This window comes from Pezoporus wallicus, unplaced genomic scaffold (assembly GCF_028554395.1).
Source record: "Pezoporus wallicus isolate ANWC-B61680 ecotype Strahan unplaced genomic scaffold, APGP_CSIRO_Pwel_v1 contig_7293, whole genome shotgun sequence".
NCBI classification, from domain to species: domain Eukaryota; kingdom Metazoa; phylum Chordata; class Aves; order Psittaciformes; family Psittacidae; genus Pezoporus; species Pezoporus wallicus.
Genome location: NW_026637242.1, coordinates 649,036 through 793,214, shown reverse-complemented (window position 1 = coordinate 793,214; position 144,179 = coordinate 649,036). Strand labels below are relative to the sequence as shown.

At 38.7% G+C, this 144,179-nt stretch overlaps 2 protein-coding genes and 1 long non-coding RNA gene across 9 annotated transcripts; 2 read left to right on the top strand and 1 right to left on the bottom strand.

The window, feature by feature from the left end:
• Positions 1-7,399: 7,399 nt before the first annotated feature.
• On the top strand, positions 7,400-50,825 carry SLC27A6 (solute carrier family 27 member 6). Of its 4 annotated transcripts, none has more exons than XM_057404376.1 (10): positions 7,400-8,145; positions 17,107-17,313; positions 19,266-19,424; positions 20,468-20,592; positions 34,953-35,144; positions 41,879-41,969; positions 43,780-43,978; positions 44,610-44,707; positions 47,968-48,098; positions 49,764-50,825. In XM_057404376.1, the coding sequence occupies exons 1-10, from the start codon at positions 7,632-7,634 to the stop codon at positions 49,938-49,940; spliced, it is 1,893 nt and encodes a 630-aa protein (XP_057260359.1). In that variant the 5' UTR covers positions 7,400-7,631; the 3' UTR covers positions 49,941-50,825. The 4 variants fall into 4 exon arrangements, with proteins under 4 accessions (XP_057260359.1, XP_057260358.1, XP_057260360.1 ...); XM_057404375.1 differs by having other exon boundaries at positions 34,950-35,144; positions 49,764-50,824; XM_057404377.1 differs by lacking the exon at positions 19,266-19,424 and having other exon boundaries at positions 34,950-35,144.
• Positions 43,373-62,510, bottom strand: LOC130596597 (uncharacterized). 2 transcript variants are annotated; one of them, XR_008971567.1, is made up of 3 exons: positions 62,415-62,510; positions 52,863-52,939; positions 43,373-43,836 (listed from the first exon to the last, which is right to left on the bottom strand). It is a non-coding gene; the product is annotated as an uncharacterized LOC130596597 (long non-coding RNA). The 2 variants fall into 2 exon arrangements; XR_008971568.1 differs by lacking the exon at positions 43,373-43,836 and adding an exon at positions 48,126-48,242.
• A 6,936-nt stretch (positions 62,511-69,446) lies between these two features.
• Positions 69,447-138,237, top strand: ISOC1 (isochorismatase domain containing 1). 3 transcript variants are annotated; one of them, XM_057404380.1, is made up of 5 exons: positions 69,447-69,834; positions 78,764-78,883; positions 79,056-79,259; positions 79,625-79,741; positions 83,896-84,211. In XM_057404380.1, the coding sequence occupies exons 1-5, from the start codon at positions 69,532-69,534 to the stop codon at positions 84,070-84,072; spliced, it is 921 nt and encodes a 306-aa protein (XP_057260363.1). In that variant the 5' UTR covers positions 69,447-69,531; the 3' UTR covers positions 84,073-84,211. The 3 variants fall into 3 exon arrangements, with proteins under 3 accessions (XP_057260363.1, XP_057260365.1, XP_057260364.1); XM_057404382.1 differs by lacking the exon at positions 83,896-84,211 and adding an exon at positions 138,157-138,237 and having other exon boundaries at positions 69,448-69,834; XM_057404381.1 differs by lacking the exon at positions 83,896-84,211 and adding an exon at positions 84,288-85,740 and having other exon boundaries at positions 69,450-69,834.
• Positions 138,238-144,179: the final 5,942 nt, after the last annotated feature.

The following is a 144,179-nucleotide window of genomic DNA, read 5'->3' as shown; positions in this document are numbered from 1 at the left end:
CTTTATTTCCATAAAACAGAAAAGTAGGATGTGAGGAGAAAGCTAAGAAAATGAGCAAAAAGTTTTGCTACTGAATTTAAATCAGTATTTTAGCAGAGCCCAATTATACCAGATGACAAAGTATTTCTCAAAATGGTGTTCCATATAGAAGACAGGCTTTTCTAAAACATAGGGAAAGATTCTGAAATGGGAGTATAAGTAAAGGGAAGAACTGCTAGCAAGAAGAGGCTGCAGTTGACAAACTGTTATATCAACCAACACTGATAATAATATCTTCAGAGTCATCAGGTAAAATTTCTAATGTAATCAAAGTACAAAGTAAGGAAAGCACAAGTAAGGGACAGATGTTCTCTGGCATACTGTTTCCTTAACGGAAACATGAAAGCTCAGAAAACAGAGGCACGTTCAAAACTATCTTAGGCATGCCTGAAGGCACAGAAGAAAAACAACACTGTTCTAATCCTTTGAAGGATGATTCCAGCCGCCCTTTCACCTAGAAATTCAACAGGATAATAAAAAGACTAAACACTTCCAACTGGTACCTATTCAAAACACACTGATTAGAAAGACTTTTAAAAAATTATTTTAAAATTAACTTTCACCCTGCTAGCACATACCCAAAGAGACTTGAAATGCTAGGCGTCTAGCTCAGAGATGATATCTTCAAACCAGTTTGTTCTGTTTACTCATTGTTGCAGTTTTGCTAGAGGTATCCACATTGTTCTGGCACAGGCCAGCATGGCAGAAAACTTCCCTGGTGATCATTGGAAGACTTTCTCCTATACTTCTATGTTACAGTATTCCAAGCCAAGATAAGATTACATAGAAGTAATTTTTATTATTTGACATGTCTTAAAAAAATTAATGGGGACATTATGGTCTGCATTAGTAGTGTAGAACAACAATTATAAGAATAACAAAAAAATCATGACATGCACTGCTCGTATGTTTAGTTACTTTCAAATCACCCATAACTTAAGTCCAGTCAAACTGCGGTCATTAGAATACCTATTTAAAGGATGTGAAAATGATGGCACTTCGTACTAAGAAGTCCACTTTTTTTTCCATTCAGTTTTCTGAAAAGTGTGTTTTCTCCATGCTTTGAAGACTTTCTTGCACTGCACCAGAATATCCTTTCTACAAGATTTACATTCAGATTCAAATCTTCATCTGACTCTTATTTAAGATGGGTTTTTGACCTTTCTCTCCAAATGATTAGCTACCCTCAAGAGTCAAATAAGTGTCCCTTTGAATAGTCAGAGCCATCCATTTCCTGTATTCGATTAGCAAGGCAGGAGTTGTGAAAGGAGCAAAATCAAGAACATGGGTTTGAATCTACCAGAGTAAAAATGTGAAATTAATTAGCCAGGTTCGGGTAATATGTATATACATGCATACAGCTCTACAGTGTGTTATCTGGATATTAAAAGGCATAATGTCTCAAAATGATAACATCAAAATTACATGTTTTTTACACTACAGAAGAATTTGATCCATCTGTGTATACTTTCTTGCTACATTGAGGGGTTACAGGGAAATATTTTAGTATTAGCTAATCATGCTTTCCAATAAGATTTTTTTTCTTCCACCTGAGTTCCATCAGAAGAAAATTAAACTTCTTTATATTTCATTATTGGGTCACTCCATACTCTGAGGCATCAAAATGTTTTCTGTTGAAGGGAAATTGAGCAGAATAATTACAGTATACTAAATAATTTACGGCTCAGTGATTTGTCTGTGGTATGAGGTTATGAGTTCTATGTAATGTAAGGGGTAAAATAGATTCCAGCTCATGACATCTAACAGGAAGCTGATTAACGGTTATATTTCTTTCTATACTTTTGAGGTTTTACTTCCTTAAAATAAATGTCACTACATTTAAATATAGGAGTTTTTAGAGGGTTTTTTAGAGTTAATATTTGGAATGGCCTTAATTAAGTTTCCTTCACAGAATGAATTTACCACTTGCAAGTGTGTCCTATGTTAATAATTTTAATCTCATAATAAAAGACATTTTTCCCAGGCAACTATTGCTTCATTCAATGCACATGGTAGCTCATGTTTACTTAAAAGTTGAGTAGTTTGTGTTACACTCATTGACCCATGCATGCAGAAAATTTTATCTTTGCTGCTGATATTAATTAGTTAACATGAAATAAAATTATTAATTTATCTGTGAGCCTTTCAAATCCTGTGCTATTTACTTTTAAAAATATTAGTAAATATGCATACGTCTCCACTGGATAAAAACCTGACACTGTAGAGAGCAAAAATTCTGGTGGTGAATTTTGCTCTCCTAACATCAGAGGCTAGACTAGCTACCTAAGCTGAGGTATACAAGTGCCAGTTGGGATGCATGAGACTGGTTTAGCACCTTCTGTTTAGCCCCTAAAGGTCAAACATATTTTGCCAAGGAATCTAGAATAGCACTAGATCCCTAATCATGGGCAACTGAGTCACGACCAGTGCAGAGGCAACGCTTGCATATAAGCCACATCCTTTCACTGCTGATACAGTTGAAACCTTGTCAGGATAATCAAGCAACCAATTCAACTCATCCCACATTAGACATCAGACTAATTTGGTCAGACAAGTGATTCTAAATTACCCTAGTCATACTCAATCTCCTTTTGTGCAAGCTCCCATTATAACCAACTCTTGTGTTGGCCCATCTACCTCACAGATACCTGTGTGCTGAATTTGACTCAGAAAAATTAATCAAATGTGTCTAATAAGTTTTAAGGGTTCAATTTTTCAGCATCCCACTTAGCATAGCATATAAAGCATGGCTCCCCATGACTTAATCTATAGTTGTTTGATTAATAACCAAATCAAGAGTCTAAGAGGGTCTTAAAGTCTAAGGTTAGGCATACAGCTTGGCTAAATCACCCAATTTGGGGAAAGCATAAGTAATTAATCTAGCATCATGCAGGAATTGTGGCACAGGCAGTGATCAAATCCAACCCCAGTATTGCTTCACCTGAATGCTGTGACTCTTTCATTGTCTAATGAAATTTCCTCCCTCAGCTTACCTATTATTATATAAATTAGAAAATTACTGAAAAACAACTTATGGAACTATAGAAATTTCCTTCCTCCCTAGGGGAGGATGACAAGATGCAAATAAATCTTAACCTTACAAAGAAACTTAGATAATGACTTCAGAGGATTGATGTAATTTCTGTGCACAGTTGAGAGAAAGAGGGACAATTCAGAGATCACAAACCCACAATATTTCTTTGAAACTAAGTATTTCAGTGTATCGGAATTATTACATTAGGCTCTTGCTCGTCATTTCTGTTCTTTGGGATTAGCAGCACTGGTAACATCTAAACCATAAAATTCTTCCTTCACTGGTCTCATGACTAATGTCTTTGATGTGCCAGTCATTAGACACCTTAGTAAATGCAATCTCCTACTCACTTGCCTGTCTGACTTTCAACTCACAGCACAGTACATTTAAAATACATCTCTCTCATTCACAGGTTATTCTGTATTTATCTTCCTTTTGTTCTCTGTCAATTACTTACCACCAGCAGCTTTTCTTTCACTCTCATCAGTATACACAGAGCTTCACATAGATCTGACTCTTCGAGTACTTTTATTCTCATTTCTTGCCACATCTGCGCTACATGGCAGAACGCTTCCCCTTCAGCTTTCTTTCTCCCTTCTTCAAATTAATCATTGCAAACCAGAGTATCTTTAAACCCCCCCCCCATCTTCTTCTTTCAAATCAACATGTAAGGATAGCTCACAGTCTTTCCCTTTATTCATTATGCACATTTACATAGCAGTTAACAATGCTAAACTCTAGTCAAACAAGTAATGGATGGTTCGTTTTTTATGTTACTTCAAGGACAAGTTACAGTAGCATTTAATTTACTTATTATTTATTAAAAAACAACCAAATGACCAAACAAAACAAACAAAAACCATCAAAATAAACAAACAAAAAAAACAACACCAACAACAAAAAAAGAAAAGCAGACCACAAAACACTGGCCCAAACATTCGCCTAAGGAAAGCCAGATAAAATTCTAACTCCTCACAAAACATGTTTCTGGAAGAACTGATGCTCAGCAGTTGCAAAACTGCAAAACTAAATAATTCTGTTCTCTGTAAATGTACATCTGTATAGGATACAACATATATAGATACCTCCACTACACCTTACAAGTACAACACATAATAGATACCTCCACTACACCTTACAAGTAAGCAACACTACTGCATCAATAAAAAACTATCAGCCCACTGCCACTATTGCTTTTAAAGAGTCATGAAATCTATTTGTAATCTAGTTTTACACTATTTAGTTTGCTTGAATTTGTTTCCAGTATATGTCCAGGCAGCATTCATATAACAACGCTGTGTCTGTATATTCTTAATCTAATCAGGCCTCAGTCTTAGTGGTAAACCAGAAAATAACACTAGTACTAGAGACAGCTGAGAACAGAATTCGGCACTGCAAGTATTTGTTCTCTATTCCCTTGAGGCAAAGCCAAATGTGTTAGTCTAGATTTAAAACCTTATGCTAAAAGTTAGTCAAAACAACAGAGTTTTGAGCTAAAATGGACTGTTCTGCAGTTGGAGCTGACAAAGACCACTCACGATTTAACACAGTTTGACTATGCAACTACCTAAAGAAAAGATGGCCCAGTAGTAAGGAGCATTCTTAGATTTGAAAAGCACTTTAAGAAGCTGTTGCCTGCCACTTCTTAACATGTTTGTTGCTGCCTCAGCCCACCTTTCTCCCTGACCCTCTCATTCAATTCTCAGTGCTTAACGGGACCACAGGAAAGGCAGTTCTTATGATTTCCAGGATTTTAAGGAGCTAGGAAGTTTTTTTCAAATGACATAAAGTAATGAGCATGAAGCTGAGCTTTGGCTTGAGTCAAATGGCCAGAATTAAAATTCCATTATTTCTTGTGTCCCTCACTTTCCAGGCAGAAAAAAAAAACAGAATAAACTTAACTTTTCCTGTTAAGATTACTGGGGAATTGGTAAAAAATGTACCTCAAAAGCTCCTTTCTCTCAGCAATAAAGTACCATTTCTCCAACTGCATGACATGAAATGTATGCCAAAATGCCTGCGAAATCAATGATCTGTTGTTTCAGTTCTGCAGTAACTTTTTCACACATCAAGCAAGGCAGTGTGCACTTTGATTTAGAGTTATTTACAAGTTGAGTTTGTAGAGCAGAAATCTGTATCACATTTACTACGGAGGAGAAAGTCTTCTTGTAATAACACAATAATTTGAGGAATCTATTTGGAGCATTTGAATTAAATCACTTGAGTTCTTTATTAGTTCCATGTTTTTTTATCACCTATTGGGTAACAAGAGAGCACTGATATGTGTGATATTCTAGAACATTGTTGTTATCCTCCACAGGTGAGAGGGCAGGTTTGTCCCTTTATGAGTCATTTGTGCTGTGGTTTAATCAGAGTGTGGGCCTCCTGGGCTTGCCAGAAACAATATATTTGTTATTCTGATTGCCTGGAAACTGTTCTTCATTATCTGTACAGATCATTCTTTCAGCTCTTTTGCAGCTGTTGCTTCCTCACCCATGAACATTTTCACTGACACTTCAATGACACCAATTTTCTTGCTTCTGTGATAAAGCTCTAAAAGACACTAAGGAGATCCTTAGACATAAAGACTTGGGCAGAAGTAGGGAAGAAGCTAGTGACTGAGTACCACACAGCCACTAACTTGTTCACACACTGACTCCACCCCACCAGAGTGGGATGGGGAGAATCAGGAACAAAAAGTTAAACCCATGGGATGAGGTAAGAACAATTTAATAAGGTACAGTATCATACTACTAAAAATGAAAATGGAAATAACAAAGAGATATATATTAAAAAAAAAAAAAAAAACAAAAACTCAACCACACAAAACCCCCAACCAAACAACAGTGATGCACAATACAATTGCTCATCACCCACTGACCCAGCACTTTGCCTTGTTGAACCTCATCCCACGGGCCACAGCCCAGTAATTCAGCCTGTGCAGATCTCTCTGCAGAGCCTTCCTACCTTCCAGCAGATCAACCTAATGTCATCCACAAATTTACCATACTTGATCCCTTCATCCAGATCATCAGTGAAGATAATAAACAACACTGGCCCTAACACTGAGCCTTGAGGGTCACCACTAGTGACCAGTGGCCACCTGGATGTGATACCATTTACCACCATTCTTTGGGCTTTGCCATCCAGTTTCCAACCCAGAAAAAAATACATCTGTCCAAGCCATGAGAAGACAGTTTCTCCAGCAATATAGTAAAGGAGGATTCTAGAAAGAACCTAGTGATGAGTTGTTGTTACTATTCAGGCTTTACTACTCTGTTCAGGGATTCTACTAATACTTGTGCTAGTCAACTTCAAAAAAAGGTTAGCATATCCCTTCAAATATGGGATTCCCTCCAAGCTGTTCATAAAGTTCAATGAGAGTCTGTAAGAAGTACCCTCTGGTATATAAATTTCTGTTTTGTCCAGAGATGACATCCCTCACTGAGTCCAAAGTGCACAAGTAACAGAGCAAGCTGGCTTGGTGTCTAAAGAAGACCACCAAGACCAAACTGTCAGCTTTCAGATCTCACAATTAAGACATGCCACGGTCTACATAACTCCAGACTCAGGGGAACTAAAACAGGTAAATTCTATGTTATGCACTGAGCCACGGGAGTATTTTGCAAATCAGCAGGTCACCAAGAGCAGTGGGTGCCAAGTCACCAGCATGTTCAAGTGCTTGGGGTACAGATCTCTGAAATATCGGGATCAGCACCGTGCCCAAGTGTGACCGCTTCGAGGCATACCTCCCTTAGGACAAAGGCGACATTTGTATGGTGTGCTAACCCTCAGCCTTGGCCCAGCCCCGTTTCCAGGGGGACAGAGCAGCTCCTTTGCTAGACCCGCGGTAGTTGCAGTGCTGGTCTCCTCAGTCTAAAGCTAATCCGGGGGCCCAGGTGGGGTGTGAGCACAGGCAGCGGGCTACCTGGGCCGCTATGGTGACAGCGCCTGGGCGCCGAGCCTCAGGGACCAGCGGTGGTAACTTGACTTCTCGGGGCTGAACCGCTGCAAGCAATGAGGGATCAGTCCGGTGGGGGGGGGGGGGGGGGGGGGGGCACTTGCCCTCCCGGGGATGGGGTCCATCGCTCTGCCGCCGCCTTACCGAGCCTTCCTGGCTCCCGGCGGTGGAGTGAGGTGAGGGAGCACACCCCGCCTCACACAACCGGCTCAGGGAGCAGTCCCCGCCACCACGCCAGCAGCAGCCCAATGGAACCCGTGCGGCGGAAGCCTCGCCTCGCCTCGCCTCACTGTTCCACCCACCCTCGCCTCTCCCGCTGGGGCCTGTCGCCTGCACGTGCCCGGCCCACCGCAGCAGGCGTGGGCTGAGCCGGGCGGGCGGGTCCGGGCGGCGGGGCTGTAGCTGAGACTCCCCAGCTGCCCTACAGCTGCTTCACCAGGAGCTGCTGCTGGCTTCCGCTGGCGGTAGCGCACCGCCCTACAGGAGGAGAGGGCAGGAGAAGCGCCAGCCCTTGTCGGCTTTCTCCGCAGACTTGGCACTGTGCCTGCCCGCTCCCCGCGTCCCGGCTCGTGTGCGAAGCTGCCTGGCTGTAGGGAAATGAGTGGCTGGGACGACCTTTATCCTCTCCTAGTGCTGCCCTCCTGGGTACCGGGCGCTGCCGCCGGAATTGTCTCCATGTACCTCATGCAGAGGGTCATCTTCCCCTACTTCTGGGCAGACCTGAGGTACCTGCTGAAAGTACTGATGTATGGGCTGAGAGTGGAGATGTACCGGCTGCAAGGGAGGATTTTCACCATCCTGGACAAGTTTGTGAAGCTGGCTGAGAAGCAGCCCCACAAGCCGTTTCTCATCTATGAAGGGAAGGTGCACACCTACCGGGATGTAGACAGGAGAAGTAATAGGGTAGCGCAGGTCTTCCTACACCATGGGGCTCTGAAGAAGGGCGACACAGTGGCCTTGCTGATGGGCAACGAGCCAGACTTCATCCATGTGTGGTTTGGACTGGCCAAGCTGGGCTGCGTGGTGGCTTTTCTCAACTTCAATGTCCGATCCAGATCTCTTCTGCACTGTGTCAGTAGCTGCGAGCCCAAGATACTGGTTGTGGGAGCAGGTACAGTATATGCTTGATTTGTGCATCCAGAGTTTAATGCCACATATCCCCTGAGACTGTCTCTCCAGCTTCTTTATTGAAAATCTGCTTTTAAGATTTTCACAGAATGAAAGAAACCTAGGGCTAGAAGGAGCTTCAAGAGGTGATAAATTGTAAGCCTGTAAGGCAGAATCAAATACTTTGGGGATATCGGTTTAACATTTACTTCAAAATGATTGTTGCAAGAAAGTTTGCAACAGCTCAGTACAGCCTGTTCCAAGCAGTTAATTGCTTCAGTAGTTCCCTCATGTACCTCAGAAAAGATTTAAATGGTCTGTTAATTTCCCATTCCTTTTTAAAACATCGGTTTTAATCTTACTTAAGCCATAAGTTTTGTTCTCCTGTACTACCTCCCCTCCTTTCTAGTGATCAAAACCACTCTGCAAAATCGAATATCTAAGCTTAGAATGTACAATCTCTGCTGCACAACTGTTCACAGTCTTCTAGGGACTAAAATTGAGGATTTTTTTTTTACAGGTGTAGCACATAGGGAATTGATTTATAGTAACCAACTTACTCTTGGTGTTGGATTGTAGAAGAAATTGAATAGGAAATAACAGTGTTACGTAAGTTTCCAAAGAGTACTACATTTTTACTGAGTTCTTCAGAAGAATTTAAAATCTTATGTAGGCATACTGTGCATTTTCTGTGCAAAGTAGGCTTCAATTGTGTATAAATTGAATGTATAAACTGAAGGCAGATCCAAAATCTAAACTTGCCTTAGTATTTATGCTGAAGTGCAAGTGAACCTGAAATGCTAAAAGATCACAGAGAACTTTGACATTTAGTTTGAGGACAGTATTTCAGGATATTAAATGGTAATGTTGTTTTATCTCTCTAAAATTATTATTTATAGTCTAACCTGCCTTACTCCATTTCACGAGTTCTTGCTTTTTTCCTATTACACAGGATGTAGGATTTTGCATCCATGACACCTAAATAGCGGAATTTACTCCCATTTATTCTCTGCTGCTAAAAAATTGAGCTTTCAAAAACATACTTCAGATATTTCGCCTTGCATGTTTCGTAATTATAAATTTTGCCATTCTGATTCTATATGGTATGCTGTTTTAAGAATGGTAATTAAACCAAGAGAATGAAACAAAAGCCAACTTAAATATAATCCCAAAACACATGTCAACAGTGCTTCTGAACTGACTAATTTGCTTTCTTACTCAATAAAAAACACCCTAATTTAACACAGTGTCATGAATATGTGCTTTTGCATGTATAGATTGAAGAATGGAATTCAGAATTCAGTGAATTCTTGTCTGTGGGAGAACTTTGGATCAAAACTTTTATCTAAGAGTATCTTTATTGAAATGAGAGGTTAACTAATGAATGAAAAAGCCATTAGTGAAGCGGAAATGGGATCTGTTTCTCCAGTCCTCACTGTTACCAGCAGCTAACAGTAAGAGTGACTGTGTTAACTAACTTTATGAGTCTGCTTCTGCTCATGAAAGAATAGCTATGTGCAGACAGGTAATACCAAAGGTATATCAATAAATTAGCCTCTGAGCTGGACTTTTGTATGTTGGTCTTACTAAGTTATTCATGTGTTTCAGTCTCTGCATTACATCTGTCAGTCCCTTGAACCTGCAGGGCTCTGCACTACTCTTTTTTTTGGGACTTACAGGCTCTTTTTTATCTCTGTCTGTGAAACAAGGTGAAGTTCTTCTATGTCCTTGGTTACTGGCCATGTCTTATGGAAAAGAAAACTCTCTTAAGGACTCCAGGTTTTGCAGCTGAAGGTTCATATACCATTTGGTGACTGTGAGGACTAACTCATACCACTCTTGAAACCAAAACATATTATGCATAATTATTGTACATGGCAATTTCTCCTTTATGTTTGTAAAAATTGCAGGACACTGTTTAACACTGAGGTTATACAGTTGGATAATTCTCAGAGGTCTGTAAACAGCTTTTCATCATGTGTTAGTGTGTGTTTCAAGGAATTATCCTTACCAGTAAGAATGACTTGAACTTTGCTGTTTTGCTTTTGTGGCACAGTTTTCCACAGGATTGTGCATAACTTGAACATAGTAGATTTTTTTTGCAAAATATTTACACTAAAAACAATCAACCTGTGGTCCATTATCTATCATTGTCATAGTCAGGCATCATGTTTGGCAACTAAGATTGTTTTTTTAATCAGAGATTAGTATGTAATGGCATTATTTCTGGATAGTGGAAATTCTAGTTTAAAAAATACGTATAATTTTTACTGTCCACAAACAAACATGTGCTTGACTTTGCAATTCCATTTCTTTAACAGTTACAAAACAATCTTTTCAGTATTTTGGATGACCTTTGAACTTGTTCATATACTGCAGCACAGCAGAAATCATCCACTTAACATTTTGCCCATCGACTGTGCTCAGCAAGACCAAATTTGAAATTCTTGTCTGTAATGGCACATTAAATCAGGAACCTGTATTCAAATCCACTTAATATTAAGGTTTGTTTTGTTTCAAAGGGAACCTTGCACCTTCTGCTGATATCAGATCAGCAGAATATTTGTTCCCACAGATGATTGTTTATTATTAATCTTTCCTGCTCAGAACAGTGGTGCAGCCTTTCTCTGCGAGAGATGATTGCATCTTGGTACATGGCATTTTTCCAAATGCTTTTGTTTTTTACAAATGTGATACCTCTATCCAAATGGGCTCAGTACTGTTTGTGGCTGCATTTTCTTCCACGCCTTGTTCAGTGTTTCATGCTGCCTCTTGCAAGATGACTTTAATTTGTGGAATTTGTACTTTCTAATTCTCTTTTGTGCCTGCATATTTTTCAGAGGTTGTGGTTTGGTAACCTGGTCCAATTAGTATCATCTTGTCTTTCCTTCAGCACTTGCAGTCAGACTTCTTACAATTTCCTGATATCTTGATTGCTTCTTCTAACTTTAGAGGAGTCTTCCAATAGTAATTTAGTTTTGGGGGTTTGGTTTTGACTTACATATTCTACAAACTTTCTTCAACTGAATGTTTTATTTTTAAGTCAAAAATATGCTATAAAACCATTAAAATTTCTCCTTGTTTCTTATGTGAAATGTCTGTCACTAAAAGGCTGAATTTTTTCTATGATCACAGCAAAATAATTTAGTAATCTAGTAACTGCAGGTTGTAAGGCAGATACAGATTCGCTCATTTACAGATATTCAGAGTTTGTGTTCCTGTCCAGTATTTCCACTAGCCTTTGTGCCAGAGGGAGCTTTTGCTTTATCTACTTTCATTTGCCTGCTATGTTCCCAGAGCAGTTACCTCTTGCTTTAATTTAATACTTCTATTCCCAGAAATACTGTCTACCACCACTCCCATTCTGGGGAATGTTGAAAAAGATTCAAAAATTGGAGTTTAAAACTGCATTTTAATAAAACAACCATTAACCAACATGTAAGTAAAGTAGGAACTTGGAGAAAAAAAGCAGCTGTATGCCCATCTATCAGGACCACACAGCAATCTGACCTTTTAAAAGGTATTGGTCCTTAGCTACATATGTTATGAGATTATGCCACCTTTACTTGTTAAAAAAATGCTGGTTAAACAGCGGAATAAGATACTGCTTAAAATAAAGGCACCTTTTAAGGCAATGTGTCCTTTCTAGAAAATATTTATATTCATTGGAGTCTTGCTTGAACAAGGGATTACATTTTGTTTTTTGGACAGTAGCTGTGTAACAGCAATACTACTAAACAACACTTAAAATTCAGTGACCCACCGGAAGGTACAAATGGAATTTGCCAGTGCATTTATAGTGTTGCTACTTGGTAGAGTTCAGGTTTTAGTAGGACACCTCTGATTGTCATCATGACTTTTGATGTGAGGATTTAACTGTGAAATGACTATTATTTAACTGCATGGGATTGATTTACTGAAGTCTTGATAGCAAAGGCTATTCAGGAAGTGTACATGCTGCATGGACATGTGTGGGCAGCCTGCTCTATGTGGGCCAGCTTGAGCAGAGATGTTGGACCAGGATGACCTCCAGAGGTGCCTTCCAAACACAGCTGTTCTGTTATTCTGAAATCCTGTACAGAACTGCATCTGCCATTCCTGGGCAGGATTCTTTACTCTTGATGCACCAGCAGTGCTTTCTGCTACTTCTGAGTGCATTCTGAATTTCTTTCCATCTAAGCGCAGAATCAGGGTCTGTAACTGTCAGGAGTAAAGTTCAGACAGAAGATAACCTGTGTCCTGGAGAGAGTGAACAGTCCTTTTTGGTATGTGTGAATTAAGGTCACATGGTACTATATACAAATAGCAGTATTATCTCTTATGTCTTAGTAACTGAGAGAGAAAAATAATGAATTTTACCAAAACTATCTTTTGTTAACTGTTTGGAATAAAAAGCTATTTAGACTGAAACATTTAGGACAAAGAAACCATAGAAAACCTACAGAAGACGCTCTTACTTGCCGTCAGTCACCATGTCTTTTAGATCACTTGCTTTTACTGTCTCTGTCTGAGGTGGCCTTTAAATGGAAAACAGCGCTAACCGTGATTCCCAGGCTGGTTTCTGTTTTACTACCTTTACTGCCTTCAGTGACATTTCAAAATACAAACACTGATCCTGGGCCAAACCAGACCTTTAATTTCTGTTATTATTACTTAGTGAAAATAAGTGCTCTGTGTAAGGAGTCACTTGGGGCATCAAATACAAATAACAATTATTTTCTGAGGCTGATGTAGGGAAGAGTTTGGACTTGCCATGGCTTACTGAGCATATCACCCAGGGTACACATCAAAGCTATGTAAAAAAAAAAATCATATCATACAGTTTCCTTCCAAGTAACTTTCTGTTCAGTACAAGTTGATCTCATAATCTGATGTATTCCTTTCATCAGTGTAGGATTGTGTCCTTGCCAACAGGCTGCATTGTTTCTTTGCTGAAAAATAACATAAAAACCCTTTTGTGCAACTTGAAGCCTAGGACAGGAATTAAAGTGAAAACATATTTTCCTTGCTTTCTGAAAAGATGTGAGTTACATATCCATGTAACCAGTTTAATGGAAGTTACACAAACTTTTTGTTGAACAACGAATTCTTTAAAAGCAACAGTGATAAAAAGGCAAGAAAAAAAAAAAGCGGAGGAACATATTTATCTTGACGAATGGCAGGGATTTTTTTGTTTGTTTGTTTTTCCCAGTAGAAAGTAAATAGCAAATGGTGAATATTCATATACAAACCATCTATGAATGCACGCAGATACACACAGAACTACTAACTGCATTGCCAAACTTTAGATAAGCAGTCATTTCTTCCAAAACAAATAAAGGCCTGAATATACTTTCGGACTGTAAAAAGTAAACAAGCACTTTAGAGAAACCATAAGATTAAATAATTGCTTTCCTGTATGGTAAAGTACACGTACCAGGTACCTCTAGACATAATCAAACTTTAGCTCCTCCAAAAGGGCTGTTCTTTCCTGACACATGAGCAAGATAATACATAAAGACTAATAAGCCCTATACAACATCTGGCACAGAGGTTCTTTATGGGGGGACAAAACATTAGTTGGTTAATAATAGAATTATTCACTGGAAATATGTTAGTACAACTGAAAGTTACCTTTAAAGACCCCATGCTCCTTCCAGAAGTAATTTTCAGCTTCTGGCACTTTAAATACAGCTGTTTTAAATTACCTTTTCTTATTCAGAAAATCACTTCTTGTTTCTGCTATTCTCTGCTATCTAACTAGAAATTTCTTTCAAGATAGCATATAATTACAAGCTGTTTACGTATTGTTCCAAGTACTAGATTCCTGAGCACAGAAGAAAAACTCTTTTAGAATTAATTCATAGTTCAATTGTAGTCGAAAAATCAAGCAAGCCTCTGTGCAGCATCAAAAAAAAAGATTTTATGAGTGAATACTTACAGAAACAATAAACAACATGTTTGTTTTATTTGAAGCTAACTCTTAATTATTTAGAGTAAATATGTTTCATTCTACTAAAAGGGAGCTATGCCCTCCTGTCATTCTTGAATCTTAAATTATTTTGTCTATAGAGTTGAAATCAGTGATTACTATCTTTCTTCCTTTGAAGGAAGGAAATAAAAGGGGTGGGGGGAGAAAAAGTCTGTTCTTTTTGGCAGTTTTGCACTTCGTGTTACTCAAATACGCAAAGAACTTGGTGCACATGTCATCTAGAACTTCTGAATGCCTGTTAGGATTTAAGAATATTTGTGAGTTTCTTCAGGTCATGCAGTCCTAAAAAAAATGTCATCTGTATACATGTTAAGAATTGGTAAGTAATTGTTGTGGTTTAAACCCAGCCAGACAGCTCGTTCACTCACTTCCCCCCCTTCTTGACCTCCCCCTACTCCCGGAGGGACAGAGAGGAGAACTGAAAAGAATGCAACTCCCATGGGCTGAGATAAGAACTGTTTAGTAACTAAGGTAACAAATCACTACTGCTACCACCAATAATAATAATGATAAAAGAAATAACAAGGGAAGAGAATACAACACCTCACCACCAGCTGACCAATAACTCACCCCCCCCAGCCTGACCAAGCACCGACCGATACCTCCTCCAACCCTGCAGTCCTAGCCCTTCTGGCTAACTCTCAGTTACATCCTGGGCATGACGTGCTGTGGTATGGAATACCTCTTTGGTCAGTTTGGGTCAGGTGTCCTGTCTCTGCTTCCTCCTGGCTTTCCCTCCTCCCTGGCAGAGCATGAGGCTCACAAAGTCGTTGGCCAAACCAAAACATCATTTTTATCAGCTTTGTTCCCAGGCCAAAAGTCAAAACACAGCACTGCACCAGCTACTAAGAAGGAGAAAAATGACTGCTACTGCTGAACCCAGGACAGTAATACAGTTTCATTGCTTTCAAAAACGTAAAAAGCAAAACAATTTAGGGAAATGCAAGAAGGAGTGAATTTATCTATGTAAAACAAGGAAATGCTGCAACAATCACAGCTACAGCCACTTCTAACGTGTGTTTCTTTTGCTAGGTTCTCAGACTGAGTTTCACCTACAAAAATTATCATTTGTATATTTAGGAGATATATGTCTATACATGTGGGTAACAGGAAGACAAAAATGAAGAAGAAAGAAATAAGTATATAGTTATTCTGTCACATTTGATTGATTAACAGCTGGTTTTCACTAGAAACAATACTGTTGTATTTTCATATTCATTACTTAAAAATTACACCCTAGTTTCATAATATGACAGCAAAACAGAATTATTATGACAATGAACCTTGACTCTCAGTGCTTCAGGTTTCCTGCAGTTAACACTATTGTCCTTAACATTATTTTATGTTCACATTTTTCTATTCTATTGCTATATTTAATGGAAGGAGTTGATAATCCAGTGATTTAAACGGAAGGATATCTGTCTTTTAGCTTTTCATAATTATTTGGGTGATTCCTTCCTGAAATCACTCTGCAGTACAAGGAAGTTAGAACGCAAAAATTTTAATGTCATACTTCATCAGATCTATTTGCTAAGCATCCATAAAATATATAGGACTTGTACTCTGTAGGGTTTAGGTTTGTAAGACGTATGTTTATTTGGCAGCAGTAGGCTGATCTCTGTTATAGTAATAGAGATTAGTATGTCATTCATTAAAATACATAAAGCAGTCTGTCATTAGGAAAGTAGTTTTCTGAAAGATGAAATATCTTCAGGTATTTTAATGTGAAATTTATGCAAGAGGTTTCTGCTGGTGGTATCCATATTTGCACTTGATGAGGATTTGAAGTACTGGCTCTGGCAACGCCTCATTATAAGGTTCTGTGTGAGTCATGTCAACTTGGTTTATTCTTCTCTAAAACCTGAGATAGTAACATAAATTTATACCCTCAGGGGTATTTGTAACATTAATTACATAGGCTGAGATCTAGCAAAGCACTTAAGTGTAAATGATTCTTTAAGTATATGGGTAGTTCTATTGAAAGCAGTATTCCTGTTCTTGATACTGTTCCTGGATTAGTACTTCATTGCCAATGAAATGTTCTGAGAAAGTGATAGCTTGTAAAAATGCTTAGAAACATAAACATAAATACCAAATGTATTAGTTAAGGATTGGCCTCTATTTATATTTTTCCTTTTTGTTTAATCTGGGGCTCTGTCATAGTTTTCTTCCTGATAAGCCACCAACATAGACTTTAGTTATGCTGCTGTTTTTATTTTATAAAAGTGAGTTTGTATTTATTTTCCAGTAAAACCGAATAGAAAAATGTCTTTTAGTGAAGGAACGGCTTTCAGTGAATGAATATGGGATAAAAAAATAAACATAAAATAAAACTGTCTGATACACCTAAAATCAAACTCATTAAGGTATCTAAAACACTCAAAGTACTACAAAAATAGCCACATGGTTCTTCAGCAGTGTCTGAATAAGCCACAGGCCTGTATCATATTTCTATTCTGTGAAATTCAGGTTCCTACATACATGATAGTTTATGTGTTTTTAAATTAGTCACTTCTGTGCTTTGTTAAAAAATACCACTTGATGAGAGATTGCTGTTGAGGGCATTCATGGAAAGCTGTACTCCAATTACCAGCTATGTATGTATTTGCCTTGCTTCTTCAACAGATTCTTTCATTTTATTTGAAGTTGAAACTTAACTACACTTCATTCTGGTCTTAGCAATGACCAAGGATTATCCAAAATGAGGTGGGATGCAGCAGCTAGGAATAAAGGCTCACCATTTTGGCTTGAGGGCTAGTTGGCCATTAGACCTTGTGGGGTCAGCAGTATTTCTACCACATCATATCATGTTTGCAATGACTTTTTGTTCTAGTTCATCATTACTTTACTGAATTTATTTATGCCCATGGAGGTGACTTTCATTCCTCTTTCTAATATAAAGAATAAAACTAACAAAACTTTTTTGGGGAAGAATATTTTATTTGATAGTTTTCTGAAGAGATGATGTAACTTTATATTATGTTAATTTTTAAGATTTGCTTGGGACACTGGAAGAAATTCTTCCTGACCTCCAAAAAGATATTAGTGTTTGGATAATGACGAAAGACTCCATTTTTTCAAGTGTGCATACCCTTTTAGACAAAATAGAGGCTGCATCTGAAGACCCTGTTCCAGTTAATCGACGCTCTGCCAACAACCTCAAGTCATCTGTTTTATACATATTCACTTCAGGAACAACAGGTACAAGAGTCTATATTTTTCTTCAGCTTTCATCTAGAAACTTTAATTTTCCAAAACTCTTATCTTTTGGTTCATCTTTTCATAAGAGAATATCATGTTTCTCATTTAGAAACACTATAAGCATCTTTCTTGTGACTGTTTATATTCAGTGATGGGCTTTTCTGTCTTTTTTTTTTCCTGCCACATTGTACAAATACTACCAGAAGCTTTACCTCTTGTTAGTTCACAGCTAAGGTGTACATAAAACATTTAGCATTTTTTGTGTGTTTGCAATTATAGTAAGTACTATTTTCTGATCACATACCACTGCCTAACTAATATAGCTAACATCATAACTAGAGCTTTAAAAACAATCTTCAAACAACCAAATAAACATTTGTTTTTTCTTCATTAAGTCAGATTCTATGCAGGTCACTTTAGAGGCAGAAGATAAGATTATTTAATTTATTTGCTTCATGTTCTGGGGAAAAACAGGAAATAAAAAAGTCTTGAACAAAAAAATTAGGGAGTTACAAATATTGTCAAGAAGTCAGGTATGCTTATAATACTACTAACATAAACATGGATGATCTTCTGGTTAAAAGTAAGGACTTCTAGCTAAAAAATATGATAGAATTCTCCAGGTAGGACGATTTTGTTCTTATAGGTGCATTCAGAACATCTGTGTAAAGTCTGAAATGTTAGTTATGTAGAAATCAAATTACTTTTGAATGCTTATGTGTATTAAATTAATTTACACTGACCCACGTGACTAAAGGAGTAAGGTTTGTTTATTCTGAATAATGTGGAATAACTAATTCTAATCCACAGTAACTGAGCATTTTCACGCTTCTAAATAAAGCAAGCGCAGTGTTGCTCCTAAAATCAATGACCAGAAAACTTAGTTAAAATAAGTAAGTATCTTGCAAAGTCTGTATTTAGCTGCCTGCAAAGGCAGAATTTAAAAAGTCAAGAATTTGTAGAGCATTCCTTTCTATAAGTGGTTCACCGGCAACATTGATTTATTGCCTTTTCTCTTTGGTATGATGGGTTTTGAAATAGCTTTAAAGTGTAGCTACAATCTCCACAGATTACACTTCCAGTTAAGAGCTCCAGGTAAGTCTTCAGATGGATGGTGGCTGCACTGTCATAGGTGAGAAAACTTGCTGAACCATTAATTTTTTTTAAATTTTTAATGTTTTAAACAGCGAGAATTTAAGCATTTTGAGTTCTCACTGTTCATCATCAGGACTCAGCCTAAAATTTGTGTCTGTATGTGAGAACATATATGAAGCAAGAACACAATCCCTACTCAAAATAATGGGTACCAGATTAATAGCCCAAGAAGCTATTGTGTGAGTCTGTGCTTTGCTGAACGGAAATTCTGTGTTGAACCTGAAGAAACTCGCTAAGAAGAACCTAACTGGAGTGGACTTTTTGCTGGATTTTTGTAGAGTTCTAGAACAAATAGGTAGACTTAGGTGTATGCATCTTAGATAAGCACCCACTATGTGATCTACTTTGTCTAGATCCCATACCTTTCTTAATTACATTACGATCAGTATGACTCTTGCCTAGAAGAGATCTAGTGTAATGCCTCTTTATGTTAAAGGAAGTCTGTATGTACAGTAAATAAGGAAGTCTGTATGTACAGTAAATGCTTTTGGCCCTTGTTTGGCTCTGTAGAGTTTGATAGCATGCTAACCATGGCGTTTCTTCATTTTCCAGCTATCTGAATTGATTTGACATTAGATTAACTAACCAACATATGAGGTTACAAACTGGTTTATGTATCTTTACGTGTACAGAACATGCATGCAATACTGTATTAAACAGCCAGTTTTCTATTAGCGGCCATCTAAAGAGATGGCTGAAAATTTGGTCAGGAATAAACAATTGATTCTTTTATATTTTACAGATCTTCCACGGGAAAAAAAAAAAGTGTTAGGCATGGATTTATGTTTTCATTACAGGTCTTCCAAAGGCTGCAGTCATAAGTCAGATGCAAGTTCTTAAAGGAGCTGCTGGACTGTGGGCTTTCGGTGCTACTGCAGATGATATCATTTATATTACTCTGCCTCTTTACCACAGCGCAGCATCTCTTCTTGGCATTGGTGGATGCATTGAGTTGGGTAGGGTTTGTTTTGCTTACTTGTATTCATACAGAATATGAATATTAAAAATATTACTAAAATGCATAAAACATACTTAGGTTCACTGCCATTTGGGAAACTAATGCTTTTCTAAAATCAAATGAATAATCTTTTTCAGAATAGCTTTATATTTCTGTATTTTGGGGGAAGATGGTTGTAACAGTGAAGGATCTCTTACAAGCGAACTTTGTGGTATGGGAGAAGAATTAGTTACAGTCATTTGTGTCACAGATGTTTTTACTCTCTTTTATCTTTAGGTAAAAAAGACCTTAAGGACCTATGTAATACTTTGGCAGTGTGTATCCTGCAGTAGTGTGTACCGACTAGGCACTGGGTAGTGGAATAGAACTAAAATGTATTTTGATGAAAAAAAGACTTAACAAATGCATGTATAGTAAAAATTCAGCTTTGTCACATATCATTAGATGATAGATAATTTTTTCCAGTTAATTTGCATGAAGTTTTGGCACAGACAATAAAATACGTATTTTACTGAGGCACCGTAAGTGTCCTCAATGACTTTTTTCTAAAAGATTTATTTGGAATTTGATGGCAAGTATTTCATGTTTCCTGAAGCAGCATGGACAAGTCAGAGCATGGGAAAGATCATTTGGTTATGTGTTAATTCTGTCTGAATCTGCATTGATGAATACTTCTTTTGTTGAAAACTTAGTTTCTGTGATACCCAAATGATTTTCTAATTCAGATTGACTTTTCTGGATATTTTCAGTTAAATTCTTTTGAATAATGTAACAATACCAACAAAGATAAGCTGTATTCTTGCTTTTAACCTTTTATCTATAGGTTTACTGTCTCACCAAGTAGGAGACTGGGTTCGTTCCCCTTCTTTGCCTACCAGATTTGAACACAAGTTTTCTAATAAAAAGACCTTTAATACCAAATAGTTCTCTGAACGAGGCTCTTCATTCCTCTTATGTTCTATTTTCTAGAAATAGTGGACATAGCTAGCTAAAGTGGCATATAGAGAAAAATGTTTTATTTCCTTTTCCGTTTCCATAAAGGTGCAACCTGTGTGTTGAAAAAGAAGTTTTCAGCTAGTCAGTTTTGGAGTGACTGCAAAAAGTACAATGTGACTATCATCCAGTATATTGGAGAACTGTGCCGTTACCTTTGTAGCCAGCCAATGGTAAGTGGAACCAAAGTGACAGTGATTTGTGAGTAAGAAATATGTACATTTATTGTTCTAAATGTGGTTATATTAAAAGCCTGTCCTTCTGCTCTTTATTTTTTTTTTAATGTGGGGTTCTTTGAATATTTGGTGATCTGTAGACTGTAAAAAAAAAAAAAAAAAGGCTTGAATCAGGAAGACGTTAGATGCTGTGGAGGGACTCTTCATTAGGGACTGTAGTGATAGGACAAAGGGTAATGGGTTCAAACTTAAACAGGGGAAGTTTAGATTGGATATAAGGAGGAAATTCTTTCCTGTTAGGGTGGTGAGGCACTGGAATGGGTTGCCCAGGGAGGTTGTGAATGCTCCATCCCTGGCAGTGTTCAAGACCAGGTTGGACGAGGCCTTGGGTGATATGGTTTAGTGTGAGGTGTCCCTGCCCATGGCAGGGGGGTTGGAACTAGATGATCTTAAGGTCCTTTCCAACCCTAACTATTCTATGATTCTGTGATTAAAAGAATTCAAGACTGAAAACAGGTGCATTATCATTTGGTGAAAAAATATTATTTCACAGAGTATCACAATTTAAGTTCAGAAAACCAGGATTGGTGTTCCATTTCTTTTCAGAGTTTTCAAGACTTTGCTTCTTGGCACATATGAGGGGTCTCAAGTTTTGTAGGTTATGTTTTTGCAGGAGCACAAGAAATAATCTGGAAACTGTGTTTGCAGTCTGTGTGATTAATTGTTCCCCTCTTCTGTCCTTTAACAATACAGTTAGAGGATGGCATTTTGTTTTACCCATTTTATCCTGTTCAGCATCTTAAAGCAAGAATGATAGATTATTCTATTTATTGCTTTATGTGATTTATTATGTGATGATTAAATTGCCTTATTGATTTATTTTTATAGTAGCTGGCATGTCTAAACTCTTTGCTTTGTGAGGCACTGTAGATTTTTTGGTTTTGGTAGGGTTTTTGCTAGCTGGCTAAAGAGAAGAATAATGCTCCTTAACAAGAAAAATTAAATTATAAAATGAAGCAGTTTGATGGCTAGGTCCTTGAAGAAAAATAGTAAATATTTGTCATACTAAATCTGTAAGAGAAACATGTTCACAGAAATAAGTGGAAGGATTTAAGTATGTCAAATAATCTGCTGTTATTTTTCAAGTAGACAAAATAATTTGCCAAATTGTTATCTCTCTTTAAGTTTCATTTAAGTTTCATCTTTGTGCAAGCAAGGCATTATGGGTTATTCTGTTCACCTGTTTTATCACACAATATATAGGAGTGATATTCTATAAGCAAGTCTAATAGCTACGATGATTAACCTAACAATGATACATAACACAACTATAAGTGCAATACTTTAAACAGCAGTGTTTGACTCAACCTGTAATGCCCCGTGAAGACAACCATCTAGTTATTCTTAGGATATTGCTCATTTACTATTGCTGGGTAAGCTGAGCCAGGGTTCTCAGCTGTGCGTGCATCGAATTAGCATAATCAGAGAGACTCATACAACACATTCCATCAAACTCTTCACATCCATGTCCCTGTTCCAACAACAAAAGGTTCTGCAGTGTTGCATGTCTTACAGAGTCAACATTAAAACAAATCAGAAATTGCCTTCGATGTAGAATTGTCTGCTTAGCAACTCAGCAACCCAGTCTGCTTAGTTGAGCCAAGGCCCCGGCTGAAGCACTTACAGTGATTTGGCATATTATGATTGGATACATGTTTTGAAGACCCTTAGTGACTAACATATAATTGGTTAAACACAGGTGTGAGAACTCAACCTTGAAAGCTTGCCAACAGTCCACAGTTCTCATTAACTTGGTGAATTCCAGCCTCTTATCTTGCTTGCTTAAGCTTCTTCGGGCCTCCCATGGCCTTGCTGTATCTTTCAGGACTATTCAAAGTTTATGTACCACTTATGCATTCTCCTGTGAGAACACTGTCTCCACATCTTCCCCCTTTATGTTTTATATACGGTTTGGGTGGCCCTACTTGAGCAGGGGATCTGGGCTAGATTATATTTCCAACATATGCCAACTAGAGGCTGCCTGGGCCTGCCCCTTTTTTCTGCTGTATGGCTCTCTGATAACAGGCTGTATAGCTCTCTGATCCTTCACATCAAGGTCTGGCATGGCATGTGTCCCCACCGCTCCACGCCTGCTGGGTTGCAGCCAACAGCAGAGCTAAAGGTTCTTCTTGGTGGCAAACACAGAAGCCAACCCAGTCTTGCCCTTGATTGTGGTAGCAGGCATTTGGTCAGCCTCAGTCCTTGCACCTTGTTGTCAATGCACAGTTTCACCTGCTTCATCCAGTAACAAGTCGCTACTACAGCAAGGCACACACACATTTACATTAGCAGAGTAACTATTACAGGGTGCAGCAGCATGTTGAAGATGCTGATGGCAGTGAAGGACTAGCCAAAGAAATTTCTTACCAGTGGAATTCTCCCCCCTCTTAATTTGTTCCATCACCTGCTTTATAACACTACCATTGTATTAAAATTTTTCTAGCTTTTGCCTTAGCATTTTCTAGCAGCTACTGCAAATTTCCATACTCTAACATCTCTTTTACAAGTGACAAATCTATACAATACAAGGTGCAGTTTCTTATTAGCAACTAGCTAGTAAATACAGGTGGTTTTATACACAAAATCACAACCTCTAATAATAGCTATTTTACAAGCACACATATTCAGGATGTTACTTTTCAGTTGCCCCCAAGTGATGTTTTGCAGTTATTTGTTCTTTCTCTTCCTCTATCTCATTCTGCTTGGGGTAATCACGGTCAGCTCCTGTAGCTGAGGCATCAGGTTTATCCATTCGTCTGTCCAGCTCATGGCAGGGCTTGACAAACTTTGCAGGCAGTCACCATGGACCTGTAGGCAGGAGGACACAAATATACCCCCTCCCCCAGGTTATCAGTTCTTCAGTTCTTGAGAAGTAGACAGGTTAAACAGGTTAAGTGCAGCATCATTACTCTCTCTCCCCCTATTTCTTTTCCCTTTTTTTTTTTTTTTTTTTTTTTAGTCCCTGCAAAAGCCATCATTACTCCCACTACAGTCCCACATACAGAACGTGGCACAAGGACCCTGTGGAGACTAACAGGAAACCAGCTCCGAGAAGCATCATTGCAGTGCGAGGTGGCAGGCTCAACCTTAGCGGGCGTCCCCGCAGAGGCTCTGCCTCCCCCACATCGTATGAGGCTTGGGCTTTTATACTGACCAAAATGCACACTCATTCCGACACAGGTGGCCAGCCTGTGCTGGAAGAAGTGGCCAGCAGTATCTACAGAGGTCTCCAAGGGTTGATAGAAACCTGGACATACTTGTATTTACCAACTTCTAGTACATGAGTATCACAAAGAAACTGTATGGGCTCCCCCTGTCAATCGCAAAGAAAAAAATCATGACATATACAGCTTGAGTATAAGAGGATTTTAAGGTCACTGTTTGTCAGGCCTCCTTAACTATTTTGAGATCAAGAGCTTCCCACTCTTTAGCCCCCTGCTGTGTAGTAAACACAGGATATGCAAAGATGCCCATTGCAGAAAATTCCCCAGTGATGTTCGCATCTTTGGTTACCCATTGTTACAGCTGAGCGTCTCCAGGGCCAGTAAGTCTGAGCAGACCGACCCGGGAGACGAAGAGTCAGGGTCTGGAAGCAGAGGATATAAATCTGGATCGGATTCAGGGGATTCGGGGGCTGATCCTGCGCCGAACTCGGGGTCTCCGTTGCTCGCAGCTGTTTCTTATCAGATGTCTCCCGTTCGGTTTGTAGCCATCTGCAGACCTGGCTCCTCCGTGACTGAGTTAAAAATTTTTTCACTCTAGGGCATAGTGGGTTGCAGAGGCTCGCGGTTCCTGTAAATCTCCCGCTTGCGCATGATCTCTTATTTTTTACTGCGTGCTTCAAAGTGGCGCCGCAATCGATCCGGCGCCGAGGCACCGCCCTCTTTCTTTCGGATTCCTCGACATTTATCATACGTATACCTTCTAATATACTTTCTCTGTCCTTTTCAAAGTCCCTACTTTCGGAACTGGGGTGGTGGGGGAGCAGGGGGTTACACCTCCTCCGCGGCACCTTCTGATGGAGGGGGAGAAAAGGAGGGGGGGGGTGGGAAACCCTGTGCTCCCGCGAGCTGGGGGGAACGAGTTGTAATCTTCCCCTGGTTTCAACCGACCGGGGACGTCTGTTCCTAGTTTCTTCATTGCTACCGCGGCAGTTTTCTGCCTTGTATCTTTTTATACAGTTCATTACTTCCCTCCGTGGTTTACCGAGTTTCTTTGCCTTTTTATAATCATTAAGCACTGAGTCAAATAGTTCATCACCAAACTTTCACCACTCACTCTCCTCAAATATTGTATTAGGATCTGCAAAAAATCCCTTAGCCTTCCCTACAGCCACGAGACCTGCTAGCTGCTTTAGAGTCTCAGGCTCAATTCCCCGCTTTTATAAAAAGCATTGTAAAAAGTCCAGGGCTCAGTTCCCCGCTTTTATAAAAAGCACTGTAATAAGTCCAGGGCTACCTCTTGGTCCATTTTTATGGCCAGCCTTTTCCGGATCGTCTTCTTCTGGGTCGTCCTGTAACCTCGGTCTCCAGATCGGCCTCCCGACGCAGCAGTGTCTGGTTCGCCCCAGCGGCGGACTCCTTTCGGTTAGTCCAAGCACCCGGGTCCATCACGCCACCGCAGCAGCATTGCCCGCGCTTCCTGGCCGCTGCCGCCGGCGCCGCTCACTCGCCATTCCGGGTCCCCGTTAGCCGGGGCCTTGTATCCGGGTCCCCGTTAGCCGGGGCCCTGTATCCGGGTCCCCGTCGACCGGGGCCCTGTATCTGGGTCCCTGTCGACCAGGGCCCTATATCCGGGTCCCCGCTAGTCGGGGCCCTGTATCCCGGGTCCCCACTAGTCGGGGCCCTGTGTCCCGGGTCCCCGCTAGTTGGGGCCCTGTATTCCGGGTCCCCGCTAGTAGGGGCCCTGTATCCGGGTCCCCGTCGACCGGGGCCCTGTATCCCGGGTCCCCGCTAGCCGGGGCCCTGTAATCTGGGTCCCCAGCGACCAGGGCCCTGTAGTCCGCGTCCCTGTTCGGGCGCCATTTGTAAGCGGCGAGGAGAAGCAGACAAGCCAACCCAATATGGGTGATAAGCAACTTCTACTTTATTTGTGACGCAGTTCACACATATATAGGAGTGGTATTCAGCCACTCCTTCTTGGCACAACAGTATTGGTTAGCCCCCCACAGCTTCCTCCACATTCCCCTCCCAGGTCTGGTCTCTGGCTACCTGTGGGGGCCACCCCCTGCCTTGCTTGCACAGTCCTCCAGAACTCTATGGTCCTGCTCTTAGAATCATTCTGCAACACAGCAGCTCTTGTGTCTTCTAAATGTCTTCAAAAGTAAAGACATTTTTGCAGTAGAATGCATCAGAAACCTCTTCTGCATCCAGCTTGACTTAGTGATCTATTGTCTGGAAAGAACATTTCTTAGTAAATGAAGTTGTTTTTTTTCCTCATGTTTGAGCACAAAGAACTAGCATTATATGATGTTCATAAATTTTGCTAGGCTCCTAAGTAAGAGAGTAATTCTCATGCCTTTCAAACTCTTTTTTTTGCAGTCTTTTGATCATATAAGTCTTTTGAAAATAAAAGAACCAGCATTGATAGCTAGTAGCCATCAGTAGCTATGAAATGGATTCTGCACTGAGAATATAACCAGTCTAGTGAAAGAGAATATTCAGCAGATTAATAACCTGATCTTGTTGGCTGACATTGCTCAAAGTCTCTTAACAGTGATCTATGAAATTTCAAAGGTACAGCATAGAATCATAGAATCATAGAATAGCTAGGGTTGGAAAGGACCTTAAGATCATCAAGTTCCAACCCCCCTGCCACGGGCAGGGACACCTCACACTAAACCATATCACCCAAGGCCTCATCCAACCTGGTCTTGAACACTGCCAGGGATGGAGCATTCACAACCTCCCTGGTCAACCCATTCCAGTGCCTCACCACCCTAACAGGAAAGAATTTCCTCCTTATATCCAATCTAAACTTCCCCTGTTTCAGTTTTAACCCATTATCCCTTGTCCTATCACTACAGTCCATAATGAAGAGACCCTCCCCAGCATCCATGTAGGCCCCCTTCAGATACTGGAAAGCTGCTATGAGGTCTCCACGCAGCCTTCTCCTCTCTAGCCTGAACAGCCCCAACTTTCTCAGCCTGTCTTCATACGGGAGGTGCTCCAGTCCCAACACGGATCCCTGAGGGACACCACTCGTTACTGGTCTCCAGCTGGACATTGAGCCATTGACCACAACTCTTTTTGTGTGGCCATCCAGTCAGTTCTTTATCGACCGAGTGGTCCATCCATCAAATTGAGATCTCTCCAATTTAGAGACAATTGGATGTCATGTGGGACAGTGTCAAACGCTTTACACAAGTCCAGGTAGATAACCTCAACTGCTCTACCCCTGTCCATCAGTTCCTTAGCCCCATCATAGAAGGTCACCAAATTGGCCAGGCAGGATTTCCCCTTAGTGAAGCCGTGCTGGCTGTCACCAAGCACCTTGTTGATTTTCATGTGCCTTAGCATGCCTTCCAGGAGAATCTGCTCCAAGATTTTGCCAGGCACAGAGGTGAGACTGACCGGTCTGTCAGAGCATAGCAGAGCTCCCTAAATGCTGTCTAAAGAAAGGTCTTGGAAATAATTCTCTACTAATCTGTGGATATACTTCCCATAGAAGGTTGCCACATATTTAAAATTTTAAAGTGTATAAAAATCTTTCTAATGCACTTGCAGATTTATTTCAGATTTGAAGCAGTAATCTATTTAAAGCATTGCATCCTGGAGCTTTTAGAAATATATGAATGGTAATGCAGCTTCTTTTTCCTTTTTTTCTGTAAAGGACAATTGAATCCTGAAGTGATTTACAAACAAAGGCTAGAGTCAGTTTTCTTAATCATTATGTCCTATCTTCTTCTCTCATAAGCTGTCATATGTTATGACATTAATTGCATGATGTATGATATCTTACATCAACTTGGTAAGTGCTGTATAAAAACAGAGTTTATTTCTACTTGCATTCAAAATCTGTTTCATGATTAATTATGTCATTGCTTAGAAATTTTCTTTTAATATCTGTCCTGTTTTATGCCCACGTGGTGTTGAAACAATGTTATCCTTGATTCGGAGAAAACTCCAGGAACAAACTTGCCAGCAAAGTTTTCAAGCTGACAAGCAGGTATTCTTTATTGCGGCGCCGGGAGACACGGGGGATAGCTCCTCCTAACATGTGTCTCCCCATTGCCACACAAGCCGTCCTTTTGTAGCCACTGGGCATACATACATATTCATGAGGCTATGTATGGATTACATCATTTTCCAGAAAGTTCCCCGCATGCATACAGAATTGTGGTGGTGGTCTCTGAGGGTCGTTTACTTCCTCCAACAATCTTCATCACTTCTGGCAGCCTTTGAAGCATGCGCAGTAGATGCTCATACCGGTTTAATTGGTTCGTTAGCACCAGAGACATAATAATCCTCCTATCCTCCTACTTATCAGTTAGTTTAACTGTAGCCCATCCTGGACACTTGCGGTTCCCAGCTACTCCTTATCCCTGTGTCCTGTTCTTCTAGACTGTTTTTCTTAAACTATGTCACAACTATAATGATTTATCTTGTGAGAATTCTCAGTATGTTCTCTAGCTGTACTCTTATTTTTTTTTCTCTATGTATCGTGCACCTCAGTAATTTTCCACTGCTACTGTTACAAAGCCATCAAACTTAACATTACTTAAATCTAATTCTAAAGGTTTCTATATTCCATTTTGTGATTTTGCGCCCCCTTGTCTCATCCTTTGGCGTCAATGTCTCCTTTGGGTTACCGCAAGTGTGTCAGACCATGGATATCAGCTTTCAAGCTTTATTTTGTTAAGCTGAAGCAAGACAGTCTCTTCACTAGGTCCAGTTTGGCCATGGGATTAAGCTCTCTGAAGTGACTTTAGAAAAGATGCTTAGGGATTTATTGTGTTAAAACTCATCTTTATTAGAACAATAGTAATTTAGAGGGAGAAAACAAGTAAGTCAGTACTGCTGCGATAAGCAAACAGAATAAACATTTATTTCCCTGCTGTTGACTCAAGTGTTGTGGTAAGGGATCTAAGAATGGGATTTACAAATGTAGGATAGCACTGTCTTGCACCCAGAAACAGGTTGGTTCAAAGGGAGGGAATTTGATAGGTAAGGAAGGAAAAATGAATCAGCAGGCACTTCCCTACAATGCAGGTTTTACTTCACATTACATTTTATTCCCCATTAAATTTAGCTCAATTTAAGTTCAGGACTGGAAATAGGTCTTTCTCTTATCAGTAAAATGTGGAGCAGAAATTTTTCGAGTGCCTTGCAGGTTTTCAGCATAAAAATTAAACACCCTTAAAAAAGTTATGTGTCACAGTTATAGACAACCACCCCTATACCTTCCATTTGAAGCTTCTGAAAAATCTCTGTATGTCACTACAATTTTATTTACTGAGGGTATCAGGAGGAAAAAAAAACTGTGTATCCAATAAACTTTGTGTTTTGAAATTCCATGGCTACAACAACAGTATTATTTATAACAGGTGGGTTTGAAACCAGATTATAATCCCATCCATTCTATCACCTTCTGATATTTTAATGTACTGACATACCTCTCTTAGACTCCATCCATATGATGATTCTGTGTCTGCTTTCTCATTCTTCCCACTAATAATGGTTTTTCAGGTTTTCTTCCTGGAAAAGTTTACTGCAATATTCGTAGATTCCCTTAGGCCTTAGGAAGCATTGGTTTTCCATACCCAAAACAGCACTGAAGGCTAATTATGACGTCATTGTTAGCATGGTGGGTCAAGACTTTTCTGACTCTTTAAGAGGTCACATATCTTAAACAATTTCCTTCCATCTTCTTTTCTTACATATTCATCTTTTGGGTTAAGGCAGTGCCGTCATGCAGAAAATGTCCTGAGAGTAAAACTTTGAAACCACAGTCATACTTCCACAAAGGGAAGCTTCCTATTGCTCACAGAATACTGTGTGCAATGTGGAGCACAAGAAATAAGATGTGCATGCTTTAATTTTATTAATTGATCTTTGGAAAGTTTTTTATTTTGGCTTGTGGGCTTCTAGGACAACCGCCAAAATTACTGGGTAAAATACAGAAAAAAGTGACTTTTTTGTTGGCAGATACTTTCCAAGGAAATAGAAATTCAGCTAAAGAAAACATTTCCTATTAGAAGAGCTAAAGGTAGAAAACTCGTGTTAGGATCTAATCCTATTAGTTTATCAGGAGATTGATTAATAAAAGAGTAGTGAGAGTGAGATATACCAAACAGCAACCATCCAGTTCCTGAACTGGAAGGCTATGTTCTCTTCCTAGAATTCCTGTTCCTTTCTTACAGTGCATCTCTACAGCACCCTTCCTGTTTTCTTTTACCTGTATTTTTAAATTTGGGTATGTATTTTGCTCAAAAAATCTAGTTGTAATTTGTAGTTAAACATTACTGGAAAGTCCTTGTAAGCATGCGTCTTGAAGAATTTATTACATGTGTCATCGTAATTGCAGTAGGGTATCTCTCTTATAGTCTCCCTACTAACTACCCAATGACCCTTTTTTCAGGGCTAATGTGTCAATAGATGAATGTAAATCCTGTGTGGTGTCCATCATATTTTATATTTAACAGGTGTTTGCATTTCTTATGCCCTGACATTAATTATAGTTTCATCAAGGCTAAAACACAGGAAACATTTCATGCTACCTTTGCTTGAAGTTGCATTTGCTTCTCTCTATGTGGCTTTTCCTGCTGCAGAAGTGGTAGGAGTAGGACAATGAACCTGTTTTCTTCTATTCCTTTGAAGCAACTCAAATTTGAAGCAATTTAAAAATGAAGCAATTTAAAATTGAAGCAATTTAAAAAAGAAGTGCATTTTAACTAGCTGCAGTCATGAATCCTTCCTTCACCATTTAATATACTGTTGATGGCACTTTGAAAGGCATGTCTTTTATCAACAACTTAATCATGCAGGTAGTCCGCATAGTTTACAAAGAACACTTAAGAAGAAAAGTCTGGCATATGGAAAAATCCAGGTTTGTGGTATTTAGTGTAATAAGGCAGATCCTGACTTGTCAATTAATTACTATACAAATGAAGCAAGCATTCAAAATGGAGAAGTAGTCTGTCAGAACTGATTTATGATTTATGCAGATATTTGGTACAGGGTTCAAAGATCTAAGCAGAATAAACTGAAGAAAAGTCCAAGTGTAAGGTAATAACAGGTCTTGCTTAGTAATACTTCAGAAAGGCATTGAAAAAAAATTTCAACTATATTTTTATAAATGGATAACAATTTATTTCAGAATCATCTGTAAGAGAAGAAAATAGTGTGGGAAAATCAACAGTCATTTTTAAAAAACCTTGGAAATACGTTCTAATGTTTTGTTATTCTAAAATCTGTTTCCCTAATTTTCTGTACAGAACTATCAATCACATTCAGAAACACAAAGCATAAACAACTTCTCAGAGGACAGGCATTGTTTGAACTTATTTGTGGTAGTTGATCAGGGCAAGGCACTGAGTCCTTCATAAGTGAGATATTGTGAGGAAATACAGCTTTTAGTGAAGAAAGTGTTAGGTACTATGCTGTTACAGCAGGCATAGAATGTGCATGTAGCCAGTCACTGCATACCAGCTCTTGCTGGGATAGCTTACTGACGTGACACAGCTTGTTCAGGAGTTGAGAATGGCATGGATAGAGCAGAGCTTATGATGAGAGATATGTACAAGGTGATTTCTTGGAATTCCTCCTGCTCCTGTAATTCTGTCTGCTATACCACAGAGAAGCTATTTGATGAGGCATCTGAATATGGCAGAAATTCAAAGTATGACTGTTTAGTGCCATAGCTTGTTTAAAGCATATGTTCCTGCATATTTCATTTATTTTTCATCTCATGTATTAGGGTACTCTAAATGTGCATCACTCAACCAGGTGTCTATGTTGAAACTATCATCCCTTTTCTTTCCCTTCTCTTATTTATTGCATAAGTTTTCGGCCACAATGGCCATGGATACTAACATGCTTAGAGTTGGCAGTGATCTGGATGATAATACATATGATGAACATGTAGACCTGTTAATGAAAAATATATTAAAATGGCCTAATTTTATTCACTGATTCACTTTCCATTAAAAGTTAGTTGCATGAAAAGCTAAAAGGAATTCATGTCATGTATGAGTTCTACAGATTAAGTAAAAATATGTAAACCATAGCTATATAAATTTACTCACATGTGAAACTAATGTGACATCACTGTTTAAAGTTTCTGTCATTATAATCATTCTCTTCATACCTATTAAACCTGCTAGGAAATTAAATTACATGTACTTTCCGTTCTTGCAGTTGGAAGACTGCTAAATGCATGACAGTTTTAGTGCCTTTTCCTCAGAAAGCCCTGCAGTACTCTACAGGGAGTCTTAGATCAACAATCATACAACTGTGATGGAGCTGACTAAATCACAAATACAGAAGTTGCAGTAATGCAGCATAAAAGAAATTTTGCCTTCTTTGTGAAGAAGTAAATTACTGATCTTTTTTTTAGGAAAATTTGCTCTAATTAGTTCTTGATCATATCATACACCTTTTTTGTATTTTTGCAATAGGGCTGAATGTATTAAGAGAACACTTCTCTCAATATGTCAGTGAGATAGTCATGTACTGTATTGTGGATAGGTGTTAACATTGCAAGCATAATAGAATGCTAACCTGTCAAGTTTATTCTGTGTATTTTCCACTACAGAAACAACTTGGTGCTGTAGTAATATAAACCATCCAAAATAACATGAGGAATTGAAGGTATAAATGAGGCTGTAATTGCTCTTTTGGAAAAAATAATTTAAAATCCATTTAGGCCACTTCTTCCTAGTCCATCCTAGACAGTGGCTTTGCAGCAAGCAGCTATCAATGTTTTTATTTTTCTTAAAGTCTAAATAATTGAAGCAAACTTACCTGCTTATTAAATTGGTCTCTAGAGAATTTGAATGTTCCTAGCCTGATGAATGGACCACTTAATTAGTACATGTGTATATATATATGCATGTGTCTGTCTCTTCTGTTCAATGTGGAACAAAGGATTTCTGTGAAAGAATCTCTTGTGCTGTTTTTCCTCTCTTAGAAGAGGCAGTACATTTAAATAATTCAGTGGCATCAGCAAGGGTAACTGCGGTTCAGTTACTGACAGGTTAATTTCAGTTTAGTAATGAAACTGTAAGAAAAATAACCATCTTTGGAAAATTTTTAAGTTGAGCTGACTGGAATATTCTAAAGATGGTGGACAATTTTTTTGTGTGGAAGAATGAAAAAAAACAAGAAAAAGAGTTAAAAGGTTTCCTAATAAAGTTCAAAGTAGCACTCTTACAAAAAAGGAATACCTTTTGATTATTGAAAGTACATTATTTTTGAATGTGACCTTATTATTTCAGATATATGCAAATCTACACTGTTGCATTGTGATATTGCATCTGAAGTTGAAAGCTAAAAAATCAAACTTCTCCAAAAATAACATCTATGGGCAATTTTCAGCCACTTTATTCAAGGCTATGTCCCTGGTCAGTTTCATTGTACACTGTAATGAAGCACCTGCTAATAATGATTTAACATGAAAGCAGTGAAATGTGTGTTTATGTGGTTAGAAGTTACTTTTGCATCTGAACTAAGGTAGGAGAGGAGAAGGGAAAAAGGAAGAATTGGGTTGTAGAAACAGAATGGTTAGTGATGAAGGAAGGCCTGTGAGGTAGTTATGAGGTAAAATAGGATAATGCCTCAGATTGTGATCTGCCAAGAGCTATGTTCATCTAGCAAAGTAGGTGAGTTCCTTGCTGAGTCATTCCAGCAAGAAGACTTAATTTCCAACAGAAAGGCTCCAAAGCTCAGTAGAGGACTTTTTATCTTTCTATGAGTCAGTGGTTTCAAAGAGGTCAGTCTTTGTGATTTAGAGAAGGAACTTAAAATTTCACTATGTTTGCGGTTTTTGTTACAGGAGTGAAAATTCGTTGTCCTCATGAAACTGAATTTGGCCAAGATGTAAGCCTCTGGGGAGCACTCTTGTTTATGTAATCAGTAGAAACTTCACTGGTTTTAATATTCCAAATATTTAAAGATTCCTGTTTCAGCCAGCTGACCAGATCTCTTCACAGAACTAGTTTGCTGTGGTATTCTGTGACATTAAAGCTGCTAAAATGGATTTTCATTACAGAGACATACCTATTTCATACTGGACTAGAGTTGGAAAGGGAAAAGGAAACTAGACTAGAAGAACAGAAAATAGGGACTATTTGCTTTCTGTATTAGATGTATGTGGACTTATAAATACACACACATATAAATATATAAACAGTGTGAATTTGTGCATGTATGTGCACCTATATATAGACAGGTGTTTGCATACATATGTGTAAGTGTACATAATAGAAGTATATACTGACAGTGTTGCGGTACCAGAGTGCTATGCAGTTCTAAAGGTATATGGTAACATGCCTTTATTTATTTTGCACTGTCTCACTTATAGGGCATTCTGTATTTCCACTTCTTGCAATGATTAAAAAGGGAGCCTAATTTTCAAACGTGTGAAATTAAAATCAAACCAAACCAACAATTTAGATTTTTTTGCCTTCTGATACTTCAGCTGAAATCTGATTGTATTTTAAAGGTGCTCCATGCAATCTCAAGGTTTGGGAACGCATTCATAAAATTAGAGAGCCTCATTGAACTGGATGAACATGTACAATTGTGTTTCTTGTAATAAAACATGGAAGTTTACAACAGTAACTCAAGATCACCAAGAAATAACGTATTCCAAGTTACACAGAACAAAGCCTTGCAAGTCTTAATATTGAAAGAAATACAGAAGATGACTCATATACAGTGTGTGGGAAGGAACAGATATTACAAGTGTGTGAAATCTGAACACACAAGAAAGTAATCATAAATCTCTGCTGACTTCAGTCCCTTGACAGAAATAACGTCTCTGTTCTTCCCAGTTTTCTGATTCCTCTGAGTGGAAACAGAATGAGATGAAGCAACTTTAAAAACATGGAAGCATTTATATAAATTAATGTAGCCATTATTCAAGAAATTATTTGCTTGGTCAACAAGATAATAGGGGGTTTCTTACAGTTTGCTACATTGTAGCTGTTGGTGAGCTATGGCAGCCTTCCTTTTTGATTGGTTTTTGTTGTTGTTTATACTTGGTGTATTTAAAGAAGGTACATGCACCGATCAAATGAATTTACCAGTATATTGTATTTTAAATTATGTTTTCTTTTTTTTTCTTTTTAACAGAAGGAAGGAGAAAAAAATCACAAAGTTCGATTAGCAGTTGGAAATGGAGTAAGAAATGATGTATGGAGGGATTTTAAGAACAGATTTGGTTCTGTTAAGATTTGTGAGTTTTATGGTGCTACTGAAGGAAATATTTGTTTCATGAATCACACAGAAAAAATTGGATCTGTTGGACGCACCAATTTCTTTTATAAGGTGACTATTGATTTACATTTTACTTTGATAAAGGTAAAATATTGCTCAGTTTGACCACAGGACTTGGTCTGTGCAACCAAATGGAGTTGCAGTAATAAGTCCAAAGTAAATTTTCTGACTTAATTACCCTCTGTAAAATCTTGGTTGCCAAAGTACTGCAGATTAGTACTTAGCACCCAACCCAGTTACACTTTCAGCAGTAACAGTTTTTTCTTAAGGTTCAAGAGGCAAAAAGCCTTGCTCTTCTGACTATCTTTAGTAGGTTCCAAGTATCATTTCAAATCTCTGTATTAAAGGATAAAAGAGGAAGTTGGATTTGTTTTAATATGTAAGAACTCATTAGCTGCAAAATAAACATATAAGTATTCCTCCTGAGTTAGTGTTCTACGGATCATATTTAGAGTAGTTTTCAAAAAACGTATTTATTATGAATATTACTATGTAAATATTTGGCATGGGAATTAATAGTTAAAATAACAGACAGACAGACACAATGAGATATTTTATATGCAAGTGCAATTAAACATCAACTCAAACAACATCTAGTCTATATCATTTTTCAGAAATTCCAAAGGTAACATAATACAAATATAATCATTGTTGAGTAATTGTGACAGACAATACTTGCCAAGGATATTAATTTAAAAATCTAACCCTATTTATCTACCAAATCTGCTATATTTATTTGGTTTGTTCTAGGTTATTAAAACTAGAAAAAGCACGGATTTCTTTCACTACTTATTCAATAGCCTCTGATGCGTTTTTCATCAGCTTTGACAATGGGAGTTACATGTCTTGGAGAAAAGGAATACATAGTCTTTATGTCACATACTGTGGCTTTTCCTTCATCCTTCTGGGTAACTGAAGAACTTATTTCAGCTTGAAATTCATAGATAGATTTTTCCCTTTGGGTGCTATTAATACCATCTCTTAAATGGTTTAAGAATTCAGCAAGTAACATGTATCCCAAGCCTTAGCTAATAATATGCAAGATTTAGAAAGGTTTTCTAGCAAGGAAACTCAGTATTCAACATTATGTTGTTATTTACACCAATTTTTACTTGTGTTGAAATAAATAGGACTAAATGCATTGCCTAGAATTCGTGAATTAAATGATATATATATACATCTATCTATACTGAGGTACCTGTCTACATATACAAATCCTGCTGGCTTAAGTGGCATCTGTGGTCCTGAGAACTAATAGTAAAACATCCTGACAAAACTTTTTTTCAGAGAATGGTGTAAAAATACTCAGATGTATCTTCTTATGACATGCAAATCGTTTTCTAGGTAGCATATGTTCCAGGGTCCACAACTTCAATTAAGCATCATCCCATTTCCCATTATAATGACTGCAGACTAGTTTGCAACTCAGGGCCAGAGGAATTCTTCACTTCTGGGACAGGAAGCTAGACTGGAGGGAGGAACTTGGAAACACTCAGGAAAACACTGAAAAAGCTAGTGTGTTTTTCAGAAACTGTTGAGAGCTCAGGAATTTAAGCAGACTGACTCTGCTTATTCTCTGGTCTACATGACTTACACTCTGTAGTATGCACAGTGGACATCAAGTGCTGATGTCTAGAATGCTAGAGATCCACTACAGAAAATGAGGAATCTCGAATTTACATAGTCGTAGGTGAATCAGGAACCTTAGAACGGATGTTGATTTTTGTTTCAGACTTTTATAACCATGCTTTAATTATTTTAAAACTTCTTTTTTTCTTAATTAAATGTCATCAAATGTTACCTTTGTTCCAAACCTGAGTAAAACTTTTTCAATATTTCAGAACTTTTGATTGTGTTATGACATAATTCATTAACCTTTTGGAAATATCATGTAAAGGTTACAGCAGATAAAGGTTTAGACTTCAAATTACCTATTTATTGATTTAAGTATCTCTATTTTTAATCAAGTAATGTTGGGGTTTTGCATGTATTAATAGGGGCGCTTCATATGTCAATAGCATATGTTGTTTGTGTTTCCAAAAGGAAGGGTGTCTTTTTGCACATGCAACATGTTACTTTTTCCTCTTTAATGGTGGGGCTTATGATTTGAGTCAGTCACTGCAGATTAGGAGTAAAAATAGCTCATGCAAACTGCAGTTAAAAATAAATGTAGTTGTAACTGAATACTTGATCTCACTAGACATCTTTTCTATATTATCTATACTATTCCAAGTTGGAACTGTTATAATCTATGGAAACATCAGTATAGTCTGCTAAGATAGTTATGGGTCATCCCCTTGTTTACTCAGTGTGAATATGGAAAAGTCATAATATGGAAAGAACTAGAAAAAAACATTCATTGCATTTGGCTTCATTTGAAATCAGTTTTATTATGCCTTTTTCTACAGTTTCTTTTCCCTAGTAAGACTTTGGTTATTTCCATAATTTCTCTTACAAGGAGAGTGCCCAAGGCAAGTTATTTGTGAGCAGGTTCAGTATTTAGCTACTGCCATTCTCCGAGGGACCTGAGTTGTGTTGGATCCCAGCCTTTCCCCCAGGGTATATATATTTGGCATTGTATGACTGTAGAGTTTGAGAAGGAAGAGAATGAAGGTTGTCATGGAAAACCAGGTTCGATGCAGAGACAAACTACTTTGCCTTGATTACATGAACATAATATGTTTAGCCAGGTGAGTGGATTATATGACCCATTTTATGGGGGAATACAACTGCCCCAAATCTCTTCTAAATCAAGGAAGTTTCAGACTACTTTATTCTTACTACAGGCATTTGTTGTGGGTTATTTAAAAACATTTTAAAGGTTGAAGATTATTAATGCATTGTCAGGGGTAGTTACTGTGCTTGTTTTACTTCAATCTGAAAGACATCTGCTGGACTTCTAGCAATATGTAAAGGAGAGCACCTTTATTTCTAATTTGCTGAATCATAAATGATCTGAAATTGGAAAGCGAGACTTTCTTCTGCTGGAAAACAGAGAATGGCAGAGACAAGGCACAGCCATCCAGTGCCTGTGGTTTTTTTGTTTGTGGGTTTTGTGGTTTTTTTTTTTGTTTTTGGTTGGGTGGTTGGTTGGTTGGTTGGTTGTTGTTTTTGCTTCTTCAAACAAATGCTCCAACAACTTCTGAAGCATTATTCTCTTAACACATGTGATAATATGAGGATACCCTTAGATGTATTCTTTATGTTTGGGAGACATATTCTCTATGTTAGGGATTTACCTAACACCTATTTCTTAAACTGGGAATAGAGAGAGAATTGAGAAAGAGAAGAGGCCTCTATGTTCATATATATGATACGCAGAAGGAGAAGGAAGTAACTTACTCTCTTTCTGTTGGCATAATTGCACAGTTGAAATGAAGTAAATGCAGTATAAAACCCCATATAGACATTTACCGAGAGTATAATGGGAATAATAGTAGGTAGGTTTAAAGCATAGTATTTTTAGCAGGGTAAAAAGAAAAGGAAGGCATTTCTGCTCTATGTGATGCCAATGGCAGTTTCTAAAGGTGAAATGCAGCCAAAAGTTACAGCTTTAAATGAGAAATTAAGCTCTTAGAATGAGCAAAGTAACTTTTCTGTCAGTAACTACCAAGGGCTGGGGACAAATACTTGTGAGAAATATTAAGGTTCTACAGAACACATTTACTTTCATATATTGGAAGATACAAGGTAATGGGAAGAAAGAGATGAAAGTTACAACAGTTGCCAGACATCCAAGAAGCCACTGTGTGTGAGATGTTAACTCAAAGGAGTGCTCTTGTTTGCATTTGTGTATTTTTACACTATACTCTTCATGTAAGAGGCATTGGTTCATGTGCTTGGAAGCATCACTGTGCTATATGAATAAATCCTTCAATAAGGATGTTCATACAGAGTCAATGAATGGAAAAGTAAAAGCCTCTGAATAGCTTTTTAGCTGGCTTTACACAGAAAATAATGATAGATTCACATAGTAATATATTACTGTATTTACATCTGGTGTACATATGTATATAGTTACTGATTGATTTTATTAAAATTTTATTATATAAGACATACATTATGTGTATTTATACAAATGTGATATGGCAAAAAATCTGTAAGACTCTCAGTCATGTCTATCAAATATATATATAAATCTCTTTCTGACCCTAAAATAAATTCTGAGTGATGGCAGAGAACATGCCATGGGAGAGTGGGACTAGTGCGATACAGTGAAGCTTGTAAGAAGGGCTAAAAATAACCCATGGCAAGTACACCTGAAAAAACAGCATGTAAAAAAAATTCCAGTCTGTATTTATAAATGTATTTTTTCATTATTTTAAGTATAAGTATCCCAACTATTACAAGAGTCTAAATCTCTCTTACTCATAACTCAAAACCAGCTTTAAGCTGAGAAATGTTTAAATCTTATAACAGATCATAAATTATTTCAACATATATATTTTGTCTTTTACACAGCAATGCAGAATTAATGTTACACACTTTTTTCATGTAGTCATAGAATTTAAGTGGCGTAAGAGATACTTTTTGGTTTAAAGGTAAATAAGTTAGATTTACGACCCTGGAAAACTGGATTCACAGGAGAAACATTGGAATGTCCTAATCCAAGCAATGGAAACTCTTAAGTTCATTGGCCAAGGAAAATGAGTGTTGTTTCTGCTCCTTTGACTGGTTTTGAACTAAAATAATCTAAGGTACTTCAACTGTATTCTAGGGTATTTTATTATAGTATGTGATGATTCAGTTAGTATCAAGCATGACTTTTAAAAGTATTTTTCTTGGTTTTGTTTACTTTGGCAAACAAAACAACTGTACAGAGGACATATACTTCTATTCTTTAAAGCATAAGAATGTATTATAAATATATTTTAAAAGCTTTTGTAAGATATGATGAAAGTATACTCCAGAATTATTTTTTTTCCTTGCATTTCACTTTTTTAAGATGCTTAGAATTGTTACATGTAACACTTTGTTTTGGAAACAGATGTTCTCCCACAGAATTCAACAATATTTGTCTCTAAAATGATTAAATGCAAAGTGATAGCTTGTGATCTTTGTCGTCTGATGAAGGTTCTGTAAGCATTCACTGTAAGTGGAAACTTTAGGAATTTCAGAGTTATTTTGAAAATAATATTTAACCCCAAATATTTCCAATAAAGAAAAAAAAAGGCATATAGGGGTGGGATGCTGTTGCTAGATAACATGCAGGTAGCATAGTAATAGACAATAATGTCGCAGGTTAGTTCATTTTAAGTTTCAGCTGCATAAATGATGTTTTTTGTTTGATACATTTACATGGTGCTTTAGGGAGTAAATTAATCATTAATTGATTTTGCATGCTATGACCATGTTCCTTTGGTCAAGTATTAAGAATATCTTTTTGTTTCAGACTTATGATAAAAGGAAGACACATTAAAAAGATTTGGTTAAATAAGTTTGTTCATATGAAGCTGATATTGTGTGCTTGATATTTGATTCAAGTTGCTATTTATTCAGACTTCCTTGAAAACAAAATTATGTGATATAACTTCAGCAACATTTCAAATTAAGATAAAATAGTGAGGCAACTCTTCATCCAAATTAGCTGCAGAAAAGCAAAGAGGTTTATGTTTTAGCATCCTAACCTTCACTCATGTTCCTATCACCATCCTCAAATTATATCACATTTCTTTATTGTGAGGAACGCAGGTGCATATTTATGTTTTTAAAACTGTTTTCTCTGATTGCCAGGATTTCTCCAGGAGAAGATAATTGTATACTCTTGGTTTGACTTGTTGTTAAATAGATTGCTGATACACTTCTTTTTTAAAAAGGAAATCAGAATCCCAAACTGGGCAACTGAAACCTCTGGATGGTAACTGCAAACAGAGTCGTCCATGTAGAATCAGGCATATGATACCTGTCAGTGTCTTTCAAAGGTCTTATCTGGATTTATATCACAGTAGAAAAATGAAGTGAAATAAGATTCACATCCTCTGTGTTGGAGAAAAACAGTATTGCAATTTCTAGTGTTGATAAGAGTATATTTCCCTCTCCTTCAGCTTCCTCAGAGCCACATTCTTGCTGATCCATATACAAGAGGAAGGTTAGTTGTAAAACATGATCAGGGAGTCAGTTAGATTAGCAGTGTCAGCACTCAAGTGTTCACAATATTTCAGAAGAATGTAGAACTAGCCCTGATGTAACTGTGGAACATGCACAGCTACATGACCATGTCAGATAGCATGGGAATATATATCCTTCTGTTGATGTTCGTGATAAGACTTCCCACCATACACCAGCCTGAGAAAGCTTGAGGGAAGAACTGAGGATAGGTAAGCAAGAGTAAAGCCCAGCAGTAAGCATATTTCCCTTTGTAAGGAGATTTAGGTCTTTACTTTGCCAGTTGTTTTATGTGCCAGAATACCCCAAGAATACTTTTCATATCAGGTACCACCATTAAATGTCAGTTAAATTCCAGGTATGCTTCTATTATCCTGATTCGTGTACACTTTTCTACTGATAGGTGGATCCCATAAATTACTCTTAAAAAAAATAACAAAATTACAGTTCTATGTCTTCAAGTATTTTTGAAAGTTACAACATCATAAAATTCTTTGATGTTGCTTAACTCCAGAAAATGGTGTAAGTTTACGTACAGAGTGTTTTCAGTTTTAAATGAAACTACATTCTGTGTTTAGATGAGCAAGACTGGGGTAAAAGTTTCCTTGCTTATAGCTGCTGCCACCAGATGTCACTGTGTAGATGAATAACTGACGACGCTTTTTTTCCCCCCCTCTTAGCTCTTTTTCCCATTTGATTTGATCAAGTATGATTTCCAAAAAGATGAACCAATCAGAAATAAGCATGGTTGGTGTGAAAAAGTTAAGAAAGGTAAGTATGTATTTTAATAGGATATAACAGCCTTTAATTGAAATACAAGTACTTCAGATAATTTTTTTTAAGGAACCCTCTTATTGTGTTACTGTCCTCTGCCAACATCAACTATTAGTCTTTGCTCTGACAAAAGCAATGTGATTTTGGTCTAAGATAGAGCACTATTAAACATTCTAGTGCTAATGTGATTTTGGTCTAGGATAGAACAGTATTAAACATTCTAGTGCTGACACCAGAAGAATTTAGGAGATCCTAGAATATATTAACAGAAGAGCAGCATTCAAAAGTGGTGTAATATTATCTCTGAATATGTAGATAATGACATCTCTCATTTTTAAGGGGAGTTAACATAGTGAGATGTTTGCTTCAGAGTTCTGTGAGAAAGACTGGTCAATTAAATCAATGCTTTTTGGTGAGAAATTAAGTGTTCCTAACTAAACCAAGTTGATTAAGCTTACATTTGTTTGGGTTTTTTTAAGAGATTTTTTTGTTGTTTTGCTTGATTATAGTCTGCTCTCAAAATACCTATCAAACATCTAGTATCTCTTGATTATACTGATTTCCAAAGTGTTCATCAGATACTGAAGCATCTCTGTTGTACAGTGGGAAAGTAGCTGTAATTAATGCCTGGAAGCTGAAGCAAAAAAAACTCATACTAAAGGTCAGGCAGACAACTTTAACAGGGAGATGAAGCATATTTTTCAAAAGAGTTAAGAGATTCTCTAATAGGTCTTAATCAAAGATGGACACTTTCAGGAAAAAATGGTCCCCAAAACATGAATTTTAAATAGGAAATTTTTATAAGGAAAATTATCTGTAGGGATGACGGACTAGCCTGTGAGGGGAACACATTCTCTAATTAGACAGCTGGTCTGATTTTCCAATTATACCAATCAGCACCAATGCCCTTTATCTTCAGAGCATCATAGCTGCAGTGACACTACCAGTGAACTAAATGGTTTCATCTTAAACACTACCAATTTATGGGAAAAAGGCACATATTCTTTTATGAGGAGGCAGTCTTAAAGTAAAAATTCTGCATACTTTTGCATGCTTTTTTATTTTTACATGTTTTCATATTTACAATTTTTGTTTCTGATACAAAGAAACATAAGTCTTCAACTTCATTGTTCAGAATGTGCTTCCAAAAAGGTATGAAGTTTGTACTATTCCACTTTCAGCAAACTGATACCCAGGTACTCTACATCCATGACAGGATAATTCTAGCCCCATCTATCCCTATTTTTGAGAAAAACAATTAAGACTATTATATTTTACTCTAAGAAGAAAGCAATGAGGCTGTATCACATCAATGAAAGGTCTTAAGGCTTGTTCTCAGAACTTCAGAAAGGAGACTACTCAGGGATATAATGCCTGAGTTGAATACCTGTTTTTGTTTTTTCAGTAGGATGAAGTTCAGACTCAGCACTCCAAATTCAGTAAGGTTTGGTGAGTGGGACGTAATATTAATATGAAGGGTGTACTTTGAGAGGTTAGTAAACCTACTAGTGAACTTATAATTGATAGATGACATTTCTGGGAGAACAAGGATGGGTCATCAGGAAGAAATATAGAAGACTAGGAATTTGAGTAGACAATATGGTAGTGTGTCTGTATGGTCCCTTTGCATGTAGAGGTGACCACAGGAACTGTAAAGCAGTAGAAACAGTTGTTATTTTTGGGTCTTATCTACAGAACCCTGGTTCCTGGTCTTGTAAAATCATGAGTACCAAATTAATATTAATGTAAAGTACAGGAAATGTGCAATGATATCCCAGGTTTACATTCTTTCAACTTCTCTGTATAGGTGAGGCCGGTCTTCTCATTTCGAAAGTCAATGCAAAGAACCCCTTCTTTGGATATGCTGGCAATAAGAGACACACAGAAAAGAAATTACTCTGTGAGGTATTTAAGAAGGGAGATCTTTATTTTAATACTGGAGATCTAATGGTTCAAGATCATGAGAATTTTCTTTATTTTTGGGACAGAATTGGAGATACCTTCAGGTATAATCATTGTTTATTTTCACATTTCTTCACTTAAAAAAAAATAAAAATGGACATGCAGAATATAATAATACTGTTCTATTTGTTTTCAGCCTGAAGTGTTCAGTTTATTACTATTATGATGTAGCTTGTAATGATCTTATAGGGATATTAGGGGCTTAATTTTTAAAAAAGTGTTCCTGTAGAGCTGGATAGCTTATTTCCAGAATGTTTTGTAGGAATTAATTCTTTGAACAGTCTTTCCAATCAGCATAGTAACAAGTGATGGTTTTGCAGTGATCAAGGAAGTTGGATACTGAAGTGGAAAAAAAATATCAAATACTGAAGACTGGTGACATTTTATGTGTTTAATCACATCAAAATTTTGAAAACCATTATATCATAATATGATCAATGAAAACCATTATATCAGAATATGATCAGCTTTCATTAGTAATAGCTAATATCCTGTATCATTTGAATTACAAGTCTTTTGGTGGCCAGATAAAAAGAAAACAGTGTGATAAGTGAGAATAAATTTGAGATGTTGTTAGTCTGAAAGGAATGGAATTCCTACTAAAGGTAATGTTTTTTTCAAGAAGAGGTGTCCATAAGTTTTCATGGGGCTAAATTATTTTCTAATGTGTTTTAGATGGAAAGGGGAGAATGTTGCAACTACAGAAGTTTCCGATGTCATTGTAATGTTGGACTTCATACAAGAAGCAAATGTGTATGGTGTATCTGTGCCAGGTAAAAGCTTTAGCTGTATGTTTTCATTCCCCTGCATTACTTGTTAACCCTCATAACTTTTTTATTTCATGTTTTAAATCTAACAAAAATATACATAGAGATACTGAAAATGGCCACACGCAGAGTTGTGGTCAATGGCTCAATGTCCAGCTGGAGACCAGTAATGAGTGGTGTCCCTCAGGGATTGGTGTTGGGACCAGCTTTGTTCAACATCTTTATCGCTGACATGGACAGTGGGATTGAGTGCCCCCTCAGCAAGTTTGCCGATGACAGCAAGCTGTGTGGTTCAGTTGGTGCACTGGAGGGAAGGAATGGCATCCAGAGGGACCTTGACACGCTTGTGAGGTGGGCTGATGCCAACCTCATGAAGTTTAAGCATGCCACGTGCAAGGTCCTACACCTGGGTCGGAGCAATCCCAGGCACAGCTGCAGGTTGGGCAGAGAAGAGATTCGGAGCAGCCCTGTGGAGAAGGACTTGGGGGTGTCGGTCGATGAGAAAATGAACATGAGCAGGCAGTGTGGAGACCTCATAGCAGCCTTCCAGTATCTGAAGGGGGGCTATAGGGATGCTGAGGAGGGACTATTCATTAGGGACTGTAGTGACAGGACAAGGGGTAATGGGTTAAAAACTAAATAAAGGAAGTTTAGATTAGATATAAGGAAGAAGTTCTTTCCTATTAGGGTGGTGAGGCACTAGCATGGTTTGCCCAGGGAGGCTGTGAATGCTCCATCCCTAGCGGTGCCCAAGGCCAGGTTGGATGAAGCCTTGGATTGCATGGTTTAGTGTGAGGTGTCCCTTCCCATGGCAGGGGGGTTGGAACTAGATGATCTTAAGGTCCTTTCCAACCCTAACGATTCTATGAAAATACCCCCAGATTGTAAAGGAGCCAATGAATCATGCATTTTTATATGCATGCAGTAATGTTTTTTTTTAAAGTAATCTTACATGAATATGAGAAGACATGGAGATGTGGTGCCTGGGGACATGGTTTAGTGGTGAACTCGCCAGTGCTGGGTTAATGGTTGGACTCAATGATCTTAAACGTCTTTCCAGCCCAAGAGATTATATAGTTACATAATGTAAATTAAAGATTTATTAAATTCACAACCATGGAAAATCCACACATCCATGTGTCAAAATAAAATGTCAACAAGGTAAAAGTTGTAGGCAAAGTAACTGTAAGGGAAAGTGTATGATGACATTCTTCTGTATTATTTTACCTTCCACTTACCCTCATAAAACATCTATAAACAGCTATATTACAAAACCAAGGACAAGGTCAAAAAGAAAATGAAGAAAAATAAGTTAATTTTCGTGAGAGCATCTGAGCTTGATTCCCATTCATGCTAAATCTTTTCTTAAAATGCGTATTTTATCTGTCTATGTTAAAGACAAGTTTCTTTACAGGAGTCCGTATAGTGCTGCGCTTTACATGAGTAGCTAAACCGGTGTTGATAACTTACCAATGCTTGGCTATCACTAAAAAAAACTTGCACATTATCAAGGTTTTCTCCCTGCAGCAAGTATGCTGGGGTGGGCAAGAAATCAGGGGCAGATGTAGATAGGACATAGGGCCCAAACTAATCAAGGGGACATTCTGTATCAGATGATGCCATGCTCAGTTGTAAAAGCCCGGGAAAGGGAAGAGGATAAGATGTTTGTGTTTGCCTGACAATGCAAAATAACTAAGGAAGTCCTGGTTTTCCTTTGCTTCTGCAGGTAACTTTTGCTTCACCTATTAAACTGCCACTATCCTGATACATGAGTCTTATTTTCTTTCTGTTCTCTTGCCATTCCATGAGAGAAGGGAGTGAGTGAGAAGCTGGCTGGATGCAGGCTGAACCCACCCCAAAATTACAAGGGTTTAAAATGTGAAAAAGGTGCCACCTCTAATTTAAAGCCACACAATAAGAAAGATCATAATAAAGAAGACTGATTGAAAATCAGACACAAAAATATGAGAGCTTCTAATTTCCTATACAAGTCTTACCTGCAGATTCCTACCCAGTTAATGTGACTGTCTCGATATGCAGTTAAACATACACAAATCAAGTTCCTTACAGACTTTGTAGCATTAGCAAAAAAACAAAACAAACAAAAAAACCCCAAACCTATATATAGAAAAGAGACAAAAGATAACATTGGCAGAATGTCATTATTACTAGCTGATGGTTAAAGTGTGCAGTTTGATTGCTGAAGTTCATTGCTTCTATGTTTTTCTGATTTTGATCTTTCCCATAGATCCACAGTGCTCTCTCTTTCCACATAAACGAGTAAGATACTTGTAATCTCTCTCTGTGTTAAGGACATTCAGACCCACAGTTTTCAGAGAAGATAATGGCAAGAGAGAGAGGCTAAAACTGAAGAGAAGACATAATTATCTGATCCAGTGTCACGTTTTAAGTCCAGCTGATAACTCAGAACCATGCAGCCGCTTGCTCACTCCCCCCCACCCTTTCTTCCTCCCCCTGCTCCCAGAGGGATGAGAAGAATCAAAAGAATGCAACTCCCACAGGTTGAGATGAGTCCAGTAACTAAGGTATAACACAAACCACTGCTGCTACGACCAATAATAATAATGATAAGGGAAATAACAATGGAAAAGAATACAAACTGCTCACCACCCACTGACCAATACCCAGCCCCACTTGAGCAGTGATCTTGCCCTTCTGGGTAACTGCCCTCAGTTTTACATCCTGGGCATGACGTGCTGTGGTATGGAATACCTCTTTGGTTAGTTTGGGTCAGGTGTCCTGTCTCTGCTTCCTCCTGGCTTCCCCTCCTCCCTGGCAGAGCATGAGACTCAGAAAGTCCTTGGTCGGAGTAAACATTACTGAGCAGCAACTAAACACATCAGTGTTATCAGCGCTGTTCCCAGGCTGAAAGTAAAAAACAGCGCACTGCACCAGCTACTAAGAAGGAGAAAAATGACTGCTACTGCTGAACCCAGGACATCCAGGAAAGAGGCTCAAGCCCTCTTGTTTCTGAGAGAAGAATGTTGTTGATGTTTTCCACCTTTATTAATATTGAGGGACTCCTAAGTCATTTACAGCATTATTGCTTAATCGGTCACTTGAGTGATCTCCAAATATATGTAATACCATATAATATATTAATATAATCTTCTAGCTTTACTAAAACACAGATGATATATGACTGTCATTTTATTGATGCATTACAGTTCTTTTTTGTAAGGTTCATCACTAAAATGTCAACTTCATCCATGTTTTAAAATTCTTATCTCACTTTTTCCTCCCAGGTCATGAAGGAAAAGCAGGAATGGCCTCTCTTATTCTAAAGCAGAATACATTGCTGGATTTGGAGCAAATATATAAACAAGTAGTGACCTATCTACCAAATTATGCTTGTCCTCTTTTTTTGAGAGTTCAGGTAAGCTGCATTATTGCACAGAATACAGAACTTTGACATCATCTGAACACAGAGATGTCTAAGTGAATAACTGAAAGTGCTTGTTCATATATCACTTGATTAGTTTTATATCTGGTCCTATTTTCTGTCTTCATTAATGGAGTCCTGGGAAAGGAATTACATAAAAAATCAATAAAATTTGCAGATTATGTTAAAATGGGAAGAATTGAGTTCAAATGAGTAAAGACAAGATAGTACAAAAGCATTTAGGGAGATTAGAAGCATGACCATGAAAACAAAAAGATACAGTTTAGTAAACCATGGACAATTGCATCTGGAAGAAAATCTAAAATCCATTTTATTAACTGGAAATGAGAGAAGAGAGATGTAGAGGTAAAGCAGGAGATACTGATTATGCACAATAAAATGATATTTCATTGACATTAGTGACACTAATGACAAAAGCTAAAGCATTTGAAAAGGTACTAGGTAAATTGAAAAGGTGAATTAAAAATGTACGTTATTATTGTCACCACCATAATAATCAGTCATGCGTCTTCATTTCTGGTGTTCTAAAAGCACAATGACGAAGACAAAAACGGTTTTGAAGGTGCTTATTAAGTAAGTCTCCCAAGTCTGAAGAAAAAAAAAATTAATAATCACTACTTGAAAGGAGAAATGATGGAAGTTGGATCAATGGGCCAATCAGAGGTTGACTAAAATGATGGTAACTTAGTCCAGACTTATTGCTATACAGATGTACAAAAAAGTCTTTATGCTGGGCAAAAGGAATCTGACTCTTGGATCTAGCCTGGATATCAAGTATCTAGAACTTCTATTAGATTTAAATGCCTACATTACAGACGAATTGCTGTTGGTACTGCTGTCGTTAACCAAGAAATAAGGTAGTGGTGGAGGCTCAAGGCAAAAAGATAAAAACCTGTTGTTCTTGTCTGACATTTAGTCATACTTTAGAAGTTGTCGGATCTTAGACCAACTAAAGCAGGTAGATGCAATTGCTCTCAATTTCTAATTTTCAGAGATCGTTTGCACATATATTTAAATATGTAAAAACAGAATAGAAGACAATGGAGAGAGGTCAGAAAGTATGGCTGAGAAGCAGTAGTGAAGATAAAAGAGTTTCCCTAGAGATGCCTCCCACTACTTTTTCCAAGGGACACAGTGACACTGAAAAGAAGCTTGAAGCATTACAAGATGTATGGTAAAGATCTGTCTCTGTTGGGACCTGGCTGAGTATGAGTGTGGTTGATTACATATGTGATTTTTTTAAACCCTTTATTTAGGGTGACAATAATTAGAATTTCCTGAGTTCCACCAGGAAGTTCTTAATAATGACAGTTTTTACCCTCAGATTCTTTACAATGTATAGTTTTATAAGCACACACAAATGAGGAAGCTAGATTGTCCTGGGCAGGCTGCAGCTATACCAGATGAGACACTGTGATGAGACGCTGCACAGCAATGCAGAAAGCAAAGGGTTGAAACTTTTTTCCACCACATCTTCAGGTTGGTCCACAGCAGCAGAGAAGTTCTAGTTTTCCAGGATAATGGAAAAGTAGTAACAGTATTAACCTTACATCAAGAAAGATTTTCAAAAACAAATGTGAATGTGAGCAAAAAAAAAAAAAAGTTCTACTGAATAATAAATCTTTCTCTCTTCTATAGGATAAAATGGAAATGACTGGAACATTCAAACAACAAAAATTTCAACTGGTGGATGAAGGTTTTAATCCATCTAAAATTACTGATCCTCTCTACTTTTTAGATAATTCTAAAAAAGCATATGTCTTGTTAACCAAAGAAGTACATGAAATGATCTTATCTGGGAAAATTAAACTTTAACCTAATAATAGGTTATTGAGGGACAGTCTATATGAGCTACTGCATGAGAAAACACTAATTACCAATATTTATACATAGTTATTCAGAATAATATTTTATGTACTTGATACGTACATTCAGATATGTTTTGTATCTTTCCTCTCTTCATCATTATTGATTATTAATCATTTTTTTACCTATTGAGACCAATTTCTAATTACATGATCCATGATCTGTAGAACATAACTGAAATCTGTTTTGTCTCAATCTTGGAATATAAATGCTGAGTCTGATGTTTTTTCTTAGTACAAAATTAACGTGAATGATATGTGGGATGAAGCACAGTAAAAAAAAAAGATTCAACATAAAGGTATTGTGACACAAGTTGTTTTGAGAGAGAAAATTTGCCACTGTGTTCATGTAGTTTAGATTTATATTTACTTCTGAATATATATTTTAAGAAACAAAGACTTGGCAGTGGTTGAATGAAAACACAACTTTTCCATAGTTTCTTCTGATAGAACATAAGATTGAAGACAGTCACACAGAATAAAGCCCTCAAACCCAAAACTAAGAGGTTTGTACTAACATCACTGCTGAAAGTTTTTTGTCATAATCCATGTTCTTTCATTTCTTATACTGGCTGTTCGGAGTGTCAAATTCTGAAGACAGTGCAAACTTTTGTGAAATGTTTAGTGGAGGATCAACAATAGCCAGAGAAAATGTGCACCTTAATGGGGAAAATCACTTATATAGCATTAAAAGAATTTTACAGCACTTTATGTATGTCATGCATATTGACTAATGAATAGTTTTCTTACTCTTAATAATGACTGCCAGATATTATTATTTTATTAGTACAAAATATAGTAGAAATTTTAAAATTCTAAATCATATGTCCTAATACATTGCTTTTTAAAAGTTTTAAAATAAAGTATAAGGCTATTTAAACCAAATTCTTTAACATCACAGTTTTTTAGGTCTGATTGAGTAAAGTCTATTACACTACTTGCACAGTGTTCTCCTCTAATGGATTGTGATACCAGCATTGACCATCCAGAGGCAGTATCATAGAAAGGGTTACTTCAGTAAGTCTCTCTTCTGTTACACTGTGGTGAGAAACCAGGCTCACATAAAAAAGTTGGATGTACCATACTTAAAAAATTTACTATCTTTTCTTATTTCTTTCTACTTTGTTCATCTAACGAGACAGTAGAACTTCTGTTAACTTTTGATTCTCTGATCATCACTTTCATTGATTTTCCTTAAAAACCCAAGTCAAGGATCTGGTAAAAAACACACAAAGGTTCATAGCTTGTTTGCATTTCTGAATACCGTATTCGTTATGGGACTTTCAATATAAATAAGCAAGTTTGCAGTTTTGCAATTTACAAAGCAGCAAGAACAAGCTGTGCTTACACCAACATCATGCTTGGTGGTAGGTGTTACTGTAACTGTTAAGTACGTGATGGGGAAAGTAGAGGACTGCTGGGTATGGATGGAACGGTTCACTGTGGTCTAATACTTCCTGAGCTGTTCCACTTTTTCTGTTTCTTTATGTAGTTCCCAAAATGGCTGTATATGACAGAAAGACAGGTGGAAGGTGCTGGTTGTTATTCAGGCAGATGGAAGTACCATTGCTCTGTCTGCAAATACTTGCACTTCCCTGCTCGCGAGCTACAAATTTAACAATCAAGTGTTTACAATAAAATTAATCCCAACTTTGAAAGTTACGTTATAATTTTGAGGAAAGGATTGGTTGTTGAAATGTTGAAATCAAAACTGGTTTATGCCCATCTTACAATAAGCTTGTGTTGAATATACCTCAGGATCACCCTTCTTTCATTAGAACATCAAAAATTATGCTGTTTCTATGCCAAATAATACATTTTAAAAAGTGTACTCTGGTATTTAGAAACATATTTAATCTTGTAACAGTTTATTTTGCTGTAGAACATTTGATACTATTTATGACTAGAGAAAAGATTCTACCTCTTACATGCAACAGAAAGGTGGGGGGTGAGCTATAAAAAACAAGATGAGGAAACACGTAAATACCTTTCCATGAAGCAGCCAGTTGGTGGTTTTGAGCTCTGTGGTATATTTCAGCAGCAGCAGGACTCAGTTCTAACTTGATTGTCTTGAGCAGCCTACAGGTGTTGGTTTCCCAGCTGTGACCACTAAAAATACAGAATTCCATCTAATGCCCTGTATTCCTCAGTGTAACCAAGACAGTCTGGGAGATCTGCCTGTTTTGAAAGGCTGGTCAGAGTCCTGACCCATACACTATCCCAAGAGATAAGATGTTTATGACCTCAAGAAAATAATAAAGAGAAAATCTACAGAACCATAGGCTCCATATTTCCTAAGGGGAAAACTGTATCATTTTCAATCCAGTAGTTTTCTTTCTTTTAGCCAGTAGATTAGGTGCCAGCAGATGCATTGAAGCATGTTGCAGCAAAACATCACATTTCCCATGGATATGTAGATCATTGAACTGGCACTGAAGTTACCCCAGTATATGCCTGGGAAGTTTAACTTCACATAGTAGGGGTAAAGAAGCATCTGAGGATGGCTGGAGTGTGAATGGAGAGCTTCACTGCTAACCTTATAGTAAAAAAATGAGATATTAAAATCAATAAAGGTAAGTATGTTTTACATTTAGTGTCTGTGTCTTGAAGTTTTCCTCTGCAACTGAGGATAGTCAACGATGAAAGAAATGTTTAGTTTTAGGAAATTAGATTGGAATTATCATTTAAGGAAGGTAAATTCCTGCAAGTGTAAACACATATCCACTCTCTTGTCCTAGTGGTACAGTTAACTGGTACACTTAATACAGTTAGTCTGGATTATCTTTCATAAATCTTCCTTGTAATCCCTAGGAAACAGTAAAAAAATACAAAGTTCTTAAGCAGATCATGTCCTGAATTGTGTCCTACTCACCCAAGTCAGGTAGATACAGTTTTTCAAGAGATGAAGCATCTGAACTGTACCTCACACTCGCACCAGCATTCCCATACCTGCACATGACATAGAAAATACCTTCTAATTTTTCTCTTGTTTGCATTTTTTTAAATCAAAAAATACTAGATGGCTATGGGAGGAAAGACAAAAAAGACACTCCACCTAAAAAAAATAAATTGATTCATTTTCAGTGGCCTGGCCCCCGCTCACAATGCAACCACCAATCTGATATGCTTTCTCACAAACAGCAGAAATTATAAGACACATGCCAGTATTTATGAAACCCATTCATTAAGTCAAAACTAATCTCAAGGAGAGAATGTCCTTCTGTTCAGAATCTGCTGTCTCAAAAAATGCTATTTGCAGTAAAATTAAATGCAAAGTATTATCAGGCAGCCAAAGAAAGTTACACATAGAATCATAGAATAGTTAAGGTTGGAAAGGACCTTAAGATCATCTAGTTCCAACACCCCTGCCCTGGGCAGGGACACCTCACACTAAACCATGCCACCCAAGGCCTGTCCAACCTCGCCTTGAACACTGCCACGGATGGAGCATTCACAGCTTCCTTGAGCAACCCATTCCAGTGCCTCACCACCCTTACAGTAAAGAACTTCTTCCTTATATCCAGTCTAAACTTCCCCTGTTTAAATTTTAACCCATTAGCCTTTTCCTATCACTACAGTCCCTAATGAATAGTCCCTCCCCAGCATCCCTATAGTCCCCCTTCAGATCCTGGAAGGCTGCTATGAGGTCTCCATGCAGCCTTCTCTTCTCCAGGCTCAACAGTCCCCACTTTCTCTGCCTGTCTTCATATGGGAGGTGCTCCAGCCCCCTGATCATCCTCGTGGCCCTCCTCTGGACTTGTTCCAACAGTTCCATGTCCTTTTTATGTTGAGGACACCAGAACTGCACACAATACTCCAAGTGAGGTCTCACGAGAGCAGAGTGGAGGAGAAAGATCACCTCCATTCAAAGGTCACGCTCCTTTTGATGCAGCCCAGGATACGGTTGGCTTTCTGGGCTGCGAGCACACACTGAAGCCGGCTCATGTTAAGTTTCTCATTGACCAACACCCCCAAGTCCTTCTCCGCAGGGCTACTCTGAATCTCTTCTCTGCCCAACCTGTAGCTGGGCCTGGGATTGCTCTGACCCAGGTGTAGGACCTTGCACTTGGCATGGTTAAACTTCATGAGGTTGGCATCAGCCCACCTCACAAGGGTGTCGAGGTCCCTCTGGATGGCATTCCTTCCCTCCAGTGCATCAAATGAACCACACAGCTTGGTGTCACCGGCAAACTTGCTGAGGGCGCACTCAATCCCACTGTCCATGTCACCAACAAAGATGTTGAACAAGACCAGTTCCAACATTGATCCCTGCGGGACACCACTCGTTACTGGTCTCCAGCCGGACATTGAGCCATTGACCACAGCTGTTTGCATGCAGCCATCCAGCCAGTTCTTTATCCACCGAGTGGTCCATCCATCAAATTGATGTCTCTCCAATTTAGAGACAAGGATGTCGTGTGGGACAGTGTCAGATGCTTTGCACAAGTCCAGGTAGATGATGTCAACTGCTCTACCCCTGTCCATCAGCTCCGTAGCCCCATCATAGAAGGCCACCAAATTGGTCAGGCAGGATTTCCTCTTAGTGAAGCCATGCTGGCTGTCACCAAGCACCTTGTTGATTTTCATGCGCCTTAGCATGCCTTCCAGGAGAATCTGCTCCAAGATTTTGCCAGGCACAGAGGTGAGACTGACTGGTCTGTAGTTGCCTGGGACATCCATTTCCCCCTTCTTGAAAATGGGGTTTATATTTCCCTTTTTCCAGTCGTTGGGAACATTACCTGACTGCCATGACTTTTCAAATATGATAAACAGTTGTGGCGCATCAAAGACGGACTCCAGTTCTGGTGAAATCTGAAGACCTTTATTTCGCATCTCATCCCTTTTATAGTCTACTAAGTGCTAAGCATTAACTTTCCACTCTCTTACTTCCTTATCAACCCAATTCAGCAAACCTAGTAAGGGTTACAAATATTTACATCGTTTGGTCTGTCTTTGAGTTACACATCCTGCTTTATCTTGCAAACGGCCTGCTTTGTTTTGCTAACCGATCTTTACCCTTTGTTGCTCTCTTTAGGGTTCCCAAGGCTTAAGCCCGACCAGGGCAATAATGCCTGGATCCATTTTGTTAACTTTTTCTATCCCATCACCCACAGACAATGGCTTAGCAACTTCATTTGCCAGCTCCTTCAGGACCGTGGATGGATTTCATCAGGTCCCATGGACTTGTACATTCAGGTTCTTAAGATGGTCTCGAACCAGATCCTCTCCTACAGTGGGCCTGTCGTGGTTTAAGTTCAGCTGCCACACAGCGTGCTCACTCACTTCCCCCCTTCCTCCCCCACCCCTGCTCCCAGAGGGATGGGGAGGAGAATCAAAAGAAACTCCCACAGGTTGAGATAAGAACAGTCCAGTAACTAAGGTATAACACAAAACACTGCTGCTACGACCAATAATAATAATGATAAGGGAAATAACAATGGAAGAGAATACAACTGCTCACCACCCGCCAACCCATACCCAGCCCAACTCAAGGAGTGATCTAGCCCTTCCAGGTAACTGCCTCCAGTTTATATACCGCGCATGACGTGCTGTGGTATGGAATACCCCTTTGGTTAGTTTGGGTCAGGTGTCCTGTCTCCGCTTCCTCCTGGCTTCCCCTCCTCCCTGGCAGAGCATGAGACTCAGAAAGTCCTTGGTCAGAGTAAACATTACTGAGCAGCAATTATAAATGTTGGTGTTATCAGCATTGTTCCCAGGATGAAAGTCAAAATCACAGCACTGCACCAGCTACTAAGAAGGAGGAAATTGACTGCTGCTGCTGAATCCAGAACAGGGCCCAAGGTCTTCATTCTCAGTCCTTGCGTCTGCCTTCCAAGACTTGCACAGCATGGTCAGAGCCTTTGCCAGTGAAGAATGAGGCAAAGAAGTCATTAAGAACCTCAGTCTTCTTCAAATCCAGGGCAGCCAGTTCTCCCGATAGCTTCTGGAGAGGGCCCATGTTGTCCCTGGTCTGTCTTTTATTTGTAAGGTACCTATAGAATCCCTTCCTGTTATCTGTCACATCCCTAGCCAAGTTTAATTCTAACTGGGCCTTAGCTTTCCTAACCTGGTCCCTAGCTTCCGGGACATCCCTGTATTCTTCCCAGGCCGCCTGTCCTTGCTTCCACCTTGTATAAGCATCTTAAATAGTACATAAATAGTAGTAGTTTTAGAATCCATTTAGCATAAAGTATATTATTAACAGTACTGCCAATAACTGACAGCATAGTCCAATAATTCATTTTTCCATAAGGATAACAGAGGATCATTAGGTCCTCTATGTCCTGGTATTCAGGACATAATACCTTTATACCATTAACTATACAAATAGATTACATGAGGTAGACGGCAATGCAAGTCTTAAACAAACTAGGTCATTATAAGAGTGAGATGAAATCCCTGCATCACTAAAAAACCCACAAGCTCTCCACAGTCTGAGAGTCCTTTACCAAAATAGTCTTCATTCAGTTTCTCCAAAGACTGCATCAGACAAAGTTCAAATCAGTCTAGAATTGCTTTTGCAGTATAACAAAGCAATCTTCATACAGGAGATACACTGACCTATTTCCATCTGGAGCTGCTCCTGCCACTGTGAGTTTTATATGGTTTTCATAGTTCCTATTATTACGGAGGCCTGCATTAGAAGTGTGGAGTTTTGAGTTATCTCAGCTGTACCATATATAGGAATAATTCTTACTTATAAAAATCACACTTAGACTGGCAAAACCCCACTTTTTTTGCCTCCTTTTCTTCAAGTAACTCGTACTGCTATGCTGACAAAACTAATAGTTCTTGCAAGTATGTACAGACTGTGGTACCAGTTTAGGGATGGCTAACTTTGGTAAGTTGTTCTTTGTGGTGGTTCTCAGTTTAGAACTTACTTGACTAAATGGCTCAATTCACTTTAAAACAAAGCAAAACCAAACAAAAAAAAAAACTTTATAACAAATTGAGTATTCAGTACTCAATTATTTGAAGCATATTTTGCAATAAAGCAGTGAATGCCTTTAATGGGAATTCTAGCATCAAAAGAGTTCTGCTCGTTCTGTGCAACCTGCTGAGTACAGATAAACACAGTTGTCAGTGTTTTACACTGCTAACTGTATAGCAGGACTTATCTTTAGTTTTAAAATCAGTCTGAAAAAAGCAGGTTTGATCCAAAAGAAAGACAACTTACTTTGGTACACAGTTCTTTGTCTGGTAAAAATCATTATTCATTGTTTTTTTATAAGTATTTGTGCATCTTTGTTAAGTATATGTACCCAAAATATAGTCACTGGTTTCCAAGTCAGACAAGCAAATTTAATCTAGTTACATGGAATGCATCTTCAGTTGTCAAACTCTGACATCAACACTAATTATGCTAGCAATAACTATTCAGATGGTTATATACATGTGCAGATCTTTACAGTCTTAAAAATGGAAATGTTCATGAGATATTTTCTGATTAAAGCCCCTCAACCTGAGCAAATTAAAATGTAAAGATTAAAAGGTGCCTGTTTGGAATGATGGACAGCAGAGAAACTAACTGAAGACTATGAGAGTAATGTGAGCTAGAGTGTTACTTGTGATTCAGTGAAAACAGGTTGTTGTGATTAGCACAATTTCCATTCAATTTTCTTTTTATTCTTCCTTTCTAATTCAGTCTTTTCTCCTTGCTAATAACAAAATATACTTGCAATCTAATTAAATAAAAAAAAAAAAGTCATAAGGTACAGAACATATCCTGAGCAGATGAAACACCACCCTTGGGAGTGTGAGTGACCAGTAGTGTGGTGAAGAGAGTGGGCAAACAGGGCACAGAGGAACATGGTACTTTATATGGACAGACCCCAGTAGTCTTGCAAGCTTCAGAGGTGAGCTCAGCCAGCAGTCATCGAGACAGTACTCTAGGATGGCATCCCCTCAGCAGAAAGTAAAGGAAACTGGGTCCTCTCTGCTGTCCAGGAAGGACATGGTGACAGACAGATGTCCCTCATTAACATGTACCTTTCCTGACGTCTGGCTGTAGTGAATACAAGAACTTGTTGGTGATACGAGATGGCAGCTGTGCAAGATGCCAGCAGAATGATGGTTTCCTCTGCATGGTGGCAGAGCTATGGGAGGAGGTGGAAGGGCTAAGCAACATAAGGGAATCTGAGGAGGAGATTGACTGGTGACCCCCCTAGTGACCCGCATGGTTGATGAGGTAAAGGCTGTGGACATTGTCTATTTGGACTTAAGTAAAGCATTTGACACTCTCCTACAGCATTCCCCTGGAGAAACTGGCTGCTCGTAGCCCAGGTATGTGGATTCTTTGCTGGGTGATTGGGCAGAGAAGTGATACAGAGAAGCCCTGTGGAGAAGGACTTGGGATGTTGGTTGATGAGAAACTGAACATGTGCTGGCTTCAGTGTGCACTCACAGCCCCGAAAGCCAACCGTATCCTGGGCTGTATCAAAAGGAGCGTGACCAGCAGGTCGAAGGAGGTGATTCTGCCCCTCTACTCTGCTCTCGTGAGACCTCACTTGGAGCACTGTGTGCAGTTCTGGTGTCCTCAGCACAAAAAGGACATGGAACTGTTGGAACACGTCCAGAGGAGGGCCATAAGGATGACTGGAGCACCTCCTGTATGAAGATAGGCTGAGAAAGTGGGGGCTGTTCAGCTTGGAGAAGGCTGTGTGGAGACCTCATAGCAGCCTTCCAGTATCTGAAGGTGGCCTACAAGGATGCCAGAGAGGGACTCTTCATCAGGGACTGTAGCGACAGGACAAGGAGTAATAAGTTCAAACCGAAACAGGTGAAGTTCAGGTTGGATATAAGGAAGAAGTTCTTTCCTCTTAGGGTGGTGAGGCACTGGAACAGTTTGCCCAGAGAAACGCTTCATCCCTGGCGGTGTTCAAGGCCAAGCTGGACAGAGCCTTGGGTGACATGGTCTAGTGTGAGGCATCCATGCCCATGGCAGGGGGGTTGAAACTAGACGAACTTAAGTTCCTTTCTAATCCAAACCATTCTATCATTCTATGATCCTATGATTCCATTTCCATTTTGCTGCCTACAAAAATCCAGCTTTTGCAAAGCAAAGCTTGTATCTACCCAAATACCTGTAATTTGCCATTAACAAATTGGTTTTGTTGGGAAATATGTAGTTCAACATTAAGTAGAACTCACCATTTTCTTAGTCTGTTTTTATACTGGCATATCTCTGCCACATTGAGGAGTTCCTATGCCACCTGTTGGGTATATCCTGAACTAGCTTGGGGTATTAAGTATTCTCCAGATGTACAGATTATTTTTAAAGACCTTTTGGCTCCCCTTGTGCTATATGAAAACTAAATTCCTTGAGAGAAATGTGGCACACAAGAAAGCAAAATATTGTCACATATTTTTGAGATCACTCATTTTGCTCAGCTAGCTCATTACATTAAATGGAAAGTAGCCCTTCCTGACTAAAATGTTGATCCTATAGTCTCTATTTTTCTTGAACCTCGCTAATCAATGTTCAGCACAAGTACTGTTCTTCTTAGACAATACCTTACCTAGTTAAGATAATCTCTGCCTTGCTTTGGTAGACTGTCCTGGGTTCAGCAGTAGCAGTCATTTTTCTCCTTCTTAGTAGCTGGTGCAGTGCTGAGTTTTTGACTTTCGGCCTGGGAACAACGCTGATAACACCAATGTTTTTAGTTACTGCTCAAATGTTTAGACTGACCAAGGACTTTCTGAGTCTCATGCTCTGCCAGGGAGGAGGGAAGCCGGAAGGAAGCAGAGACAGGACACCTGACCCAAACTGACCAAAGAGGTATTCCATACCACAGCATGTCATGCCCAGGATGTAGAACAGGGGGCAGTTACCTGGAAGGGCTAGTTCACAGCAGGGTTGCACGAGGTATCGGTCAGTGCTCTGTCGGGCGGGGTGGGGAGAGTTATCAGTCAGCGGGTGGTGAGCAGTTGTATTCTCTTCCATTGTTATTTCCCTTATCATTATTATTATTGGTGGTAGCAGCAGTGGTTTGTGTTATACCTTAGTTACTGGACTCATCTCAACCTGTGGGAGTTGCTTTCTTTCGATTCTCCTCCCCATCCCTCTGGGAGCAGGGGGAAGGCAAAAAAGGGGGGGGGGGAAGTGAGAGAGTGACTGCGTGATTTATGGCTGACTGTGTTTAAACCACGACATCGACAAAGACCAGTGTCATAAAAGGAGTTTTTAAAAACTGCTTCTAGCGAAAAAAAGTTTTGTGACGAAATGATGATTGTTGGCTTATCACCAGTAGTACTTACACAGCCAAGCAGTGGATGACAATCAACCTTCATGTTAGTTGCGCTGTACAGGTTCTGTTGGCAATTTCCACAGTTACATTCAGATCCTGTATATTCACGGACCTGCAGAATTTGAAGCGAAGTAATTCTTTTTGCATTCCATAAATCATAGTATCTTGCCTTGTGCCACCGCCATCCTGTCTCTGTTTCATAAAGCTCATTTCTCATTACAGGAGCCAGCAGGACTTGAAGTTGTACAGAGAAATCAACAGAAACAATAGACTAGATAGCATATGGCCTGCAAAATTCAGTAAAGTATTAAAAGACAAACATATTACTGATTTTGACGTCATTCCATTGAAAAAGTAGTTCTACATAGATATTTTTTGATCTGCAAGTGCATTAAGTATCTTCTGTGACAAGACTTCACCCAGAAGCAGGTACTGGAAAAATTTATGTCCAGTTTACAAAGCTGCAGGGTTTTTTAACCTTACTAAAAGTTTTTCTGAACAATTAGATTTGTATTATAACTGCTAATTCCCACATCTGGCAGCTGCTGGTCCTCATGGAGCTTCCCTCCTCACTGCAAATTCTCACAGAGGATAGGGCATTGTGCTTTATCAACACAGACTGCTCAAAGCCACAGTCCCACAGTTGGCACTGGAGTTCTGCTTTCCCTTTCCTTTTCTAAACCCCAGATAATTCATGTGATCATTACATTTTGAAGTAACCCCCAAGGATTATTAGGAAAAAAGAAAAGGATTTTACGTACTGAAACTTTTAAGTAACACTGCCAATGCCATTCAGTTGAACTCACTGAAAAAACAGTAATTTTGGCCCTGCACATTCCATTGCATCATTCTTTATTAATAAACCCCTGTTCAAATTACTGATTTTTTAGCCCTAGCTTTCAACAACTATTCATTTTACATTATATCATTGAACAAATAGTCACACAAGCCCTACTCCTATTAGCAGAAATCCCTGAAAAGACAAAGAACTTTAAGAAAAAGTACCTTTTTTTTTCTCTCTTCAGCTTTTTTTTCATCTTTTGCTTTTTTTTGAATGCTACAGCACTGAAACCAAACTCAAGAAATTACTAGTTTTGTAGCCACTAAATGTCTCAGACACATCTATGTATTTGTTTGCAAAGTGGGTCAACTACCACTCAGCTTCACTGTTATTAGTATAACCCAATGTGTGCAAGTGTTGCCACACCTGGGCTGATGATGAGGCTATTCATTCTGGTCTCTCAAAGGTACTGAGAGTGGATTCTGGCTAAAAATGCCTGCCTGTGCTCTGGACTTGTTTTTTTCTCCTGTGTTCTGTTATTCCACCTAAAAAAAAAAAAAAAAGTTAATTTTAAGGTAATGGAAGGCAAGGGATAATTCTTTAGTTAATGCAAAATCACTCACAGATTTAGGATTCCTGGAATTAAACCAACGAATCTCCTGAGGAATGAAAACCACATTTCATTCAGTAGCTGCTAATGCAGAAGTTTGTCGGGCAGATGTTCCAAATGACAATAATCAAGTTAGAAAGCTTTTGAAAGAGCTCTTGGGTTAGTAAATTACATCCTCTAAATAAAATATTTAGAACTGGGAAACTGAGGACTGAAGTGGTTTATTTAAAAATATATGTGATGTAGACAAATGCTGAGAGTGAAAGAGCAGACAGAAGATATTTCTTTTCTCCTGAAAAACCCTAGTTGTTTCCTCTGTGTTACGGTTTGCTGGTACTCCTTGTAAGAGTGAAACTACACTTCCCAATGTAGTCAGAAAGCATGCCAAGAAAGAAAGCATTTCAAAGAAAAAGCCAAGGCAAAATGTGATAGAAATACCTTGTTGATTCAGGTAGCTATTCATGCATAGAAAGGAGCAGAGAGGACAAAACTCAGCTGTATTTAAATTACACTACAGAGTTTAGGTCTAACTAATATATTTTTAAATTATATATTTTTAAAGATTAAAGGCTAACTTACTCATCCGATAATACATCTGCCCAGGCAAATACCTTGCTGATCCCAACCCTGGCCTGCTGTCCAAACTTTCCTGGCTTGACCTCACATCTGCCTCATTACTAGACTTTGCTGTTCCTGAACTGCTTTGCTTTTCTGGTCCAACTGCTGCAGGACCATGTGTTGCCTCCAGCGGTTTGCTACCACCCCCTGTACCCTGTCAATATTTACCTGGTGGAATAGCCCTCTTGTACACAGCAAATTGTTCACATGCCTTGTTTTTTCTAGGATCCTGAAACAGACGGCTCAGAGGGCTTTGCAACCTATAGAGACAGAAGCATTAAGAAAAATAATTTGAGTTACAATTCCTTGAGGCTTCTTTTAATTTCAGTATTGGCATAGGCTGAATTTAATGTCTTCAAGGAGATGATAAAAAGAACTATGTAAAAATGGAGAGAAAAAGGACAGTTAATGGCAAGCTCAGTTATGTTCTCAGAACACAACAGGGTGATTTCAAATCATCTTCAATAGTTGAAGAAGTGTTTCATTGTCCTGACTATTAAAATGCATTAAATGTTTTCCTTTTTTTTCAGTAAACTATTGCTTTAGTCATTACAAAAAGGATATACAGCTTAAAACTGGAAACAAAGTAGGTCTGGTCTGATAGCTCCCTACATCTTTGTCCACCTAATTAGACAAACTGAAAAGGTCCAGAATTGCTAACAGCATGAATAAAAAGGTGCCCCTTTATATACGTGACTACATGGAAAGATACTGCCTGGTGCATAGTGTATGAACTCTTCCAAGTATGATCACAAAAAGTTTGCTCCAACTACGGAAACTACAGATCTCCCAAATGCAACTGCTCATAAAACATTTGCCTTATAACAAACAAACAAATAAAAACCAAAACTACATGCAGTGACTTCTGAATATACAACAGGATTACCGGAACTAATAGAGTTCTGCTGAATTGGAGAGAAACTACACAAAACAAAGGATTTGAATTGAGAATTCTTTCAAGAGTAGCTTATTTGATTAAAAAATGTGCAAACCATTTTTGGATCAAAAGCAAACATAAACTGTGGGTCAAGCAAAAGGCATAGTACAGAAAATACTCCAAACTATCTTGAGTATGGCAACTGGTATTACACATGATTAAACATTGTTGATTCAAAGGAAAAATTAAACAGAAACCTTAAATAACTCACAAAACCTAATGCATATAAGGGTGATGGAAGAGCAACTGCAAGAGATGCAGATCAATTATATCAGTAAGGAAATGCTTTCAGGTTCATCAACCTTCAGTCAACAAAATGGATTCTACCAGGTATGCCTTAATGTTTCTACCATGGTCATTAGCTGGCTTGAAGCCAGGGGGTGAAAAAAGCCCTCTTCTGTTTGGTGAGATTCTGTCTGACTGGCAAAGCATATGTTTGTACATTTACATCAACATTTTAAAAAAAACAAAAAAGTAATAAACCTGTTTCAAAAGGAAACTTAACCAAGACTTTGGATGAACAACTGCTGCAATTCCAAATAATTCTGTGTGTAATTAAAGTATTCCTGAACAGGATACAGCAGCAATACCTGATCTTGAAGATTTAATTGTCTGTTGTACTTTGCGATTCAGACAAAGGTAAAAGATAATCACTAAGAATGTGCTTTAACAGAATTGCCGTACCGTATTTAATGCAGTAATGGAGAAGGATGTAATTATTCGTATCGGTAGAAATGTGAGGACTACCAAACCTGGAAGAAAATATATAAGGCCTTTTATTTTCACATATCACAGAGAAAACAATCATGTAATTATTCAGTAAGCTCCTTTTTCTATTATTTTATCTTACATATTCATATATTTTATCAATATGGTTACCATCAATATGGTTACCATTGTCACATTTTACTATCCTGTTCCCATTGTTGTTATACATTAAAGGAATTTAGGATATCAAAATACAGCCCAAGACAGGGGTTTTAGCTTTGAAACACCTGTCAAGCTGCAAAATTAGATGAGGGGCAGAGGTTTGTCACGGTAACGTGCTTTTTACTTTGAGGTATCTTTATGTAATGGGCAGTCTTAAAAATAAAGAAATAAAATAGTCTGATAATTCTTGATAAAAGGGGCAACATGGGCAGATGACTCTAGAGGTAAAGCTAAAAACATTATCATTATTAACTTAATTCCAAATCTTGCAAGGAAGCAAATCCAACCAAGTGAAGAGTGCTTTATTCTCCCAGGAAATTCCAGGAGCTATTTGCCAGTCACAGCTACTTCCGTCCATGCTGCTGCAAACACTTGTCTGTCATTTGAACACACAGCATTAACAGAGTTGTAAGCTAATTAGCTCACACACGAGCAATGTTTGGGTTGTCTGATCTCAGGGTCAGTTTGACATCCAGAATGCCCAAAGACTCCACCACTTCATACACAGACTGCCATTGCATGAAACTGCAGCAGAAATATAGATATCTCTTAGAAAGGATTTTGTGCAGTGTTAAGAAAATGCTCCTGCAGATGAGACAAACAGAAGTGGCTGTGCCAAGTACGGAGCGCTGAGGCAATCCACTCTGCAGCTGGCACAACTCAGCAGTGCAAAGTATGTACCTGCAGTACGTACCCCAGCAGTATCAGCAGAATTGCTACAGAGCCAGTGCAAGGGACACTATCTCAGGCATTAAGTATAGATAGCAAGCAAATCTGGCTGTAAGCCCAGTGTCAAGGGTAGTTTTAAAATACAATACAGATCTAGCCAGATATATTGAAGTCAACAGAGAGATCAGCTGGGACTACAAAGTCAGGACTGCAGACCTAAGCTATCTGCGTTAGCTGCATGATAATGTGGTTACATTGCCACAACAAGGTAGCTTAATACAGGTTTTCAGGACAAGATGAAAAATCTAACAAAGGTTTTTGTGGCAATGCTGTTGCTTTATCAATGTTATCTGTGACATGCCATCATAGGAAATAAAAGCAGTGATTTGGGCATGAGATGAAAAGCATTCTGAAATATCCCAGGGGAACAGAGTAACACTGATACAATAGAAAATCAATGAAACTGTTCAGAAAGGCAGTGTATTTATGGATGTCAATTTATGAAGTATGGGTGTTCCCTTTTCCTTGACTTCCTTCCTATTGCGGATGCGTAAATTTCAGGCAGTTGCTGTGCCAAAGAGGATTTTGTAAGAAATCTGTTGGCTCTCTCAGATTTTAAAGTTACCTCCTTGCTTTGCACTTCCAAGGCACAAAACTGCACAGGACTGCCTCACCATTCACATTTTTTTCTGACTCATACAGAAGGCACCACCAGAGCAGTAACTTATTTTTTTTCCTAGGACTTACACTACGGATGATTTAACTGTAATTTTCAATGGAGTAGTTTGGAGAGAGTGTAATTTTTGTAGGTTTATTCAAATGTAGAACGTTGTGTTTTGTTCTACAGAAAATGACCATATGATAGGCTTCCAGGTAGACTGAAACACCCAAGTAAAATGAATCAGGCAGAAAATATACTTCTGAAACTTTGAATAGAGAAACTGGTAAACCCTCGTTCAAAAGTTAGGATAAAGAACTGGTTTTGTCTTACAAAAAAATGAGTTCTTTTCCCTTTATGAAGTTTACATCTTAAGTATGAGCTTCCATCTCTTTCACCTTACCCATCCTAGCACTTAATGGATGTGCTTCTTAACTGCTGAAAACAAACAAAAACAAACAAACAAATGCTTTCCAGAGGCTACAGATAGATGACCTTGTTCAGTTCTGCTGCAGGAAAGGAAGGTCCCATGTGGGAGGCAGAGCCTTGTCTCTGAGCAGAATGCCAATGGACTGGCTAATAGGAATACTTAATAGAAATTTTAGAATTGTGCTAAGGAAATGTGGCCTTCACTTAAAATCTCTGATACTTCAGTAGTTTCCAGTAAATTTCTTTATAGTGTGTTATTGTATGTACCACCAGAAAGGCATATTTGCTGTGATTATATCCACTTTTTTATGATTTTGGCATATGCTGAGCTTTTAAGTGTGAGATTGGCAGCACCTAAAAGAACCCAAGCAAAACCATGACTGGAGATCAGTAACACTGACATTCTAGAAGATGTATTTTTCTTGATTGTGCTCAAGAACCAATCACACATTGCTTGCAATGTGAAGTGCCAAAGAGATGTGTTACAAATTCTCTAACACACACCTATTGTTCAAACTGGGTAAAAGGACATCTTTGTTTTAGGCCAATATAATGTGGATTGTTGGACGTTCTCCCTGTGCAGCGCATCAAACCCTTCTCTTTAAGTGAAGCAAAAAATGCTATGTTGGATTTTCTATGTGTGCTAGAGCCTCGTATTTGTGATGGTGCCAGACCTCTGCAACTTAATTAGAAGCTGCCACAGGATCTGTATGATTAGAAGGCACATGAAAAGTCAGTGAATTTAACTCGCACCCAGCTGGTGATGCTTGGAAAGAGTCCCTTCCTGAGTATGTGTCTCAGGGATGATACTTAAAAAATTTAAGATTACCAGAGTCTGGGGTAGAAAAATTCATAGTCTGAGATCTACTTCCATGAGAAGTGTCTTTCTCTATGGGACAGCAGCATCCAAGCACAGGAAGCCACTCAAAATGACCTAAATGCTTTCAGAGTTAAAACTCAACTACATATGGAAAGACTGATTGTGGAGTGAAAAAAAGAAGAATGATTGTGGAGTGGCTGGGTGAAGAGAGAAAATTTAAAATGCAGAAAGATCCAAGGTGGTGTACTACGATACAAGTGGAGTTAAGATGCAGATAAAAGCCAAGGTTAGGTGTCACTTGGCAAGGACAAATGGGTTGCATAGAAAGCAGCTATCGGGCTTTACCTTCCTATGCGCACATACAGAGATCTGGTGTTTGACCTCCCCTGCCCTGCCTGCAAGACCTTGGACAGGGAGAGAGGGAGGAGCAGCCCCCAACTCTGTATGTCTGTATCCCTCTCCCTTCCTGTTCCTTGATCTGAGCCAGACAGGGTCAATGGTCACCTGCAGTAGAAGAGCCCCTGCTCATCCAGATTTTGGATTAATCCCTGTAGCTTAAATGTTACCAAATGTTTGGTTACCCTGTTACCAAAATTTTCAGTTATTTAAATAAGCTTGAATCTGGTCAATTTACCAAAATATCAGTTATGTATTCTGCATACTAACTGAGTAATTTGTATTCAAATATATTCATGGTAGACAGCAACTGTAGAAAGGTAAGAATTTGCTACAGTGTATCTTGTTAACTGTATTAGTTAGAAAATCTTGCTATAATGCTATAATGGAAAAAGGAAGCTCATTTAAGATACCATTAATCAGCAAAACCCTACCCATGCTACATTTTAAAAATACATTGAATTTTGGAACTGCACTCAATTAAAAGAAAGTACAAATTAAGAACTGGAAGCCAATTTAAGTCACAGAAACTAAACAGACTTCACTGAGTATTCAATTTGTCACCTTTTCTCTCAGAAATCTGGAACTGATTCAAGTCAGCTAATGAGTAAGCCATAAAATTGTTCACCCCATATGCCTCTATTGTAACAGCATTAATGACTGGCTGTATTCATAAATTAAATCAGCAGAGCAGTAAGCATGGACAAAGAATTAAAGGAAGCCCTGAACCCTGTCTTCTTGATATATTTTACCTGGCAGGTGGAACAGAATTGTATACATTTCACCGAATGCTCCCATATATGTGTTTCTAGAGGTGAAAATTGCTGTTTTCCCAGCTAAATATTGTCACACGAGACAGGCTCAAGCGTTTAAGCAGACCGCAGATGGACAGAACTTGCTGCGTATTTACTCTTTTAAAAGCACTTCTTAATCATAGAGATTTGTTCATTTAGGATGAATACAATCAGATGTCACTACCTCCTCTGGAATGAAGGCACAAATTCTCTGTGAATCCACCGGCAGTAATAGAAGGCAGAATCAGTGTGTATTTCAGACTTGCGATGGAATCTTTTTAAAACCTTACTGTGTAATTTCTACCTAGACACAGTGAAACTTGAATGTTTTCCCCGTAATGGGCAGAAGCTACTGCACATTTGCTTCTTTGGTAGTGTAAAAACCAAATGTTTCAGGATGCTTCAGTGCCTAGCAGGTAATGAGTGTGTAAATACGGAATTGTGAAAAGCTCCTTGCACTTGCAATTTTTAAATCAGTTTGCACCAACAATGAATCATTTGGGGGGGGGGGGGGGGGGGGAATCTAATGGAAACGGCATTGCCATTTAATGTGACAGCTCTGTATTTCTCACATCAGAGTAAGGCACGAGAACAACTTTGAGAATACTGAGCCAGGCAGACATCCACTAACCTTGGTGGCGGTGCAGCTGATTGGATAGCGCATAAAAACATCCAAAACACTGGAGTTAAGAGGATTTTCTTTCTACAAGTGTAACACAATAGTAGGATCCTTTCTGCCAAGCACAATGCAGCACAAGAGGAAAAAAAAAAAAAAAAAAAAGGAAAAAAATGAACAAAAGCAGGTTAATGAATCTGGAAATACCGCAGAGTACACGAAGCTGGGAAGAATGTAATGTGTGGATACACGGCATCCTGCTCACTTCTGATGATCTATGGGTGCAATTGCAGGTTCGGAACCTCTGCGTGCATCAGTTCACAAACTGACATTCCCGAGAAAAGCCTCGTGTTATACTCAAATACCGGTTTCGGTACCGGTAGAGCGAGCAGCTGTTCCCTATCTAGCTCTAAGATCGGACTAGCTCACGCTTGAAAGAAACCGGGCACCTCTCAACCCGCATCAACAGGTTCCTCCCCAGCTCCCGCGGTGTGCGGCCGCACCAGTCCCCACCGCCCGCCCTGCCTGCCAGCCAGCCAGCCCGCCGCCGCGGCACAGCGGCTCCCAGCCACCCACCCCAGTCGCTCAGCCCTGCGGCGTTTGGGCGCGTCCCGGGAAAGACGAGCTGCCTGCCGGCCGCGCCGACCCCACGACGGGGTCGTCCCCGGCGGGAGAAGCCGGACCCCACCGCCGCCTGCGCTCCCCTGCTGGACCCGGGCTGGCCCCGCCGGGTGACAGGGCTCTGCCCCTCCCGCCGCCCGCCTGGCAGGCGGCACCCGCCCTCCGCGGAAGAGCGGCGGCGGCGGTAAGAGAGAGTGCCCGCCCGAGTGGGGCGCCCCGGAGGCGAGCCCAGCCCCGCGAGGTGGCGGGGCCGCTCCAGGCCCCATGGCGAGGAGAAGGAGGAGCACGAGCAGCTGCAGCCGGGATTGGGGGCCGCCGGCACCGCCCGCCCGGCCGGGAGGAGGAGGCGGTGGGAGGAGGAGTGGCGGAGCGGGCCGCAGCGAGTTGGCAGAGCTGAGCGCGGCTGCCCCTGAAGATGGCGGCGGCGGCGGAGCCAGTCGGTGCTTCGGCTGGTGGGGGCTGCTCGCCGGCGGGCGGCGGTTCAGTGCCCGTCCTCTTCTGCTTCTCCGTCTTCGCGCGGCCCTCCAGCGTGCCGCACGGCGCCGGCTACGAGCTGCTAATCCAGAAGTTCCTCAGCCTCTACGGGGACCAAATAGATATGCACCGCAAGTTCGTGGTGCAGCTGTTCGCCGAGGAGTGGAGCCAGTACATAGACCTGCCCAAGGGCTTCCTGGTCAACGAGCGCTGCAAGGTGCGCCTGGTGCCGCTGCAGATACAGGTGAGACCGGCCGCCACAGGTGTGCGGGGTGGCCCCGTCCTGCCGCGGGCTGCGGCTGCCCGGTCGCCACCCCGTCCTCTGGGGAGCGAGCGCGGCGGCGGCGACCGGAGAAGCCCACCCGAAGCGAGCTGGAGCCGCGGGCACAGCCCCACAAGCCGCGCTCGCTTATTTGTGCGCGGAAACTTTAGTTTTACTACGGAGCTGAGGCAGGTGCACTCCGCGCAGCACGCATGTGGTAGCCGGGCTTTGCCTTCAGCGAGTGAGAACTTACCCGGCCCGCATGAATGGGAAAGTAGCCTAGTGGCAGAAGTAACCAATACTCCTTTAAAACAGGCGCCTGGTGCTGCTGGTTTCAGCCGGAGGTAATGCTGCCTAGGTGGAAGCTGGGAGGATGCCGGTGAAGAGGGCTCTGGTAGGGCTCGGTCTTATGGCTCGTAGTGGCCAGGATTTCTCTATCGTTTCTTGCCCCCAAAAGCTCTTTATGTTTTACAGGTCCATAACTTGATTGTTTTGCGGCCATAAGCCAGGAAACCAGACTGCCAGGCAGATACAGTATGCGTGTTTCATGCTAAGATATCTTCATGCACACTGAAGATTTGTGCCAGTTGTGCTGTAGGAGTTGCACTGGAAGAAAAAAAAATAAATCCTTTTTTCCTTCCTCCAGCATCAAGGAAGTCAACTTAAAAAATAATTAAAAAATCCACGTACTTATTGTTTTAATTTAGAACATTCTTCTCAATTTATAATTAAGAAGTTTTAATTTGTTGAGCCAGTATTACTAAGTTGAAAAAGTGATGTCGTAAAAACTGAAACATTGCTGGCATTCTCTTTATGTTTTCAAAAACGGTTTAATTCATGCTGTTTGTAGATCTTGATCAGTTGTAGTGTCTTGAACCTGTAAACTTGCAAGGTGACCTGTTTGCTTAAGCTGTACATCAAGGATGCCTTTGGAGTTTTTTGTCCTTTCCTTAGTCCTGTGTATGGAAAGAGTGGCTAAGAACACCAAACTCATTTAGTAACTTGTCATTTGCTATTAATGTCATCATTCTTCATTCATAATACTCAGTTTGAAACCTTTCTGCTTTCTGTCTTGGAAGCAGAATGGATGGGGGCCCGGCCAGAGACACTGGAAAGGGCAGTCCCTCCAGCCTGCAGTGAGAATTGGTGTGGGTTCATACCTTGCTTAATTCCAGCAAGGATTTTAAAAACAGAGTGTGTATAACAATGGTGCAGGTTAGAATTTTGTTTGTGTGTGCTGATCAGTGCTCTGTAAAGACTCTTGCAGATGGTTTCTGCACTAAAATTGTAAATGCAGCCTGAGCATTCGTAGCAGGACGTGGATCTGTGTGTAAAAGGTCAGTGTTGAGACATAGGAGGATTTGTCATTCCCAGAGTGCAGATGCACTATGCAGCTTAGACTGACTACAGGGATTCAGAATGAACCGGTACTGAATTGCCTAATAGATTATCTCCTTTTGCCAATATGGTTAACATTCTAAACAATAGCAACTGTTGATACGAGAAGGTTGGTACTTGTATATTATTTTAGTTGCTTCCTTGATGTGCTTCAGCAGCTGAGAATGAGCTGGAGACATCACAATGCTGTCAGTGAGCTTGCCTTAAGCCACCGGCAGGTGCTCAGAGATCACTTGTTTGGGGAACATTTGGTCTGATACAGTCATAGCTGCGCTTTTTAAGACCTTCAGGATTTGCTGATGGGAAGGTTGTACTCTCTGTGCGTTGATTCGTGCACTTGCCACTCTCATGTGCTTTCTCTCTCCCCCCCTCCCCCTCTCTGATGTTTTATCTACAGTTAACACAGGTTTGTCATCTGCATGTATCATAGTGGGTTGAAACACGCTTTTTAACATGTCTTTCTAAAGGGACAGCCTTTGCTTGCTGATAAATTAGACACTCATATTTAGAAAGATGTATTTAGTTTAAAATTAAGATTCACAGATAGTAGAATCCATATCCCTAGACAGTAATTTCAGTATTTTTATGTGCGTGCTTTATAAAATACAAGTATGCGTTTAGCTAGAGATGGCATTTTAACTCCTAGGGCAGTAGTGCCCTGAGCTCTGGAATGATATCCTCCTGTTTTGATTCCTGTGCAGACCTGTTACGGAAGGATGCTTTTATTGCAGTAGCTAAAGAAATGTCAGCATTAAATGGTATTTGATGGGGCTGTTTCAATTTCCTGTCCCTGCCGTTGAGGGGGGCAGTAATCTCACAGGAAATCCCCGTATACTGCCCTTGGAAAGCTAAACCACTCCATGCAGCTCAATTCAAGGCTCGATCTGTACAGGGTATTTTCTCTCCAGTCATATTTGTGCCTTTGTAATGTGCTGGTACATGTACATTTGTTTGGTTTAACTGTCATGGTGCAAAACAGCTGAAGTTTCAATGGCCATCCAGTGTTAGGCAGGGTGGTGCGATGCAGTAAACACTGACGTTCAGCTTGGCTGCTGCCCTTGAAGCTCTTCAACCACAGTCTTGCAGTGCGGAGGACTTCTCCTTTGGCCTCTCCCAGCTGGTGAGGAGGGCATCTGCTTGCAACCTGAGTACTAGCAAAAAGGGGCCATCTGCTTTTCCGGGATGGAAATTTTAACACAGTAATACAGTCAGGGCAGGGGAATGCAGGACCACTGTAACCTCTTCTGACTATAAATGCAAGTAAATTGTGCTACTAAAACTATTATGTTTTGCCATTAACTGTTGTAGCTTTCTTTGGAGGAGAGAAACAGTAAGGAAAAACACTTCAGAGGTGTCAAAAGTCAGGACAGCTATGCTCTTTTCAGGCATGTAATAGAGGAGGTCAGGCAGCATTTAAATATATGCCCAAGAGAGCGTTTTTCACAGTTGCTTTCATAACTTCAAGGTGACTTAGGCAGTATTTGTGCTCTGCATTTGCAAACTTGTAACCTTAAGACACTAGAGCTAAAAGGGTGAAGATAATATAATTGGAAAAAGCACTTGTAGTTCAGGGTGTTTTTTTAAAAGACATGTTGATGTTTCAGGCATATGTTTCTTGCAGAAAGCTGCTTGCAGAGCGACACTAAACTGTTGCTGAAAGAGAAGGCAAATAAAATAGAAGTACTTGTATACAGGTTTACACTCTTTTTACACCTATCTAATATCGCTATATTCAGGTGTTTTGGAAATAGAAATAACATTAAAGCAGGACCCTAAGTCCATTTTCTGAAGACCAGGAAAAGCAGAAGCATGAATTGCAGGGTATGAGTTAGGTCAGGGGAGGTGTTTGCTTTTTTTTTTTTCCTTCTCCTCAAAGGTAGAATGTTCAGAGAGGTTTCTTCACATCCAGACTCCTGGTTTGTGTATCTTTCCTCTATAGGTAGCATTCTGATAATTTTGGATTTTGATGAAGAATTTTGCACTCTCTTAATTATGTTAACATGTGCTTATCTAACTAAATCTGTCCTTTTAAAATGATGAATTGCATACAAAAGACTGTACTTCGGCTTAGCACAAAATAAATGTTTGTGCTCCTAAGTTGAAACACTTGTAACCTGTTTTTCCTTTCTGATACATTAAACTGAATTTCTTCAGATCTTTTTCCCTTTGAAAGATAAGAAGCAAAGTCGAACTGAATTTTACAGATTTCCTTTTCGAAATAAAGAAGCAGCAGCAATGGTAGTCAGTTGCTTTTTGTTGTTGCCATCCTTAAAGTACCAAGGCTGCAAGGTCCTCCTCTGCCTTTTTTTGGGCTTAACCTTGGCAAGAAATTTATGATGTGACTAGTGATGTCACCTAGGATCCTTTCTCTCCTTCCATTTACTTGCTCATTACAAATACTGGGAAAAAAAAAAAATGCATTTTGTATGTCAAATGCTTCCTGAAGTTTGCACAGGGAAATTGCTGATAAAGAGCCAGTATATGTGAATATTTTTGTAAAGCTGATTCTATAATTACAGTACTTCATCACAGTCACATTTGTATGATTAAGAATAATCAGCAGAGATGCAATAAATGTGAAGAAACACCTGTTCTTTCCCACCTAGGACTTTTGTAGAGTAGGATTTAAAGCTGTATGTAACTTTTGACAGCATATCTTTAAAATCCTGGTGCAGACAAGGTCCTAGAGATTACTTCTCTAGCTGGGTGGAAGAGCTGCATCAGGTTACATGTCTGTCTGACATACCTGTTCTGGTTGTGCTGTGGCTAACTTCTGGCTGGAGGAGAGAAACTGCTGGTGACTGAGGGGGGTGAAGCTAAACAAATGGAAAAACTTGCTGTGTGTGTGAACTTCCAGTGATTTGGTGTTGGTGTTTTTTGGTGGTTTTTTTTGTGTTTTTTTTTGTGTTTTTTTTTGTTTGGTTGTTTGTTTTTTTTCCTATTAGATTTTGTGTGTTTGTCTTTTAAATTGCTTAGTGGTATCATGGCTGAATAGATGTTATATGTAGGGTGGATTTGCTTTTATTTAGCAAATATGTAGTTGACCCACAGGTAGCTGCAGTGGCTCACCAGCATTGCCCACCCTGCCTCTCAGGGTGAAGGTAAGTGGGTGCTGGTGTGCCAGTCTGGGCTTTGCTGTCTGGGTGTAGTTTTGCCCCCACCCCAGCTCACTGGTACAGTGTAGTGCTGGAGCCGTGCAGGCATGTGTGGTTTTCACTGTCAGGGGATATATGAGGTGGAGGTCCCCTATATTCCTGGCACAGTGAGGCTGTGAAAGAGGTGGCTTTGAGAGCAAGTGAGCGGTAGGATTTATGTGGTACATTGAAGAACCAGTGAACAGAAACTTTCCTTTTTACACAGCAGATACTTCTGTGAATTTATTTATGGCCTGCATTACCTACTGTTTATGAAACTTCATTTCAAACTGCTTTTTGCTGCAGTCTCATCCTTTACACATCTGCTTTTCTAAGTAACACCAGCAAGTGTTGATTTATTATTTTTTTTTTTTTAGTTTTGACGTCTGTTTCTTCTGATTTCTTTGTATTCTGCCACAAGTTGCATGGCATGGTTTGATTCAGACTGCAAGTTAATCAGAAATAAATATGAAATTCAACATAGATATTACTGGTGTTAGATTTTGTAAGAACTTTTTTTTTTATAGTTGACTCAACTTCATTTTAGAGTGCTGGCTGTATTAAACTTGAAGGCATAAATTAAATCATATGAAACCAACTTGACAATAGAGGAAAGCAGATATAAGCCTTTTGTTCCAGCTCCCTGTGATGTTTGACATAAACACATGGGATTATAGATTCAGTGGAAGTCTGTATTGAGGATGCTCCCTGGTTAGAAAGGCAGTTGTTTTATCTCTGTGCTTCACTGTCAAATGTGAATAATACTGAATTTGGCTCTAAGATCTGTTCCAAATCCACTGTCTGTTAATATTCCGCCACCTATTTCATTGCCCAAACTTAGGGCAAATACTGTTTTTGCAGAAGGTGCTGAACTGGAAGGAGCTTCAAGCATCTGGGAGACCAGAATTCAGGATTTTCGTGACAATTTGGAGAAAAACCTGAAGTAAGATGCTGTTCAAAATGGAAGCAACAAAGGTAGAAGCACTTCTTGTGCGAAGGTAGACATAATCAACTCTACAAACAAAAGATGAGGGAGAGTTCACGGGATGGTTTTGAGGATCAAAGTATCATCAATTATGAAAAGAGCAAATAGCATACTGGAAAGTACAAATTGAACAGGGCCCGCAGGGGCTGGGAGCTGACCTGATGTTGAGAAATGTTACGGGCAGAGAAATACTGCAGAGAAATACACCCAATACCCAAGTATGGGGTGCCTTGCTCTAGCCTGCTATTTGAAAAGCACAACTGGGAGGACAATGAAAATGACTTGTAGGAGGGAAGATTGAAAATATTGATTTGTTTTAAAATAAGGAAGGGGAAGGACTAAGGGGAGACTGGATCTTGAGTCTTGAGATATGGTAATAAGTGTTTGTGCATGGTTATGCACATGAAAGAGGATAGTGATGCTTTGCATTTCAAATCCAGCATGGACAGAACTGGAAATAATGCTCCTAAGTGGCAACAAAATGGTGTGTGTGTATATATGTGTGTGTGTATATATATATACGTCTGTACTGTGTGGGTGAGAAAACACTGCAGGGTAAAGGTAGCAGAGCTGTAGGGTGGATTATATAAGAGCTCTGTGTGTTGTGTATTGTGTATGGGTGAGATCAGGTAGGTATCTGTGAAGAATATTAGTGTTTGGGTGATCCTTCTGTAGAGGCAGACTGCAGCTTCTTGAAGGCTTCCTGGTCTATATTCCTACTTGTTCCTTTGCTAAGGATGGTAGCGCCATCCAGTGCCTTGACCCAAGTAGATGTGCACTAAGGCAGTAAACTAATTCTACATAGATTACTTTTTAGTGGTGGTCTACAGTAGTTCAAAATGATCTTTAAGAAAAAAAAAAGTGATGAAATGATTTCTAAAAGGAAGTAATGGTCTTTACTTGTCATATAAAGGCTGAGACAAGATGACACGTTTTCTGAGTAGGAGGCATGCTTACAAATATCATCTATTCCAATTACTCTGTTTTTGCTTCTGAGCCATAGAAAAGTTAAATGTCATGATTGACTGATGGTACTAAATGCTAGAGTTAGAATGGGTCACTGTGAATGCTCACTGTGATGTTGAATTGTATGTCAATACTTCCCACCAACTGGCTTTCGCATTATTCAAACACATAGATGGATGATATTCAAGAAAAGGCAGTTATTCAGTATTTTGCTTTCAAGCATTCTTGATCCTAGACCTTATTTACTACATGGCATAGAATCACAGAAATGTTGTTTGGGAGAGCTATCTCGAGACTGCCTTCACTGACTCCTATGCAAAGCCAGTTCTTCATCAAATCAGTTGTCATTTTGCTGAATGCTGAAAACATCTGAGGATGGAGATCCTGCCACTTGTGGTAGCCTGTTTCAGTGCAGCTGTAGCTTTGTATTGACAAAGATTTCCCCTGATGGCCGTTGTCATGCTCTTCTGTTTTCCTGTGGCACCAGTGGGTCCAGTGTTAGACAACCTGCTTTACAGTCCTTACTGCATTTGCCTTTGTAATTGCTTGTACTAACAGCATTGTGTTTTTGCCCACTGCGGTTATGAGCGTTTTTTGTTTGAGTAGTAGTAGTGTATTAAATGCGAGAGGTGTGGGAATTTACAATTTATACTGTGCAAGTAACTTTCACAACAGTTTGAACAGGCCATTAATACAGTTTTTTAGCCTTGGAAACTGAGATCAAAATTGTTTTACTTGGCACACATGTGGTGAAGCAATGAAAGACTTGGGACTAATGTTTAAGGATTCCACATTCCCTTGTGGTGAGTTGACCTTGGCTAACCACCAGGTGTCCACTAAGCTGCTTTATCTCTCCCCCAACAGGAGAGGGGTAGAAAATATGACAATAAGCTTGTGAGTCAAGACAGGGACAGGGAGATCACTTACCAGTTACTGTTATAGGCAAAACAGACTCAACTGGGGTTAATTAATTAATTAACCAAACAATAATAGAGTAGGAAAATAGGAAATAAGAACAAATATAAAAACACCTTCCACCTACCCCTCCCTTCTTCCCAGGCTCAGCTCCACTTCTGGCTTTTCTACCTTGTTCCTGCAAGCAGCACACAGGGATGGGGAATGGGGTTGCAGTCAGTTCTTAACACTGTCTCTGCCATTCATGCTCACACTTCTCTCCCGCTCCAGTGTGGCATCTGCCATGAGATAGTCCTTCACAAACTTCTGTGTAGATCCCTTCGACAGGGTGCAGTACTTCAGACTTCTTCAGCATGGGTCCTATCCATGGATGCAGTCCTTCAGGAGCAGGCTGCTCCAGTGTGGGTCCTTTCCATGGATGCAGTCCTTCAGGAACAGACTGCTCCAGCCAGGGTCCCTTCCATGGATGCAGTCCTTCAAGAACAGCCTGCTCCAGCGTGGATCCCCACAGGATCACAAGTCGTGCCGGAAGATCTGCCTGAGCTACTCTCCATTGGGGCCACAGGTCTGCAGCCTCCTGCAGGCACATCCCCATGCCCTGTGGTGGATGTGGAGGATCTGTGTGGAGTCCTCCAAGAGGCAAGGGCAATCTCTGCTCTGATGCCTGGAGCACTTCCTTCTGCTCCTTCCTCATTGACAATGGTGTCTGTAGAGTTGTTTCATATATTCTCACTTCTGTTTCCTTGCTGCTGCTGCGCAGTGTTGAGTACTCTTCCCCTTTCTTAAGTATATTACCATGGAGGTGCCACCAGCATTGCTTATGGGCTTGGCCTTGGCCAGTGGCAAGTCCTTCTTGAACCTGGCTGGTATTGGCTTTGTCCAGCATGTGGCAGTTTCTAGCATCTTCTCACAATATCCACCCCTGCACTCCTTCCTTACTACCAAAACCTTGCCATGTAAACCAAATACATCCTTGCTCTTCCAAAATACACTATTGTACAGTTTTTGTAATTTTTAGTTGAAAACATAATAGCGTTGGTCTGAAGAAAATGGAGTGTTTATAGTTAATGGCTACTTCCCAGAAGCAGTTTATTCAATTTATCAATTTGCTAAGAAGCTTCTGAATGGATATAAGTTCTCTTGAGTTCCATTACAACTAAATGATAGTATGTGGTTGCTTTCTTTCCTTGTAGCCTCCAGCTGAAGCCTTATCCTTTGCTTCCATTCAGAGTTCACAAGTTTCCATGTACGTTTACATTAACTTGTGTCTCCCACCTAATTAAATCTTGATTCCCTATGGATGTCTGTACCATACTGCTCAGTATCAGCTGTTCATTTGAATTTGGAAACATACAAAAACTATGATATGCTGGAAAAACCTTTCTCCTATTTTGACTTAAAGTAACATAAATCTGTTACCTGGCAGAGGTCTTGCAGACTTTTCTTATTCTGTTGCTTTTCTGAAAGGGTCTTCACTGTCATGGAAAGCATTATCTTTATTTTTGTTTTTCAGATGACAACTTTGGGCAACTTGACACCCTCAAGCACTGTGTTTTTCTGCTGTGATATGCAAGAGCGATTCCGGCCTGCCATCAAGTACTTTGGTGATATCATCAGCGTGGGCCAACGACTGGTATGGTGTTTGCTTTATTTCTTGTAGTGACTTTTGATTACACATACAAATTCATTATATTATACACAGCCAGTTTACTAGTTATTCAGCTTTAGATAATAACAGTGCTTTTGCTATGATCGTTCTTTAATAATTTATTTTCTTACATACTTTCCTTCCTGTCCCCTTGCAGCTCCAGGGTGCACGGCTCTTAGGAATTCCAGTTATTGTAACTGAACAGTATCCCAAAGGTCTTGGCAGCACTGTGCAAGAAATTGATTTAACAGGAGCTAAACTTGTACTTCCTAAAACAAAATTTTCAATGGTGTTACCAGAAGTTGAAGCAGCTTTAGCAGAGATCCCTGGAGTTCGCAGCGTTGTCCTGTTTGGAGTAGAAGTATGTGCCTTGTCATTCTTGTACTGTTTCATGGTAATGTGTGTTGGCCCACAGTAGCATTTAGCATTGCTTTCTGTTATTAAAAAAAAAAAAAAGAAGTCAATTTATATTGCTTTGAGCTCAGATGTCCTATACAGATTATTACTGTTATACAGGTTTGATATTATCTCATAATAAACTTTGAAATGTGATACTTCACAGGCTCTTGTCTCAAGCTTCTTTGGCATTTAAACCCCAGATTGAGTTCTTCAATAATGTCAGGGGTAGAAAGATAAATGTTTGAACTCTAATTTTGGCATTGTGTTGCATATGTTTTATAATGATTTTTTTGTGTGTTTTTTTTGCATTTGATTTCTCCTCTGTAGACTCATGTCTGCATCCAGCAAACAGCACTGGAATTAGTCGGCAGAGGTCTGGAAGTTCATATTGTAGCTGATGCCACCTCATCAAGAAGTATGATGGACAGAATGTTTGCTCTTGAGGTAAGTTTCTCAATAAAGGCTTCACCTTGTGTCTGTATGTTAATTTACCTCTTTATTGGAAGCTAAACTAACAAGGAATTTTTAAGGCCAGTAAGCAGTGGCCAAATGTATACTGGGAAAGAAGTGCATGCTCTGATTCTCAGAGTAGATTCCAGGAAGTAGAAGTATTACTGCCTTATTTTTCATCCCAAAATTACGGTTAAATATGTGGAACCCAGTTTGGAACACTTGGATTTCCAATATGATTGTTTTGTGCAATCTAGGTTACTCTGTATAGCCATTATCATTTTAGGATATTTTCTCATAGAGTGTTAACTGTACAGCAGAGTAGGAGTGTTGCAGAGCTTTTGGTTTTGTTATTGCAAATGATATTCTGCTCTTGAAATTCCTTGAAATGCTATGGAACATAGTAAGTGATTCTGTTCAGAGCTCCTTGTTGTATGTCTGTCCCTTCCTTTGCTCTTCCTCATCAGTGCAAATTAAAGCTTAATCTCAAGACTCTGATTATGGTACAGACTTTCCCCCCTCCTTCTAAGAGCTCATCTAAATGTTGAGAAAGTGGAGATAAATGTAACAAGAAGATTTAAAAGTACATACAACTATGTGGTAGCAAATTCATGCAAATGATTTTTTGATTGTGTACTTTAACTTGCCTACAGGCATCACTGTTGGAAATCAGAACCTGATATATATATTAAGTATTGCAGTTTTTGCCTTGGGCCACAACAATTATTTGGAAATTGAAACTAATGCGTACAGCATTAGATGCTTTTTTTTCCATAGATAATGGAGGAGACTTTTCATTCCTTGTGTTTCTCATGAGTAAGAGAATTAAAGGCTAAAGGGAAATCACCAGCATGTAGCATTTGATGAAACCCATGACTGGTTAAACAGAAGCTTAATGTTCCATCACATAAAGCATAGTGACACACACAGAGTGCAGGAATGACTGAAATCATGGACGTCTCAAGTCAGTGTGTTGCAGGAGCAGCAGTAGACAAAAAATATAAAAAAATGAAATCTGTTTGCCTTATTGTACATTTATTTGTACATTTGATTATCTTACTGTGTCTGTAAGTGTAGAAGTTGGTTCAGTGTAATAGAGGTTAAAGCAATGACTAGCCAGCTTGGTTTTTCTTTCTAGTCAGAAAGGTATGAATCATATTAAAAGTGTGGCTGATTGCAAAAGCTGTAATCCAGGCAAATTGGTCAATTTTAAGCAACATTTTAGTATGTCTTTCCAATTAATTTTTTTTTTTTCATCAAACACGAAGAAAATGTTTTACTGTGGTTCCTTAATAGTCAGTATTAAAATACAAGTTGTGGAACACTTGCTGGTTTGTTGTTGATGACCCAGCCAGTTTTATGGCAGTATCTTCTCCTTCTACTCCGTGGCTGTATGTGCCAACATTGTCTCCCTTTTGTGCAGTAGACCCTTTCTTAAAAATGCTACGGGGGGGCTCTGGGCTAGAGTGGGCAAGAGGTGAGCATGCTTGTGAGCAGGAGATCAGGAGAAAGGGACACATGTATTAGGCATGTCAGTAATCCTGATGGTCCGTAGCAGTAGGCTTCTTGAGGAAGTTGGTAAAATACCAGAGCATTGGGTAATCCTGCTTAGTCTCACCATACAGCTGACAGGTCTAATCATGTTCTTCTAATTGGTCTGACATTGTCTCTTGTTCAGCCTTGCTCCATACCTGGTAAGCTGAGGTGAGGTTTGGATCCAAGGTCCCTGGATCTTTCTCCCTACCTCTCTGGGGAAAGGGTGTGATACTTAACCCAGTGAAAGTGCCCTTCTCTATTCACAGTGACCTTTCAAGAGTGATAAAGAGCGACCTTGCAGTGATAACGAACATCTTCCTCAGCAGCCTCAAATAAATCGTACCTAGTTCCACCTGCCCCTTTAGTTCTCCGCATTTCTCCTCACATAGAATGTGTTTAGATGATGCTGGTGCTGAACATAGAACAGATGTACTAGGAAGTGCAGTTTCAATTGATAGCCAAACTTTCATGTCTGCCTGGGTGACCCTGAAGAATTACTGTCTCTGCTTCTGTTGAGTGCTTAAAAATGACAGCTGGCAAAAATTTGCAATTAAAAAAAAAAAAGAAAAAACAAACTCCATAAACCAGAAACCCCCCAAAATTTCCATTGAAATAATTCAACCCAACTGGCCAGGGTTGTGGCTGTTCTTAATCTCTGCCTGTCCTGGGTTCAGCAGTAGCAGTCATGTTTCTCCTTCATGGTACCTGGTGCAGTGCTGTGTTTTGACTTCCAGCCTGGGAACACTGCTGGTGATACCAATGTTTTCGGTTGTTGCTAAGTGATGTTTACCCTGACCAAGGACTTTGTGAGGCTCATGCTCTGCCAGGGAGGAGGGGAGGCTGTTAGGAAGCAGAGACGGGGCGCCTGACCCAGGCTAGCCAAAGAGGTATTCCATACCACAGCACGTCATGCCCGGGGTGGGGGGGAACTGGGAGTTAGCTGCAAGGACACGGGCTTCCGGGTGGGACTCGTTTCTTGGCCGGTGGTATCGTATTCTCTTCCTTTGTTATTTTCCCTTATCATTGTTGTCGTTGGTGGTAGCAGTGGTGATTTGTGTTGTACATTGGTTGCTGGGCTGTTCTTGTCTCAACCCGTGGGAGTTGTACTCTGGTAGCGGGGAAGGGGAGAGCCCCAGTTGGGGGGGGGGGGGCTCGATTGTTGTCAGCCCGGCACCACTCACTGGGAGTGAGTGAACAAGCTGTCTGGCTAGGGTTTAAACCACGACACTGCCCTACCTGATAAAGATGCCTTGTATCACTGTCTTGGATAGCGCCAGTTTAGTCTGTTCCTGCTGAGTCTTTTCTGTTTTGCATCTCTCCTATTTGTTCCTGCAGCGTGGATGCAGTACACACACTGCTTTTATTCACATTAAAGACTGAAGAAGAAAACCTTTCCTTGGAGGTCATCCATTATATTTAGAATGTGCATCTCTTCATTCCTACTAATCTCAAAACTATATAACTATATAAATTATACCTAGTCCTAGAAGTAGAGTATAAGCTAATGCCAGCCTATTTGACATGTTATGGTACGTTTTGTTTCTAAGGAGAAAATATTCTCTTTTTTTCAGTCAACATTTCTCAGAAGGCAAGGTTCTTTAAAAGTCTTTGTTTGTTTTTTTTTCTCTCATCCATACTAGTTAAAATCAAAAACTTGTGTTCCTGGAAGAGTACATTTCAAACATTGACATAATACTTCATAGTGATTTTCCTGTTTTTCTTTTCGGCTGTGTATGTGTTTTAAACAAATGCGTCATTGTACAGAGTAGAAGACCTGGGAAAGCTGTCTGCTTTGTCTCAACAAAATATTGCAAGGCTTACTGCCGTTATTGCAAACAAGAAGCCATTGATGGGTAAATCTAGCCTAGTTACTTTACATTATATAGACTGTAGTTACATACACATTACTGGTTCCCTAAAATTAAGAACTTCCCCCATCAATTGTTTTGTAATTGGTCAGCTAAACAGTGATCTGTGTCTGCCCTAGAAAGAGCTTCTGTTTTCCTCAGTAATTAAAATTGAAACCTGTCTGAAGGCATATGTATCTATTTTCTGCCTCTTGCCCTCCTTTGGCTATTAAGGACCCCATTAGATTCAGTGAAGCATGCAGCTGAATAGAGGATGATGGAGGGAAAGCTGGCTTCATGAAGAGTTTTACTGCCAGTGAATCTGTACAAATGTTGGGAAGCTGATAGGGCCCAGGGGGTGGTCAGCCTTTACTTAAAGATAACTTTGCTACGTAGGCAACAACCACAGTCTTAAAAGTCCAAAACCTTTGCCGTTAGTCTTGTGGCTTAGGCTACACGAAGGGTTGTTCTGTTTAGTTGCACACTTAAAAGACCCAGCAGACCTCTTTCAGTTTTGCCTTCTACACAGTGATGCTTTTTATTGTGTAGCCCAAGAACTAACTCAGGATTTACTGAGGCTGTAATGAGATGTTCAATAAAATGAGCTGCTGTTGTGCTAGTATGATTTATAAGGTCTGTAGAAGAGCTTTTTATTCTGTCCCATGAGGTGATTAGTACTACCAACGCTGTGTAGTTCAAGGATGGAGGTACTAGTACATAACAAGCCCTGAAAGAAAAACTGTTACTCTTGCTTAATGCCTTTAGATTGGACCTTGCTATTTTCTTTTTTCTGAAGCCTTTCAGATATGTATGAGGGTGAAGAAGGCTATCCTCTTTACTATGCAAAGGGAAAGGCTTGTTCATGTAACAGAGGTGGGCTTTCTGCATATTGAGTCAGGCATGGGGAAAGAATCCAATCCAAGTAGGAAGCCTTATTTGTAATCCAGAGCAGGCTTTTTCCTCATTGAAGTCTAAAACCACTCACTTTCCATCCTAGCTTTATAAATGACACTGCTTAGTTATGCAGGAATGGAATTGGCAATGTTTTGTTAATAAGAAATGTTTTTAAAAATACCATCTGTCGTCTTTACAAAATGTATGCTTACTCACATTGCAAGTATCTCCTGCTACTCTTTTTCTCCTCTTTTCTCTTTCAGCGTCTTGCTCGCACTGGAATTATAGTTACTACTAGTGAAGCTATATTGCTGCAGCTGGTAGCTGATAAAGAACATCCAAAATTCAAAGAAATCCAAAATCTCATTAAGGCGAGTGCCCCTGAGTCAGGGCTCCTTTCCAAAGTTTAAAGAGGTTGTGGAGGAAGCAGATCTCGTTGTCATCTGTCAGAAGGAAGGAAAGCTGTGAGCACACATGTACACCGTCTTCACCCAAAGTTTGGTAAAAGTGTAAAATTAATGTACTCGTGTTTGCAGTAGCAAAATTGTCTGGTTATATGTCTGGCTACCGGTATGTTCTGTTTAGTTACTGCTGTCAGAGGCTTTGGTTACCATAGGACCCTTTCATTGTCAAATTTCTTTATTTATTTGAAAAAACAAAAATTAATAGAGGTGCCTGCTGGTCTAAACTCTACACTGATTGTAACAGTTCCAAAAAGTGCATATTTCTGTGACACCTCTTGATTGTGCATTCTGTAAAAGCATTCTGTGATACTCTGTTTCACTTTTGTATTAATAGAAGATAATTGCATAGTGGATAAATGTGATGTGATACATTTTACTGTTCTCTGTAAGTGAAGTATTTTAGTAGGGCAAAACTTAAAACCAAGTAAGAAAAATGGGCTACATGTAAGCTTTTGTTCTCTAGGATAAAGTTTAAGTGCTTTGCTTTATAGACAAGACACATAGATCAAGCAGCAGCCGATGTTTGATTGCTATATGGGAACTGAAGCCTGCATCATGACTTTCAACTATTCTGAAATGTCTGCTCAGCCCTGTACTTCAGGTAACTGTATACAAACAGAAAACTGTCGTTTAATGAGTTCTTCATAAACAACTGGTGTAAAGTCCTTCAGAGGTAGCAGAAGATTACCAAAGTGTAAAATAAATAGCAGTGCTGGGGATGTTAAAGAAGAAAAAACTTTTCAGCTTTGAGCTGAATCTACTACTGTATTTGAAGTTGGGGGTTACCCCATTTTACTTAGATTGATTTATTCAATTTGGCCAAACAAGCTCTGAAAAAAACCTTAGCTTCTCTAGGTTGTTGAACTTTTTTTGTGGTCTGCAGTTGTGTGGAGTTTGAACGGAATCTGGCCTAAAAGCATTCTTCAGAAAAATAACATCTTTAACTTAGCGGCATGTATTTTTTACTATCTAGAGCCAATAATTTTAACATGTGATAGATCAGAAAAGCACTTTCTTCATGTTGCAGTGATTTAAGCAATGTTGTATAAAGTTTACTTTGTGACCAAGACTTTTTTTTTTTTTTTTTAAGAGTACTGGAAGGTGTCATACTGAACAGTGGTGTCTTTGGTGAAAACCAATTACAGTACACATATTGTTTTAAATTACTTATTTTCCCCACAAGATGGCTCTAAAAGAATTGTTTCAGAGAGATAATCTTTATATGTTCAAAACTAATAAAGTGTTAACATTTGCTGTCTCTCCTATGCTTTTGATATTTATTGAAGAGCAAATCCTGAAAGCTGTGCTTGCCATGGACCTTATTTTGTTTTGTACAGATGTGGGATTTCTATAGATGTCATGGGAATTTTGTGTAAAGATCAAGGGTGGATAATGTCTAATAATTCTTCTGCATCTGATGACAGGTTTTATTGGTTTTGGGTTTTTTTACATGTTTATTTTTGGAAAAATACCAATTTCTTCATTTTTTGGTTACAAAAAATTACCATTTTTTGTGCAAACATAAGTTGGAGGGCAGATGTCATGAGTTGCTTTGCACACAGTCCTTTCCTAACAGGTTTTTACCACAAGGGGACTCATTTGGTAGCAAGAGGGAATCGGAGAAGAATCTGTAAAATACATTGAAGGTACTTTCTCTTTTTTTTTTTTTTTATTTTCAGTCATCTTTTGTGTCAAACTAGATTTTTGTTCAGGTCCTTAATTCATGTGTTTCTCCATAAGCTTAAAAAATAAGAATGCAGAAATACCCAGTGTTACAGTATAAAACTGAACTTAGATGTGAATTTAGGGGCAGAATGATCTTTTCTGGTTCATTAAGTGGGTGCACTAACCAGCATCACATCTCATTCAGATGCGATCCTAAGAATGTTTACTGAAAAAAGAAAATTAAAAGTGTGATACTTTTCTTGTGTAATGTAAGTTTATTCACAAGAGAGCATTTCCTTTGCTTCCTCATGCTCTGTCCCATCTTTATTTTCTGTTCTCTGACAAGTGGGTGTTCCCATGCAGCAAAACAGCAGAAGTAAGCTGTGTGAGAATAGTTCTGCAGGGTGTTCTGTTATCTAGTATAAGTAGTTTTGCCCTGCAAGCATAAACTAATAAAATAATACAGGAGAATTGCTTACAGGTATGCTCAGGTGATTGTGAAGAAGTCTAATTCATCACTAAATTCCAAGCTGTCCTTTATTTGAAGTCTTCACCACAGGCTATGGCTAAGCATCACATTTGCCACCTGCTGTGGGTGGCTTCAGTGTAATTTCTTTTTCCTCGGGGAAGCAGAAGGACTGGTTTATTTTCTGCTTCTGTGCAAAATGGCTGATGCATGTTAGCCTTGCTGGAGTAGCTGGTGCGTACAGTCTATACATAATAATAGGCATGTGTATGATCGTTTTTTCTCTACTAAGCCTTTAAAAAGATGAGGGTTTTTTTTTTAAATTATTGGGACAGTTTAGGTTTTGAATTTAAAATATGATCCTGTCTATTCACAGAACCATGGTCCTTTTGTTATTTTTCCACCTGTATGATTTTTAAATTTTTTTTTTTAATCAACCGGAACAAGTAAGGTTTCCAGTACCCTTTGCAAAACCTGAAAATGGAGAATGAATGAAAAATCAGCTGTTGCTAGTCAATGTTTTCTATTATGGTCATCACAAATGGCTGGAGAAATAATGCCATGGGACTGCTCCACCATCATTTCTGTGCTTGCCTGACAGCAGCTCTCAGGTAAATGTGCACTTACTCAATAAACAGCATGATTTATTCATGTTTCCTATTAGACATGAGAATGGTGCCCTCTCTCTCCCATGCCTACACCCCTCCATTTATTACATTACCTAAACAATTACATTAATCTTTCAAGAGAGAAGAATTAAGATAAATCTGTTTTTGATGTGAGCACTCTTATTTTTTCTTTTAGAAGCCTCATAGATTATTTTTTTCCCCATGGTTTTTGTTGAGCTAAAACTGTGCTACTGCTCGACATTTGTTCTTTTATGGTAAGAGATGAATGTTCAATATGATGTTGTATTGAAAACTTTGTTTCAATTAAACATGAAGTAATAGCTGGAGTATGTAGCTCTGAAGAAAGGCAAATGAAGGAGGATAAAGGTTTTTACTTTAAGTGTTGATGACAACTAGTACTGTTACATAGTTCACTTGTTACTCTTCGGTGTATTTTCTACCATAGTATAAGTGCTGTGGCAGTGACATAAGATGTCAGTGATTTGTAGGATCTGGTTGTTCTGGGCTTTTTTTGTTTGTTTTTTGGTTTTTGGTGGTGGTTTTATGGGGGGGGTGGTGATATTTTGGGGGGGGGGGTTGGTTGGTTTTTTTTTTTAACTCGGGCTAAATTAGAGCTAAACTATACTATGTGGGTGGCCTTCATATAGGTTTAGAGCATCTGCTCTGCATATGGACTGTGGCAGGAAATCTCTGGGGGAAAAAAGTGTTCTGTTTTGATGGTCCAGTGCTGGTTTCTTCTCAGTAGTCTCTGAAAGGAATACTTTCATGAAGCTGTTGACAGACCTTTCTGTAATCTTAGGAAGTGCTTCTGATACAGCAGGGGTTACAATTGATAGTATACTGCTGCTTCCCTTAGGACAGAACTGTGTGCATACGTAGAGATAAGGTGAAGTCTCGGGTCTGGTCTTTTGTTACTCATTTGAATTGCATGACTTAGTTTCTCACATGTGATAAAGGAATATTTGCAGAGGACTGCTGTGAATAGAATGAATTTCTGAAGTATTAGCATGCTTAGGTCAGCTTAGTAGACTTACTATAACCACCAGGGCTGGCAGCTCTCCTGCCACTGACAGCATTAGCTTTCCTTTAATGAAACCCTTTTATCTGCTCAAGAGAGGAGATTTAGCAAACAAATGAAGAGAGCAGTTAATAGAGGATAGATGATGAAGTGCCAAGGCAAAATGGGAAAGGAAACTTATTTTCTAATTATTACTGTGTTGGGTTTTTTTTATGCAGATGTTAAGAAGCTGGAACACTTACTAACATGGAGTCACATACCTTAAGTTTGTGAAAACTGAGTAGGTCACAGCAGCCTTTTTCCTTGTCTTTCAGTGCATTTTATTCCCTTCCTGGACTCTTACTACCTTGTTTTCATTACCTTATGACTTCCCTAAAAGCAGCCTCTGCAAAGGTTTTTAGATCTGAGTATCACAAAAATTGCCAACTGGAAGGGTAAATATTCAGATACCAAAATAAAAAAGAAGGGGAAGGTGTTGGAGCAAAGACTGAATTATCACTATATACTTGATACTGGCATCCTGAGGCACAGGTATGAACTGCACTATCATGTCAATATGGAAATGGCAGGAATATGTGCAATTGAGACTTGGGCAAAGTAAAAGCTTTCTGAAAACAAAGATAGCTCATCATAACTGGAATGATTTTACCTGTCTAGAATATGGATTTTTTACAGCTAAAAGATCTTTTGGGCATCTTTTTTGTGTGTATATCTGTGTATAGTGTCTTTGTTTAGTTTTGATATATTTGCACAGAATCACTGAAAATCTTGTAGCATTTGTCATGTTGAGTAAACTTGCTGGGTCTTCCTAGTCAGAATCCTTTTCTCAAAGGAGTCAAATAATTACCATGTTGTCTGCTAGCAACTTTAAGTCTATTTCAAGACCTTACAGAAAAATGACAACCTAAAATTGGAAACAATGACATGCAGCAGAGTATTGTCACTGAAGCGTGGTAAATACAGATTTATGCTCCTGGTGCCTACTGACTCAAGGTGCATCACTTGTGAATCCCATGCTCTAAATACTATAACATACCCATACAGTTCTACTAATATTTAGTTGACACATTTGGGCTGGTATTACTAGAATGAATTTAGTTTCACTAGAATTACTAGAATCATGAGCAACAACACATCAGAGGAGATCTTTTACTAATTATCTAGTAAGACCATGATAACCAGGTACATGAGACTATTACATTGCTTTATAAAGCTTCCTTATGCAAAAGAACCCATGGTAAAGATTATCACATTTCTGCAATGTCTAGTGGAAGGATTAGTATATTAAAAATTCCAAGGTAGGAAAATAGTTAAATGGGTAAAATCTCACCCCCATACTATATAGAAGTTTTACTGTTTAGTTCAGGCTGTCAGTCTCTCATTTGAAGTGAGCAGTTTACTGAGCTCTGGTGTAACAGCATATGGAGCTGGAGACTAGAACAGGTTTCTGTGGTCTGCTGGGACTAATGCAGCCAACTCCGATGGTACTCCTAATTCCTCCCTGATACGGCTTCTCTGGCAAGTCCTGTCCAGCACACTCATTAACTGTGAATAACAATGAGGTGGGTTCGGAATAGCCTTACACAAATCAGTATTACATGGAATAAGTTTCAAGATTTCATACAATTAACAGGAAACCTCTGTCCTGCCATGTTGAGGAGCTGGCTGATGGCAGACAATGTCTGCTATTACTAAACTAAGTAATATATTCTTCAGATACAAGCTGAGAATGAAAAGTGTACCTCTAAAGTTAAGGATTTCCTTCCCCTGTTCTCTCCTTCCCCTCCCCTTTGACAATTCCCTTTCCTGTCCCAAAGTAAGAAGAGTTTTGTGTCAAGCACACGAGGAGAGAAAGGAGAATCTGATTTAATCTGCATCATGATCATTTTCAAGCCATGAATCCATTACATTGTTGTTAATATTGAGTAGCATATATTGTAAACCTGCTCCTTTGCAATGAGCGACTCGATGGCTCCCATGGCTGGCTGTGATAGGAAGAGACAAGAGTTACTAGTGCCAGGACTATTCAAAGGTTCAGAGCAGGCTTCGGCAGCTCCAGGAGGCAGACATTTGCGATGCACAGCATCAGTCACTAGGGAAACATTGCAAGAAGCCTGCGAGAGCAAAATAGCAGATTTCTACCTAGGAAGCAGAAGTTGTTGAATGCTTAGATACGTATCTCTCTACTAGGGTGACACTAAAGGGAACAGAGGCTAAAGTCAACTAAGGAACCGCTTCTTCCCTCCTCAGTGATAAAAGTCTCCTCCCACAATTATGTGGAGGTCAAGCAAAAGACTGAAAAGCTAAAGCTGAGCAGTTCTATTGTTTCAGACAGTTTTTTTGTTTTTTTTTTAATGAGTACCCAGGAGGATACTCAATCTGCAGGAGAGGTTGAGACCAGCAATGCATGCATTTGAAGTCCCATGCTAGAGAAATACTGAGCATTTGCCAAGCTCCAGTCTGTAAAATGAGATAGGGTTAGACAATTATCCTGAAAAGCCATGATTTGCAAGCATTTTCTATTAAATGCTGTCTTTAATCATGTATCTGTGAAACACGGTTTCACCTATATTGTCATCATTTCTTTCAGAATGGCATATATTAGTATAATTTTTATTTTCTGAATATTAAAAAATATGTTCCTATTATCATTGGTATAAAATAATTGTGTAACATATTGCAGGTTTACACTGTGGATTTTTATGGTGAGAACAGCCAGTGTCACCTTATAAAAAATATTTTCATATTAGAAAACCTCTATTTCATACTTTGCCTGTGGTAACAAGAGTTGCAGTAGCTGTGTTCCCTATTATTCATTAACTAAAATCCACGTGTTTTCAGTGGAAAGCTAACAGAAGCTGAAGTGCTGTACTGAAGAATTTTTCTGTGTTCTAAGCCACAAAAAGCGATGACAGAAAAATATTTCTTGTAATGCATTGCAGTAGAAGCAGCTTATGGTGTGTAACAAAACACAGCACTCTGCACGAATATGCAATATAGCAATAAAGGTATGGTAACTTAAAGGTGGTATAAATTAGCCTTCTAAGGTGACTGTTTTTTTTCTCCAAGCTAGATTAGCTCAAGTAGATAATCTATATTTCCATTGCTCATCATAAGTAATTTTCATTATTCAGGAAGTAATTTCTATGTCATTTATATCGTATACTCCAACTAGAATTATGTTGTATATTTCAACATTGCCAGTCTTGAATAGGAACTTTAAATTTCCTCAATGTGTGCCATCAGTATGCTTTCATACTGGCATCCTGACAAGAGTCACAAAAATCAGCTGTGATTTGAGACGGGCAGATTGCCACCCCCTGGATGCCCGGGTCTGGTGCAATCACAGCTCTCCTGATGGCATGGCAAGAGGCAGGCAGTCCTGCGACAGAGCTACACAGCTGAACCAGGAAGCTATTAGGCCTCTGTAATCCAGTTGCTGGTCTGTGTCTATGACAGATGCCATGTAAGGTGGACAAAGCTGTGACATCTGAGCAGCATCTGAAGTGACACTGCTTGTGTCTTGCTGACTGAGATGGCAGGCCTCTCTGAATTACATAGCTGTAGAAAAAGATTTTTAGGGGCTGAATTTCTGCCTCTTGTATAAAAGTTCTTTTGTCTGTTCTCCCAAGTTAATGCACAGGAGCCACATTACATCTTGACATTACACATTTGAAAAAAATGTGTTTGGTTCCTAAATGGGATCTGCTGGAAAAGTGGAATTGAGGGGCAGCAGATTTTCTTAATATTGTACTACTTTAAGATGCTCCTTCAAAACTTCAGTGATATACAGAAGAGGAAATTGTCATTTCTGGTCACATGGAACAAGTACATGCAGTGTACATTGTTGTAGACATAACGTAAAAGGATATACTGGCATAGAAATGGTAACAATTTCAGGTATTACATATTCATTTATTTCACATTTTAAATCTTTCACAGAATTTTGCCATTGGATTTCAGAAGTCCAGTATACATCAAATCAGAGACAGTGCAGGATACAAAGCTAAATACCAGTGGTGTCTTACAGACATAGCAGGATAATGTGCTGCTTATATGCTTGACTAATTTATGCACAGAAAGAAACTGATGGGAAGTAAAGGTGACTTTACAGTGCCATTCACACAAAATAAAGCTTCTTAATGAAACCCCACTGTAATATTGTTGGGTTTTCCCCCATACCTACTTTCAGTGAGTGTATCCTCTTTTCTTTATATGTGTAGGGAACAACAAGAGATTACTCTTTCCTGGAATACAAACAAATAAGTTTCTGAGTGCAGGAAGACTAATTCTTCTCAGCTGGGTTTTTGCAGACATTCAAGTAAAGTATGGGACAGCATCCTATTGCTTTACCACACACCACAACCTATTTCTGAATACCAGTAGAATAACTGCAGGGAAAGATAATTAGGATAGTATTTTCAAGTGTAACTTGAGTCTCCAAATACATACTGGAATTTATTGAAAGTCTCCACTTTACAGATGAGGAATAGATTCATTTAGATGCTCTAAAAATACAAGTAGTTGTTAAAAAAAATGGGAATATTTCAAACTAGCCACTTTTGGACTGATCCTGTTTGGGTCACTGATTTTTTAAGTCTATTACCACCATGTGGACACAAATAAATGCTTTTGATAATCTTTGCCCTTTCAAAAGTATACATCTGTATTATTAAAGTAGAATTATTTTCATGTCATATTGTTCTGCCACTAAGAGGCAATTAAGGTGTCTCCCTGATGACTATCTACTGAATTTTTTCACTGACATTTCATTGAAACTGCTGGACATAGACAAGCTGATACTTAGTTTTTTTTAAGATTATATTCTGAAATCCAGATTATGATTCCAGTTTATTTGGGTTAATAATCTGATAAACTCATGAGTAATCCCATTGATTACAAAGAGATTAGCAGTTTCACTGGAAGCAACAGTTTTGCCATATGTTCCATAGGCCTAGCTAAAATACTCTTCATTACTGCTCGTCACAAATCCTCAAGATATTTCACTGTTTCCACAGTCTATAGTAAATTGCATATGGCTTTTTCTTTGCTTTTCTAGGGGGAGTAAATAATCCTTATGTACCTGAATAGTATGTGGTATAAATAGAAGCAAGCACATTCCCACCACCAGAATAATAATGCTTAATAATTATTATTAATTATAAAGCATTTTTTCTGAAAGTGATAGTTGCATTCTTTTCATTGTTACATGCAGCTTTGCAAAGAATTGATTATAATTTTAGTCTTTTTATGTCTTCTGTACAGAATGCTACCTATTGCTGCTGTGAAGACGGAAAGATCCCATCTGCCTTACCACACTGCATTTTATCCCATCCTTGAAAGAGGGTCAGTAGTATTTGAGGATCACTGAAAAGAGAGCCCAGGAAGTTGGTGGATTTACTGGCTTCCTATATGTAACGTATAGAAAGGGTCCAGTCTGGCTAGATTTAACTGTATTTAAATGGAGAACTTAATCAGTCACAACTGAGAGACAGCTTAGAAAGCTGTTCCTTACTGCTTCCCAGTTGGCAGCTGTTATTTTCTAACTGAGAAGCTGATGCCTGACTGTATGTTGTTTTGGATGCAGTAAAAATTAGGAGTTTAAGGCACAGGCCAAATATGCAGGATGAACATAATTTTAAAATGGTTGGCTTATTTAAACTAGTGGGATGAAAGGATGCATTTGCTCTCTATGTGAGCACCGGGAGATAAATTCTAGGGAGGAAAAAAGAAAACAACATCAGACCTTAAAGAGTTACAAAACAAAAATGCATCAGCCAGGGGTGGCTTCAGACTGGAAATTAAAGAGAATTGCAAATCACTACAGTAATGTGTTTCTGAAATATTTTTGCAGTGAAAATAGTGGCACAAACCCTGACTAGTTTCAGATGGAATCTCTGTGTGTAACCTTCAAGTCAAAAATTGTTAATAAACAGTAGCATAGAATATAGTTGGTTCGAATACTAGAGAGCTGGTTAAAATTTAAATGGTGAGCCAAACTCTGAATATTTACCACTTCACAGAGATGAGCACTTTGCATCTGCACAGACCAACTGAGCCTGGCAGGCCTCCCCACAGTTGCACTGAGATCACTGGTGGGCCAAGACCGCAGTCCTCAGCCAGTGGTGTTTCAGACAAAACTGCCAACAAGCTGTATTTTTATGAGAAAAAAAAATCAGTCTGGGAGCTGAATCCATCACCTAATAGGCTCAAGATTTATTCTTGAATAACTATTAAAGTTTCTTGGTTTTTTTCCTTTTTTTTTTTCTTTTTCCTTTATAGAGAGGTAAGTAATTAATCTATTTACCCAGAAAGAATTCTATTTATACTTAAATATATATCTATTTAGATGCAGGACAGTATATCCTGCTGCATCCAAGAGCCTGGGAGAAGCAAGGCTGCTCAGCTGCACATTGCCAGATCCAGCCAGCAGTGAGGCTGAAGATGTATTCCCATTAGGCAAACACACACAGAGCGCACGTATGCGCCACATCAGTACCAGTATGCATGTGTGGGCACACAGATCAGACAGACACCCAGAGCACTCACACAGGCACAGGCAGCATGGAGGGCCTGAGCCCCCTCCCTTCTCTGGCGGGGCAGGATGGCAATCCACAAGTGACTCCATGCACACATGAGTGAATGCTGTGGGTCCTTCTGGCAGCTGGCTCAGACCCTCTACCAGACCAACAGCTGCCCCTTAATCTGAGACTTCCCACTTTCTGGCCCCGGGACATATAGCCGCTGAGCCTGCTGATGGGGCAGACCATGGTGCACATGCACACACACATGCACATGCACACAGAGCAGGCTGGGACTCCCTTGTCCCCATAGGTAAACCCCTTGTGTTCATCTTTAGAGACCCCTGCTGGCTCAGGCTTCACCAGCCCAGCGCCACATCCAGCACGATCTTTGATGGCTCTTGCACACTCACTTGCACACCTGCACTCGCTGTGGTCACTGCACCAGGGACATGGAGCTCCCACCCACCCTCTGACCCCAACCACTGCACTCAGACCCCACGTGTGTGTGGACAGACACATGCACACAGACACACACAGAGCCATCAGTGATGGAGTGAGGAAGGGTTGTGGCGAGCAGCTGGGACAGGCTGCGCTGGCCAGGCACAGGCCATGGCTGACGAGCGTTCCCACCATCCAGCTACTGCCAGTCACTGGCCCTTGCTGCCACGTTACCCCTCATTTGGCCGCTTCCGTTCATCCCCAGCTTACCTAAACACCTCTTCCCACCTTTGGTTCCTACCCCTAACATCCCATGATAAATCCTATGGGATCTTGAGCTGCTATTCCCTTGCTTCCCCAACATGTCCCCCAGCCCTTTGCAGCAACCACCCAGTTGGAAGCGTGACCTGGGGGTGCTCCTGATGGCTGCTGGTGGTGGGTTTCATGCTGGGCATGGGCTGGGGCTTTCCTGGGACAGCCCTGGCAGGGCCATGGTGAAGTAACTCATTCCTCGGGAGCCCTTGATTTCGGTTCCCGACTGCCATCCTGCCTCTGAGCTCCTTGGGGCTTGTGCAATGGGCCTTTGATGGGCTGGTGGGCCTGGAGGCAGCCAGGGCAAGGTATTATTTGGAGTACCCTTCCTGCTCCTTGGTATGTGTGCAGATGAGCTTTATCACATAACCTTACAAACCCAATTTAGTAATCAGACATTTGCAACACACTGTATGTAAGAAAGCAAGGGCAGGACATAAAGAATTTGCTTGCAAATCATCTTCTACCTTCCAGCTCACAAGCCCTTGAACACCCATGTTGTACTGCAGGCAAATGCCTTCTTGCATCCCATTACTGATTATTGAGTCTCTTGGCATCATTTATTACTGTCTGAGAAGAAGAGAATGGAAATTACTAAATATTCAACTTGGGGAAAAAATATGTGTATGACAGAAAATTGTAGAGTGGAAAACCTGGGTTAAACTGGAAAGCTTGATAAAAGGCTGAAGCATAGAGTCGAAGCACATTTGACAAATTCAGTCACATCGGTACATCTACGTGTATGGAGGAAAAAAACAGAAACCAGTTCTGCTCCAGTCAATTATTTTTCTATTTTACAAGCGTCTGAGGATGAAAGGAGGAGAGAGTTTGCTTCCTAGGTGCTTGCTCTGTAACAAAGACTTTTAAATAACATTCAAATTATGGCCTTTAAAGTATGTTAAACATACTTGAAGTAAACATACTTTGAAAGTAAAGCTGTATTTCAGCAATAACAACAATGAATTATACTCAGCATGTTCTTTCCCATGACACTGCAATGATGTTGCCTCTGGGATATTTTTGTAGGGTTATATATCTTGAATTTTTCTCATGTAAACAGAAACAGATGTCATCACAAAATCAAGGTATCACATTGAGGTCTTAGGAAAAAGTTCATTTTCATCAGAATGGGGCTTCAGTCATATTAAAGCAAGCCAAAAATATTTCAGGTATTCTGCTTTTCAGTCTTCTTTTTTTTTTTTTTTTCCGTATTCCAAAGTATTGCAGAATTGCATGTACTCCTGAATACTTCCAGTAAGTACTACAGTTTCTTTGGGACCTCTCATGACAAGTGTCATGAGTTTATCATATAAGAAAGTGTAAACTTCATATATTCTTTCCATTCATTCTTAACTTGCTTGCATATTTGGCATATGTAAAGCCTGCCTTCACGCTAGAACTTGTGAAGCTGTTGTCCCAGTCCTGAACTGTAATCTCTTGAGTATTCAAGATTAAATACTAAACTCGTATGTTATCTATTTTTAAATCCCCCCAGCCCTACACATCAGGACACTCACATCCACTCACATGCCTCAGCAGTTGGGTTTTGCTGACTTCTTCATGTTACTTCTAGAACATCTCAGCAACTGAAGCCTGTGTACCCCCACAAGTGTGCCAACAACTGATTAAGATTATTCATTTAACTTCATGGCTTTTTGCACAAAAACCTTGATGCTGCTAATCCCTGGTGTAGCTTGCTCTTAACTTGCGTGACTGATGGTCCCTTTAGCACTTTTTAGCTTTCAGTTACGGTATATTGAGAGTGAAAACAATTATTTCTTAAAAACTTAATGACATGGCCTACAGTACTTTTTAAAAATCTCATTGTCTATTATAAGTCCTTGTGTTTAAATGCACACACATCCTGTTCAAGCTCACGACATCTTTGTTCTGTTCTAACATGGCATTGCACCACATGTAACACTAGAACAGCAGACAGTCTGAGGACAATTTACAGCTTGGTGCTTCACAGTGGCTCACCCTTTGTGCACACTTGTAGCCTGCAGCCTCCAAGCTAATGGATCTTTTGTGGTCTTGCGGAGAATGACAGTATTTTCCACTGACTTTACAGAAGCACTACTGATCGGAAAGTGTGACAGCAAGAAAAATGTGAGTCCACGTAGTCTGGTTTTAACAATAGCTCATTCTGACTCTCTTCACTGGGGAGCCACACTGGGGAGATGCTTGTGAGTCAGACGTGTAGCAGCTGGAAGACATAGATATGCACCAGACTGCATGAGGTTTGCTTTGTGGTTGATCCTGAAGAAAACATGATCTTTTAAGGGCATTGAATAGCAGAAGCAAACCAAGGAATGCACAGTTGCCCCTATTGCCAGCTTTCACAGCACGCTGCACTGAAAATTCAGCAGCTAGCCAGAGGGATCTTGTGAGGAACTAAAATGGGAGAGAAGGCTGTTGTTTTCAAGTGACAGTTTAGCAGACCAGTAGCCATGGGGTTAACACTTTACAATATATGGGTAAATACAGTAATGGAGAAGGCACTCATGATCACAATTTTATGACTGTGCTCATTACTTTGTAAACAGTTTCTTGAACTCATTACCACACAACTGTGTTAACTCTCCAGTTACTCTTTGCAACTCGCTTAACTGTAACCTCTTGAATTTAAGGGTGATATTTCTTTTTATCAATATATTTGACAGTGCTCTCAGGAATTTCAAAACCACTGATTGATAGAGGCTCAAGAAGTTGTTCTGTCTCCAAATTCAGATGGAGTGGTGGTAAACAACAATATAAGGAACATTCTTTAATTGTAAGGATCATATATGCCTCGTCTGCAATGCACAGGGCTTGACATCCAGATTTAATGAACATTTGATGTTCTCTTCATCAAGGAAATTTAGGCTGCCCACACATCTAAAAAGCAGGTGTTACATGTTTAAAAATGAGATAGCAGAAGCTATTGCTTCAACAAAGAGCTGCTGTGGTACAGTAAAATATATATATATGGTGGACAATAAAAAGCTATTCCTCACACAGTGAAGTAAAAAGAAAAGAAATGCTCAGAGCTGCATAATTAACTACAATTGGATTGTACCCAAAAGAAGGCTGCAGTCAGTAAGACCACAAATGCCTTGGAAGTCTCAGGATAATCCTTTAACTCCACTCATGTTAATCAGTAACCATGTGAATGCTCTAGCATTCACATGGTTACTGCAAGTGATACATGCAGTACTTTTGAAAACATTAAATGCTGAAAAGGTGAGGAGATGGAGCAAAGTACAAGACAGTTAAATCGTTATATGGTCCAGAGTTAAATTTTGATTCAGAGGGCAATGCTTTTACAGAATATATTTAACCTTCAGTGGTAGAATCAGCCCAGGCTTACAAAGCATAAGTATTTATATACGAACCAGTGTGATTTCTGGATGTTCTCATTAGGAGCTCAGTTTGGGCATCTTTATAGCTGACCCTGCCAAACCCTCTGGATTCTGAGCTCTGATGTGAGTGAGGTACAGTAATCAAAAGCCAAATGCTCTTGTATTAGTATGACTTCTGATACTCTATGATTAAGGACTACTGGATCCACAATTAAACAGTGACTACATGTAGAGAGGCCAGTTCTTAAATTCTGCCCTATAATGTTTGAGTTTCCCCTCCTCCTTCAACCCTCCATGAGGTACACATCTTAATTTGAAGAAACAGGATTTGATTATTTTTTGTAGCAAATCTTACCTCTAGAGGTTCCAAGAGCCCTATCTATAATCCTGTGCTGATTCAGTTTTCTGCATTTTTTTTTTCAATAAAACCCCCCAAGTCTCAATGCAGTTCCCAAACCCAAACCCCAAACTGTTTCATAAAAAAAGTCAGAAAAAAATTACTTTTTTTGTTATCACCATGCTTGTCCTTCATTAGATAATCGCTGAGGTTATCTCTGGGAAACTTTTTACAGGGAAACCTAGCCAAGAAGCATTTAACTTTTAATGTAACAAAGAAATACTGGTAGAAAACAACATATTCATTGCTAAGATGAAATCAGTCTACAGTGTGTTGGTAAACACAGGCTGGAGAAATGTGGAACACCTTGATTTTTCTCTATATTTCAGAGACCATAAAAACTTGATAACAATTTAAAATAAGTATTCTATTTGCGTACCGTAGCTTACCAACCCTGTAGAGACATTGCCTATAGAAAGAGCAAGCATATACAAAAAAGCCACTCTTATAAAACTTTCTTAATAACTTCCTTCATGTGTTCAGAACGAGTGCCAAAGTCTTGAAAGTTTTTCCATTTGAATAGTGCCTGGACTGGTGCACTGATGCTAAATATGCTTGAGTTCTTGTGACAATAATAAAGGTATGCAGGAAAAAATCAGTTACCACACATCACTTAAGGCATGACAATTTTAATGTGTGTTGTGTAGTGTGTTTATGTGTATCTGGTCTCTGTTGAGCAAGAGACTCGTCTAGCAGTGTACCTTATACTGCCATCTGCCTATCTGCCACAGCTTTGACTTTTGGTCACCAGGTCCCAGAGTACATGTTTTCTTTGCAATTACTGCGAAGAGTCAGGCTACCCACCCTGCAACAGCAATGCCCCTTTAATGTTGTCCAGCAAAAGAGAAATAAAAGCCTTATCCATACTTTCATGGTGACACAGATGAGCCAGACCACAATCCTAAGAAGTATTTCCTAGCAGATAAAGAGGGAAATGGTTCAAGAAGGACCTGGGGGATATTTACTGTTAAGTTTACTCAAATGGGAGTGTTATAACCCTTCCCCTACCAGTTTTCATGAAAAAAAGTGATTTGAGGAAAACTTTGTGGCAAAATAAAATAGCTTTTACATGTAAAGAGGCTTAAATTATCCCCCAAATTTAGCTAGAGATACTGAGTACACTTAAATTTTACATTTGCAGAGGTCCCGTTGGGTGAGAAGCTATTTCTACAGCAACAGTATGTAAGAGCTTTTTCTTGCCCCTTCTCTGATATGGCTTCTTGACACACATTAAGTCAAATAACTAAATGTTTTCTGCAAGAGATCTGGGAATCTGTTTGAACTGTAGGCACATGTGACTTAGGCAGTGTTATGAGGGACTGCTGTTAATCACATGGTCTTCAATGGCTAAAGAATGGAATTTAAATAAATTAGAAGTACATTTTTGCTAATGTGAGATTACAAAACATAGATTTATTTAAGTATCAATCATTGTTGCTTTGTAATATTAATAGTTTTCTAATGGTAACTGCTACTTGGACCAATTGGCACAGTTAACCAAGCTTCCCATGGCTTTGGGTTTTGAATCATTTCTAGTGAATTTGATGCATACTATTCCAGTAATAATAATAACTTTTTTTTTTTTCAGAATTAATATATCCAGAATTTTTCGTATTCAGTAACTGGCTACAAGTTACACTGAAATAAGAACGGCACTTTTAGGCAGAAGATTCAAGGGTCTGATAAGAAATGCAACTAAAAGAGTGGGAGCTCTTAGGGGTGTTTCAGGAGTTTATCTTATATTCTGCTACTTTTCAGGTTCTTTCTGTCTCCTCTAGAGAGTGATTTGTTCTTCATTTGTAAGATCCAATTTAATACCCACATAATTATTATAACCTGTCAGAAGAGGTGCTATAGTAGGATCTGATAACACATTTAATTTAAATTGGGAAGTGGGAGATGGTCACTGGTCTTCAGAAAAATTAGGTCACCTGCCAGGGAAGGCTTCTAGAAAGAGAGTGCTGCTGCTTGCAAGAACATAAGAATAAATACATTCCATGAATAGAGCACAAAACTAGAAGGAGAAATAGTTACCTGCTTTTTAAAGAAGGTTTGATATTAAGCTAGATTGTACTGTATGCTGAACAATCTGTTTTAAGAATGTAATTGTAACCTTTACCAATGTGCTGAGAGGAAAAAAAATCCCTGTCACTCTTCTACTCTTCTACCTCACTAAAAAAATAGAGAACCTACAAAATAACTGCTTTCCTTATACTGTTTGGCTGCAAAAGAGCAGTATACAGATTTATATTTTCAGTCTCTGCCAAAATCTTACACTTTTGCTGATTTATCAGGAAGAGTCAATCACCAGAAAAGAATAGAAAGGCTACTTAATCCGTAGCTTCATACATGGCATCAAATATCTGGGGTTTTAGTACTCTGATATGCACCTTTCTTTCCCTCATGAGAAGACTCTCCCTACGTCCTTTCATTATATTAAATTGAAACCTCAAAAAATGTAAGCAAACCCATCTACTTGATGAGACTATAAAATAAACTGCTTTCCCATCTTAATACATGTCTCAGTATGATCTGCTTCTGCTAAGTTTAAGAAATGTTATTTCCAACATACGCCAATATCCTTGATCTGGGTGATGAAACTCGTATTCCAGCTTTGAAAAATTTCTTTTAATCTTGAACTCAAATCCTTTTCAGGTTCTTTCTGTCACTTTTTAGAAACCTGTAGTTTTTAAGTTTTTCATTTTGCATCTTACAGAAGCTTACAAACTTTCAGTTTGTAATCCAAAATGCAATGTATCAGAAAAAAATATGTAAGACAGTAGCACTCTTGCCACTGCACTAAATGATATCCTTGCTTGAATGTGAAAATGGGTAGGTGTTCATTTCTTAGCAAAAAAAACCCACACCACCCACAAATGGGGTGAAAAAGTGTTCAGATAGGAAAGTATCTCTTGTTTATGAGAGGAGAAAAACCTTCACTTTGAACTCTCTCTTCTGCCTCTATATCGTAAGGGCATGATAGAGCAGTAGGACTTCAGCAGTAGCATCTCCTGCTCCACAGGCAGAATATAGAAATATTCAGTATAATGCCAGACCATGGGCCTATCTAGGTAGGTAGCCAATCACTAAAAATGTCCACAAACAGGTGCTTAGGAGGCCAAGAAAAGAGTAAGAACAAGGCATGTATTTGTTGTAGCTTCCCAGTCTTCAACTTTTCTCAGCTTAATGGGTTCCCTGAGGTGGATGTGATTTTCTGCCTTTACTAAAGCTTCAGTAGATTTGCCTCTAAGTGCTTTCCCAGACTTCCTTTCACCCAGTATAAATGAGAGCATCCAGAAAGTCCTTTGTTTGTTTCTGTACCAGAAAAAACACCTCCTTGCATGGTTTTGAGCTCTCCTGTTACTGTTTTATTTGCTGCCAGTCACTTTTTGTTTCAGGAAGGATGGTAAACAGCATGTCCCTAGACACGCTTTCTAGATTACCTTGATTTTTGTAGACAACTGTAACATTCTCTTATCCCCAAATGTCCCTTTTCCCATCTGAAGTGTCCTAAACTGCTCCACAGTTCCTCTCACAGAAGCTGCTCCATGCCTTTGATCACCCTTACTGACTCTTGAACATTTTCAGAATTAATTCTGCTTGGAATAAGGGGACCAGAACTGCATGCAGTGTTCAAAGAGGCAGTGAACTAGGGCTTTAGATGGTGACACTGTAATATTTATTGCTTTATTTGCTTGTTTTGAGCCCTAAGCAGAAGATAATGCTTTTACTGAATTTGTAACCCCAAGGTCTGCTCCTGCTCCTGCTCCAGAGGTGGTAATGGTCACTTTTGAGCATCTCTCTTTCTAAGTGGAGTTGCGATTGATATTACCAGTATACATCACCTTGTGTTTACTGACATTGGCTTTCATTCACCTTATGTTTTGTTGCTCAGTCAATGGATCTAGTAAGGTCTTTCTGCCATTCTTCATTTGGCCCTTGTCCTTACAGATTCATTAAGTTAGTTCTCCAAGCTTTATATAGTGTTTTCCAGCACATTTTACTTCTACAGGACAAGTAACTTGCTTTTTTTCTTATGACTTTATTGTAGTATTATACCCTTTTCCCCTAAAAGCAACCTTCTTTCGCTATAAAAAGGGTCTGTGAACAGATGCATTTTTGTGCCCACTTTTACTGATTTGCTCTTCATACTACTGAAAGCAAAGGGCTGAACAAGTTTTAAAACTGAGAAAGATAGTGAAAAATGAATATATGTCAAAAATATGTTCTGAAAAACTCTAAACTCCAAACATGACAGTTTCCGAGAATCTAATATTATCTGGAAGGAACCTTTTTGAAGTTAAGTGCCTCATGAAACAACATTTTCAACATGTCTTCCTTCAGTAACAAGCTCTATGGTATTGATTGAAAAGGCATCTGTACGGTACTTCAGCAGCGGGAGGATACACCCAGAACTAAAGTATCAAAACAAACAAAACTGCAGGATGGAAAGTGTTGATGAAGTAATTCTAGGAGTAAGACAGACACATGTTCAAACACAGATTTTTGGAAAGAAGTCCAGGAGTTGGGTCAGAAAGCTTTTAGATGTTAATAAAAGATTCAAAAATGAGGGAAAAAATATTTTAAAGGTGTCTTGTAAAATTAGAGTTTGGCAGAACAAGATTCAATATGATTTCCTATTAAAGATGAGAAGTGATGAACAGCTTAACATACTTCATCAAAATAGTCCTGTTTTGGCCAGGAAAGCATTTGAAAACATCTTTGTAAGGGTAGCATGCATTCTTATAAACTGCATGGTTTTGTTTTTTATTGATTGGTTTTATTTTGATTTTTACTTTTCTATTGTAGTTGTTGTTTTTTTGGTTTTGGGGGGGGGGGGTGTTTGTTTGTTTTAGGGTTTTTTTTTTGTTGGTTGGTTGATTGAGTTTGTTGGTTTTTTTTTTTCCTTTATAGACTGCAATACCTTAAAACCCCCCAAAAAAACTGTGTTACCCTGAAAATCTGTAGTTATTGACTTGGATTAATATAAGCTGCTTTCCCATTCCCTGCACTGACAGGGAACCACTGACTAATTATCAGAGGCAACCAGCTTACCCAGATGCATTTAAGAGGCTCGTCTTTTAATTTTATACTGATTTACTAAAAAAGCTAAGATTTTTATTTTTATTTTCCATAAAAAACTGTGTACTCAGTGGAGTAGAAATTTCTCCTTGTCAGTAAGCCCATGGAATATCAAACACGTTCTCAAGAAGAAGCAGAAGGGGCAGGAATGGGCATCTGTGTTGCTGTTGCGGTTTAAACCCAGCCACACAGCTCCTTCACTCACTCCCCCCCCTTCTTGCCCTCCCCCTCCTTCCAGAGGGAAGGAGAGGAGAATAGAAAAGAATGCAAATCCCACGGGTTGAGATAAGAACAGTTTAGTAACTAAGGTATAACACAAATCACTACTGCTACCACCAATAATAACAATGATAAAGGAAATAACAAGGGAAGAGAATACAACACCTCACCACTAGCTGACCGATAACTCGCCCCCCCCAGCCCGACCGAGCACTGACCCATACCTCCTCCAACCCCACAGTCTCCCAGCCCTTCCAGGTAACTCTCAGTTACATCCTGGGCATGACGTGCTGTGGTATGGAATACCTCTTTGGTCAGTTTGGGTCAGGTGTCCTGTCTCTGCTTCCTCCTGGATTCCCCTCTTCCCTGGCAGAGCATGAGGCTCACAAAGTCCTTGGTCAGACTAAACATTTGAGCAGTAGCTGAAAACATTGGTGTTATCAGCTCTGTTCCCAGGCCGAAAATCAAAACCACAGTGCTGCACCAGCTACTAAGAAGGAGAAAAATGACTGCTACTGCTGAATCTAGGACAGTTGCCTTTTCTTCTTCCTCACTATGTGTCAGACACTTCTCAGAGGTCTATAATTGGCAAGATTTATTTTCTGGATGAAAAGCAGAAATATGCTTCTGTGCCCAACATTTTCCAAGAGGAATAGAATTTCAGTCAACTAGAAAGAGCTCCTCACCTCATCTCAACTTTTTTGGCCTTTTTTTTTTCTGTTACTAGTGAGAAAGCTGGTACAGCTGTTCACATTGAATCCCACTGTCTTTGGCACAATTCCCTTTCCTGCATTTCTCTGTTGCTTCTTGAATCTGTATTTCCAAAGATTCAAGAGAGATGCTATGCCTAATTTTACGTGGCTTAGGGTAGGCAAATCATAGTTTCTCCACTGAAGTGCTAGTTGAGAATACTAGTAGATAGTATATAATGCAAAGAATACATTTCTTTTCATGTAATCCAAAATAATTTTGTTTTCTCTCTTCTTGTTTTTAAGTACAAATTTATTCAAAGTATAAATACTTCAACTTTTGCAGGTGAATACTACAATTTCAGACTAATTCTCATCTTTCAAGGATCTGTTACATCCCTTTCCAAAATGCAACTGGAAACATGAAAGTTATGGTCAGAATCAGATCACCTGCCATAACATTTGAAAGGGATGCTCGAGCCTTATGATCAGCAACATAGCTGTCCTGGGACTGGACTGGCACCAGCATGCCCTGCAGTGTGGCAGGTCTGACAACATTTTGGGGTGTCTGCAGCCAGAGGGTCCCAAGATGCTGCCTCACCTCCTGTGTCACACTTCTTTGGTAGCAGCCGGGGCCTCCACTGAACTCTACTGAATAGAAAGGGTTTGTTTCTTTGTCCTTCATTTACCTGTCTTCAAACCCCTTTCTCTTTTAAAAGAACTTAAAAATCTTGTAATGCCAGCATCAGCCACAGGATCAGTGTGGATAATCAGTCAGGATTCACCTTAAAAGATAACAAATAAAAATGTACCTATAACAAGTTTATCTCCCACTGTTTTGAACATTAACAGATTTTGTTAATAAGTATCAATGAACTGATATGAAATGAATTAAGTAACACCTTGACTATTATCTTTTTTTTTGTCTCTGATTATTGTAAAACAGCAATTTCACTTGGAGAAGCAGACTATAGCAAACAGTATGCCATTTGGGGTGCAATTTGTAGAATAAAAATACTCTTACTAAGATCACAGTGCTACTTTATGCACAAGTCAAAACTGAGCAGTCAGGTCTGTGCAGCTGTGCATTGACAAGAGGTGGTGCTGCGGCACTGATGTTGGAATTATTTCACTTCCACCCACATTCTTCTTTTGCTCTTTCCTTGGAAATAAGCAGTTTAGAGCCCACCAACCGGAGCATAGCAATACTCTTTTCCCAAATTGGAAAATGTAGTTATTCAGCAGAACTTTTAACTGTTTAGAGAATTTAAATGGTTGTGGTGTTTGTTGTTTTTTCCTTTTTTTTTTTTTTCCCTCTGCATAGCAAGGTAATAAAAACACACAAAGAGATGTTCTTTTGTGGTTAGTTTTTGGTTTTGTTTTACACTTTGCAAACTTTTGCTGGACATAACTTCAGCAGTGTCTGTGAGCTAGAACTTGATTCAGATAGGCTGTGATGAATACCCAAGCAAAATGTCAAATACTTGAATCTGCCAGTATGAACTACTTGGAAACAAAAATACTTTTATAGTTCTATATTCTGGAGGTTACAATTCTGAAAATTTCTTCCAGGAAATGGAAAATTCTAATTCTTAAGTGAGCTTAAGGCAGGAAGGGGCAAAAGATCTCTGAGTGGAGTAAGAAAGGCTTAGATACACCTACATTTACTTTTTCAGCATGACTTCAATGCTCCTGAAACCAAGAAGCAATGGCTTGGATCAGACAAGCCATATCCAAGCAGTAGCAATGGCTTGGATCAGACATGGTGCGGGCAACCACTGTGAAATTCTCCCTGCGTAACTCTTTCAACGCACCTCAGTGCTGGCTTATGGTATCCCTCTTGGTTCCAGTCCTGGACCTCCCTCGAGTGGAGGCTGCCAACTATATCACTCTGCCAAATTATGTTTTCCTACAGGTACAAATTGTGCCAAAGACAGATTTATTTAAAGAAATGAAGCAGGTATTGAGATGTTGTTATAAATAAAATAGCACTATTTATACACTAAGCTAGTTTCAGATCTCTTTTGATATGTACATATAATCAATCCAACTCTTGTTAAGGTGTTTGGTTTGGTTGTTGGTTGCTTTTTTTTTTTTCAGTTATAAAATAAGAAAGCCACACTGAGCAGGCTCAACTACAAACTGGTTTGTTAGTATGCATAGTAGCAGCCCCAGCAATAAAGTTGAAAAGAGCGAAATGTGGAACAACAGATTCAGTGGAACAACCTGTTCTGAAGTTTTAAAGGTTCCCTTCTCAGAGTTTAGTCTATTGGCACACAAAGCAACAAAGTGATTCGTGTTCTCATGTAGTCCACATGTTGCTGGATCCCTCAGTAATACAGATGTGTAGATATAAGACAGGAAATTACCAATTTTAGATTCAACCACTGCCAGATGAAATAAAGCCACAGAGCTTAAAATCTTAACAAAAACATTCTTAACATGGTAAGTGCACACCCTGGCTTGTTACTTGATTCCATCATTTTGAAACTGGCATTGATGAAAGAGAAAACAAAAGGCCTGGTTATATGTTATATATGAATATATGTTATATATGAGTATGTGAACCCTTTCAGTAGGATTTTTAGAAGTGCTTTGAGCTGGATTTTCTTTGCTCCCCCTGACATCAACAGGAGCGGAAATAAGCCAATGCTGACAATGCTATTCTTAGCATGTTCTATTGTAGAGCCGATACCTCACATGACCCCACATTATTCCTCTTTTCTCTCATCTACTTAATGTTATGTTTTAATTCATTCACTCTTCAAATTGGTTAGCCAGGAAGGTTCAGTGGCTAAAGTTACGTTCTGTATTTCATTCTTAAAAAGACTTGCTGCTTTTAGGGAATGTAATGCTTTTAGGACAAATGTAGGACAGTGAGAAGAGCGTGCAGCAAGCTCACTGCCCTGGACTTCAAAAGAGCAGACTTTGGCCTCTTCAGGAACCTGCTTAGGAAGGATCCATGGGATACAGCCCTAAAGGGCAGGGGGGCCCAAAACTCTTGGTTGATATTCAAGGATCACCTGCTACAAGCTCAGGAGTGTTGCATCCCAACTAGAAAAAAGTGCAGAAGGAGGGCCAGGAGACCTCCTTGGATGGATACGGAGCTCCTGGGCAAAATTCAAATGAAAAAAGAGGCTTATAATAAGTGGAAGCAAGGACAGGTGGCATGGGAAGAGTACAGGGATGCTGTCCGGGAAGCTAGGGACCAGGTTAGGAAGTCTAAGGCCCAGTTAGAATTAAACTTGGCTAGGGATGTTAAGGATAACAGGAAGGGATTCTACAAGTACATAGCAAATAAAAAACAGACTAAGGAGAACGTAGGCCCCCTCAGGAAGCTCTCAGGAAAACTGGCTACACAGGATTTGGAAAAGGCTGAGGTTCTGAATGACTTCTTTGCTTCGGTCTTCACTGGCAAAGGCTCTGACCAAACCACCCAAGTCTTGGAAGGCAGACACAGGGACTGTGAGAATGAAGACCTTGCGCCCACTGTAGGAGAGGAACTGGTTCGAGACCATCTTAAAAATCTGAACATGCACAAGTCCATGGGACCTGATTAGATCCATCTGTGGGTCCTGAAGGAGCTGGCAAATGAAGTTGCGAAGCCGCTGGCCATCATATTTGAGAAATCATGGCAGTCAGGTGAAGTTCCTGATGACTGGAAAAAGGGAAATATAGCCCCCATTTTCAAGAAAGGGAAAATGGATGACCTGGGGAATTACAGACCAGTCAGACTCACCTCTGTGCCTGGGAAAATCTTGGAGCAGATTCTCCTGGAAGGCATGCTAAGGCACATGACAAACAACAAGGTGCTTGGTGACAGCCAGCATGGCTTCACTGAGGGGAAATCCTGCCTAACCAATTTGGTGGCCTTCTATGATGGGGCTACAGAACTGATGAACAGGGATAGAGCAGTTGATGTCATCTACTTGGACTTGTGTAGCGTATTCGACACTGTCCCACACGACATCCTTGTCTCTAAATTGGAGAGACATCAATTTGGTGGATGGACCACTTGGTGGATAAAGAACTGGCTAGATGGCAGCACACAAAGAGTTGTGGTCAATGGCTCAATATCCAGCTGGAGACCAGTAATGAGTGGTGTCCCTCAGGGTTCAGTGCTGGGACCGGTCTTGTTCAACATCTTTGTCGCTGACATGGACAGTGGGATTGAGTGCGCCCTCAGCAAGTTTGCCAGTGACACCAAGCTGTGTGGTTCGGTTGATACCCTGGAGGGAAGGAATGGCATCCAGAGGGACCTTGACACACTTGTGAGGTGGGCTGATGCCAACCTCATGAAGTTTAACCATGCCAAGTGCAAGGTCCTACACATGGGTTGGAGCAATCCCAGGCACAGCTACAGGTTGGGCAGAGAAGAGATTGAGAGCAGCCCTGCAGAGAAGGACTTGGGGGTGTTGGCCAATAAGAAAATGAACATAAGCTGGCTTCAGTGTGCGCTCGCAGCCCAGAAAGCCAACTGTATCCTGGGCTGCATCAAAAGGAGCTTGACCAGCAGGTCGAAGGAAGTGATCCTGCCACTCTACTCTGCTCTCCTGAGACCTCACTCGGAGTATTGTGTGCAGTTCTGGTGTCCTCAACATAAAAAGGACATGGAACTGTTGGAACAAGTCCAGAGAAGGGCCACGAGGATGATCAGGGGACTGGAGCACCTCCTATATGAAGATAGGCTGAGAAAGTTGGGGCTGTTCATCCTGGAGAAGAGAAGGCTGCATGGAGACCTCATAGCAGCCTTCCAGTATCTGAAGGGGGCCTATAGGGATGCTGGGGAGGGACTCTTCATTAGGGACTGTAGTGATAGGACAAGGGGTAATGGGTTAAAACTTAAACAGGGGAAGTTTAGATTGGATATAAGGAGGAAATTCTTTCCTGTTAGGGTGGTGAGGCCCTGGAACGGGTTGCCCAGGGAGGTTGTGAATGCTCCATCCCTGGCAGTGTTCAAGGCCAGGTTGGATGAGGCCTTGGGTGACATGGTTTAGTGTGAGGTGTCTCTGCCCATGGCAGGGCAGGGCTGAAACTGAATGATCTTAAGGTCCTTTCCAACCCTGAGTATTCTATGATTCTATGATTCTATGAAATATGTGCCATATTAGAAGGTGTGTGTAACAGCAACATACTGACTAATGCAACAAAACCATGGAAGTTCTGTTAGGATAAGCTTAATAAAAATGGATGATTGTTCAGAGCTCTCTAGTGTACAAAATGGTCTAGAAATCTTGCAAATGCAGGGTGGCATTTCCAGTGAAGTTGCTAACTTATTTTGGTTGTAGCCAACTAGAAGGATCTCAGCAACAAACTTTCAAATTTTATTTTTGGTTAGCTGATAGTTTCTATTTTCACCAAAACTAAAAGATAAAGAGGCAATTAAAACATGTACTTGTATGGTTTGAACATGTAAAGTTCAAATGCACCTTAGTCTGTAACCTCAGGTCTGGGCTTTTTAAATGAGATCATGTATTTAGAAAGGCTATAATGTTACAAATTTCCCCTTTAAATCTGATCTAAACTGGAGGATAAATTCCTGTTCTAGGTTACACCACAACAAGACTGGACTACTAATAATCAGTGAATTTTCACTGGTATTTTACAGAAGCACTAAGCAAATTAGGATTTAGCACACAGTTTGGATTTTTTTTTTTTTTTTTTTTGGCTCAAACACCAGCATTACAACACATAGAGAATAAGAAATCAAAACCTGTCCTTTCCAGGTAAATCAACTCTAGAATTGGCCTAACAACTCTATAAGCATATCATTTCTTCATTTCTACCTGGTGAAAATGACAGAATCAAAAAGTTTTTGCAGAATTCTGGAAAAAGTTAATAAAGAATTAATGTTACCAGTGAATCAATATGTGCAGCGATATAATTCCATGATGAACAAGACAAACGCGTCTTGTCACCATTCTTGGTCATCATTTTCCTAGGTTTTGACCAACTACCCCATCTAGAGCTGATTAGGATCAGCAAAAGAGCACTTGAACATCAGAGACATCCTGATCTGAACCTGAAATCTAGGTTGGATCATAATCCTAGATTTGAAAATGGAGGAAATGTGAAGGACAGTAGACCCTCATCCAAACAACCTGGATTATTGTGTTTTTTGCCTTTGGATTTCACTCCCAGACACCACTGGCTAATTTATTTTTATCTTAATCCAAGCAGACAGTTTAATATGGACTTCTGTTAGTTTTTTTGTGGTTATTTAATGGAAATGCTCAATACTACAACTTTGTTAGGAATCCTTTTAGGAATAGCATCCTCTCACTTTCCCCAGTTTTCTAGTCCAGCAGTATACTTTTCAGTGATGGTGGTGTTTTCTTTTACATATGAAAAGTTAATTGCAAAGGTAGATGACATCAGTTTTTAAATGATTAAGATTAGTTTTGATTAACATTAAGTGGTAAGAGCTTTTCCTGCCATAACCCTGAAACACTGTTACACACTGTATGTGTAACTTTTTGATACAGAGCAAATACTGCTGCTGCTTACCTACAACTTTCCGAAAGTATTTTTCTTTTTTTGTCTTGTCTTTCCTGAGCCACAGAAACCATAAAAGTAAATTCAACACCAAATCGGCTGCTAAAACAGGTATATGGAGAGCTGGCATATTTCCCTCTTTCAACATGGAAGATTCTACACAGCAGACACCGGTGACCTAGTTACAAGAAGTATTACAGGAAATAAAAATGAAAACCGAGGAAAGTAATATCACAGGCCACTCTTTCATAATGTTGGCAGCTCCTCCCGAGAATAATTCAGAAATAGAAGTATTCTTCATCTTGCAGCGCTAATATTGTTAATCTACAGCAATAAAAAGAGATTCATTAGAATACACTGAGGGAATACCAAAGCTAAATTAATTTTTACAAGCATTTTAGAATATGCTTTTCTTCATTTTTCTACTTTGCTGAAGCGCTGGTCGATTCAAGTGTAAATTAACCAGCAGATGGCAGGAGTGTTTAAGATTTCTAGGATTGGTCTGTAAATCATACACTTACTAATACATGGACACAAAGTACTTCAGTGAGTGCAAACTGCATAGTCGTTGCCTCTGCAACTCTACCTTCGTAGCCTGCTTCTTCCGTTTTATTGGTGATGTATGGACATTTACTTGACAACTTTAAGACTTGTCAAAGATTATTTAATGTTCCGGGTAATGGTAAAATAAGACTAATAGGACACTTCTTTGTAGCTGTCATTTCACCACTGCTTTCTCTGAATTTGCAAAACACAGAAACAGTTTGGAAGAGTTCACAACAGTGAGTTTGGTTGGTTGGTTGGTTTCTTGTTGGTATTTTTTTTTCTTTTTTCATATCCACTTCAATTAGAGTACATTTCGGCTCTATCTTTTTAATCTAGTTGGCTTCCTTTATTGTAGTTATTAAAGTGAATGGAAAAAAAAATGCACTCCATGCTGTCATTGCTTTGTAGTTACTTTTGTACCTAAGATAAATAATTCCAAAGAATATGAGAGCTCTGGACACTGTAGCACAAACAAAATTAGATTTTTAACAGAACTTTTGTGTTACTAAGGCAGTTCAGGGGCATGACACATGCAGTCTCTGTTAATGGTTAGTTTATTTCTGAAAAATGCCTGAGGCAAATGCCTGTTAATGTAAACTTGCAAGTGTGACATCAACACTGTAGCAAAGTAGCTATACTTGAATAGGTGACCCTGTTTAAATAAGAAATTTTGATCCATATTAGATAATCAATAAGAAAGGGGTAATTACATTGAAATTACCAATCCATATAGCCACAGATTTTCCCAGTTGATAACTAAAGGAAAAAAAGTGTATCTCCCCAGACATCAATTAAAAATAATGCATTCCAATTTTATTTAACCAACTGCCCACATGCATATAAATATTAGCAAGAAGACTTTGGCAACAAAATGTACTGGGTGTTGCACAACATTCAACTTTGTGGTCATATCAGGGCTTGTCTTTAGCATTTAAGGCATATTCATTGCTCTTCTCCATATTAGGCAACCCAAAATCCCACAAAATGGCAATGACTGTTAAAATATAATCATGACAGAAATAGAAAGCAACTTACAGTATACTGCAAAATAGTGCCAATAACTCTTTTATGTAGCCTGTACCATCTCTAATTTTCAACGGAGAACAAAAATGAAAAGACAGGTAAGCAGTGAGATGCAGTAAGAAAGCTGTAGACCTGAGTCACAAGTTATAGAACGATTTAGTCACAACAATGCCATCTAAATACAGCTACAATAAATTGATGCAAATGATCAGCAGGCAAATAAAAGGTCTTGAAATAATTCATTTGACTGATATAATTTTATCTTCTGTGATGTTCCTTGTGACTTCTTTTGCCAGTTAATAAGGTCCACCTGTACGGCAAGATGTCTTCACTTATTTATACAAATAGACTACCTGCCTCAGCTAAATTGATACAGCTGCTGTGCACACTGTACACAAAATACTTCATTATCATCTGCAGTTATTCTGGTTTTAAAATGAATTCATAAAATTATTTTAGGGTGATTCATTAAATATTCCAGAACAGAATCCACATATATTGTGCATTTAGCATCATAACTGACAGAAATCTATGCATATATATCAGCATATTGCAATTCCCAGCCTGGGAAATATAGCTTCTCTCTGTGACTTAACATGCTACATCTTTTAAAAAGAGAGATCTTGTGTCCTTCTTGGTACTTCAGAGGTAGTTGCAATGTGTAACCTGATACAGAATGTGTAAACCTGATACAGCTGCCGAGAGCTGTTCCTCTTGGCAGGGTCAAGAACATTTTTGGGAACCTAACTTCCTCTCTTCCATTTACTGCTAATAATTTATGGAAATTTTTTATTTCTTCAGGTTGTTTTCTTATAAACTTCTCTTTGATGAATGCTTTGTAATCAACTGACCTTTGATTCAAGGAACTCCCTCAATGCTGTCAATAACATTTGCTCTTTCTTGCATGAATTTTATGGTGAGTAGTGGTAGTAAAATGTCATTTACTGTCTTGTATCTGTTACCAGCGTAAAGAATAGATAACTGCAGTTGTTTGAAAAAAAGAAAAAAATATCGTCTCTTAATTAACTAGCATAACATTTAGTTAATTATTAGTCTGCACATACAACTTCATAGGGTGTCCTTAAGACGGTAAATCCTGGCAGCTGTTGAAATAAGTAATTATGAATTACCACGTGTTTCCCGTTCTAGCTTGTGAAGAATTCAACAGCAAGTAGACTAGAAAAGCTTTGCTGATCCTCTTCAGTAACTGGCTGCAATTCAGTAGTTGCCTATAAGTTATAGAGATGTGTCAGCACATCATGTCTGAAGTTAAATGAGTTTGACACCACAGTTGTACAGCTTCCAGACCAGATCTGGCTTCTTTGGGTCAGCTTGGGCTAGAGGAACTGAGCTCACATCTTGCTGCAGCTGGCTATGTAGATTTTGCCTTGAGAACATTACAAGTTCTCAAGTTCTCAGACGAGAGTCTGCTATTCACTTCCTTTGCCCTGGGTTTGGTACAAATTTTTGATGCTAATATTCTCTACACCAAAGGTTGACAAGCTAGCATGAGCTGGATACCTCAGGTTGTGACCCCATTGTTTCAGATATTCTGGTGCTCATTCCTACTATATCTTAGTTTCAGAAAATAAATAATATTTTAGTAACACGTATAAACTCCATCTATGGTCCTGAATTAGGGATGGGATTAGACTTGGGAGAGAGACAGAGCCTAGAGATCCTACTGATGTGGGGCTGCAAAGAGGCTGCAAAATGAAGAGGTGGGCTCTAAAAAGCTTTCTGCACTAAGACCATTTTACCCTGGCTGTGGGGTATGTTAATACTAGACAGGGTGTGCTAAAACTGGCCTTGTCCTTCTTGCCATGGAGAAGTATCTGAGTCGTGCTGTATTTTTTACATGTGCTATATGCCTCTTAGTCACATGAGCAAATCTAGCCTGCAGCGTGAAGCAGCTTGGACATGCCTATAGTGGGCAGGTAAGTGATTCTTAAAGGGTAACTTTAGCTCAAACTATCATGTTAATTATCACATAATTAAACACCATTAACGTTGTTGCTCTGTTTTTTTTGTGTTTTTTTTTTTTTGTTTGGTTCCTCCCCCCCCCCCCGTTCTCTCCATCTTTATTCATTCACTGAAGGTCAAATCTGAATTTCATTCAACTCAACTGGGAAGACTTTGTCTGTCTTTAAATAAGCATTGCATGTGGACTTGAAATATTGCTTATGTACACTAGCTTTGTGAATATCAAAAATTGGCTCTTTTATGTGGAAATCATTTCTCGATAAGGGCATAGACTCATTCTCTGAACTGCTAATGAAAAAAGTAACAGTAATTTTATCCCATTGCATGATGAATCACACTTTTCACCTGCTAATTTCTGAATGTATTTCATCAGCTTTCCCATACTAGTGCACAAAGAAACAGCTTAAGTTTGTTTATAGACTGTATTCTTAAAATGGTCTTTATCCAGTCCTTGGGTGGGCTTTTTATTCTTTATTACTGCAAAGGTTTGGTCATTTGCTTCTTTTTGGTTTTCAGGCTGTAAATTTCTAGAATGACAAGTAGGCTTTGATATGTGGTCTTTCATAGAATCATAGAATGGTTTGAGCTGGAGGAGACCTTAAAGATCATCCAGTTGCAGCCCCCTGCCACAGGTGGGGACACCTTTCACTAGACCAAGTTCTGAAAGCCCCATCCAACCTGGCCTTAAACACTGCCACAGCTTCTCTGGGCAACCTGTTTCAGTGTCTTACCACCCTCATAGTGAAGAATTTCTTCCTTACAGCTGATCGAAATCTACCCTTTCAATTTAAAACCATTTCCCTTTGAACCATCACTACATGCCCTTGTACAAAGCCTCCCTCCAGATTTCTTGTAGGCCCCCTTTAGGTATTGGAAGACTGCTATAAGGTCTCCCTGGAGCCTTCTCTTCCCCAGGCTGAACAAGCTCTCATCCTGTCTTCATAGAAGAGATGCTCCAGCCCTCTGATGGTGTTTGTGGCCCTCCTTTGGACTCATTCCTTCTTGTGTTGAGAGCCTCAGAGCTGGACACAGTTCTTCAGGAGGAGTCTCAAGAGAGTGGAGTAGAGGGGGATAATCACCTCCCTCAACCTGTTGATTACACATCTTTTGATGCATTAAACCTGGGCTGCATGTGCACATTGCTGGCTTATGTTGAGCTTTTCATCCACCAACTGAAGTCATTCTCCTCAGAGCTGCTCTCAAACCATTCTTGCCCAGCCTGTACTTGTGTTACCCAGGTGCAGAACCTTGCACCGGGCCTTGTTGAACTTCATGAGTTTCTCATTGGCCCATCTCTCAAGCATATCAAGGTCTCTCTGGATGGCATCCCTTCCCTCCAGTGTTCAACAGCACTGCATAGCTTGGTGGTGTTGGCAAATTTTCTGAGGACTCATTTGCTTTTATTTCAGCTACCCTTCTTTTGTAATTTATAGATTTCTTTCATATCAATAGTTGGTTTATGAAACTCTCTACCTTGCTTATATTGCACATTTAATGAGTAATGTATTACAAATGTAATAAGTAATCTTCATATTCACTTTGCAAAAAGAATCACAGTAATGATTAGAAGTCTGCATTACTTGAGTATGACAGTTTATTATCTGGTTTGGTTGTACCTTATTTATACTTACATATTCACTTAAGCATGTTACACCTCCAGCCAATAAGGAACTCTGAACACTCTTTCTTCAGTCAAGCAGAGCTCTTTTGTGTTAAGGTAGTGTTGAGAAAACATCTTCCAGAATGACAGACGTGTGCAACAGCTGAGCTCTGAAGTGTCTGGCTAATTCACAATATTTCTATACTTTCGTCATGAAAATACTTAATCCCTACCTACCTTTTTTTACCTGTCAATAACCCCACTATGAGCAATTCTCTCGGCAGAGTGCTTTACTGTGACTAAATAAAAGTTAGTAATGCCATACTGACATTTCCTATCAAGCATGATAAGACCACCTTATCTGAGTTTTTCTTTTCATTTCCTGCCATAGCTTCCTCCTCTAGAAAAGCTGAAGGAGCTTTTATGCAGTAGGCATGTCAGGTATTGCTAAACTATCTAGTCCATATGATAAAACTGTCTTACTAAGGTAAAAGTTAGGACTCACTTGTAATTTTCAACCGTGGAAAACACTCTTCTTGTTTTTCTTTTCTTTTTTTTCTTTTTTTTAATATATATAGTTTTCATCTATGTAAGTATTACCCTCCTGGGTAAAAGGGATATTGAGATGCTAAGAAGCAGGAAGATAATGTGACCTGCTTATTGTACTGATTCATAGGAAAGGAATCCAAGGACATACAATAACATGAAGTGATCAACAGGCACTGATTATTAGCATAGTTACAAAAACCATTCTGTGAATAATCCAGTGTCTTGTTTCTGTGATGTAGCACTTCAACATGTGTAAGGAAGGGATGTCATGCTCACATACAGCCTAAGGAAGCTTAACAGATGCTGCAGGTGGTGCAGTCCCTCTGTGCATGTAATTTTGCTTTTATAGGATTGACTCGTGGATGAATCAGCCATTAAAAATTATTTAATATATTTCATAATTTAGGGCACTAGAAATTACTGGGGAAAACTGAAGCAGTTCAAACACATTTAAAATTAATCTCACAAGTTGTTTATTTAGTCAGTATAAACTGAGAACTCTGGAAAAAGATCAATCTCCTCTCCAGTAACCACCCACACTGTCCCTTAAGCTCTGTGCTATCACAACTACTTCACTTCCCTTTGCTAGTGTCACCATCTAAATATCATCTAAATGTGTAAATTGGCAAAACTTATTCAATAATTTAACTCTACCATTCTGGTTAAGGTCTCCAGTTGCCTGCTTAGATTACAGTGACTGTAACATGAAGAGCTAATCAGCTATAATCAGCTAGTTAGCTTGTCCTGTGATTGCACTTGTCTGCTGCTGCTTATTGTAGCCCTTCAAAAATGCATGCACTCTTCTCTGTAGTGAAGAATTAAACTGATAATTACAAAACAATGGGTAACAATGATGAACAAAGTTCTGCAAAATAGAAACAAATACTGAGGAACACAGACTATATTTTGGTTTAGTAATATTTTGGTTTAACTTCAAATTTTTTGGGTTTGGGGTTTTTGGTTTTGTTTTGGTTCATTTTGTTGTTTTGGTGTTTGCTTGGTGTTTTTTTTTTTCTGATAAGAGCTTAATTCTAGGGAATGGCTATGTACTATGTTGCAAGAGGATGGCCTGGGAGGATAACTGGTCTGGTGTTTGTGGTTAGACTGAAAATCAGGGAAAGTATTTGGAAATATCAGTATCAAGACATATAACTAGTAAACTCTTTAAATATATTATTTTATAAATGCTTTTTATTTAGCTAGTTTATGGCTAGGAAAATGATGTACACATGTTCACAAGTGCTTCCTTCTGTTCTTTTCTTTTGGTGGGGGAAAAGTCAGGTTTGTTCTGTGTTACTGTTTCCAGTGTAATTTTGTTTCCAACAGTAAGTCAATTCCTGCAGCGTATGATCTTGGATATCTTCCCTGGTGTGCTTAAGCTTCAACAAGAAACCGTTCTTAACCTTACTTGGTAGCAATGGTCTGTACAGCAGAAAGGTCAAATGCCTTCGTTCCCTCTTCAGTGAGATAATTGGTAATAACTCAGTTAAGGAAGCTTGCAGATTTTTAACCAAAACTTCCTAATGTGTTGATTCAACTTCAGTTTAGAAGATCACATGGCACATGCCAATGGGGGGACCCAGTCCATGACATCTCTCTTTCAAATTGATAACCTGTCTCAGCTAATATATAAGTAGGCACACACAGATAGGCACACACAATGCATATTAATATGCATTTACACACACATAAATATATGCATATATACAGATATGGGTATTTGTACATATATATATGCTCATGAATATATACAAATGAATATAAATACATATAAATATATATAAATATATATTTGGACACATATGAAACAGTTCTAGCTATAAGGAATTGTGAGTTACAAAGGTGATAGACTCCTATAATCAAGTAGGACATTTCAGCCCATGATTCCACATGTTGAAAATTTGTAAATTTGTTTTCAGGTATTGTCCTCTGGTATGCTTACTGTTTCTTCTGTTTTGGCGTACGTCTGATAAACATTATTCAGCTGTTACCCAGATCCTGAGGGCAAAAACTGGGGGAAAAAAAAACAAAAACAACAAAAGCCAACAAAGGGAAAATGTATGTGAGACTGTGCTCAAGACGGTTATGTTGGTAGTGTGTTGGTAATGACTACTGGCATTTTGGCATTACCCTGTACTGTTTCTGTCTGGCACATGCTTCTGTACTTGTATATAATGTTGCGTCCAACATTGCAAAAAGCTTTTCTAGGCAAATCAAATATTTGCAATTAGTGTTTTCCTTAGCTCAGGAGGCTGTTAACCTGTTAGAGGAAGGAAAAAGACTGTTTTGACATGATTTGGTTTTTGATGATATTTGTAATTTGTCTTCTCCTTTTATTCAAAAAGCTGACATTAGTCTGTTTACTTACTCTTTCCCCTTGGCTCTATGGACATTAAACTCAGGGATGTGTGTGCACCTTACAGAATAACAGAATGGTTGATGTTGGAAGGCACCTTGGGTAGTCATCTGGTCCAAACATCCTGCTCCAGCAAGGCTACCTACAGCAGTTGTGAAAGGCCATATCTAGAGTTTTTGAATTGTCTGAGGAGGAAGACTCCCACAACATCTCTGGGAAACCTATCCCAGTGCTCAGCATTCTAGGTCCTTCCTCTATACCTGTTATTTTACAGACGGCGATCACTCCTGCTTTCTTCCAGTTCTTATTTGTCATTACCACTAACCAGGTGTTCCTGATCTTTTCAACTTGAAAAATGAGGAACTAAACTTGAATTTCATTGAAGGTGCACATTCCTGGTTGCACAGGAATGGACTTAATGGTGCTCTGTAATGCCTGTTACTGTAGCATAAGTTAATAACAAATACCTGCTGGGAAGGCATTGAATTAATTACTCCTTAGCCCAGAAAAATCATGTGGTTATCCTCAGTTTCAAACCTTATATTTACTTACTTCAGATTGTTGATGTTTACCTTCTCTTTTGCAATTATTAAGCCTGTTGTTGGAAATACTTACTTGGCAATAATAAATTGAATGAGAATTAGCTACTCCTTTCCTTGCAACAAGGACTGTAGGACAATGAGGAATGGCTATAAATTGAAAGAGGGTAGATTTAGATTAGCTATCAGGAAGAACTTTTTACTGTGAGAGTAGTGAGACACTGGAACAGTTTGCTCAGAGTTGTGGAAGTGCTCAAAGCCAGGTGACAGAGCAGCATGGTCTAGTGTGAGGCATACCTGCCCATGGCAGTGGGTTGGAAGAAGATGATCTTAAGGTTGTTTCCAACCCAAATCATTCTGTGATTCTATGATTCAGTAACACTCTACCTGAAAGAGTGTCATAATACTCAACAACCGACAGATGAATTTTCCTGAGAAGAAAGGCATCTCAAGCTATTCACTTTTCCACTCCGTTTCCTCTGGAGAGCACAGTTTTGTTCTCCAGGCTCCCTTACTCCAGTGAGGGAGTCCCTGGCTGTAGTGCATCATCATTTCAGGCAATAAAGATGGTGTTTCATCTAACCAGGCGTTCTAACCACGTGTTTCATGCAATGAGAAGGAAGAACTGGACTTAGCAATCACAATCTACTGGAATAAAATAAAAGTAAGTTGCCTCTCAAGTTTTGTGGTGTGGCATTTAAGGCTTATTTCTTTAAGCATAATATTATTAAAAGTAATTTTAGAACCAAGAGAGTGTATGAGAACAGATTTCTTTGGAAAAAAAATGCATGAATCGTCCTAGCATTTTTTCTCACTGAACTCTACTTAGGCAGTTTAAGGATATGAAATGTGCAACATATATACTAGCAGTGCATAAATCAGGATTCTGTTGTCTGTGTCTAATGTCTAGATCAGGTATCCTGTTCAGTTTAGCAACAGGCCAGCTTGTAACAGTTTACCAACTACTATTGGTAAATCTGTACATACACTTTTGAGTTTGGATAGATTTCAAAAATACTAATGCCATTTGCTTTTCTAGTCTGCAAAATGACTCATTAGCTCTTCACGTACTGTATGTAAATTACGAACTAGAGTATTGCAGCTATAAACTTGAAGACATTTAGTTACTTCAGTAATTTGATTTATTTCAGTATAAAACCATAACTATTTGACTCATTATAAAGAGTAATGGTCTTTCTTCCATTAGAAAACAGCATTATCTTGGTAGAGTACAGGATTGTTAACTTCCATGATTCTATGATTCCATTATTCCACGTAAACCACTTTCTCATCTTTCAAAATGAATTCCACATCTTTAACTACTTTTCAGGTTATAATACTGATATTTGTAAAATATCTTGATTGACTTTGAAAAAGTCATATAGAAAGTAACAAAAGTTCATTCTAGATAAGAGAAAGTTCAAATGCAAATCTGTATATAGTTGTATCTGACCCACCTGTCTTATATTAGTAATATTGTATTCTATTTTTTTTAGAACTGGCACAATAATAAAAAAATAAATAAAATAAATAAAAAATCATTAATTACTTTACTTTGAGTAGACAATCTTGATGATTTCTTCCTTTTGTCTTCAGCTTTTAATTTTTATTGCTGTCAGTGGGAATTCCATATGTCGATCCAAGATTAAGGAGGAATTTGTGCCTTTTAAAATACATTGCTTGACAAAGATGCATATTATTTAGAGTTCTGGGTACTCCTCTTTACGCCTTTCAGTAGTTCTGGATTTGATGATATTTGCATTCCATTTTGTAGGAGTTCAAAATCATGCTAGTTGTAAAAATTAAGGAACGCTTAACATTAGGTCTTATATGTATGAGAGTTACAGACGGACACATTCTACTCAGCTTGTATTAAAGACAGCATGTGTAAATATCAAGAAAAGAGCATAATAAATAAAATGGAAATAGTATTAGCAAGTAACATCATAGTGGATAAAATAGACATAATTTTAATAATCAATTTAAATATCTATTTACAGACAAATATAGCCCAATTTGCTTGAACTCTGAGAATAATTGCTCCTATAAAGTCCCTTTATGTGCTTGCAGAAGTAAGTTTTTTCAAAGATAGTAAGATTAACAGCCCTTGTCTTTGAATTACTTTGAAGGAAATTTAGTGTTAAAGCCTTGAAAGCACTGTGACACAAACATTCATTATCCAGTGCAGCCCTGAAAGCCACACAGCTCTACACTGCCTTTAAAAATAATTTTTCTGTAATATAGCAGTTTAAATGATGGAAAGACTCATCAGCATGATCACTGTGCTGAAGTAATAGGTTAGAAGAGTTGCAAAGCTGCAAGGCTTAAACATGTGGTCTTTTGAGCTACAAGGTTGGACCGACATTCCTGATGAAGGTAACACAATTTATACAAGCAGTAATTTGGTCTCTTTTATGTGATCCAGAGTAGAAATGAGGTCATCATCTCACTATTAAAGAGGTGGATTTCTAATCTCAAACTTTCTGTAGAGTCCCAGCATCCTTGAGCCTTCCTCTTAACAGATAAGATCAGCACCTCACATGTTCCTGTGGTTCCTCAGAGGCATATGGAAAGCACAGCTGGTCAAATTTGACACAGTGATGAAAAACAGAGACTAGAATTCTAAGTTATTTTCTTTTCTCTTTTTTTTTTTTTAACCCCAAATTTCTCTTTTAGCTAGGAAGAAGGGTTGGCAGAACTAGAAAAGAGAAGTCGATGATTAATCTGAGTCATCCCACCAGAAAATCTTGGCAAAACCCAATGAGGTTGCAAGGAATGACCAACTTCTTACTTTGTTAATTTTAAAATTTAAAAGAACTGGCCTAAACAGAAGATACTATCACAGCTTTTTGGAGCTGGTAGGACCTGAAGTTGTTTATGTAGGGAAAGCTAATTAAATATTAGAAAAATTGGAAAAAATTATTAAAAAAAACCCAACTTTTTAATATTTTCATTATCAGAGATAGTAAGAATAACACTAAAGCTGTCATAAGGAGTTCTATGAAATGACATTGTGTGTTTAGCAAGATTTATCCTCCAAACTAAGCAGCAGGACTCTTTTTTTGCTTTACCTGCATACTTCAGGAGAGAATTGAAAGATGGAGCTATTGCTAACAGAATCATTACCATATAATTAGCTCAACATTAACTGAAATGCAGGACAAATTAATTTGCTTTAAAATAATTAATTACAGCTATTTGAGAGATGTAAATATTGTAATATCTTTTTTTGTATTAAAAAATTACGCAACTTCTTAATTAAAAGGTCAAAAATGTTTATTTTGCAGTGATTACTTCCATGTGATGGCTAGATGTATTTTAATGATAAAAATAACATTTATTAAAATTGTTAATTAATAATAGTTAAACTATTTAATTTAACTTTCTGTAATTAAGTATGGTTATGTAAGAGCTATTCTGTTCTAATAATGACATCCTATACCAAAGCAAAAATCATTTTAGCTATAGTGTCATTTCAGGCTGACCATAATAATGCTTGCTTGTTACAATATCACAGTAATTAGGCACCCTGGATTAAATTAAATCCCAGAGCAAAAGGAACAAACTCCAGTGATTTTAAGGGAATTATTTCTTCATGTGTTGGGTCAGCTTCTACTACCCTTTATTTATTATGCAATACCCTGTAACACCCCTCTAGCTTCCTTGTTTTTGCTGAAAGCACTTTGGCCTAGTATATTGAAGTATGAGACTAAAAGTGTTTTAGTATTTAAAATGCTGAATTGAATTGGTTTGACAGATGTGAAAGCCCACTTCATCAGTCTATAAAGTATTATTGCCCTCTATTCTTCATTGGTATCTAATCTCTGTGAAGTTTCCACCTTCTATCAGAATATCTGAATGCTGTGTATTGAAACTGAGTCATGCAATGCCTTGACAATAGATACCCAAATAACTGCATATTAAATATAGAAGAATTTAGATAAATGAATAGTGATACTGTAGTCTTTCTGACAGTGTAGTACTTCCACTTTGTTTTGTGCATTTGATTGTTTATTTTTTATCTATAGGTACAATAAAAGAGATATGGCACAAGATAGTCATATGGGTTTCAAGAGTTAAGGTTCCTTGGCTATAAAAATATGTGGAAACTACCTTTATTGATTGCTTTGTGCCATAAAAACTTCAAAATAAACTATAAAACTACATAAAAGATTTTATTGTGGAAAATACAGGTTTTCCAAACATTTGTCTCAGAGAAGGAAGGTATGTGTAAGGCAAAAAAGAAAAGAAAGGTTTTTGTCCTGAGTTACACCTGCCAGACAGTTTTCCAAGCATGTGAACCAGTCACAGTATCACATAAAGTCTTATGTTAGAGAAAGGCTGCAGGAGGCTTGATCCTGTACATGCAATTGCTCTGTTGGACTTGTGCAGGATCCCACTTGGACTGTCAGGACTCAGTGAGGCATAAAGCCAACCAGCTCTGCAAAGATTTATTTGCCAGGATCAGAGTTTTAGATGGTGAACATGTGAATTTTGTTGAATGGTTCATTAATTTTTAACAGCTTTGAGGGGAACACAAGTAACAAAACTATTAGTTTCACAGCTCATGGATCATAACTCTTAGAGAAGGAGAGAGTGAGCACTGTAATTCCCCACTGAGGGCTCCTATCATCAGAGCATAAACTTCCTGTTACATGGTAGGGAGGCATCTGGCTGCATTTGGCAACCAGCAACAATTACTTTAGAAGCTGGATTTGCTACAGTGCAAGGTTGTGGGGTTTAAAGAGTTATTCATAAGAATACTAATGGTTTCTTTTGCCAGTAGTTTATCAATGTTGGAATATATCCTTAGACTCTTGAAAATATATCCATACCTCTAAGTGGATTTGAGCTTTTAACAGGGATTAACCCTGAAAACAGGTCATCTTTTTCTCTATGTCATTTTTGAATTTGAAAGGTAGTATTGATACCTGCACTTTTCAGTTATTGGACTAATTTAAAATGTTTCAGGTTTTGTTTCTCCTAACAGTGCCAAAAAACAGGTAAAGGTAACCAAGTCTATGAAAGTAGAATACTGTTCTCTTCAATGCTGACAGGCCTGTTGAGAGGATCCCTCAATAGCTGGAGGAAAGAACAGCAAATCCCACTTTTTCCCTATGAGTGATTTCCAGAAGTAGCATACCTGGAAAGCTCTGACCTACAGTGCAACCCCTGCTAGGCAAGGCAAGACTTCCAGGACTGTGGCAGAGAGGTCAATGGATAGAATGATCAGAAAGGAGAATCAACAAATGAGATTAATAGGATCACTCACTAGGAGACCAAACTGTAAATGAATACTCTTATGGGAAGGAAAAAAAAGACTCCAAATTAAAACCAGGTTGATGTGACAGGGCTAAGAAAAGTGGAAATTAAGTTCATAATTAGCCTGAGATATTTTCTTTCTGGAGTTAAAAGTTTAACGGAGGCAGTTGACCAAATTTTGTCTTTAACTCTTTAAATACTATACAAATTTGAAGTGGGTTTCCTCAAGATTAAAAAATAAGCTTTAATTAATATGCAAATTTAGTAAAATACGTATTCTTACTAGCTTGCTCAAACCTAGGACTGGCATAAAACTTGAGATTTTTGTTTCACCTGGAACTTCTGAAGTATCATAGTTTTGTTCTGATGCCGAGCAGAGTTGAAAAACCGAACATTTAGAATGCTGCTCCCAGAAAAAGTGCCAAAAACTTTCAGTTCATTAAAGAATTGTGCATTTCCTGATGGACTTCCTATTAAAAAAAAAAAAAATTGTAACATCTCAAAATGTTTCTGTTTGGCTTGCCAAACTGCCTTTCTTCCTCCTTAGAGATAAAATGAAGGAATGCTTTTCAATTCTGCAAGTATCAAGCAGATGACATCTCCTAGATGAGGACCATAATAAGGCTTGGTAGGAGGGAAGGAAGCACTTTACTGCAGGAGAGCAAATCTTCAATGGATCTGGGCTCAGAAGAAGGAATCTACCTTGAATTACTCCTGGCAGGGGGCTGCTAAGAAAATGTTGAACTGATTAAATTTAATGAAAAAAAAATCTGACATATTAAATACATTATATCAGTTCCATTGATATTGATGAATCCATGAAGAATTTTTAAGCCTAAACAATACATCTTTTCAAATAAGTCTTCAATTAGGTAGAAAATGTTGACCAGTTACATTTGAATTTTTTAATAAACCTTCATATTAAACTATCTGTTGATGGATACGGATGTTATATTTGATGCCATTTCTTTTGACAAACAGTAGAAAATTTTGAGTGTGAATTAGGTTAATTGACAGAATGTGTTCAGAAAGTGCTGTCCCTAAACCGCTAATTTTAACATACCCAGCATCTGCATTTCGTTAGATTTAATTCATGCAGAATAATTCCTGTAATTTACAGTAAGTATTGAAAGCAATTTAAAACATATGTCTCATAAACTGTCTGCCATAATCTATGTAGATTTCTTTCTACAGCGCAGATGCTTATGCCCAGGATGCTAAAGAATAGGTTTAAGCACATTTTTGCATTTACTGAAAATCTCCAAATTTTTACGTCAATCCTTGACGTCTGTGTACCATATACAGCTATCAGCTAGTCTTTCTTTTTATGGTCCCTAAATAGCTATTGTGTGATTCTGAGATCTGGAATTAACTGATTTTTCCTGGGAGCATCTACCATGATGACGCACCACTAGTTTAGCTGGACAAATGTACTCAGCTAAATTTATAAGAATGGAAATGGAAACATTTGTTTATGGGTGAATCCATCCCTTTTTGGATGTGCCATGCATTCCCATAGCCATGTCAGATACTTGATAGCTCTGTATATGTATATATGGCTCTTCCTATGACACTTTTTAGGGAAAACATATCTGAGGAAAAACGTATCTGAGGAAAAACACTGGGTATAAACTAATTTAAAAAGTAGAAGTAGAGAGATGATGAATGGTACAGGATAATCTTTATTTGCGTTCTGGATGTTAAGTTTGCTTAATCCTCTGCTTAGTATGTAGTGGAAAACCCAGTATCAGTACTCAGGTCTGTAGAAGAGCACAACACAGCTATGTCCTTTGTCCTGGAAATGCAAGAAAAAGAGTCAAACTGTTGAAAAGAGTGATTTAATTTCTTAGGTCTTCAGGAAACACATACACATGCATATATATATATATATATATATATATATATATATATATATACGTACACACACATGTATGTTCATAGATATCTATGTAGATAAATATAAAGATAACTACAGACTTGAACAGCGGGCCAGCTCCCACTGAGGTGTTTTGACTTCTTGCTCCAGTATCAGATAGTTCTCCAACTACATCTGTGTCACCATCATGGGACTCAGTTTTACTCCACCTAAGTGATAATGTTCATCTGCAGCAGTTTTAGAGGTACAAGGGAACTTCTAATGTGACAATCTTTACATTGTTTTATATCTTATATTCACATTCAACATTGGTGAGTGTCCTGATGTACTAGCAAAGTTTAAGTAAAATAAAGGTAAAGTTTGTTCAATAGCATTTTGTTATGAAAAGTTACAGGGAGCTTATACATCCAGCAATCCTTGCCCCCGTGATTGAACTTCTTCGGTAAAATTCCGGCACCACTGCAATCAGCTGAGGTTTTTCCATTCTATCCACTGGGACAGGATACCCCTCCTGTTTCTCACCATGTAGTAAAATTAAAAAAGAGAAAACATTATCTTTATGACTTTTGCAATGTCAGTGTCAGAAAAGTGTTTTGTCTTCTATCTCTTTTAGTTGCAGATAAGATGCTATCTCTTAGATAGCAGGCCATTAATAACAAGGTAACTGATAATTAATATGCTAATTATTTGTAGTGTTGAAAAAAAAAGTTTCCTTTCCTTACAGTGAAAAGAAGATAGAAGTCAGACTTTTCCTGCCCACATCTCTGAAAAAGCCACATGTGAATTAATAACCATAGAATCATAGAATCGTTAGTGTTGGAAAGGACCTTAAGATCATCTAGTTCCAACCCCCCTGCCATGGGAAGGGACATCTCACACTAAACCATGACATCCAAGGCTTCATCCAACCTGGCCTTGGGCACCGCTAGGGATGGAGCATTCACAACCTCCCTGGGCAATCCATTCCAGTGCCTCACCACCCTCACAGGAAAGAATTTCCTTCTTATATCCAATCTAAACTTCCCCTGTTTAAGTTTTAACCTGTTACCCCTTGTCCTATCACTAATGAAGAGTCCCTGTCCAGCATTCCTATAGGCCCCCTTCAGATACTGGAAGGCTGCTATGAGGTCTCCACGCAGCCTTCTCTTCTCCAGGCTGAACAGCCCCAACGTTCTCAGCTTATCTTCATACAGGAGGTGCTCCAGTCCCCTGATCATCCTCATGGCCCTCCTCTGGCCTTGTTCCAACAGTTCCATGTCCTTTTTATGTTGAGGACACCAGAACTGCACACAATACTCCAGGTGAGGTCCCACGAGAGCAGAGTAGAGGGGCAGGATCACCTCATTTGACCTGCTGGTCAAGCTCCTTTTGATGCAGCCCAGGATACAGTTGGCTTTCTGGCCTGCAAGCGCACACTGAAGCTGGCTCATGTTCATTTTCTCATTGACCAACACCCCAAGTCCTTCTCTGCAGGGCTGCTCTGAATCTCTTCTTTGCCCAACCTGTAGCTGTGTCTGGGATTGCTCTGACCCAGGTGTAGGACCTTGCCCTTGGCATGGTTAAACTTCATGAGGTTGGCATCAGCCCACCTCACAAGTGTGTCAAAGTCCGTCTGGATGGCATTCCTTCCCTCCAGCGTATCAACCAAACCACACAGCTTGGTGTCATCAGCAAACTTGCTGAGGGCGCACTCAATCCCACTGTCCATGTCAGCGACCAATATATTAAACAAGACCGGTCCCAACACCGATCCCCGAGCAACGCCACTCGTTACTGGTCTCCAGCTGGATATTGAACCATCGACCACAACTCTTTGCGTGCGGCCATCCAGCCAGTTCTTTATCCACCGAAGCCAGTTCTTTATCCATCCTCCTGACCTTTCTGAAACATCCATCCAAAACCTACAAAAAGCTACCAGGAAACAGGAATTTCAGTCAGTAGTCCCTATGGTAGTTAAGCACTGATTGCTAAAGTAAAGAGCTCTTTGTCACCTGAACACTTCCTTTGATTTAACTTGGAACGGCTGCTGGAAAATTATTTGAGTTGGCGTTTCCCCATCCAGTGATTTCTGTGTAGATCACCTCTAAGTAAATATGTAATCACAACAGCATAGAATTATGTTAAAATCTGACTCTGAAATAGTGAAAGATTTAGTGGCTTTGTCAAAGTGACCAGAAATATTTTTTGTCATAATGATAATTGGCACTTTAGTTTTGAAATGTGTGGTATTATGTAGCTTAGTTTGCTAACACTGGATGAAGATAAGACTGAAAACAAAATAAAAATGGATTTTCTTCTTCCTTTTCTTCTCAGAAAAATATAAAGAATTCCATTTGTTTAATCACTGACTTCATGGCTCATGTGTGGCCTTCACATGCATTTGGAGGTTAATATTATAAACCAGTCTATTTTTCTTCTATGAAGGGTTCTTATCGTTCAGCATCGTTTGATTTGGAAAAATTCGTTTCATTTTTTTTCCCTGCCTTACTATCAGAATATTCTAAACTAGAACTACTGATATCAGTATGAAGAATAATTTTTTGTAGGAAATAACTTCTCTGTGATCTTGAAGATTAGACCGGACAATCTGAGATAGAAATATCACTGTCAAGAACTGCTTTCAGTAAGGCTCAAACAAGAATTTCTGAGGATTCCTACTTGATGCTCTTGCCTTTTCACAATTGAGAGATACTTGAAGTAGGCATAGAATAGAAGACAAGCCTTTTATGGCCCAGTAGAAGGAGTTCTGTTTTACTCAGGTTAGATATTCCTAAAGATACTTATATGGCAGTTAATTGTGTCCCCTCCCTTCCCCCTCTCCTCCCCTTCCCCTTCCTTTTTTTTGCCTCTTTCTTTTCTTTCTCTTGCTTTCTATCAAATCTTGCAATGAATTTCTGAAGTACTAGAAAGCTGATAATGAATGCACAGAGATTTGGATCATCAGTCAGTTCCAGGAAAAATACTGGAACAAGTAATCATTGTATTGCAACACAGCATTATCTATAGTCTAGTTTCCAATTTCCAAGAACAGATTTTATTTTTTAAAATAAACATGTTTAAATACTCTTATGGACTACAGGGACCATGTAGGTCAATATGCATTTTAATTTTGCATGTATATTTTCATAAATATACAGTGTTACATCAGAAATAAGTAGATGCAATTTTTCAGGGGTAGTACAGCAGGGAATACATGAAGTTCAATATATCTCATATTTCTTTTTAATCCTTTTTTTCTGAAAATTATTTCCAGTCTTCAGTTTCCATCTTTATTTTACAGTGTCAAAGATTTTATGGCTTCAAGAAATCACCATGGTGACCTAATATGGAAAAATAATATGCAAATATAAAAAGTCAGAATAACAGGTAACATGAACAGAACTTGATGCAGAATACTTGAATTCTGAGACTTCACATAACAACATATCTCAGGAATTATGGTGAAATTTCTCATCTATATATTTTACTTCACAAAGGCAAAAATATTTCTGAATCCACTCCCATTTACTGCTGCAAGAAGTTTCTTTTGTCATTGATTTCCACGAGCTTGGATCAAGATTAATAGCACTCTGAAGTGTTCGTTAACTGGAAAAAAAAAAAGTATCTGTTGATTGTTTGGTTATCTCCTTAAAAGGCTAATAAGGGCCTTTCTGTAGACTATATGTAGGGGTTTGAGTGCCTCTGTTTTTTTGCAGTTTTCACCTTGCAACATTCAGCTAAGCTTTTCTGCACTCTCTTTGTCAAGAAATGTGTGACTGACCCTGATACAGCAGTTTACTTAAGTCTGCAGCTAACTGAGAAGGTGATCAGCCTGTTGAGACAGAAGATTTCTTATAAAGAAGCTATGTAAAAGTCTTAATCCTGCTTCCTATAGGGGTCGTTGACAGTTTTGCATTTGACTTTGTGGGAGCCAAATTGGTCCCTGGTTGAACAGAAAACAATCACTCACTGTATAGTGAGAATTTATATACTGCAAAAAAGAGTGTCAATTATTAAAAGGGACTGACATAACTAAAGGTCACTAAGCAATTTTAGTAGCCTTCAGATTTAGTACTCAGGGTTTTTTCCTTTTATGCAAGAAAAACTCACAGTGACTTTAGTAAGAGTTTTTCTTACTTAAGGAGTACAGAATTAGGTACTTAGTTGAGAACTAAAGCAGCATTAATGACTTCCATATGTCATTGCATAAACCTCACTCATATGCTTTTGATTTAATGGATTATAAAACAGCAAACAAAAATATTCTGTGTAACTTTTTGTGAGAAGCAAAAAGGCTGTAAATATCATGGATGAGAACAACTGGATTTTAGTTAGATGTGCAGTAATTGTTTGAACTCTGGAAATGATTTCTACAAAACAGTCTCTTGTTCTTTTTGTTCAGTCTATCTGTCTTACATACTGTTTCCATTCTCTTGTCTTCACCTTTTTTATTTCCATAAGCCCTGTGGAGATATTATGTCAGCACTTCTTGACCTCATGTGGTGAAGTTGTCAATGTTGAATTAAGTGGTTTTTATTTTTTAATATAACCATACCAATCCCATGCACAGATCTTTCATGCAATGCCCTTGGTTATATAGTGAAGTGAAAATGCATAGGGTAATGCTGTAACTGAACTAAAATGAGAATGTGGAAGCTAGCAAAAGAATATGAACTTGTTACATAACAATTGACTCAACATACGAATAGTGTTCACCTCTCAGTTTTATGCAGAAATCCTTAAACACAGACACAATTCCCTGCCGTAGAATATGGAATTGCAAAGAGAGCAAGACTGAAAAAGAAAATGGACATAAATCCCTTTGTCACTGAATCTGTAAATAATATTAGCAGCATCTTTAAGTACTAAAAATACCCCTTTTCCTTTGCCCATAAGGATTATATCAATGTATCATATAACTCAGTCCTGTAAGGGGAGGTGTCTAAAGTGGACTTCTGCTCTGAGCTCAGAATCTAGGATTTGCAACTATTTGTATTCTCTAACTCAGGTTTCCCTTCATAGCCGTTACTGGGGTTCCTCTTTCAGATAGCTGTAGGCAGACAGCATGAAAAGAGCTCCTATTTTTGCATTTACTCTATTCAAAAATTAGTTTGTAATTTACCTGGATATTAAACCATTAAAATAGTATAAGCCTTAGATCATGATACAAGGAGTTGATATTTTTCATCATATTTATTTAATGAACTGCACTGTGTTACGTTCTTACTGACGAAATGAGTAAGAAAACGTAAATATGGTAGTCTTTTAATGAGCTGTGGTCATACCAGACTAGCAGTTTTCGAGCAACCTTGCCATGGCTGGTGATTTATATCAGAAGGTCAGGAATCACTCATTTAGAGGAAAAAGGTTGACATTGACCAGCAAGGCTGTAAAATTTAGCGGCTTGTGTTAAAACCAGCAAATAATGAAAGATCAATTGGAATAAAAGGATCAAGGCACTGGAAATATCTGCAGGCCTCTTCCTGTGGATTACTACATTTTAAAGGGCTTTACTGAGGGCATTGTCAACTCTTGAGGAAGGAAGACAAGTCAGTAGAAAGAAATGAAGAAGCAATCATAATTTCATACAACTGTAATGTAATATTCCCACTGTCTACAACCTAAATATTTTCTTCAGTAGTTTATATATCTCTTTCCCCACTAAGTTAGAGCTTCCTCAATTGTACACTTCCAGGCCTTTGACTTCCTCCACAGTTTGACATGATTTCTCTCTCAGATCTCCTCATTCTTTGAGTAGTGTCCCACTCAGTGTGGCTGTTCTTTGTAATATTGCCTGCATGGGGCACTCTGGAGCACTGTCTTTTGAGTTTATCAGAGGGAAATGAGACAATTCATGGGAAACAGGTTGTAGGAAAAGAATGAGTAGCTGGTTATTATCTCAGAGCATCTCCCATCTCTCACAATTCCTCTGAAATCCCAATGGAGTGTTCCAGCTAAATGATTTGGTAGCTGAAGTATTACTCATCTAATCATAAACTGTTTATATGTCATTGATGAGGAATGCTGCTTCTCCATTTTGATTTTAAAGAAATTATTTAATTGATGTAAGCAAACAACTGAACAATCCCCCACTCAGAGATTGCTAAAACATTCTGTCTCCTCTCTTTTGGATTTCTGATTGCTAATACCAGTAAGCAATAACCTGCTATGTAAACTTGATAAAAGAAAGAAACTACAGTGACAGCAATCAGTCACTGAAACAGCCTCTCAAGGGACATGGTGGAGTTACCATCATCACTGGAGATTTTCAAGACATGGTAGGTCAGGATGATGGATAATTTCATCTCAGCTCCTTTTCCCATGACAGGTTGGACTAAATGATCTTTTCATATCCCTTCTAACCTCAGCTGTTCTAAAATTCTATCAATAAATTAAAAATAACAAAAAAGCCACACAAAAGATGTAACTCCATAAAAAGAACCTGTGTCTTTAAAAAGTTATTGTCTTAATGTTGGAAGGAAGTTTTCAAGGCATTCAGAAGTGGAGGCAGGGGTCATCTTGGACATCTCTGTTCATTGCCCTGCACACTTAATCGTCTACAATTCCCAGGAAAACAGACCAGGAGCTTGTGTCTCAGCCAGAAAAAGGAAGTCCTTACAGTCTCTAGAGGTATGCTAGTCTTGCTGGCTTTCTAGACAAGGTTTTGATACCTAGGTGAGCGTCGAAATTCATTGCAAATCCTGAGTCTTCTTATTGGAATTTACTACTATTTCATCTACCTGAAAGTAGTAGTAGTTGCTCAATATACAAATAGTTGTAAAAATGTGTATATTTGTCCTCTCTACAATGATGTCATTAGAAAAATAAAGGGGAATATTGTATGCGATGTATTTCCTGGGGTACACTGCAGGGCAGTTTTAGATATATAGCATGTTACAGTATTATTAATGAAAAATTACTGTGAGGCTTTTTGAGTATGTAGATAAAATGATAACACAAGATCAACTAAAAAGTGGATAAGTTGGATCAACATTATAAAAAAATTAGTCTCCAGACACTACCCCACAAACCCTCTGCATTTATTTTTCATTTATAAACTTTGGTGGCAGAACATTGATCACATTGTGTCAAAGACTTAAAGAAATATCACTTTGAGAAGGATTTTGTTAAAGAATGTCCTTTGTTAGCAACAATGGTAGGAATAATGTATAGGGTGTAACATATACATAGGGCATGGCTTCCAGCTGTTTGGCTCACAGCTATTACGTGCACTGTGAAAGAATAAGTGAGTATTTCAATAGTGCAGCAAAACATTTTGGAGTCCTTTGATTACTCTTTCTGAAGATGTAAGGAAAGTTTCCTTTCACTATTCATTCTGAGGTACATAATAACTTCTTCTAGGCAGATACAAAAAGAATAGAATAACCAGTGAGTTTCTGAGAGTAAAGATAGTTCAAGAAAATCCATTACCTGTTCCTAGATATAAACATGTTTTCTGTCTTAGAATTGCTAACGTTCTAGATGGAAATGTGATTTCAAGTTAGTAGTACAGTTAATATATTTCAAAGTCTTTTATTCTGGTATTGATTTAAATCTAGGTAAGTATAAGTGAAATTTTGGTAAATCCACCTTTTAGGAGAAATTATATTTGTGAGAATTGTCTCAGGTCAGTGTGTATTAAAAAAGTGGCTGTATTTTTCCAATTTCTGTCCTTCTGATTTTTTTTCCTGTTTTATGCCAGATATTCTTCAAACTGCATTTGAGGGAACTTCTTTAAGGCAGCCTTATTGTTTTTACAAGACTTTCGAGCAATCACATTTTCAATGGGAAATAATTTCTATTTCTTCAGCCATTTCTTGTTCATGTGTGTAAACTCTTGAAAATACCCAATGAATCCATATTTCCACTTAGGAAGAAGTGTATGTGTCCAGGAAAAAAACAGAAACTGAAAATGAAGGTAAATGGTACATAACATTTGACTTTTAATGAATGGGTTGAAAGACTGGGTTGCTTGTTCTGATGTCACCACATCCCACTGGCTACAGTACTCTTCCAAATGAGAAACTTGAGTTTTAACCCAAATATAAGGACTTTCTAAACTACGTAATTCCTTATGACACAACGTTTTAGTAAACAACACTGAAGTATAAAATGTACAAATTGGACAGTGTGTAGAAGGAGCTTGGAATTAATTAAAGGGGACCTGATATACTTAGGCAGATTTGAATCCTATTTGTGAACCTGCATTTAAAGGCTGTTATTTTGGCCATAAACACAAGTACAATTTACAAACAAGAACTTCTCTTGTTAACCTCCTAATACTTCTGCCAAGAAATTTTAGAATTGGAAGATAACAGAAAATGAGACATGATTTAAGAGGTTAAGTATCTCTTCAGTCTGCTCTGTGGGATCCAGCCTGGGATATGCAAGTGGCTGCCAACCCACCAAAATATAACAAAAGTTAAGCAGTGAAATGAATTACAGTCTTTCTCCTAGGTGTTTCATTTCAGCAAATGGCCTGTATGTTGGAACAAGATACAAACAGAGTAATTATGCTTGTATATAATGCAGGTCTCTGTGTGTTTGTGTGTGTATATGCTTTATTACACAGTAAAATGAACTTGTTAAACCATTTTTTTTGCCATCTTTGCATCCAGATTTCATTTAGAGGAAAAATGACAGGATTTATCTCTCTTACTGTCATTTCAGGAAAACATTTATGCTGGGAGAATGGCCACTTGGAAATTGGGGTTTACCCAGTGAGCCTGAGCATAGACAAATAACTGTTTTCATTTCTTTGTGTTATTCTGTCCAGCTCACTGGTATTCTGCATTCATCTTACAGCACTACATATGACCCATCCTTATACCTGAGGTGAAGCTATTCACCACTACTATCTTCTTTTCCTCACCAGCATCATTTTCTTTTTTGTCCTGTCTTGCATTAATAGTGTTCTTGGCTGGCCTTCTGCATTAGTCTTCACTGTTATACTATCAGAAGTTATTTTTTTATTTCAGCTAATTTAGTCCATGATTTAGCTGTTTATTTGCATTGCAATTGTAAGGAAAAAAAAAAAAAATGCATTGATGGCCCTGATTCTGAGTTTGGAACAGCATGAGCAGAGCCCCAGGCTTCTAGGTAGTTGCTTTAAAAATAAATAACAAAAAGAAAGAGAACAATAAGACTCCATAAAAGCTCACAGGTTTGTTCACATGGGTCTAGTTATGGGATAGGGGTCCAAAAGTTATGTCCTCACAGATGGTCTGTAAATAACTTCTGTTTGTCTAGGTGCTCTTTTTTTAAAATTTTGGTACTTGTGTAATTCATGTCACTATCACAACATGAGTGGGGGCTCCAAACACATAATTATATGTCCAAACCATTGTAAAAAGTGATAAAATAACTTCTCAAGGGTCACAGAAGAAGGTTAGGGCAGAAAAAGAATGGAATTTGCATTTCCCACAACCTTTTGCAGTCCTTGAAACACTGGTACATCCTTCTGTTTCACTGTGGCTGTCAACATTGTGACTCATAAATTGTCCAATCTGCAGTCAAGCTTGAAAGCTTTAGTTATTAAAGATGGGTAATTTGTAAAAGAACTTGAAGGAACTTGAAGGAGTTAAATAAACTTGCAAAAAACGGGGCTTTAGTCAACAGTGACCAGCATTTGTATTGACTGTGCATTGCTAATTATGCAACTAAATCTCCTCAGAATTAATTTCTTCTGAGAAAGAAAGGTAAGTGGTGGATACTTTTCGTACATAACTTTTCCAAAACATGCACTGTCCTGTATGTATGTATGCTGAGTTACAGACAACCGGGCTTGGAAAAAAAGAAAAAATTCCACATCTGGGATAAAACATAAAATCAATGGGAAAAACATTGCTGATATTAGGAACGGTACAATTTCACTTTCAAATTTTTAACTCTGAGTGAACCATTTAATCCATATTTTGTAGTTAAAACCAGATAAACAGGTTTAGATATTAAGAAATATGAAAAGATTGTGTTCCTCTGTAAGGAATTCTGAGAAAACAACAAAGTGAAAATGCTTCATAAATAATTATATAAAGACTGATTTGCCCTGCCCCAAAAATTGTTTCTTTAGCTAGATTAATTCAAATTAAACCGTTAGATTTAGCTTATGCTGAAGAAATCTCCCCTCTTCTTTGTGTTTTAAGGGATTCTGATAGGAACAAAGGATATTTGTCATATATTTCAAAGTATTTAACAGTGATATTGTAGAAAAATAATCTTCTTTAGAAATATTCTACGTATCTTAAAGTCACTGGTTTGTTGATTTGTTGAGAGGGGGTTTTTGTTCTTTTTTTATTATTATTTTCTCATCACTAAAGCTTACCTCATTCATTGGCACTTCTCTTCTTTCTGGAAAACTCTGACATACAATTTATTTATTGTAGTTTCACAGTTGTTTCTGCTTCATCTGTCACAAAGTTCTCCTTACACAAGTGCAGAAGTATGCAACAATGAAAAATAACGGCAGGAAAACACTTAAACAAACATTTCCAAGGCTGGAAGAGAGTTTGGTCTGGCATGAGAGAAAAGAATGAAGGTTCAGGTCATGGGGGTAAAATGGGTTCTTTATTTTTTTTTAACCTATTTTCCCCTCCTTTCAGTGATATCATAAACCAAAACCTTCTACTAACATAAAACAATAAGTCACTGCTTCAGTGAATTTATGTAGACCTGTATTTCCAGGAGCTGGTGAAACTAAGAGAGAAGCCACTCTTACTTTATGAGGCTGAACTCCATCAAATTTTTAACAAATGATTAAAAAAATGTAACTAGTTATAATAATAATTTTAAAATTTTTAGTTCACTAAAATGCACCTTGGACCTCTGCCCAAGACAAATATGTTAGATTTTGCTTTTGAAGTATCTACAAGTGATGGTCATTTATCATATCCTCACTGAAGTGTCTCAAGTCTAAAACGAAAAACATTGCCACTGCCTTCAAAGCATGTGAATGCAAACAGCACTTGGGCATTGATTTTAGCTGCAGATTCCCTCCTTGCAGCTAGTGCAGAGGTCATCAGGCATAGAGGTGAAATGAGTTTCTGTCTGCACTTATCTCCTCTTCCACTACTTTCTAGTACAAAACTAAACAGTGTCTTAAAACTGCTTAACCTCATCTGCTTGACTAGTAAGAAACAGAAGTATTAAAAGTCACAAAGATTTGAAAAACTGGTTTAGAAGCAACCATCTCATGCTTATTGTTTGCTGTCTTTTATTTCTCCCCAGAAACCAACTGTACTTCTGTGAATGGGCTTAGGTAGGTGTCTTACTAAGTCAAAAAATGGATGAACAGGCAGTTTATGAATAAATCTGGGCTGAAAATCTACACATACACCTCTTTAAATATTTCCTCAGAAAGCACTTCAAGAGTGCATGGACCCCCTTAGTTCTAAGAGATGGTGTTACACAGGGCTCTGCTGCCTTCATGCTCTCCTGATTCACCAGAAAGCTTCTAGTTATCGTCTTCCTCTTTTTCCTCTTCAAGAAGAAGATAATGAGCTTTCCATTGTAAGATATGGAACTGTGGAAAACCAAGCAAAATGATACATAGATGAATGAGGAGCTGAAAACCAAAGTGAATATTTAAATTTTTTAAAAGTATATATTTAAATATTCACGTAAAATTAGTCAAAAGCAAACTACATGTTTCATGATTTTTATCACTCTAATATATATATGGTCCCTCTTCTGTGCAGAAGACTATTCTAAAAAGAAGTTTGGGTCCAAAAATTGACACAAATACCTACGTAGCTAGACACCCAGAGATGAACAGCACTGACTCCAGTGGGACTTACATGCATAAATACTGTTGTAGAGCTGAGCCGTAGTACTTAGCACGGGAATGGTTAATGACATATTTGGGATGTCTTGCAGTTGAAGCTGCCTAAGTATGTTTGAATTATTAGTGGGTTAGCACAGAAAGCAGAAGAGGCTACTTAAGCATTTCTTACCCTGTTCAAGTTGTTTATCAAGTTCAGCCAAAGTTAAATGTTGTGTTCAATGCACTTCAAGTTTTATAGCTGGTATGGGGATAGATACATGAAGGGCTGGGCTACTTCTGCTTGTATGCAGCAATTGCTAACTTTCTTTTGCTCATTATTTAAAGCTGGTCTCCATAGGTCTCAACTATTTGGGACACATACATATAGCAACACCCCTATGTTAATATGGCTCTCCTGAGATCACAGCTGGGACACAGTTTGTATGATTACACAAAGAGTTTTCACTTCCCAGAGTTTGTTTCTTAAGTCACTGTAGACTCAAAAAGCTTGGTTTTGCAGCTTATGCCCACTTAAATTCTGGAGATATCTCAGGGAGATAACAGTTTATTGATTTTATTTATTTTTTTAAATTAGCCCTGCTGTGATTGAAAGGGTTTTTACTGTAAAGACTTTTAAACCACTGCTATTTCTGAAGGAATAACAAATCAATATGTTCATATTCACCTTCTCTTATTGTCTTCCTGTGAAAAAAGGATGTCCATTACTGCATTCATACCAGAGGGTACCATTTGCTTAAAGCTGCCATCTAAGCTGCTTGTACAACAGCTATTTAACCTGCTTCAGTTGAAGTCTTATGTGCTACTGTAAACAGACTAAGTACTGGATGTACCCTGGATCCACTTACTTGAGCTGAAGTAATTAATAAGGCAAACCGGATGAATATCTCTACTACCAGATCTAAAGGGATTTGCTGCCTGAAGGAGTCTGCAGTGGAGGACTGTAATTTCCTGCATTGACATGGCTAGATTTAAAAAAGAATGGCCAATGCCTGAAAGTGAGCTCCCAGGCTAGTACAGATGCAACTGAGAGTCCTGAAAACCTCCAATTCCTTTCACAGGAGAGTCTTCTGCAAGTTCTGATTCTTGATTTGCTGTGCCTAAGTTTGACCTTCCTGTGTCCAACATGCATAGTTGTACGTGTATGTACAGTCTTTCAAACCAAAAGTATTTCTCTGCTGCTGTAAGTGGCTCACTATTTTATCTTTTTTCATATGACAGGAGGTTCTTTTACTGTCCTTTGATTCCTTTTGAAGTATTTGTCATGGTTGCCCTAAAAATCCAAAGCCCTTATCCTGTGAATGCTTTAGTGCAGGCATTTTTCTGTTTCCCCAATAGACAGGGTATACCTATACATCTGCAAAGGTGTACAGATGTTGCCTACTGAGTGAAGAGATATACTGAGGGAGTCATCTCTATATGCTGGTAGAGAACAAACCAGGAGAGGTCTAAAGCTATCAGGAAGTTCTCTGGTACTAAGTGAATAAATTATGTTTCCTATTTAGTAAATAAATAAATCCTCAATTCATATTTTTAAATTTATTTATTGCTTGCAAGGATTTTTCTTAGGTGAAACTTTTAGTTTCATTCTTTTTAGTGCTGTCCTTGCTAAGATCCTCCAAAAATTAGTTGATTCACACTCTTCTTGGTTTGCTTTTCTGGAAAAATCTGAAGAAACACGGTGAACTTTTGGTGTTTGTCATATCATGAAAGACAATCAGAATATCACATGTGAAATACAAAGAAAATTAGTTGTACATCCATACCATCTGTTTCATTACCTTTCCAAATTTACCTGTGTGTTGGAAGAAGAAGCAATTCAGATGCTGCCTATTACTATAATGTCCCTAGCTTCCAAGGCTATGATTGGTGGGAATGCAGTGCTGCTATCAATCTCCAACAATAATATGAAATAATATTTACCAAAATACATAAATAATGAGGCAATGTTTTGTTTTGTTGTTTGTTATTTTTCTTTTTTGTCTCCATTCTCCTTTCATCATAAACTTTAGAACTAGTTAGACCATCTGTATTTTGACAGCCAGACATTCATTTATTAACTATCTCACAAAAGTGCTGCGGTCATACCTTCTGTCCCTGAAATTCAGCTCAGTGGGATGGAGAAAGATACCAAAATGGTGTTAATAAAGCACACAAACAGGAGAGTAAAACCAGCTGTTTGGTGTGCAGCGGTCTTTGCACAGAAAGCAGTCTGACATACTACACCAGTACGGTACATATTGGATCAATCCCTCCAATTGTTGTATTAGATATATAAACAACTGAAGAAAGGCTGAGCTGCTCTCCAGCTCCTCTCCTCCTTCTTTTTATTACCCAGCTGTGAGAATTTATGCAGACAGTTTTATTGATGTAGAGTTAGTCCTGTTTTGTAGGATAAAGCTCTTAGCATGTCACAGCCTCCTAATAGGTGATACTTTGCAGTTAGGAATCTGGTCAAAATTCCTTTCTATCTTCCTCCTTCTTCCCCCACCCCCTTGTCTGTCTTTAGCTTCATAATTTACTTTTTTTAAAAAAACTATGAAATAATTGCTGAACACTTGCTTACTCTTAAGATTTGTTATGGTCATTGCAAAAAAGTGTGTATAACCTATATATGGATTGGATTTTTAATATATTGCATATATTTTATACCTTTTGCATGATGTTGATATTTCCTATGTAATGCATGGCCGCACGTGGTGCATATGACCTACCTTGGCACAATGCTGAGGCCTTATTGATGCTCAGATATACAGCTAGTAACTAATACTTCAAGAAATAGAGAAAGATACTCTTAATCCTATCCATTCTTCTATTTACTGGCTCTGCAAATGTGCAAATACTCATAAGTATTAAATCACTAAACTAGTATAGCACATATTTTTCTGCAGAAGTACATGATTATTTTCAAAACTGACTGCAAAAATGATTGTTAAAAAGGAATGGCAATTTAATCTAATGGGGCTAGTCTCACAGCTGAGCTTTGTAGGTGATGAATTTACTAATGTCTTTCACTGATCTTGCATTGGTCTGCTTTTTTTTTTTTTTAAATTTTAATTTTAATTATTATTTCCCTCTCTCATTAGAACTAGCAAGCACTTTCTCCACTGGCTCATTGCTGAGAAGGGGTATAAAGAGGTACCTTGACACAATAGCAGTGGCCAGACTTGATAGTTGCTCCAGCCTCTTCACATGGCAGTCACAGCCTCTGATGAAGATGTAGTTCAAGGAGATGTAGTGGAAGCTCTGCATCTGTAACAGATTAAAAGACAAATCTTGAACTCAAAGCAGTGCTACCAGTTCACATGATTCCTATTGTTAATGTTGCAGCATTTGTTTCTTTGTTTTTCCGAAAATCCTAACAAGCAAATACTTGTGATTGAATAAAAATTTTAACTCAGAATATAAATTTCTAACTCCCATTTTACCACCACTCCTCCATATCTTCTCCCCAGCCTCCTAAAATTCACTCTTAGATTTGAAACTCTATAGACTGTAAGAAAAAAGAAATTAAAAGCTATTTTTCTACCCCATGTAGTAGCTGATAGTAAAATATTAACTACTTCAAAGGTTGTATAGAATCATATAATCATAGAATACTTAAGGTCAGAAAGGACCTTAAGATCATCTAGTTCCAACCCCCCTGTCAGGGGCAGGGACACCTCACACTAAACCATGTCACCCAAGGCTTCGTCCAAACTGGCCTTGAACACTGCCAGGGATGGAGCATTCACAACCTCCCTCAGCAACCCATTTCCAGTGCCTCACCATCCTTACAGTAAAGAACTTCTTCCTTATATCCAATCTAATCTTCCCCTGTTTAAGTTTTAACCCATTACCCCTTGTCCTGTCACTACAGTCCCTAATGAAGAGTCCCTCCCCAGCATCCCTGTAGTCCCCCTTCAGATACTGGAAGGCTGCTATGAAGTCTCCACGCAGCCTTCTCTTCTCCAGGCTGAACAGCCCCAACTTTCTCAGCCTGTCTTCATACAGGAGGTGCTCCAGTCCCCTGATCATCCTCGTGGCCCTCCTCTGGACTTGTTCCAACAGTTCCATGTCCTTTTTATGTTGAGGACACCAGAACTGCACACAATACTCCAGGTGAGGTTTCACAAGAGCAGAGTAGAGGGGCAGGATCACCTCCCTCCTTCGACCTGCTGGTCACGCTCCTTTTGATGCAGCCCAGGATACGGTTGGCTTTCTGGGCTGCGAGCACACACTGAAGCCGGCTCATGTTCATTTTCTCATTGACCAACACCCCCAGGTCTTTCTGCGCTGGGCTGCTCTCAATCTCTTCTCTGCCCAACCTGTAGCTGTGCCTGGGATTGCTGTAGGACCTTGCACTTGGCATAGTTAAAGTTCATGAGGTTGGCATCATCCCACCTTACAAGTGTGTCGAGGTCCCTCTGGAAATCTTTATCTTTAGACTTTCTCAATAATTTTTTCTGTCACGTTGCCATTAGATTTGAAATATATTATAGCACTGAAAAATTACGTTTGTATTGCACATGTGTGGTTAATCTAGTTGATAGTTAGACCATAAAAGAATTAAGGACACAAATCATTGAAGGGTGTAAATGTTATTGTGTGTATCAGTAGTAATAGTTCAGTTTTTACAAACTGGTAGAAAATTAGGTGCATGACAATTCATAATAATGACATTTTCTGTCATTTACTGAAGGAGCTGAGAATTTTAACAAGTGCAAGTTTATTTAATTAAGTTTAACAAATTCCTTTAAAATTATTATAAGCATTGATTTTATACAGATTGAGAAAATAACTAGAGTTTCGCTAGCCTCAGAGTTTGCATAATTGGTGTACTCCATACAGAGTTTCAATCCATAGCTAGTTTCACTAAAATCACTGGCTTTACAGGATTTTTTTGCTATCTCTTAAGTTCTCCACTATTGAAGCTGCAGGTGTGGGA

What these genes read in the sequence shown, in the direction of transcription:
- ISOC1 (XM_057404380.1), top strand. Translation starts at nt 69,532, where the DNA reads ATGGCGGCGGCGGCGGAGCCAGTCGGTGCTTCGGCTGGTGGGGGCTGC. An exon ending in TCAGCGTGGGCCAACGACTG is followed by an intron (nt 78,884 to 79,055) that starts GTATGGTGTTTG and finishes GTCCCCTTGCAG; the next exon opens with CTCCAGGGTGCACGGCTCTT. An exon ending in ACAGAATGTTTGCTCTTGAG is followed by an intron (nt 79,742 to 83,895) that starts GTAAGTTTCTCA and finishes TAATGCCTTTAG; the next exon opens with ATTGGACCTTGCTATTTTCT.
- SLC27A6 (XM_057404375.1), top strand. Translation starts at nt 7,632, where the DNA reads ATGAGTGGCTGGGACGACCTTTATCCTCTCCTAGTGCTGCCCTCCTGG. An exon ending in TGGTGGATGCATTGAGTTGG is followed by an intron (nt 19,425 to 20,467) that starts GTAGGGTTTGTT and finishes GTTTCCATAAAG; the next exon opens with GTGCAACCTGTGTGTTGAAA. An exon ending in GTATGGTGTATCTGTGCCAG is followed by an intron (nt 44,708 to 47,967) that starts GTAAAAGCTTTA and finishes TTTTCCTCCCAG; the next exon opens with GTCATGAAGGAAAAGCAGGA.